This window comes from Dermacentor variabilis, chromosome 6 (assembly GCF_050947875.1).
Source record: "Dermacentor variabilis isolate Ectoservices chromosome 6, ASM5094787v1, whole genome shotgun sequence".
Lineage (NCBI taxonomy): Eukaryota > Metazoa > Arthropoda > Arachnida > Ixodida > Ixodidae > Dermacentor > Dermacentor variabilis.
Genome location: NC_134573.1, coordinates 189,289,703 through 189,433,881, shown reverse-complemented (window position 1 = coordinate 189,433,881; position 144,179 = coordinate 189,289,703). Strand labels below are relative to the sequence as shown.

The 144,179-nt window shown below is 49.0% G+C and overlaps 2 protein-coding genes across 3 annotated transcripts; one reads left to right on the top strand and one right to left on the bottom strand.

The window, feature by feature from the left end:
* The first annotated feature begins 62,901 nt into the window (after positions 1-62,901).
* LOC142585982 (uncharacterized) lies at positions 62,902-114,716 on the top strand. Of its 2 annotated transcripts, none has more exons than XM_075697153.1 (3): positions 62,902-63,084; positions 104,547-104,898; positions 110,496-114,716. In XM_075697153.1, the coding sequence occupies exons 1-3, from the start codon at positions 63,073-63,075 to the stop codon at positions 112,064-112,066; spliced, it is 1,935 nt and encodes a 644-aa protein (XP_075553268.1). In that variant the 5' UTR covers positions 62,902-63,072; the 3' UTR covers positions 112,067-114,716. The 2 variants fall into 2 exon arrangements, with proteins under 2 accessions (XP_075553268.1, XP_075553267.1); XM_075697152.1 differs by having other exon boundaries at positions 110,397-114,716.
* Positions 114,717-133,768: 19,052 nt separating this feature from the next.
* Positions 133,769-138,704, bottom strand: LOC142584469 (uncharacterized). The gene is made up of 3 exons (XM_075694612.1): positions 138,626-138,704; positions 135,315-135,585; positions 133,769-134,311 (listed from the first exon to the last, which is right to left on the bottom strand). Exons 1-3 carry the CDS (start codon positions 138,641-138,643, stop codon positions 134,127-134,129), a joined length of 474 nt encoding a protein of 157 aa, XP_075550727.1. The 5' UTR covers positions 138,644-138,704; the 3' UTR covers positions 133,769-134,126.
* Positions 138,705-144,179: the final 5,475 nt, after the last annotated feature.

Here is a 144,179-nt window from a genome sequence, read left to right as displayed (position 1 = left end):
TGGATTTCCAAAATGCTGCCACGTCTTCTGGAATGTTGCAAGAATTACCAAGAGCACTGTGCTTGTGTGGGAATTTCAACGACTTATTTAAGCCACATTGGTCTGCAGGACAAAGATGCTCGAACTCACAACATGCTTTGGCATGTGTTCATACTTATATATATTTGGTTTTTAAATATCCTGTATTGCATTAGTCTCCATGAAGGAATGAAGAAAGTGTTTTTCTGTGTTATATCGTTATGGTCACGTGCATGTGTTGCCACCACCTATTTAAATGTGTGTGCAATTAATTGGTGTGTAAAAAGTAAATGTCAAGCACCAAACGTCTTGCTGCCTTGTCATTGAACACATACATAATGCACTCTTAGACCCAGGAATCTGGGCAGCTACATACTTCAACATTTCCTATACTCGATGATGATAGTGACTTCACATTGGTCTCTGTAAGGAAACCGCATTGAAAGTTGCAAGCAAAATCTTTGCGAAGTGACAAGTGTGTTCTCCGTAGTGTAGGTACTCTTGCACTCGGTACGACTTGTAACATACGTGGAGTGAACCAACAAATGTTTATACTTTACAGTAAATCAATGTGCCGTCATAGAGAGTGCCCAAGGTACACATTCAGCATACTTCATCTCTGCCCTGAGGGGCTAATTCACAAGTTTCGAGCAGCACTGGGCTCGCACTGCTTTGACGACCAAGCTCGAACCTGCTGCACCTCGAGTATTGCATACTGATACTGAGTGCGATAGCAGTTATTTATATAAGTTCTTCCTCAAGGATTCGATGCAGGACATTACATGAGAGTTTGTAATAAAGCCCTCAAATTTCATTGCCACGAAATACTCGCATACGTATGCAAATTTTTTTACATATACAGTACACAAATATACAATACATATACATATCACAATTTTTTGAAAAATGAGCACGTCACTAACACATGTAAAAATGACAAAGGGAAATTCACTTTGCAGATTTCATTCCAAAAAGTTGGGAAAGAAAATATGTGGTAGAAAAGACAATGGCTGCAAACACCAACTTTCCATCTTGTCTGTGTAGCTCAGCAATGAGACTGGTGATTTGGTTTTGAGTCATGACTCAGATATAGTACTGCCACATTCTATGCTCAAATCATTTGCACAACACCGACAGAGAAATAAGGCATTGCAGCGCTATATAGCCTGTGCAGTGACTTCAGGCTTACTTCAGCAGAGCAAGAAATGCTACTCTAGTCTGTTGTACATTAAGTAGTGTACTTTAACGCAAGTTCAATGCCTTGTACTGCAGCAGGGATTCTCAAACTGCGTTTCGTGGAACTCTTGGGTTTCTTGGAACACTTCCTAGAATCGCCAAGCACCTATGTTCATGCATGTCTTCATCCGCCTTAGCCAGTTATTTTGGGAATAATGCTCTAGCTGCTTACTGCTATCTCACTATACAGCCAGTCATAACTGAATTTAAGTATTTGTTCAGGTGCTGTGCAGCTTGCGTACCCCTTTTACATATGTCGCCCAACACCTATTCAAGTCTCGGTCGCAGCGGTCGAATTTCGATGGAGGCAAAATTCTAGAGGCCCGTGTACTGTGCGATGTCAGTGCACGTCAAGGAACCCCAGGTGGTCGAGATCTCCGGAGCCCTTCACTACGGCGTCCCTCATAGCGTAAGTCGCTTTGGGACGTTAAACCCCCATAAACCAAATATTTTCAATACAGGCTCCGTGACCGAAGCTGGCCAAAACAGAAATGAAACGTGTTAGGAGCCGACTCCATTTTAGCCAAATAAGGTTGGTCTTTCTTCAACTAAAAAGGTTAAAAAGTTTGAGCACCCCTGCATTACAGTAGATCATGCACAACGTACAAAACATTAAAAACACCACCCTCGCTCATCGGTTTAGAATGGGCTCATGCATGAAATTATTGAGATGACAACAAATTTTTCATATCTTATTCAGTTTCTCTGCCACAACATTAGGAAAAACAGCACGGAGTATTATAAAGTTTTTAACTTCCCTGATGACACGCTCAACATGGATTCGTAAACTGGCTATCTACCGTGTTGCTAACTCGTCTGCCAGTGACAACTGCGAGCGGCCATTCAACATAGGTGGCACGTTTAATTCGACTCCAAGCTGACGGAGGTCATCTTCAATGAGGAATCCTCTATCCGCCATTACACTGTCCCCTTCCTCGAGCAACTCATACAGGCCACTGTGTCTTGTGATTTCTCAATCAGAAAGTCTTCCAGGAGCAAGATTAGACACGAAAGAAACGAAGCCGTTTGGAGTGATGCCAATGAGCCCTTTTGCGGTGTTGTGTCCTTTATACGAGCTGAAAGTGTCACTTTGTGTATTGTAGTCAGACGTGTTCTCGATAAAAATTTCTGTGCAGTTCAGTAGAATGCGTTAGATGGGTACAATTCCTTAAAATTGTCTGGCATGAACAGGTCCACATATTACGGGATGGCCACATTGCTATCTGGATTAGCATTTCAAACAAAAAATTAACCCAAAATGTGTACATAGCACTCACGGTCGACACAGACACTTTCAGGCGATATGCCAAATCATATTCCAGTAACCCAACCCTGAGCCTGCAAAGCACTGAAATGAGATGTTCTTTCATTGTCAGTGCTGGTGGCCTGCCAGCATCCGTTTTCAGTGCCTGGTACATGCCTTCAACATGTTCCACAAACGCATCAAATTTTTCGAAGGAGTTAAACCCCACATAAAACACGAGTCGTTTCTCACCTGAAACAAAATCGTGAACTTTGGAGACAGGATCTTTTAGTTTTAGTTCCTCTTTGAGCGTCTCAACTTTCACATCGTGCAACTGAGCCTTCAGATCCTCAACCTCTTTCTGGAGCACAGATTTGTCTTTGCGGAGCTAGCTATTTTCATGCTCGAGTTTTCCACAGACTTCGAGAAGGTGGTTGACTTTTCTTAGTGTGGCAGCAGATGCTGCGTCTGGAGGCCCCATGGAGAACGAGTGGTGGGCACTTAAAAAAATGAACTGCTTATTGATTTGCGATCAGTTAGGCCCTGCTTTAATGCAGATTTCAGGGTTTGAAATAGTCACTTACCCACAATTTGTGTTCTGAACCTTTGCTCTCGGCTTACATTGATATACAGACAACGAAGAACCAGGATGACAAAGCCATAGAGCCCAACTCTCTTTCACTCCGCTGATCCACCTGTGCAAGCAGCTTACCGACCAGCAAGCCCAGATTAATACTGTCCGTAAACCTCACGAGCTGCTTGTGCCCCTCCTGAGCATGCAGTTCGACGACATTGCAGCTTGTGCTACCAGCGTATCGGTCCGCCAAATTTGGACTACATTTGGATAGCCTGACTTTTGAGCCATTTCTCCAAGCTGGGGTAAAGGGAATAATGTCGAGGTGAAAGAAATGAAATGGGTAAGTTTCACAATGTGTGCACTGGTGGAAGAGGTACCACGTTTATCAGAAAATTCGCTGAAGTAATAACACATGGACGGTACAAATCACTGATGACATTTATGTCACAGAACACATGAGGTTCTGCCACTCCTAACATGCAGACTTCCCATGGATAGCTGCAAAAGCTTGCGAAAAACTGGCTTCGCGAGCAAAAGTTTGGTCAGTTTTCACTGCATAAAGAAGTCGCTCGCTAATAATATACCGGTTGCTACAGCATCCGAGGAGTTGGCATCAGTGGGCGCGATTGGTGTCCGTTAAATGCGAAAAATAAGTTTTCATAGTGGAATGCAGAAAGCGAGAATTTTGAAGCCTCACTAACCTTCCGTTTCCGTGCGAGGCGAAGCCGGTGCACCGAAGGTCAGCTGGGTGGGCTCCTGGGAAACAACGTCGCTTTCTGCGTATAATACACTTTCGCGAAAATGCGTACACACAAAGCCAAAGCCTCAGAAAAAAGATGGCACAGTTAAAGCGTCTCTTACGTTGATCGCATTGGGGCACGTCAAGTACGCAGCCGATCTCCAACTCGTTCAGATGGAGCACCGGGCTGGCAGAGGCAGTTTGGGAGCTCGCCTTCTTGCGTTTCGCGACTGGAAAAGATTTGGCAGTTATGATAACATGCAATAACCGTCTGAATAATATATACTTACCGGTATTAAAGGAAGGAGATAATTGATTGATGACTTTATGGGGGGAAATTGTTGGCAGCCGGTCCAAATAAGCACGGCGTCCACTTGCGTTGAAGTGAGCTCCGCATATCCGGTGGTGCTTAGAAGGTTGCCACAAAGAGAAGCGACCAGCACTTCCTTGGCGGTTGATTCTTCTCACCCTCTCCTTTTTTTCTTTTTCATTTGCAGGGAACGCGTGAAATGAAACGTTCTTGTCTTTTAGCGTGTTGTTGTCGCAACCAGGCACACAACAAGTCTGACCACCGCCTCGGCACTTCGACGACATCGCGCGCAGTAGTGGCTGAGGTCACTAAGTAACCCACAGGCACGTAACAGTTAACATAACGCACCTGCAACCGCCCACCACCAAAAAGTACACGAAATCTCAAACGAAGCACACGCACACACACCGCAGCTATGCGAACGCAGGAGGCAGCCAAGACGGGCGGTCGGTCGGCGCTCGATCACTTTTCCCATAATGCGTCGCGCGCCCGCTAGGTTTTTGTCGCGGCGCTGCGATTTCCGAAATGGTGCATTACCAAAATTTGGAAAGGTTACGCTCCATTTCTATGCTGTATGTCATTAGGTAAGCTGTTCCATTCCATATTAGGTATCGATGAAAAAAAAAACGAAAGAAAGCTTTCTTGAAAGGTTTTGTTGAACCGTGAAGACGATTCAGATTGACGGGCTTGTACATACAGCGTGAAATACGATTAGGTAGCATAATAAGCGTGTCGCGTAAACATTGAGACTTGGGCTAGTTGGATCATTGTCAATCAACGTAGGTACAGCGAAACAATTTTTGGGAAGGAAAAACAAAGAGAAAGGAAAGAACGCTGACTTCCAACTGAGTTTAGAGAAGAAATTCCGGCCGCTTTTATGCAGAGCAAGAACCGGGCGCTTGGGCAACAACACATATGTGATTATACACAATAGCAGTGTTGACCGAGCAATGGAAACTCTATCAGATAGGTGAGGTGAAGGTGCACTAATGGATCGATCCGCGGCCTTCCTGATGAAAATAGCTTCTGAAATTTCTTCTTTTTTTTTTGCTTTTCTTCAGACGCTTCCATCGTGGAATAATGGCTTGCATTCGCACTCTTTGCAATGCGCAGCCATATGGTTGCCATACCCATTTTTTTTACATTATAGGCATGCTACCTGGCTCGTTCATTGCTTGGTCATTGGCTTAGTCAAACAGGCCATTGCTTTAATGACCTGACCTTTAATGCTAAATCCTATGTTCGTTCGTGCGAGGAACGATGGGGAGCGCTGCAATCACGATGCGCAAGCGGACATGTCACGTGGTATTTTTTCTTGTGTATTTCGCGGGCATCTGCAGTAAGCGCAAAAGCACTAATGCCTATAGATAGAGCGTTAGAAACTGTCTAATCGGACATTTTCCAAAGTGCTCTGCAACTTTCTAATAGGAATTTTTTGCCTAACTTCATTGCTTCCGAAGATGGTTAAAAAATCCTGACTAATTATGCAATTAGGCAGAATAAAAAAGTAGTGTGACTTACTCCATACAATAGTCCGCAACATGCATTTGGTCGCGTCACCTAAGAGTGCATCGCCATCTTGTTAAACTCCGGCTAAAGTTAGCTGGGACACCCTATATATATATATATATATATATATATATATATGTATATATTATTATTATTATTGGCAAACCACAGATATCATTCAGTCTTCGCCGGACATTAGCCCTATCATGTCCCTTGTTCCCTTCAAATACGTATAAGCTCCATGAACAATTTGGTTTTGCAGGGGCACCAGAAAAACACGCGTGTAACATTTTCAAGAGGATCTAGTCGTGCTTACACCTTCGTTAGGCAAAAAAAAAAATGGTAGGCGATCCTAATATTTACTGCGTCAACTGCAACGGCAAGCTGTTCGGTCGCTTAACTCCCCAAAGCAATACATGGGATCTTGTATATTAGCAATGCGCTACAACGTTCGTAATATTAAAGATGCTTACAAAACAAAGATCTGCATACGGCTACTTAAAGAGGTCTCCAGCAACTTCAAAGACTTTTCAAATCGTTACCCGGGTAGAGACATGGGATACAGCCTACGTCGCACCTCAATAGTAATGAAGAAGCCAACGACAAAATATGCACGCAACTATCGAATGTGAAAATATGTGTTTCTGCAATACGTACCCTAACATTGCTGACGAAGCAATAAATTGTAGAACAATTCACGAATTGAAGTAGGCAATGCAGAGCATACTATTTTCTGATCCAAACATGTTCAACGAATGTTAATGGAGTTTTAAATTGTTCGATGTCAATGGTGATGTTATCAATGTTATATTCTAAATGTACAACTTATGTTAGCAACAGAATGTTCATATTTTTTTGCAGTGCTGTATTTGTTTATTTACTTGATATTCTGGAAGCAGTTGCTATTTTGCAGCGTGTTTAAAATTTTGCTGTAAATAGTTTTGATGCTTTCTGTCTTACTTCTTCTATTTCGTTTTATTCGTATTGATGCCTGTAAACTGCTACTTCTGCTGCTCCAGCGAGGCGAAGGGCCCAGCCAGGTTCGCGCCCTCCTTGCGAGAAGCCTCGCGTCGGCTTCGCGCCCGAGCGAAGAGCCGCTCGATTCGCGCGCCTCCTCTCGGCGGCACTCGTCCCGTCGGCGTCGTTGTTCTTTGGGTCAGCCTGAGGCGAACGCCGCGTGCGATCCGAACTTGGTGGCAGCTGTTTTCCATTAATTAGCCGGTTAAATATCACGTCACCTTCTTGTGTGTGACGTCACTAGTGGCGTCATCACTTCCGCTTTCTACTTTCGGGTTTCCAGGAATTTCGCCAAAGCCGTGCTCACATGGCGGGTCTCTAAAGTCTACGATTCTGCGCCTTGGTGTGCCGTAATCAGTGATTTCTAATTAATTCTCATTATTCCAGACACTTCAGTAACTCAACTTGTAACTAAACTTATGCTCTGATATATCTATAATTAAACTCGTGAACGTTCTACTGTACTATTTATTTTGTGTTTTTTCTTATTTACCTTGAATTTCGTCCCCGGTCGTCTCAGGAGGTGAACCGCAAGTGCTGCGCAAGTCACGAGAGTGTCACTCGATGCTCGTGCCACTAAAACGCAAGAAAATTAAAGTAGAACACATTTCTTCAATGTGGAAACTGAAAAAAATAGAGCCTCTGACGGATAGCTATGTGACAGCATAGACGCTGCAGGCACACGAGTCATGCGCAGCTGCCGCAGTAGAATTTGATTTCCTGTCGATATAAGCATGAAGTGCCCGATGTAAGGTTGTACTAGGAGGCTGCGTGTGCTTGAACGTGCATAAAAATAGTTCCACCATAGCACTCTTATGCAGCACGTATGCATTAAAAAAATACCACCATTCGGAACAGGCCGTTTTCCACAGTAGCGCACGACGGGACGACAACGACGCGAGTCTCCATTGACCTTCTATTGTCTGGGGCACGCGAGACAATTTCGCGTTCTCGTGTCCTTCCCGTCGTGTTCGTAGTGCGCAACGTAAGCGAGGCCTGTCGAAAGAAACCCGTCAGCGGCTTTCCGTTGGTCTTCACTGAGTGCACAGGGAAACAACGAACGTATGCGTGTACACGCGCCGCCGCTTTGCAGACGACAACATACGATAACGTTTCCGTGCTCGGGCGAACCGAGGCTGTAGCGTAGTCGCCGACGAGGATCAATCACAAACGCACGAATGTGTCGGCATCTCGGGGGCGCTCGGACAATGCTTCGTAATGCTCGTAATCCCGGAGTCACGCCCAGCGCGCTCCTGTACTACAAGCGTTCTTGCATTGTTCTTCACCACTCTCGAGACACCGACGCGAGATCAGCGCTCGTTGATGCCGCGAGGACGCGGAAGGGACAATGGGTGCGCGCGGCTATGCAAATCTCTCGGATCGCTCCGAGCCGATGCTGAAGCACGCGGCGAAACGAGGCTGCCGCCGCCACGCCTTGTCTCGCTACCGACGAAGTACCAGCAGAGAAATAGTGGCGCGCACTACACGGCGGGGACAAGCGAGCATAAAAACAAGGATGCAGTATAGGCCCCGATTAACGAAATTTCTCCGCAGCGAGCTCGCGCGTGGTTCTGCAGTTGGCACAATTGACGTGCGACTACAGACGCGCCTTCTATCGGCTTTGACGTCGATCCGCGAGGAAGTTTGATCTTGAGAAAGCTCGGCGAGACGGGGTCCGACCGACTTCTTCCGAAATGCATTCGAATCCGCCCAGCAAGGAGAAAGAAAATGCGACACACACCCTCGCGCAAGGGCGTCGTCCTGTCATTTTTCTCTCCATTGGGTTTTTTACTCTTATGTAGTCACGCCATCAGCCAGCGCAGAGGTTAATACGAACATATTTATTCATAGTCGGATAGTTTTCATTTATATATATATGTGTTGCACTTGAACAAGCTTCGTGTGACCTCGAACAATTGTGTGCGGAAGTGATGGCGTTATATGAGTACATGCGAGACCTCATAGTAGGGGACAGTTCAATTTCACAGCCTGAGTCATCTCGGCGGTGTAATCTTCCTTCGTGTAATTTTCGCATACTTGGCTACCACTAATCCTAACACTAAAATTTGCCTTCCCTCTTGTACCAATATACTAATTGTATGTTATCGAGCACCTGACACGGATCATTCTTTTATTACGGACCTTCACTCTGTATTTCACGACTTACAATCCCGATTTCCTCATGCCAATCTAATACTTTGCGGTGACTTTAACTACCCGGACATTGACTGGGAGGCTCTTACTGCGTCATCTCGCCAATCTAAAGATTTCCTTGAAATGGTCCTCACTTCAAACCTTTCCCAAGCAGTAAACAAGCCAACACGAGGCTCAAATATTCTTGACCTCATTCTTGTTTCCAGTCCTGAGCTAATCCAATCCTTTTCATGTTGCAGTGGGCTGAGTGACCACAATCTCTTGTTCTTTCGTTACTAAGATTTATTTCGGCAATTACAATTATATAATTCGAGAAGTACTGTCCTAATTTTCAAAGTGTCAATGGGGTATTTATAGGCACCCCAAAATGACATCTAAGTGCGGTGTTTTCAGCGACGTACTAATTGGGTACAATTTTTTCTGACTTCCAAATAAACCTCACAAAGTATGAAAAATACCACGTGAGTGCGCCCACACCCACGTGATACAACAGCGCCCGTAAATAAGCTGATTGAAAGCGACTGCATCGCCTGTCGCAAACCCGAAGAGATAGCGCGTCACCTTAATAATGGTACGAAAGGAGCGCCAACAGCAGGTTTCGCGGCTTCGCAGATATTCCTTCCGCTCATTTCTACGTCACACTTATTATCCGTCTCTCAAGGCAGACTGGTCACACTGATAACCAAAGCCCCTTCATAACGCGGCTGAAGCGCGGCTCTGACCACGCACGAAATGCGAAAAGCAATGCAATAAGCGTACAATGTTTCAAAATCCCGGCTTTGCTCGCACCGCATCGAAAGAGTGCGAGCGAAGCTACATTTCGTGCCAAAACTTGCTTCGGACCAAAGCCAGATTAAAGTGACTGTTTTATATTTCATGAAAGTGTATACCTGCTGCAAAAACAGCTTCTTGTCAAAAAAATAAAAGCGAAATAAGCAGCCCGGTAAGCGACCAACGGGTAGAGAAAAGGCAAAACCGGTGCGTTCAAGAAAGTAAATATACCACTTCTAAAGGAACCGAATTGGCAATCAGAATGTCTGCAAAAAAAAAAAAAAGAACGAAAAGGAAACGTGAGATTTTAGTGTGCCCTTATTATCCATGAGTCCGTAAGCTCCGTTGCACACCAGCCCAGAGGACGTGTCCGAATAGGTCTCCTTTAGCAGCTACGCAGTAGTGCCTCCGTTTTATCACATCTTCGCTGGCTTTCTTGATGACCGACGCCGGAATTCTATGGCAGACATCCGTTATCCTTGCCTTGAGCTAATCTGACGTCCATCTCGATCATGTACGCACGATCTTTCGCATAACACCCAAGAAAGGAATCCAGTAGAGAGACTTCGGGTGACATAGCCGGCAAATATACAGGCCCGTGCCTTCCACTCTATGCTGCGCATGAAAAGTCGCATCCAGCCAGTTGCGTGCTCGGCTGCTGCTGTGTGCTGGAGCTCCATCCTGCTGATGCCACAGAAGTGGAAGACGTGACAGCGGGACTTCGCTGAGAAACTCACCCACCACTCTTTCAAGGACTTCGTTCCCGTAACGCTGTGAAGTCAGTGTGTGATCGAAGAATATGGGACCGATTATAGCAACGGCGTAAATTCCGAGCTACACACTGAACGCCCACTGGCACTAGTGCTGATTGCGCTTTACCCAGTGTGGATTGGAGTCCCTGCAGTAGTGTGCATTATGCAAACTTACCTAGGCGTTTCTGCGAAAATTGGCTTCATCTGCGCACATGATATTGCTCAAAAAGTCCGGTGACTCATTGGCTTTTGCGAGGACGCAATTCGAGAAATCTATACGATTCTACTGGTCCATATCTTCTAAGCATTGGTGCTGGTTAAGGTGGTACGGGTGAAACGCCGTCATTTAGAATCATCCGAATTGGTGACTTGGAATTTGGTACCTGGGCGGCCACGTCCCGCACGCATGATGGTTTGAGGCCATAATTGCTAGAACATCCGTGCGTAGGCTATAGGACTCAAAGATGGAGTGCTCCACCACTGTTTCTTCAAGCTGCCGGTTTGTCTTAGGTTTTCATAATTTCTGATGACAGTAGATGAGTTTGGTCTACCACCCCACTTCTATGACTGATATACAGTGTATATATTTCCGGCCTTCCTCTTGTTGCCATTTGCAGATCCCAAGGCAAGGATCACGTTCACCTTCTGTTCATTAGAGAAAGACATGGCGATTGGAACGAAACAAAGCGCACCTTTAAACCTTTGCACTGAAGTTATCAATTCGCTTTTGTGCTGATAGGTTCGGCGGCCAAAAAAAAAAAAAGAAAACATCCGTGTACTTCATCTACGCTAATACATCAGCTATCACAGCGTGCTTCCAACTAGCACCAAACGCGACGCGTTACTTCGGCCGGGGCGCGGCACACAAGGCACCAGCTCGATCATGACTAATCAAAAGACTAGCGCAAAGTAGCAGGGACACAGACAGAGAAGACGACACGACGAGCGCTCGTCCTGTCGTCTTCTCTGTCTGTGTCCCTGCTACTTTGCGCTAGTCTTTTGATTAATGATGACACACCAACTAGCCCAGCTTTCTGCCTTGATCGATCATGATGTTTTTCTTTATTCCCTTTATTTCGTTCTGGATAACCCAGAACGGCTTTATGATCCGGGTGGGAGCGCAGTCACGTGGTGTTCCATATTTCGCGGGGTTTATTTATCAGTCGGGAAGAAATTAGTGTGCAATTAGCACGTTGCTAAAGACACCGCAGTTAGATGTCCCTCGGCTGTGCTCTCAAATGTCTGATCGACACTGTGATAATTAGGATAGTAGGTCTCGAGCTAGATAATTAATTACGATTGCCTAATTAAATCTCAGTAACGAAATAAATAGCTACAGTAACTAGCAGCTTCTCCACTGTACTGTAAACAATACGCACTTGGTTTTCTTCGAGTAATACATTGCTCTTTTTTGAAATCTTGGTGCATGATAGTTAATTGGGACACCCTGTATATGTTTGTGACATTTGCATGCAACTGACGATGTTTCCATCCCTAATAAATGTTGCAATTATTAGAAATGTTCTTATTGTGAGTCGTTAGCATTGCTTACTGGAAAGAGAAGCAGTACTCAGAGACACAACATTCACGTGCTTTTCACACACCCTTGATAAAAGACTGTTAAAAGGGTCACTGAAGTCTACACATTTTTTTTATCCTGGTCAAAAAAGCACGCGAAGCAATTTGAAGTGTGGTTAACATGCAGCAACATTTAGTAAAGCAATGAAGGGGGCTAGTTGGTGAACGTTCATGGTTATATTGCGCTCAGTTTTGCACAGACCATGTTAAGTGAAGGACAGGACGTGGACGGACGCAGCGCAAACTACCAACTGTTTAATATCATATCTATTTATATGTACCCCCCCCCCCGCACCATATCTCCTTGTATAAAAGCGCGTTCTTTAACAGTATCAAACAGTTGGTAGTTTGCGCTGCGTCCGTCCACGTCCTGTCCTTCCTTAATATCGTGTTTGTAAAACTGAGCGCAATATAACAATGAATGCAGCAACATATTCATTCTCTAGGCATAGGCTATCTATACCTTTAGAAATAATCTTTAATTGGCTACCTCCATCTCTCAAAGATATAATAAACTTCTGTGTGTATGTTTAAATATATTGCGTGTGTGCATGGTGTTTACAGTGGAAATTTAAAACAGTGCTCAAGTGAGAAAATACGGATGAAGTAGCCACCGCTAGTGCTTCTAATGCGCGTGTTCTCATTTGTTAGGATTTGCAGAAATAAAGAAAAAGTATGAATTAAAAGTTGTGCACGTCCGCGCTAACAATGATGCAGTAAGCTGTAAGACCCATTAAAGTTTCAAGTGGAAAGGTCGAGGAAAGTAAAAAAAAAAAAAAAAAAAAAACTCAAATGATGCGGGTGTCAATACTCTGGGAATAACACTTTAGGTGTGTGTAAGGGGCAGGGGGGGGGGGGGCTTCGGCATCACCCGGGGAAAGGCTCAGCCCCCCTTACCCTCCCCCCCCGGAAAACTCCGGAGGGGGCTCGGGCCCCGTAGCCCCCCCGTAGCCGGCGCCTATTAACCCAGCTGAGGCTCCATCCGCAAAGAACTCAGTGCTTGTAGCGCACTTTTTCTCCCGTCACCCTTCGTGTATTCAAATTGCAGATACGTGTATGACTCAAATAAAAAAAAATGATAGAAGCAAAAATCACAGTTTTGCTACACCGGCGATGCAATTATTGCGATAGCGACATGTTAGAAGATTACACCAATGTGAGACTCGTAACAGTAGTGGCAGTATGAATTGAAGTAAACGTAAGCTGACTAAGTAAAAACTAGCTGTTGTGCTAGAGGCTCCTCTGTTTGAATCATGCCATCGGACAATTTCATTTATGCTTATTAATAAAATCCAACATCTTTCTTAGCGAATTTACCACTAGCCGCGCCACTGAAATTACATCATTTTAAGGTTTCAGCTGAGTTATTGTTTCGCGCGTTTAATATTAGCCTGAGGCGATTTAAGATGAAAGGCAATCGCAGCTGGTGTTTTGTTTCATGACATTTGTTTGTGCGCTGTCATTATCAAAATTCTGGGGTATAATGTTGTCAAGGATGCAAGACCTGGTATGAACAACTTTAGTGATAAAATGGCGTGGCAATATAACCCGCATATACCGGATAGAATATAGCAGGGCGCCGTATGTGGCATACGTATACCTAAACATATGCGGACCCTCATGGCGACGCCGACGGGAAAATTTGCCCGCAGCGTCCATATAATTGCTATTGCAATAAAACTCTGCGCCGAATGACTTAAGAGCAAAGCTGCGCAACTCGACGGCCAATTTAAAACGGTTTCGTTGTAAGGAGGAGGGAGCGGGGACGGGGCTCAACAAAAAAAATCACGATGGCTTTCGTACACGCTCCAAGGTGGCGCAACGGAGTTGAGATTACGCTGGCGGTGACAGTTTCGCCACGCGAAAATCCAGGCCTGGCATCAAGGCACCGTACATGTTTGACGAAAGCGATTGTCCATAGTGTTTGACGAGCCACGGTCGCGCTGGAATGCGAACTCGCCTACAATCGTGATTGCGGCGAGTGTAACGGCCAGGGAGAGACGCCTTCTTTCGGTCCCCTCCGATTGAGTGAGCGAGTGAGCAGACGCTTTACTTGGCAAAGGGAGGTTCATATAGTGCCGGAGGCGGCGTTGTTAGGCGGCCGCGAGTACTTGGGCCTCGGCCTCTTCCTCAGCTCGCGCAATGTCTCGGACACCCAATTCTCTTCTGTCTCTCTTGGGTCACGCCCAGAGCAAATGAAACAGATTTGGTGGCTTTTGACGACGTAGCGTCACAGACTCAAGACGGGAATGCGCGGTCGCGCGTACCTCTCCTAAATATCCAGTATCCTCGTGGGAATAAACCGTCACTTCGCTTTCTGTACTGAATTCAGGCACTACCAAATAATGGGCAATACCTCCGTGAGCTTGACAGTGCACAACCGACGATATGTCGCGTTAAGTCCTGTATTGCAGTGACACACTGGAGCTTGCGATATAGGAGAGTAGCTTCTGCTCTGTGTCGTTTATCAGCTACAAAAGACTGGTGCGGTGGAGACAACAACGAAAGGCCAAACCTATGGCCTGCTCCACCCCTCTATATATTCGTGTCCCGAGGAGCCTTCTTCGTTGGCCTGAGTGCCAGCTCTGCGCGCAATAGTCTGGCATCGTTGCCTGATATACGGCGACGTGTGAGGGTAAGCCAATTAAAAACAATGTCAATACCTATGATGCGTAATTATTTATCAGTACGTAGCCTACCGTGAATACACTTCTCTAGGGGCAACTCACGCTGTAGCAATTGCAGGGCAGGTGTCTGAAAAGAGGACAGTGGTTTGCCGCTGGTAAGAGTTCAGTTTCCGCAAACCTGCTTCAATCACTACACCTTCAGACGGCGACGAGGACACCACATGGTCAAATCTGGCAGCCCATGAAACCTTGGGAGTTGAAATGACACAAGCCGCTGCGCAAGCTCCACTCTTTCTGTCGACAGAACCATCGCTCATAATTGTATGGATAACTATGTAGGTATTTCATTTCATTTATTTCTGAAAGTGGCCAAGGACAGCAGTTTGCCGCTGGTATGAGTTCAGTATCCGCAAAGCTGCTTCAATCAGTACACCTCTAGACGCCGTAAAGGACACCACATGGTCAAATCTGGCAGCCCATGAAACCTTGGGAATTGAAATGACACAAGCCGCTGCGCAAGCTCCACTCTTTCTGTCGACAGAACCATCGCTCATAATTGTATGGATAACTATGTAGGTATTTCATTTCATCTATTTCTGAAAGTGGCCAAGGACAGCAGTTTGCCGCTGGTATGAGTTCAGTATCCGCAAAGCTGCTTCAATCAGTACACCTCTAGACGCCGTAAAGGACACCACATGGTCAGATCTGGCAGCCCATGAAACCTTGGGAATTGAAATGACACAAGCCGCTGCGCAAGCTCCACTCTTTCTGTCGACAGAACCATCGCTCATAATTGTATGGATAACTATGTAGGTATTTTATTTCATTTATTTCTGAAAGTGGCCAAGGACAGCAGTTTGCCGCTGGTATGAGTTCAGTATCCGCAAAGCTGCTTCAATCAGTACACCTCTAGACGCAGTAAAGGACACCACATGGTCAAATCTGGCAGCCCATGAAACCTTGGGAATTGAAATGACACAAGCCGCTGCGCAAGCTCCACTCTTTCTGTCGACAGAACCATCGCTCATAATTGTATGGATAACTATGTAGGTATTTTATTTCATCTATTTCTGAAAGTGGCCAAGGACAGCAGTTTGCCGCTGGTATGAGTTCAGTATCCGCAAAGCTGCTTCAATCAGTACACCTCTAGACGCCGTAAAGGACACCACATGGTCAGATCTGGCAGCCCATGAAACCTTGGGAATTGAAATGACACAAGCCGCTGCGCAAGCTCCACTCTTTCTGTCGATAGAACCATCGCTCATAATTGTATGGATAACTATGTAGGTATTTCATTTCATCTATTTCTGAAAGTGGCCAAGGACAGCAGTTTGCCGCTGGTATGAGTTCAGTATCCGCAAAGCTGCTTCAATCAGTACACCTCTAGACGCCGTAAAGGACACCACATGGTCAGATCTGGCAGCCCATGAAACCTTGGGAATTGAAATGACACAAGCCGCTGCGCAAGCTCCACTCTTTCTGTCGATAGAACCATCGCTCATAATTGTATGGATAACTATGTAGGTATTTCATTACATCTATTTCTGAAAGTGGCCAAGGACAGCAGTTTGCCGCTGGTATGAGTTCAGTATCCGCAAAGCTGCTTCAATCAGTACACCTCTAGACGCAGTAAAGGACACCACATGGTCAAATCTGGCAGCCCATGAAACCTTGGGAATTGAAATGACACAAGCCGCTGCGCAAGCTCCACTCTTTCTGTCGACAGAACCATCGCTCATAATTGTATGGATAACTATGTAGGTATTTGATTTCATTTACTTCTGAAAGTGTCCAAGAATGGCTATACACCTTAGTATTGGTGCACTTGTGTTAGACATAAAAATAAAACAGAAAAAAATGGGAACCTGAAAGAACAGTGGTACAGGATGTAACAGAAGATTGAATTAAATCAAAGACAGAAGTTAGACAAGTAGCAAATACAAGAGCTCACAATATCAAGACCATATCGCAAGGTATTTTGTTGTATTAGAAGACGTGTTGTAGGGTTAGAAGTGCGAGCTGAGTTTACGTAGAAAATGCTGGAATTACGCAAGTTTGGACGAGGAACGTCGAGGCGAGATACATAGGCGTATGGCTGGCAACGAGGACAACCTCGCACGCACAGTTTTGGCACTCAGGCCAACGAAGAAAGCTCCTCGGGACACGAATATATAGAGGGACGGAGCACGCCATAGGTTAGGCCGTTCGTTATTGCCTCCATCGCAAGTGGCAGCGGACAGTAACCACGGACAGGAGAAGTGCTTGTGAATAAGTTTATACAAGCATAAGCAATCACGATATTTCCGCCTTGCTCCTAGGCGTCTATTATTAAACATGCGCAGTACACGCTCATGGGCATAAAATACACGGCATCCCAGAAATCGATCGCACACGATACGAACGAAACGTCGCTGAACACATTCTATTTTCTGCAACCTTGGTCAAATTAATACAGTCCCATACAACTGCAATAAAAACGGATAAAAAGTCACAGACCTGTGCGGCACACGCAGCAGTCACAGCGTAAGCTGGAGGAGCCGCCTCCATAGGAGCTCCATTTTCGGCACCACGCATTAGAGGGTCTTTGCGGCGAAGTCTCCTCGAGTCGTTTTCACGAGAACGACCTGAGCTGTCCGCCCGGCGTCGACGGCGAGCTGCGGCGTGTGCTGCTCTCGGCACAGCGGCCTGCTGAGCCCGACGTGGCCTGGCTGCAGCCGCGCGCGAAGCTCTGCGATCCGCTTCTTCAGCAGTGGTTCGTACCTTGCGAGGAGGCGCCATAGCGAAGAGTGAGCACAGGTATACAGGCTACGCGGCTCGCATTCCTTGACCCGTGGCACGATACGGGGCTGTTGTTGACGACGGTGATTATTTACTGACATCCCCACGGGTCGGTAACACATAGTGACCTATGGCCTGCTTGAGTTAACCAGGTCCAGCTACGTGCAGCATGCGACTGCTGCACGTCGGTACACCTGGTGGAATAGAACGCAGCTGCAATGTAAAGTTTGCACGTGTCGACGCTACGGAGCGCGCATCTCAAACCGCGGGACAAATGCACGATGCCAATGAAGATGATGAGGATTTATTGGCGTTCCCTCTGAAACGTCACCTAGAGACAGCTTGATTTAATCAAGTACAAAATACGTTTTTTTTTATTTTCATTCTATCATTTTTGTATACATCCTACTCTTCTTCCTCAAGTACCTTGCACCTGTGCAACTGCTACATGGCGTACCATGTAGCATGCTTTTCTGTGCGGAAATGTTTCTTTAGCGTAAGTTTTCTTGAACCTGTTTGTTTAGATCCAAACACGAGTACGCTTCTTCAATCTGGGACCTTCACTCTTCTGCACTTGTATCCGCACTCGGAGCCATCGAGAACCGTCTCGCTCAGTTCATTGTTGCCAACTACTCCCGCACCACCAGTATTACTGCAATGAAATTTTCGCTTAACCTCCTTATCCTTATCTTTTCCGACAGGCGAAAACTAGCCCGCTTACGCCTTTTTCATAGGATCTTCTTAGCCAGACCAACACGTGCTTCCATTCGTCCGTGCCGAAGACGTCATGTGCATGGAACCACTTTTCCGTCTGCATCGTCAGAAACTCGGGTTACTCTTCGTTAAAATTGCCATTTTGAGACCGTTTTACACCCAGTCTTCTCTCTAACGCCGCAATGACATTGAGAGTATTTCACACAAATAAACAGTGAATCTGACGGCGGTCTGCTCCGGACCACCGTCACTTTAACTTCCCTCCTCGAAGAGGCAGAACGTGTGCCGATTGAGCTGTTGAACGACTCCTTGCAATGTGCTGAACGCGGTTTAAATTAAGGATCCGGGTCCTCAAAGAGGTGCGACCTAATGTTCTCTCGCATTTACGGCTAAATCGTCACTGAACTTCTTTATAGTCTCAGCTTGCCCACAAGCGACAAGGAAAACCGTCACGCGAGTCCCCAAAGGGTGCGGCAGGGATTACCATCTCCAATACTAAAAAGTCACCACTGGCCAAGGACGCCGGCCCGCGTGCACAGGCGGCCGCCCCTGTGTATCTGCCCCGCGGATCTCCGCCTGAAACGCCGAGCAAGGGCGTGTCCCGCTCCCCCCCCCCCCCCCCCCCGAAGGCCTCCTTCCGCCGCCGCATTATTCGCAGCCGGCGCCCCGTGTGACCCACGACGGTAGGTGACGTCATCGCACCGCACGCAGCGCTTTACCGGGTCAGTTTCACACTGCGAGGGCTCCGAAGCGCATTCCAAGGCCAGCTCATGGCGATGAACACTGAGAGCGTCGCTTTGCAAATACTTGCTGGTGAATGCGTAGTCGCCAGGAGATGCAATAAATGGAGAGAAAAGAGTGTTGAGAGAGGCACCAAAAGCTGACGCTATCTCCCTAGTCTAGTCAGTTCAGCACCGCCGTCTAAAATGAAGCACTTTACTCTGCCCAGCTGTCTGAAATGGTCCACTCAGGTCAACGTCCAGGATACAATTTTCTTTAGGCGCACCTCAGCCTCGTAGCTGGCTCGAACCCGTGATGTCGAAACGCACCAAACGTCTGCACAACCACCACAGATGCTCGTGTGGAGTGATATTGGTGTGAAACGCGAAGACGATGCGAAGCAACGCGAAGACGATGCCAGTCTTCATTAAAAACCTATTTATAGAGCTGCACAGCTGCGGAGCCTGACTTCACGTACATGGCTAATGCATAGGCACCGTGGAGGGTAAAAAAATTAAAATGGGTGAACTGTGCTGGCGTAAGTTTTCTCTGGCGGCTAGAATAACAGAAGTGACCAAGCTTTTAAGGGCAACTTCGCAAACATTTTGTTGTTGAAAGCGGCGAGCAGCGAAACATTGAAGCAGTCGACCTTGCTCTTTGCCGGCACTATGGTGCCTTGTTTACAAACATGCTATCTTGTCCTTATATATAGTCAGGCCGTCTTGTGATTTTCACATGTCGTGTAGCCCCTAAAAGCAATAAACGAATGACTTCACCCTAATCAGGCTCTACATAGTGTATTTCATGCTACAAATTCAGCTTATGTTAAAAATCTGGCAGTCTAATGTCATTACACATTGCACGTTGCGAAGTGCTTTGTTTATTCAAAGCACTATTGGAGCGTTAAGAGCCAAAAAGTAGTTAATACGCATCAGGACCCATTGTAAAGCGTGCGTGATGGCGCTTTAACCGTAAATGTCGGACTCCCTGAGTGAAGCATCATGCTCCACTACGAAACTTCTCGCGTATTATGTCTGCTATGGCCAAATGATTAAATTTGTTGCACACTCGCTCTAACTGTATGCTTGATCGCGCACAGTTGATTTGAAATATTCGAAAACTATTCGAAAAATATTCATGTTTACCAATAGTGACTATTTCATTCAAAGCCCTAAACAAATTGTTCGACTCGTACTCAAAAGTTTCGAATATTCGCGCACACCTGCGGATTATGTAGCGGAGACAGCGCCACGTAATGGAGCGAAGGAAGTGACGAAAAGTACTCCACTTCCTCCAACGTGATGTCATTATCACGGAACACTTAAGCATGCTCTTGGCGGAAAATTATTACTTGCATATTGCGATAGCAAATGCATCGACACTCCAGGCGCATTTTTGCCGTCGCCTTCCGTATAAAATCCAAGGGCGATAACACCGTCGCTGCGCGTCGTATGCTGTATGTGCGACCGAAAGCACTCGGGGGGCGTCGACGATCGTGGCTGAATATGGCGCGCGCGAAGGAAGAAAGCGGAGAGCAAACGCGCCGTCTTCCGTCGCCCGAAAGGCTGCAGGGGGATGGGAGGGAGGCAAGTGGGACGGCGCCCGGCAGCAACTTTCGCGGCCTGGAGCAAGGGGATCTGACGGTCGCGGCTCAATCTCGCGAGCCATATGTGCTGGAAAGCGGGGAGGCGGAGCGCGTTGGAGAGGGGGCTTCGACACCGCCAACAAGAGCATACTTTCCACGGTCGCACGCGCCGTATGTTGAACATAATCTGCAGGCTGCTCATAGATTTGTGCGCGTCGTGTTCTCGCCGCTCTTGCATTGAAGCGATAGACCGCACGAAGGCAACTTCGCTCGCTGATGCGGCCGCGCTCGCTCACACCAGCATTTCGACAGCGAGTGTCCGCACTCACCCAGTGTGCGCGATGTGTTCAAGTTTGCTTGTGCGCGATGACACCGCGATAATAAATCCAGTTAGTAAGCGAATGTCTCAAAGTTTATACGGCTGATGAAACTACCATCCTTGCTTTATTAGCTGCGTACTAATTTGCTATCGTAATCGATGTTTCGCCTTTCGAGCGCAACTGCGACTTTTTTAGGTGTGGGGAGAGGCGGGTGTTGTTGTGAGAAGTGCCATTGAGGAGTCCGCGGCTTACATTTCCGCCAGTCATGTTTTGCCCACATAAGCTACTTAAACGAAAGTACAAATTGATGATGCATCGTATAAATGGACGAGCGTCATTATCGGCATCGTCAAACTGCAGCTTGCAATAGCTGATGTCTACGCTTATGAAGCACAGCTCTGCTCTGGGGAACACCACAGCTGACCTCCGAGAGCCATCAAGGAAACGCTAGATTGCGAGGCCAACGCCGTTAACATTTGGCACCCTGACACAGAAGAGCGCTTCTTCACATGGCAGAAAGTCACGGCTGTAAGAGCGCCGTGAGAAGCGGAAGGAACAAGGAGCACGCTAAGCGCTTAAAGAAATATAAAAAAAAGCAAACGAGGGACACTTGAGCAGAGAAATCCGAGGCAACAAGAGAGCAGTGTAAACGCAAAAATACTCAGAGACGAAACAGAGCCGGAAGGGAACCAGAAACTGCACAAGGCACGACAACTCGCACGTAGTCATTTCTTGTTGGGGCATCAAGAGATGGCTCACACCCACGAGGGTGATCGGCGACAATGGAGTTAACGAAAAGCACACGCGACAAGGTCGAATAAAAAAAAGTCAGAACGGGAATACTGGGTTACATAAGGACTACGTAATCTTTAATGGGACATTTTAAACCTTTACCGCACCACGAGGCCGGCACAAAGAAGGACGTGTCAATCAATATATGCTGAGATTGATAGATGATCCAAACAAATTATATTGTTATAAAATTAAAATGCGTATTTTATTTATTGAACATATTTATGTCAAGTATATTTAGATGTTTGATAATTTATATTCTTCCATGTTCTTCCATGCAGCATAGGCAGTTTTGCGCAGTGGTGTTTGGCCCTGCAATTCACAGTCGCTCTGCAATCGCACAGTCTTCGTCGCTGGCAGTCGGCTGTGAAGCGGATTCGAGCACCGCTTTCTCGACCCGTGTGACTCGACCTCGGTGGAACGGCTGAAACACGGCATACCACGTCCCTCTTTTGCCGCCGGCTAAAGCTGTGTCCGGTGGCCACCAACGTGTTGCCGATGTATTGTTGGCCGGGCGTCACCGTCTACTTAAATGCCGCACGACGGCCACGCTGCGGATGAACGAGGGCACGCAGCCACACGAAATTCACCGAAGCCGCGATTAGAGAGTATAGCCGTCTCGTAGGGCGAATTGTATACGCTGACGCAGAACCATACTTCATCGGGAACACGTTCCATGTAATTACCGAATTCGTGTGGTGCACTTAAACTGAACAGGCACAGTGACAACTATTATTATTAATAGCCTAATAAGAGTGCTATAGAGTACATTATTCACATTCCCTTTCCCTGTGCCTTTACTTACATCGTAAAGTTGTCGATATAGTAAAACATCGGCCTGCTGTATAAGGCTTCGCAATAACGGCGCACCGAAGCATTGGTGATAACTAGCTGTCGTGTAAAAAGAGCCAGGAGTGCCGAGGGGAGTGTGACAGCAGGCTTGACACAGGCCGCGTTTTGTGCAGTGAAGCTCCGATGCCTGCAACCACCTCTGGTAGCTAAGGGCGCCTTGTGTGGCCCGCTGCATTCGTTCCATCTATTTTTCATGTTATGCTTCTTTTCTTTATGGGATAGTGGGGGAAGTGTTCTTTGCGGAAAGGCTTCGCCCGAGTACGACATCTCATGCGTCATCTTTCTGCTTTCTTCTCGAATAGCACGCTTAGCTTGCGCCACGCACCAGAGAGAGAGAGAGAGAGAGGAATATAGGAAGGTAGGGATGTCAACTAGTCAAGAGTCTGGTTCGCTACCCTACGCTGGGGGAAGGGAGGAGGGCCCGCAGCAGGCTTCATCAGAAGGACACCGACTGTGATAGTGACGTGTGCCGCCTCAGAATTTTGTGAGCCGATTTGCGTTTCGCAACGCATCTTTCTCCCTTCCTCTCATTAAGTCAGTTTTCTTTTTCCCTGTGCAGGGTAGCAAACTGGACTGTTTTTCTTCCCTTGTTAACGTTCCTGCCTTTGCTTCCCTTCTTTCTCTCCTCCCCTTGCTCGCTTCTCGCAAGTCGCAAGCGCAGCCACGTTGAACCGTGTCGACCCGTTAACGCAGGCAACTTGTTTTGCTGACGCATTTGTCGGAATCTGCCGCCGCCCGGTGCTCGCACAAATGCCTACCGTTTTTCCCAGGCGGCGCTTCCACCAAAGACAGCGGGGCGCAGAGGGGCGCAGCCGCGACCACTCGAGAAAGGACCGAGACAAAGAGAGACGCCAAGGCTGCGGACGACCGCCCTTGCCGCCGGCGGAGTCTGTCTGCACCGCAGTAGCCGAGCGTCCGTAAGGAGGGCGTGAAATGCGGACTTGCTCAAGGCTGCGAGAAACGACGCTGAGAAATAAAGCGCGGACACTCAGCCGGGTCCTTGCAAGTCGAGCGTGGGGCGTGTACCAAAGACGAGTATGACGTCATTGTGTGGGAGCGGTTTCAGGGCGAGGCGCCGACTTTTACAAGAAAGTATTCTTATTGCTTATTCATTCTCGTTGGAAACGTACACTATAATCACCACTCCTTAGTATGCTTCCGCTCATACTAGCGGTGACCTGTGATAGACGAAACAATATCCATGTGGACCTCTAAAATATTTAAATGCCATTCTGTCGATATCTGTGATTCATCTGCCTCTGTGCTCCTTCTTACGGCACCGCTCTTTGTGTTCTTAGACCTATTAAGTCATCTGGTTCAATGAACGGTTTCCGTCTCTTTAATGTGGGACAGTCGCTGGCTGCTCGGTGAGCCTACGCTCCATCTTAGGCCAAGCGGCATAGCTGTTGCCCTTGCCTCTCCGCTGGTGACACTGAGGCGTGCGGTAAAACCGGAAGGCCGAAATGCACCCGAGCGCAGAAAATTACAGTGCACCTTAATTACGTAACTAAACTCCTGCCCAAGATCAGCGTCAGTGTAGTACCCACTACACTGTCCAAAACTCAGCCCTAAGAACAAACACGAAGGGAGAGAACACACCACGGGGTGTGTTATCTGAATTCGTCTTTGTCTCAGCGATCAATTTTCGACATGAATCAATGCCAACTTGCTCAGTTCACTCTCCTTTATTCACTACACTTTGCTTCAAATCGTAAAACTTTTTTTTTCTGTGACAACCGTACACAGGTCAATCACGCGTTCGGTATCTGGACACTCCGTCACGGTGTGCCACATAAGCACAAAAGATTTCAAATCAGTTGAATTCAATTCACTTGATTTCCCAGAAAGAAAGACAAAAAAGAACTTTCTGAGGCGGGAAGTGCCGGCTAAAAGCTACCATTAATAGCTTCACAGGGCCGAGAAATCCTTCCAACGCATGATGACACGATCATCACTTATGCGATCATCGCCAACAAGGAAATTGGGGCAACGAGGCGTAACTTTCGTACAAACTCTGACGCTGTTTAAAAGCTTTCCTTTCTTGGGCGCCGTCCAAAGGCTTTAGCGACCGGGTGGAACCGTATAGAGAAAACCGCACGTGCTCGCGCGCATGCGCTGTCAGGGCGCGTCAGTCGCCAACTGGCTCCCTGAGCGCGAGAGCTTCTGGGCGTGTGGAGGTCTATACAAGGATTTCCATGTGGCACTCCTGCACGTCATCCGCAGAAAGGAACAGATGCGACACGCTGCATTTAAACGTCATCATCATCATCATCATCATCAGCCTGGTTACGCCCACTGCAGGGCAAAGGCCTCTCCCATACTTCTCCAACAACCCCGGTCATGTACTAATTGTGGCCATGCCGTCCCTGCAAACTTCTTAATCTCATCCGCCCACCTGACTTTCTGTCGCCCCCTGCTACGCTTCCCTTCCCTTGGGATCCAGTCCGTAACCCTTAATGACTATCGGTTATCTTCCCTCCTCATTACATGTCCTGCCCATGCCCATTTCTTTTTCTTGATTTCAACTAAGATGTCATTAACTCGCGTTTGTTCCCTCACCCAATCTGCTCTTTTCTTATCCCTTAACGTTACACCTATCATTCTTCTTTCCATAGCTCGTTGTGTCGTCCTCAATTTGTGTAGAACCCTTTTCGTAAGCCTCCAGGTTTCTGCCCCGTAGGTGAGTACTGGTAAGACACAGCTATTATATACTTTTCTCTTGAGGGATAACGGCAACCTGCTGTTCATGATTTGGGAATGCCTGCCAAACGCACTCCAGCCCATTCTTATTCTTCTGATTATTTCCGTCTCATGATCCGGATCCGCCGTCACTACCTGCCCTAAGTAGATGTATTCCCTTACGACTTCCAGTGCCTCGCTGCCTATTGTAAATTGCTGTTCTCTCCCGAGACTGTTAAGCATTACTTTAGTTTTCTGCATATTAATTTTTAGACCCACTCTTCTGCTTTGCCTCTCCAGGTCAGTGAGCATGCATTGCAATTGGTCCCCTGAGTTACTAAGCAAGGCAATATCATCAGCGAATCGCGAGTTACTAAGGTATTCTCCATTAACTTTTATCCCCCATTCTTCCCAATCCAGGTCCCTGAATACCTCCTGTAAACACGCTGTGAATAGCATTGGAGATATGGTATCTCCCTGCCTGCCTGGTATCTCCCATTTTAAAAGTGGCGCGATGCAAATTTTCGCTAGCGACTGCCAAGTTCTCAAATTATTTTTATAGATATCGCTTTCTATTTTTTTTCTATATATTGTCGTTACGTTTACTTTTATGTTCGTGCATATATACAGGAGGTCCCAATTCAGTCTCCGACTCCGGGACCTCCTCCTGTATATTGAATTTTGTAATACCTTCACGTATAGTGATAAAATTTGGTCCTCATTCTGACACTCAAGTCTGTCGTCGTGGCGTGGGACAGCCGCGGGAACAGAGGGCGTTGCAGATACGCGCTCCCCGAGGTGCGAGGGAAGACAGCGCCCGCATCAACTTGAGCTGGCTCTGCCCAGAGCATGTGCTTCCTGTTGACAGTAGCCCCGACCGAACCCCTCACTTCCTTGGCCCTCTTGAGCTTGCCATACGCTTTGTTTGTCCGTCATCCAAGCTACGTCAGATGTTGCGTGCAATCAAATGGCGTAGATCAAAGACTGCATCGTCACCCCAAGGTCGGCGACTGAACATCGGTTAGCAACAAAAAGAAAACGAACAGAACGGTGTGCAAAACTCTTTTTATTGCGATAGCAATTGTACGGACACTGCAGCCAAATTTTTGCCGTCGCCGTCGCCGTGATGCTCCGCATAGAGTGGGCGATAACACCGTCGCCGCGCGTCGCATGCTGTATGTGCCAGTGAAAGCATGCGCGTGAAGCCGTCGTTCGCGGCTCAATCTCGCGCGCCATATATGGAAAAAAAGCGGGGAGGCAGCGTGGGAGGGAGGTCGGGCGGCTTCGAAGTGCGTGCTTTGCGCAGCCGCACATGGTCGCGCGCGCCGTGTATTGAAATGGATCTGTAGACGCCTCGTACCCTTGTGCGCGCCGTGTTCTCGCTCCTCTTGCGTTGAACCGATAGACCGCGCGAAGGTCCCTTTGCTCGCTGCTGCTGCAGCGCTTGTTCACACCAGCGTTTTGACAGCGAGTGTCCGCGTTCCGCGACTGTGTGGTGTTTATGTTTGCTTGTGCGCGCTGACACCAACTGCATCAGTAGTTATCCCAGATATTGGTGCCTGTCGCGAAGCACTTTGAGCAATAAGCGTTCGCGACTAGAACATTGGAGCAGCGAGAGGTAGTGTAGCCGATCGAGCACCGAAACAAGGTTTTTCTCTCTCTTAGCCACAGTCCCACTGCTCCTTATATTACAGTACAGTTATCTCCCCAGCGGAAAAGGAAGCCGTCCCGGCGACCTACGGGTAGGACAACACAGGCGGATCATAGTAGGGCTTGAGACGCTGGGCATGCACAATTTCGCGTCCTCAACGGCGATGATCCAAAGGTAGCTCGAGGGGTTCCATGATATAGTTGACTGGAGACGTTTGGTTGATCACGCGGTATGGGCCTTGGTAGTTCGACGCGAGTTTCGGTGACAGTTCAGGGGTAGAGGCTGGAACCCAAAGCTACACTAGCGAGCCAGGAGCATAGGATACAGGAGCATTGGAAGTTTTTCGATGGTGCTTCTCGCGTTGCTGGTCTTCTGACGTAAATATACGGGAAAGCTTGCGACACTCTTCTGCGTGTGCAGCAGCTTCGGATAGGGTAGCTGTTTCCGTGGAGTCAGAGCGGTACGGAAGGATAGTATTCGTTGTGGAGAAAGGTTCGCGTCCGTGCAGGAGAAAGAAGGGCGAAAATCCCGTGGTAGTCTGCGTGGCGGTGTTGTAAGCGTAGGTCAGAAAAGGTTTGGTTTGGTCGGATGCAACGTACATTGCCAGCATGTCACCAAGAGTGCGATTGAAGCGCTCGGTCATGCCATTAGTCTGCGGATGATACGCAATAGTTAGTTAATTCGGGTTTAATGGCGCAAAAGCAACTAAGGCCATGCTGCGCCAGCCACAAGATATTAAGAATTCAAATGTTAAAGCAGTGGAAGGTGCGTTATATTAGAGTATGTGTAAAAAACCCGTTTCTTCTAGAAAGCTGAACAAGTCAGCGAAAGGCACTAGCGGTTCATCTCCGAGTATTGAGGCGGGGTGTAAAGGTATGTGTAAGTTATAAAGGTTCTGTAAAAGCTTTTGCCTCTGTGTTTCAATATTTGGCCATGTCATAATAATGTGCATTACGGTGAGTGGTTCATGGCACTTCTCGCAAGTTGGCGGGTTTTCGTTTTGGAGTAGAAAATTGTGTGTCAGGTGTGTATGGCCGATTCGGAGTCTACATAGGATCACCTCATAGAAGCGTTGCTGGTGACAGCACGACTTCCATTCTCTAAGCACGGGTTTTATTGTGTGTAACTTATTTGTGCAAGAGTCCCATTCTAGTTGCCACTTTAATGTCAGGGCCTTATGAATAGCTCGGATACTGTCTTTGTATGGAAGTGTTGTTTGCGTTATACCTTTGTGTGCTGCCATGAACGCGCATCTATCTGCAGCTTCATTCCCTGGTATCCCGACTTGGGACCCAGCAGAATCGTATGGTTCTTCCGTATTCGTTATAAGCCAACATGTTTAGGATGTCACAAAGTAGGGGTTCGGACGCGGAGTTAAGGTTTAGAGCTCTGAGTGCGCTTAACGAATCGGTATATATGATAGTATTCGTCCTCTTGTCACTGGTAATTTTTTAACTGCCGTCCATATTGCGAAAACTTCGGCAGTAAACACTGAAGAAAAAATATTTATCCGAATGCTATTTTGCCAATTTTTCGTAATTATTCCGACACCTACGTATTCTTGTGTTTTGGAGCCATCGGTGTAAAATTCCGTGTAATGTTTATATTTTTCTTGTATAGCTCGAAACTCTTGTATTATGTGTTCTTGTGGAATGTCTTTTTTCTTTAGATGTGTTAGTGTCCAGTCACATAGCTGTGAAAAGTTGTACCATGGTGGCAATCTTGGTGGCCTTTCAGCAACCTGCAGGGCCTCGTGAGGAACATCATAAGCCTGACAGTATTCTTCGTATCGTAAGATTAGTGGCCGAATCATGTTCGGTTTGCTTGTGTAGTGTATCCTTGATTTGCACTGTGTAACGATGTTGTAGCATATATGTTGTGGTGATGATCGAACTCGTAGTACATAGGAAAGTGTAAGCAGTGCTCTGCGTTGCTGTAAGGACGGCTCATTGCAGTCAACATATAAACTTTGGACAGGCGATGTTCTGTAGGCACCGCTTGCCAGTCGTAGGCCGAGATTATGAACTGGATCGAGTCGCTTGATGTATGACTGCCTAGCTGCACCATAAACTACACTACCGTAGTCGAGGATGCTACGTACGAGGGAACGGTATATACGTAGTAGACAAGTTCGGTCAGATCCCCAGTGCTTGTGTGATAGCACCTTGAGGATATTTAATGCTTTATTTGCTTTAATTTTAGTTGTGTTAATGTGGGCCAGGAAGTTCAGCTTTTTGTCAAACGTTACGCCTAAAAATTTGTAGTCTTCTTTGACCGGCAAGGTTGTACCATGCAATGTGAGAACTGGATTGACGTGTGACCCTCGTTTCTGGGAGAAGAGAACTGTAACAGTTTTGTCTGCTGAAAACCGGAATCCATTTTTATCAGCCCATTGTGTAAGGTTATTTATGGTTATTTGTAGTTGTCTTTCGCAAGTGGGTAGATTTGAGGCGCAGCAAGCCAATTGCAAATCGTCGACATATATTGAGTGCATCACAGAGGATGGTATGATCTTATTAACAGAGTTCATTTTGATTATGAAGAGTGTCGTGCTCAGAATACAACCCTGTGGAACCCCATTTTCCTGTGTAAATGTGCGTGAAAGTGTTGTGCCGAGACGCACCTGAAATGTTCTATTTGCCATAAAATCAGATAGACAGTTTAGCATTCTGCCACGGACTCCCAAGTCAGCCAGGTCTCTTAAAATTCCATACCTCCACGTGGTATCATACGCTTTCTCTAGATCGAAAAATACTGTGAGACAGTGTTCTTTGTGTAGAAACGCTTTACGTATTTCATGTTCTAGTCGTACGAGGTGGTCAGTTGTCGAGCAGCCCTTTTTGTATCCGCACTGGTGCACGTCTATTAAGTTCCTTGATTCAAGGATGAATGTGAGTCTTATGTTGATCATGCTTTCGTAGGATTTGGCTAGACAGCTTGTTAAGGCACTGGGCCTGTAGCTACTTGGGGACGTTGCGGGCTTACCTGGTTTCAAAAAAGGCATTATTACTGCATTTTTCCAGTCTGTAGGCATTGCTCCAGATTCCCAGATCTTGTTGAAAAATTTAAGAAGTATTTCTGCTGATGCTTGAGATAGGTGTGCCAACATTGTGTAGTGGACACGGTCAAGACCTGTTGCTGTTTTTTTACCGGCCGAGAGAACCCTGTTCAGTTCTTGCATTGTGAGGACGTTATTATAAGGTTCTTTTGAAGCCCCAGTGGTGGGCAGTCTTTGTTTCTCCGCCGATTCTTTATATTTTAAGAATGAATTTGAATAGTGTGCTGAGCTGGAAATGTTGTAAAAGTGTTCACCTAATAAGTTGGCCTGGTCCTGTAGTGTTGCTTGTGTGCCTGGACATGTAAGTAGTGGTATAGTGTATGATGAGTACTCTCCTCTAAATTTCCTCACCTGGTCCCACATTCGTTTTGATGTGACGGTACTATTCATAGAACTTATGTATTTTCGCTATGATAATTTCTCCGCATTTCTTCGAATAAAACGTGCTTTCGCTTTGGCCTGTTTGAAATATAAAAGATCGCTATAAGTGGGGTACCTACGTAGGATTCCCCAGGCCTTATTTTGCTTCTTTCTGGCTTCGGTACACTCGTTAGTCCACCAGGGAGTTAGCCTTTTGTGTACAATACCGGATGACTGCGGTATTGCTTTTTCTGCTGCAGAGATTTAGAATGTGCTGTTGCAGCAACGCCTTTTTCTTTTTGAAACCCCTACAGTTCCATTGCCAAATTATAGTTCCTGTCCTGGCCATGATGAGGAAGAGAACGGGGCTTCCGGGCTCGAGGGAGGCTCGGGATCGGGATGAGCTCGTTCTTTGCCTCCTAGCACGGTCAGAAGTGCGTTCATTAGATTTGATATAGCCTGAATTTTCTTATCTATGATAACGCTAAGCTTGGTTAGCATGCTTTCCTCGTGTTCCTTGAGGCGCGCCTCTAGTTCATCTTCGTTAATCTTTCTGTTCATCTTTTTTCTTCTCTCGGGTGGAGGCGTCTCGTGCCCCTCTGCCTTCCTTTTCGCGGTGCCTACCGTATCTACCACCATGCTGCCCTCGTCCTGCGTCTCGGAGGCCGCTACTCTCTGGATCGGGGTAAGCGGCCTTGATGGCGCAACCTGCGTAGCTCGCACTGTTGGGTTCGTTAGCTGCCCAACTTGCTCTTTGAGTTGGTTTACTGTTTCTGTTAGGGTTTTGATTATTTCTATTAGCCGGCGATTTTCATCTCTCTTTTCTATTTCTTTCTTAAGTGGCCTGTGCCTCTAGTTCTGGTGTTCTACCTTCGGAGACCACGCTTGCAAAGCTGACAGGCATACTAGAGTAGGTCCTCTTGTCCCCTGCTTTCTGGAGGCCTGGCCAGTGGGTCTGGTCGTCCCTGGGTGGAGGCCTGGATGCACTTCTGTCCCTGGACTCATGTCTGTCCCTGGACTATCGCAGCAGGCGATAGCGTGACCCTCGTTGTCGGCCTGCTTCTGCCTGCGGTCGCTCCTCCCTTTTCTTGTTCGGCCCTGGCCTCGGGCCGTCCCGCGTCGCGTTGTTTAACCCAGTGGGGCTTTCTGTAGAGTTCCTTGCATGTCGGATCCCCTAACTGATGCTTCTTCCCGCAGAGGAGGTACTTCGGCTCGCAGGCGTGATCCTCCGGCTGATTTCATAGCCCGCAGCCTCTGCAGCGGGTGCTTGTTGGATCTGGGCAGACGTCTTGCCTGTGTCCAAACTTGCCGCATGCGTAGCACACGTCGTACTTTTTTATACAGGTGACATGGAATCCATTGACTGAAGAATTTTACGGCCCTCGGTACTTCCAGGTCTTTGAAGTTAATGATGACCGATTCGGATGTTCTTCCTGGTCTTCTGACTGCCGTATACGTTGGGTTCCGTGGGTTGTCCAGCGCCCTATGTATTTGTTCTTCCGTCAAGTCTAGGTTAAACCCGTAGATAACGCCTTTGCCCCCCTCGGGCATCGCCGGGTGGGCAGTCATTTCGATATCTTCTTTTCCGGCTCGGATGTTCTTGATTTTGGCGAAAGCCTCTGCCCTTTCCTTGTTCGGGGTTGATATTAAGATTGTTTGGTTGTTTTTGTTGAAGACAATGTCCTGTTCTGCCATGGGGAGTAGCCCGGCCGCCTCCAGGATGGCGTTTACGGCGAGAACCCCCAGCTTCTTCTTTAGGCTGTCGATTGCTCCTGCTGGTCGGAGGATAATCTTCTCTGTACCCGATGGCAGGCAAACTTGAAGCCTGTCTACCGTCCTGTCTGCCATGGCCTTGTTTTTCTTCAGGTTTAGGGGCTTTCGCAGGGAAGAAGTTTGGGCGTGTTGGTGGGATACATTCAGACTGGGATACATAGCGCAAAAATTTTGACACAGGGACAGTTCCCTTCTTCTTGCTAATACTTCTTCCACCTTCTCCTGCGGGATGTATCTTCCGCAGCGGCACCAGCCCTCTTGGGTTTCTTCTTTATCGGCGAAAGCGCCTACGTCCATCTTTTCTCCTTCCTCCTCTCCTGCGTGGAGAGGTCTTTCTGCATGATTCCCATCCGAGGACGTTGGCTGGATGCCCCTTCCGGCAGTTTCCGCAGCTGTTGCGACTCAGTTTCTTTGCTCTTCTGCCGGCGTCTACACTGACGCTGCAACCGCTACCCGTGGCTGCGTCGTGCTTGGGCCGGAGCGGCAGTGCGTGCTGCTACGCCGTTGCGTTCCCTCAGCGTTTCTCTCTTCTGCCGGCGTCTCCGCCGACGCTGCAGCCGCTGCCCGTGGTTGCATCGTGCTTGAGCGGGCGCAGCAGCTATGCGAGTTGCTGCGCCGTTGCGTTCCCTAGGCGCTAGGCTTAGGTGGCGGCGTCGCCACCTCGAAAATTCAAACTCTTGCAGAGAGTAGAGAGGTGGTCCTACCGTGGTGACGGCGGTAGTTCCGTGATCCCCTGGTGTTCGCGGTTCTTCCCGTTCCTGAATTTTCACTTTAGGGCTGAAACTTCCGAAGATATGGACATTTACGTCGGAGCTCGGTGAGAAGGCGACTTCCCTACATAGCGCCCCCTTCCGTTGCTCCCTCTTTCATCTCTCGCTGCGCTCGTTCGCTCGGTGACGCCGAGATACAACGCCGAGGCACGCCGACGCTAAACGCAGGAACGGGCGCCTGAGAGCTGCGCTCGAAAATGGCTCTAGGACGGTTGATAGAAAGTGCAACAGGAAGTCCGGATATATTCTCTCGATATATTCTTTATTCTCTCGAATGAGAGCCCCACCACCAGGGTCCAAAACGGTGATGATGAGTATGTACAGGTGAGAATATGAAGCGTATGAATAATGCTCACACTAATTTCCCCGCACGCGCAAGCGGCCAGCCAGGCCGTGATTTAGCCAGGAGGGGAACGCCGAACGAATCGTTTTAGGCGCGAAACGTGAACGATCTCCGAACCACGACAACGATGGTCGGAAGAAACGTCTACGGGAGTAACGCGATAGTTCACGGGGGATGTTTGTTCGTTAATAATATAGGGTCCAAGAAAGCGGGATTCAAACTTCTCGCACAAACCGGGTGTACGAATGGGCGTCCAAAGGAGCACTTCCTCTCCAGGACGAAAGGTGACGTCGCGACGAGAGATGTCGTAACGTTGCTTGCGATCTAGCTGACTGACTTCTGTGTTGAAGCGAGCGCGTTGACGGCATTCCTCAAGTCTCGAGACGAACTGTTCGGGTATACTGGCGGAGGTGTTAGCTAGGGCATTGAAGAAAGCGGCGTCGATGGTGAATGTCGGGGAACGGCCGTAAACTAGGTAGAAAGGTGAGTATCCCGTAGTTCGTTGGATAGCGGTGTTGTGAGCAAAAGTCACGAAAGGTAAAAGTTTGTCCCAGTTGTCGTGATTTGGCCCGATATACGTGGATATCATATCTATTAGTGTGCGATGTAATCGCTCGGTTAAGCCATTTGTTTGTGGGTGATATGCGGATGTTGTCTTATGAACTGTGCCACAAGCTCCGAGTACTTCTGCTAGCATTGTTGACATGAAAGTCTTGCCGCGGTCGCTTAACAGTACACGAGGTGCACCATGGCGCAGCACAATGGCATCTAGAAAGAAGGTGGCAACGTCGGAGGCCGAACTAGAGCGTAGAGGAGCGGTCTCTGCGTAACGTGTGAGCTGGTCAACAGCTGTCACGACCCATCGATGACCCGCTGGCGTTATGGGCAGAGGGCCGACTAGGTCTATCCCAACGATGGCAAACGGTGTCTCGGGACATGGAATGGGCTGTAAAAGCCCAGCAGGAGGCGAAGTCGGACGTTTCCGCCGTTGACACTGAACGCAAGAAGCGATGTATTTGGCCACAAAGGTAGACATGCCTGGCCAAAAGAAACGGCTCCTAACGCGGTGGTATGTTTTGTGGAATCCCAAATGGCCAGCAGATGGGTCGTCGTGCAAGGCTTCAAGGACTTGTGTGCGCATCGAACGTGGAAGAATAGGTACCCAGCGGTGTCCGTCGGAGTTGTATACGTAGCGGTACAGCACATCGTTGTCAAGCTTAAATAGTCGCAGCTGTCGACGTAATCTGGCATTTGGTGCAGATGTAGTTCCGCACAGGCGTTGGATGATGCTGTCGCAGTAGGGGTCAGAACGTTGACACGAGGTGAGGTGAGTGACGCGAGTGGAAGATAACGTGTCAGTAACCGATAGAGGTAATAACGGTAATAACGGGAGTGACGACTTAGTCTCATCATCAAGTGGCGAGCAATGGGGAGGTGTACTCGAAGCTAATAGTGGCAGCGGGCAGCGAGAGAGAGCGTCGGCATCTTGATGCTTTTTCCCAGACTTGTAGACAACGTCAAAATCGTACTCTTGTAAGCGTACCACCCAGCGACCAAGTCGTCCGGACAAATTTTTGATTGACGACAACCAGCATAAGGCGTGGTGGTCGGTTATGACCGTGAAATGGCGTCCGTAAAGATATGGTCGAAATTTTTGGATTGCCCAAACTACTGCGAGACATTCCTGTTCTGTGATCGAGTAATTCTTTTCGGCAGGTGTTAGTGCGCGACTGGCATAGGCAACAACTCTCTCTCGTGAGGTGGTATCACGCTGTAAAAGTACAGCACCGATCCCATGGCCACTAGCGTCGGTGTGCAAGCAAGTTGGTGCGTTCTCATCGAAGTGACAGAGGACAGGGTCGGTGGTTAATGCCTGCTTGAGGGCTTGAAAAGAAAGTTCGCATTCATCTGTCCAAGGGAAAGCAGTGCCCGACGTGAGCAACTTGTGTAGCGGCGACGCCACGGCCGCAAAATGACTGATAAAGCGGCGGAAGTAGGATGCCAGGCCCAAGAAACTTCTTAATTGCTTTTGATATTCAGGGCGAGGGAAGCGAAGCACGGCAGCAACCTTTTCGGGATCCGGTCGAACGCCATCTTTGCTGATAAGATGGCCCAACACTGTGATGTTCGTTCTGGCAAAAAGGCATTTCTTTGTGTTGAGTTGGAGTCCAGCGTTGGAAATGCATGTGAAAACTTCGTCCAAGCGCTCAAGGTGCTGACGAAAAGTTGTAGAAAAAATAACGATGTCATCTAAATAGCACAGACAGGTCTTCCACTTAAGGCCACGTAAAACTGTGTCGATCATGCGTTCAAATGTTGCAGGGGCATTACATAAACCGAATGGCATGACGTTGAACTCGTAAACTCCGTCTGGTGTTGCAAAGGCTGTCTTGTCCTTGTCCGCATCGTGCATGGGGATTTGCCAGTATCCGGATCGGAGGTCTAGACTAGAGAAATATTCTGCACCCTGGAGGGAGTCAATGGCATCGTCAATTCTTGGCATCGGATATACGTCTTTGCGCGTGATCTTATTAAGGGCTCGATAATCGACGCAGAATCGTACAGAGCCGTCTTTCTTGCGAACCAGCACGACAGGAGACGACCAAGAACTGGAGGATGGCCGAATGATGTCTCTCTTGAGCATGTCATCAACGTTATCCGCAATTATTTTCCGTTCTGCGGAAGACACGCGATACGGGCGGCGGCGTACAACCGAACTGCCTTCGGTTTCGATGCGATGTACTGCGACGGAAGTGCGCCCCAGAAGCTTGGAGTGGACGTCAAATAAGGCTCTGTGTTTGTGCAGGAGTGCCAGAAGGTCTTCTTTCTGCGCAGCGGTCAAATCGGGATTTATCGCGGCCGTTAAAGCAGCGGTAGCAGTGTGATAATCAGTTGTGGTAGACAAAGGTGGTGATTCGGTGTGAAGTGGTACCAGCGAAAGAGGTTCGGTGTCAGTAAAGCATGTCACAGTAGAGCCCTGGGAGAGCACAACTGGCGAAGAAGTAGGGTTATGAACAGCGACTAACGCTCTACCGTCCTGAAACCGTACTAGGCTAGGAGTAAGGCTAAGCCCACCAGAAATGCAGTAACCGCTCGGTGCAAGGAACACATCACCATTAATAATAGTGTCGGAAGTCAGCGTCAGAATATGCTCATTACCCGCGGGAATGAAACAGTCGGTAGACGTGACAAAACGCAGGCTATGAGCATTGACAGCGGACGAAGATTCAGTGTCCGTCATATGAATAGTTCGCTGACGGCAAGAGATGAAAGCTGAGGCGGAGGACAGGAAGTCCCATCCCAAAATCATCGCGTAAGTGCACGAAGATAGCACGACGAACTGAATGTGGTGGAGGATGCCATCAATGAAAACGCGCGCAGTGCAAACACTGGAGGGCTGAACAAGAACTGTATTAGCACAACGAAGGGGAGGGCCATCATACGGTGTCTTCACTTTTCGCAATCGAGAACACAAGTCAGCACTAATAACGGAAAGCGATGCACCTGTGCCAACCAAGGCTTCGATTCGGACACCTTCAACACACACCAAAAGTACATTTGACGGGCGCTCCGGAGGAGTTTCACGTTGTCCAAAAGATGCAGCTTTCCCTCCTGAAGCTGCACCATTTAGTTTTCCGGGCGGTGATCGGAGGACGAAGTAGCCGGTCGTAGAGGGGAAGAAGAGCGCCGCATCGGTGATGGAGAGCGACGACGCGGGAAACGCAAGGAACCGGCAGTGTTGAAGTCCTGTGGAGATGGGGAACGTCGTGGATAATAATCGTAGTCAGAACGCCGACGTCGTGGTACAGGGCCAGAAAACTGATCCCTTTCAAAGCCGTCATAGCCACGTCTTTCATCTTGCTGACGGCGTCGGCAAAACCTGGAAATGTGGCCACGGATGCCGCAGTAGTAACAAACCGGTCGAGGTGGGCTCCATGCGTTATAAGACGGAACAGGCGATGGTCTTGCAGTGATAGGATTCAGGGACATGTGCGGTGCAGGTGCCTGTTGTGGTGGCTGCTGGGAGGGTGGCGCTATAGAGGCAACCTGAGCGTACGTTGGCGTATGGATAGGGCGCGGGCTCGTGATTTGCGGGCAGGTCACGGCAGCTAGCTCTTCCCTCACGATATGGCGTAGGCCGCGACCAGGGGGCATCAGATGGACCTCAGGAGGGTTTGACGAAGCTTGGGCGTGCAGTTCCTCACGGATGATGGAGCGAATCAAAGCACGTAGCTCATTGTCGTTGGACGCCTTGCAATCAGACGTGTCAGGGTGTAAGCGGAGCATATGAAGGTCATCGAGACGCTGACACGTACTGATGATGTCGGCGACGGTAGTGGGATTCAGCACTACAAGAGCATTGAATGCCGCAGTCCCAATACCCTTGAGCAGGTGGCGCACACGGTCACTCTCTGCCATTGAGGTGTTCACGCGGCGGCAGAGGGCGAGGACGTCCTCTATGTACGAAGTGTAGGACTCGCCTGAGTGCTGTACACGCTCAGCAAGCTTCTTCTTAGCGATATCGGAGCGGACAGACGAGTTCGCGAAAATCTGGCGTAGATGGTGTTTAAAGATGCTCCAGTTGACCAAATCGAGCTCATGATTGGAAAACCAAGTTTTCGCAACTCCGGTTAGGTAGAAGGCGACGTGAGCAAGTTTTGCTGATTCGTTCCAGTGGTTAAAGTCACTCACGCGCTCGTATAGCTCCAACCAGTCTTCAACGTCGTCGCCTGGAAGCCCAGCAAAGAGCGGTGGATCCTTCTGAGGGGTGATGACTGTCCAAGAAGGGGTTCCCGCAGGAGTAGGCAAGGTGGATGTCGTGGTACTGGTCTGCTGGTCTTGCGACATGGTTGAGTGCAGTTGGTAGAGGCGGCGACCCGAGCGGAGCTCCAGGGATGTAGCGTAGGTGAAGCTGGAGAGAGACCGGGAGCGAGAGGGCGAAGGAACCGGACAGCACACTCCACCACTTGTGAGACGAGGTTTAGGCAGCCAGTCTCTTCTTTATTCTCTCGAGTGAGAGCCCCACCACCAGGGTCCAAAACGGTGATGATGAGTATGTACAGGTGAGAATATGAAGCGTATGAATAATGCTCACAATATATATATATATGCACATATTGCGTGTTTCTTGTGGACGATGCGCGCGGGCGCCCCGACGAAGACGACGAACGCTCTCTGGCTCTCGAGCTGTCGGCTGAACTCGCCAACGTTGCAGTTATCCTTTGTAAATATATATATCATCAGCCTATTTTGTGTCCACTGCAGGACGAAAGCCTCTCTCTGCAATCTCCAATTACTCCTGTCCTGCGCCAACCGATTCCTACTGGCGTCCGCGAATTTCCTACTTTCGTTGCCGCACCTTGTCTTCTGCCATCCTCAACTGCGTTTCCCCTTGTCCTGGCACCCATTCTGTAACCCTAATCGTCCACCGGTTATCTAACCTGCGCAGTACATGACCTGCCCAGCCCCACTTTTTTCTCTTAATCTCAATTAGAATATCGGCTATACCAGTTTGCTCTCTGATCCAAGCCGCTCTCTTTCTGTCTCTTAACGTTATGCTTAGCATTCTTCTTTCATCGCTCTTTGCGTGGTCCTTAACTTGTTCTCAAGCTTCTTTGTCAGTCTCCAAGTTTCTGCCCGATATGTCAGCACCGGTAAAATAGACTGACTGTACACCTTCCTTTTCAATGATAATGGCAAGCTTCCAGTCAGGAGCTGACAATGACGGCCGTATTCGCTCCAACCCATTTTTATTCTTCTGTGAATTTCCTTCTCATTGTGAGGGTTCCCTGTTATTGATTGACCTAAGTAAACTTAGTCCTTCACAGACTCTAGAGGCTGACTGGCGAGGCTGAACTTTTGCTCTCTTGCCAGGTTATTCATGATTACCTTTGTCTTCGGCGTATTAATCTTCAATCCCACTCTTACACTCTCTATCTTAAGGTCCTCAATCATTTGTTGTAACTCATCTTGTTGAATCTTTTATATAATACTGGGAGTAAACTAATCGGCCTATAATTCGTCAGTTCTGTATGTAACGCCTCCCTTTCTGTGGATTAGTACCGGCACACACACACACACACACACACACACACACACCATATATATATATATATATATATATATATATATATATATATATATATATAATATATATAATATATATATATACAACCTAGGTACCGACGGGTACCTTAGGTTGTAGAAAATGAAGGAAAAAAAATGGTTTATTAGCTTAGTTACATGGCTCCAGTACGGAAGCCCACTTAATGCAGGAGCAAGTCAAACGTCCAAGTTCACATCAGAACCCTATGTCCTCACTCTCTAAAAGTGTTCACTTTTAATCCCGTCGTCTTCCCTGGGCGAATCGACTAGGGAGTCTGAAGACTCTCCAGCAGCAAATGATCATGGTCGTCGACTCCGTTGCGATACCACGCCCATGCTCGCAATAACCCGTGGTAACTTGTTTGATCGCCAAACTTTTGCCCCGAACGCTGGCCTATAACAATACCCAACTGAGTTACTTCCCGCTATCGCAAGGCGGTACCACTTCTGGCAGACTGTTTCAAGACTCTGTCCGCAAGTTGTATTCACGAATCCCTGGACTGGCCAGCATCCGCTGCGACAAGAATTATGCGCACGTCACCCGGACGCTGCGCTTAAGGAAACGCGCAGTCATTTCCCAAGGGACAGCTGTCTCAAAGGCTTTGCGATCGGATCGTGCACTCATTGCTGCCGATCAATGAACAAAAATATTTACTCTGTCGACGGCCTTAGTAGAGCGCGACCATTAAAGCGGCGTGCGCTTATGCCGAGTGGCTCTGGCATCTGCAGTACCGACGAGTTGCTTTTTGGGTATTCGCGTGTAGTTTCGATTTGCTTTTTGTTTGTTACCTCGTGTTCCAAGTCTATCCATTGAGGGCAGTGCCGCTTTCGAAATTGGGAATTTGAGGTGGCCGCCTCTCAAGCTGCCTGCATTTACTCAGCTTCACACCACAAGCGACGCAACGGCGCCCCTTTCCGAAATCGTACCTTGTCGTTTTGCTCTCACATCGCGTTCTCCGTTCCGTGCAGAGGAAAGCGCGCCGCGGTGGAACCACAGCGGCGCGAGAGAAGTCGGTCAGCGCAGCTCGAGACAAGCGAGCGTTGCTGCGCGCACCGCGCCAGCCGATAATAATAAAGGCCGACACCGAATTACGGAACGCCACTTCGCAGAGCAAGCTGGCACCGAGGTAGCACACGCCGAGCCAGTAGCGCCGGAAAGAAACACGCCGAGGCCTGTATTTATAGCAATCCTTTTTTACTCGTTCAGGGGAGCCCGAAAGAGGAAAGGAATTAACAGCGTTTCTTCGCCGCTCTTTTTCGTCCAGTATCTTTCTGCTGCATTCCGTTCCTGCTGCCTGGTTACGAAGCCATCGTTACCCTCAAGGAAACTAACGCAAGCGGCGAAGAGCTACACGCGATGCTATATAGCCAGCCCCACTGGTGTCACACTAAGTTCGCTCACCAGTGTGGAAGCCATGGGGTGTGCCCAGATGGTCAGAAGCAAACAGGAAGTAGCGCTGTCTCGGAGGTGCATGCGATATTTGTTCCTGTTGTTACGGGGCACCATAACGAAAGCGATTTAATCCTACGCCGCGCGGTTCGTATACAACGTCGTCTGTTTTCAGGAGCAGCAGACGATATGCAACTGCGCACGCGTGCTCAAGAATACGCATCGGCGTGGAATGCACATTTTCTGACACACTCCTTGCACAGTGGTGCTGCACGGTTTTAACGAGATCGGCTCACGCCGGCCGAGCCGAGCGCGTGCTGAGACGGCGCACTGAGATCACGCGAACGCGCCTGTCGCAACATGTCAAGAAGCAAATGCGTGCAGCGCCTCAGCCGCTCTGGGAAAGAGATCACTTGTCGCGCTCCACTGGCATCGCAAACAAATCAGCTCGGAATGGGAGGCGAACGAGCGGAACGGTCGCGAGCAGGTGGATTCAAATTGCTTGCAGCGATCTCAACGAAACGCGAAAAACCCACCACAAATATATGTATACTTATGTAAGAACGGTCACTTCCTCAACCTTCGCAGGACGGAGCTTTGCAATAGTGCACTTTCAGGAAGGCACTGCTATCTGGTAATCTGCGCGAAGCTGTTGGCGGGTGGGGGTTCACACGCCGATATACGCACAGGGCAAACCGCTGAACCGAGCCTGCGAAGTTTCACGCGTTCTCTGCGAGAGCGCTAGGTGGAATCGCTGCGTCAGGGACTGGACGGGGTATGTGAACGCGTCGGCGCCCCCGTGTCGCAGAGAATCCGGCGTCGGCGTCCCGCCTTCTGCGCCGGACGTCGCTTCGACAAAAAGAATTTCGAGCCAAATTCTGAATCACGCATACCGAACATCCAAAGTTGCTCATACCTTGTCTTTCATTCTTTACAAAGTTATTCCTCGGTATTTTGAGAACGGCAGCCCACATACATATGCAACGAAAAAAAGAAACACTGACATCGCATAGCTTTTGTGTTTTCTCAGACTGATCAGATCGACCCGCACCGGAGGCCGCGTTTCTACCAGAAAGTTCGCCTTCGCGCACAGCGTTCGCCACCAGCGTTTCCCGGTAAACGTCACATTTACATCAGCTGCCGGGAAGCATGAAAGGCAGTCAGGGGCCTTCGAATGCTATCGCTTTCCACTCTTAAAGGCGAAGCTTAAGCGTCCTCCAAATATTTTCTGTCCGATCGGCCGCTCTCGTAGCGAATGATTCTGAGCTCGTGGCATTTTCAAGCACTTCTATGTAATCACAAAGTGAACAGAACATGGTGGAGGCGAAGCCACTTTAAAGTCCGTCGTAGTTGTCGACGGACAACGCGAGCGTCCGGGCACTTGTCGGGTGCTTCGAAAAGGGAAGTTGCGAGCACGGTCGAGGAGAAAAAGGTGCATTCTTAAAGCCGTCTCGGCGTGGTGCCTATTCGTCAAGAGATCAGGGATCATGCATCATTAAGGACTCATAGGGGCCGTTTACAGGACATTATAATAAGGAGTGGGTGTAATAGCAACTACAGAAATGCATATGTCATAAAACAAGTGCAACAATAACATGACCAACCGTCATGCTTTAGCGAGACAACGAAACACAAAACCAGTACAACAACGAACAAAATGTCACTCGTTGTTTTCATCCAACAATTTAAACTGTACACAACTACAATGGTAGTGGCAACAATCGAACAAGGACGTGCGAAGCGTGGACGAAAAAGGCTTCGCGTTTTTGCAGGGCCAATGCAAAAGTTTATCACGCGGAAGTGGTCGCGACAGCCGATACATCGTTACGCGCGGCATTGTCACGAGCGCACTGCACGGCGGAAGCGATCTATTACGTATGGTCCAGGGTCGCCAGCAGCAATCGGGCTGAACGTCTGCAGCCGGAGAATCGAGACGCCACGCTGGCCTAATACCGAATGCGCTCACGACGAGACCGCGAAGTCCCAATTGCTCGACGTTCTCGGCCGACAGCTGTACGCGGCCCGATAGGAATCGCGGCGCAGCGCGGCCGAGGCGGGGCCGACGACGAGGCGCCCGTCGCTCCCACGGTGGCTGCGGCGCCGATCGCGCGAGAGAGGCGCACGCTTCGAGGCCGGGCGGTGGTTACGCGATCGAGGTGTAATGGTCAACCACATTGTAGCCCTTCTCTCTTTGCGCCACGGCAGTTTTCGCGAACATTCTCTCTTTTTTATTTTGCGGTGATTAGTTAATAACCAGCGCAAGAATTACCTAGCTCTGCTCTGAAGCCCGTGGTAAGATTGCTCTTCTTTATTTATTTATTTATTTATTTATTTATTTATTTGCGAGCTTGACAAACCATGTGACGCTTATTGCACCTGAATACCACAATGCGTGTTGCACAAGACGATAAAAGAATAGCGAAAGAAATATCCTCGGTATGAACGAACGATAGCTGTGGCGTAGCCATAAATTTCGCTTGGGAGGGGGGGGGCCCACGTTGCAGCCCGACTTCTTCCTTATAGAAGTTGTCGAGGGATCAACTACAGGAACAATAACTGCATTGCGATTGCCAAATATGCTGCAAACGAATTCTGGAACGCTACGCACTGTCAAGACAAGTAAAATACGTATTTCTTTCATAAAAGAATATACTCGAATGACTAACAAAATTGTGCCCGGAATAACTGATGTCAATGCTTACATATTTTTTGTCTATTTAATAAATGAAGAAAATATCACAGGAACTTTAGAACTATGTCAATTCGAAACCAGCAAAGAGTGCATGCCGCTGATATGAAAAATGTAAAGGCCATGAAATTAACAAGTTGAAGATGAATAATTTAATTAAACTTTGTGATTCAAGAACCTTGTTTAGATTTTCGTACATGTCCAACGGCCAGCAAAAAATATCAATGACGCTGTCCTTTGCTCCAATGTATTGCGCAGGGGCAGCTGTCACCGGCCGTGCATAGTGATGAATTGCACCGAAATTATAGCCGCAACAGAGAGCACATTAAACAGCAGGACTTCCGCAAAATATACGTGAGCGAGGCAAATAAAAGTGAGCCAATGTGAATATATGACAAAGGGCTTACTTTATTCAAAAGTAGTCTCCATGACCATTTAGACATTTGTCCTACTGACTAACGAGCTGCTTCACAAAGTATGTAACTAACTCTTTCACGTCATCGTCCGACACGTATCTGGTTCCCTTGAGCTGTTTCTTCAAAAGCCTCAAAATGTGGAAATTGCAAAGCGACAGGTCTGGGCTGTATTCCGGATGTTGCAAAGTTTCCCACTTGAACTATGCCAGTTTTGTATTAACCACATCAGCGACGTGGGGACGGGCATTGTCGTGGAGCAAGATGACCCCATTCCTCAATTTTCCACGTCGTTCATTCTTGATCGCGACACGCCGCCGATCCGGTGTTCGACAATATCGGAAACGATTGACAGTCTCTCCAGCAAATTCAATTAATAACGGCCCCTAACGATCGAAAAAAAAAAGTCAACAACACCTTTCTGGCAGAAATGACGGCCTTTGCTTTCTTTGGGGGCGGTGAATTCAAGTGTTTCCATTGTAAGCGCTTGTCGTCGTGTTTCATGCTCGTATTAGCGGCACCATGATTCATCCTTGGTCACAACTGCAGACAAAAAGTCGTCACCCTCATCGTGATACCGGATTAGATGAGTCAAGGTAGCGCCGAACCTCTCCGTCTACTGGCTGTGGTTCAAAATCTTGGGCATCCATTGCGTACACAAGAGCCGATAACCTAGATGTTCATGAATTATGGCGTGAACCTAACCGTGGCTGATGTTCGCACGCCCTGCCAATTCATGGATGCTTATCCTCCGTTCTTGTCTAATCAGCTCATCAGATTTTGCAGTTGTGTTGGCGGTAATTGCACGGTGACTTTGGCCCGGTCTTGGATCGTCTTTGCAACGTGTTTCTTTGAACCGTTTGCTCCAACGCTTCACAGTGGCATATGAAATACAATGTTCAACGTACACGGCAGCCATACGGCGAATTTCTTTTTTGGCAACAACCTTCAGCTGCCAAAAACCTCACGACACGACGCTGTTCAACTTTTGGAGTGTCCATTATGTCACGCAACCATGTTGAACCGAGTGTATGAGAGCATTAAAGAACCTTTATCCTCACGCCGGCATGTCAATCTTGTAAATGAGGGATGCCTTTGTGCCACGCGGATGCATAAGTGTCCAATAAATCTACGTATCTAAGAAAAAGTCACTGTATATAATGCGTCAAACAAGGCAAATAAACATGTTGCACAACCACAGATTCACAGTTCACAGCCCCCCCCCCCCCCTCCCTCAACTCCCCCGGATGTATCGCGCGCAACAGGAGGCGGCGCGCTTCCTCCCCGCTTTACTCCCTTGTGCACACAAGACTGAGCCACCATCGTCGGCTCACCCACGCCAGCCCTCCCCCCCCCTCTCCCCCCCCCCCCCCACGCCGCCTACATTTTCACTAGCACGTACAGCATGCGGCGCCCTTGAATCGCTGAAACTTTGTGCTCGGATGGGGCTCCTTGCGTCATGTGACTATCGGTGCATGACGTTGCCGAGAAATCCAGTCAGAGTTCCCAATGTTCGCGCTGAAATGTCTTTTCGAGCGTGAAAAGGACATTCTAGACAAAATGCAGAATGATTTCCGGCACCGGGGATTGTTTTGGTCGGCGGTACACAACAGTACGAAAAAATTTCGGGCGGGAGGGGGGGAGGGCTGAAGCCACATAAGCCCCTCCCCCCTTGGCTACGCCCTGCAGGATAGGTAAGATAGTGTCCTCTCTTTCCTACGAAGCACAGCTGCTTCGCACGGTTTCACGGGAAGGAGAGGGAACCATTAGAGCATGGTTGCTACAGGCGCTCATCACCTCAAATCTTTGTTCCACTCAACCAAATCTACTTAAGCTGACTCAATGCCATTTTCTGAGAATCTATAACAATATTTTGTCAACAGTATTGCATTTTAAAAGTAAGTTAGGCTTAAGTTTGTTTAGTCTGAAGTACTTTTCTTAGGGCAGAAACGCAGTCAGCCGGAGGAAAAACGTTGGTTGCTATTTAGCAGCGAAAATCCAGGGTAATGTTTCGCTCTTTGAATTTAGCGCTGGAATCACAGCTCCGGTCCATGTTCACACGCCACGTATACAACCGTCGACGGAGCGCCTGCAGAGCACGGCTGAGGCCGTTTTCGTCAACGAGCATATAAAACGAAGTCCATGTTTCCTTGATCACATGCCTCCGTACAGGTCGATCTTTCTCTCCAGCTTTGGGTCTCCGACCCTTATCTAGTTTCGCGGTTTTAATTAAGATAAAACCACAGCGGTGCTGTACATCGTTCAGACATTTACCAGACATCTCGGCGGAGAGAAAACACCGCCGTTCCTGGGGAATGCGCACACTTCCCGGCCATTCTCTCATTTCCTGCGGCGGCAGCGTCAACGAGAGCGGCGTTCTGGCCGCGCTGCATGATGACGCGTCGACCGAACGTGCTCGAGAAGGGTGCTCGCCGCAACAGCGCGCGCCAAGCGGCCGTTTCGCCAGCGAACCGATCGACACCGCGAGGGGTCACCGCGTCACCCAAGGAAGAGCCGACAAACGAACATTGCAGACGCTGCAGAGCCTTGGGACGCCAAGGACGGAAGGAACATAGAGTTTCTCACTACATTACCTAGAGGGAAATCTGGCGCTGCTGCGCAGTGGTATGCATGGGAATGCCGGTATATTGTGGATTCGGATTGGCATCGTTCTCGTAGAGACAGGACACCTTGAAGACGCGCTTGGCAAGTACCGTTCCGTCCACGGAGGAAGGAAACTAAGGAGAGGCCCTACCCCCTCCGCGCGCTAGGAGAAAGTGTGGCGGAAATGACGTATAGGTTCTCATTTTTTTTGCTGCTTTTTTATTTTTTTTGCTGCATGGCCACGCCTTTTGGGCCACAATGGCGGCGTTGTTCTGATTTTTTGAGCGCTCACACGTGTTGCTCTGGTAGGTTTCGGGTCGTGGCAAAGGCGCTGTGTGGGCGGGTTTGCGTTAGTCACCGTGTCTTGTTGCGCTGTGTTACCTGCACCGTGCTCTGCCGGATGTTGCGCGAGCGTGCGCGAAACCACGCGCAGCGCAGCGTGGTTTCGCGAAAGATGTAAACAAGAGAGGAGGGTGGCACAAAAGGCGGAGCATCGCCATGAGCAACGCCAACTTCCGGCTTCACTTTTGCTTCACAAAGAGTGACGTCAGGGCCTCTCCTTAGTTTCCTTCCTCCGTGGTTCCGTCTGTCACAATGGTTCATTTTCTACTAGAACAGCACGTGAAAAGCTGTTTTAGCTTTATTATTACGCGAAAACATGTTTTGTTTAACTATGAGAACTTGTTATTGTGTGTACGACTACATGTTACGTAAAAAGTATCAGCGGGCCGCTAAAGTTGGAGGACAGACGACAAGGTTCGAGCTCGCTTTGAAACAGTTGGTCGTCTGTTCTTGCTTTTCTTCGCTTGGTCATGCATCGTGGGTGAGTAAAGATGTAATATGCGTGAATGGAAACATTTTATGAAGATTTTACTTTGAGAACGCGTTATTTGCGTAGCCATATCCACGTTTTAGACGAAGCCTCTTACAACACCAGCCAACACGAGCCTCGCAGACACATATACCGTCATTCCCATGACGGCACGGTGCCCCCTTAAGAAACTCCCATAGACGGTGGCGCCAGATTACCCTCTAGGTGTTATAGTGAGAAACTCTATGGGAAGGAACTGCTTGCGCGTGAGAGCGAGTGCTGCAAACGCGTCCGTGCGGGCGGTTACTTCTTGCCTGCAATGCTTTTGAAACAGAACAGGAACTGCAGGGAACAACGCCCGCTTAAGTCAATGGCCAGACGTCCAAGCCGCATTCCTGTCTAATTAGGCGTAATCTGTAATTACTCCGACGTCCATTCACGACAATCTTGTAGATGTCAGCTATCGGAATTACTTTAATTGCACACTGCACAGGTAGTAAAAGTTGGGTCGAGAAAAACATTCAGTGATTGCGCCGGACAGGAGGCAACGGCAAGCATTTGCCCTCCTTTAAGCGGGTCTCGGAGAATGTCAGGATGGCACACTATAGAGTGTCGAAGATGTAAACTTTTGCAAGCCATTCTATGCATAAGCTTTCGGTCACGTGCCGCTGTGATGCCGGACTATTGAGTCGCGCCATGCACTAATGCTAAGGTACGGAATAAAAGGTGCGTGTTGACAACCATTCGGACAGACGCAGACACGCGGTATACCGACGCTGGCGAAATCCGCATGGCGTGCATGCGCTTGTGGCGCACGCAGGCGTCGACAGGTACAGCAACGCAAGCAGACCACGCATCTGTACCCTGAGCGTATATAGCCGCAGAAGAAAGCTGAGGGCAGCCTTGTCTTGTGTCCTCAACAGTGGCGCGTACCCACTATGGGGGATTGGCCAAGAAGCAGGCGATTTTCCGTATGGTTAGAAGCAGAGAGAAACTAGATTTGTATAGTGGAGCGTGGGGCAATAGAACTGTAATTTAGAAGTGTCATGAAATTATTGTTAAGAATTTCGATAAATTAAGTTGACGTAAAGAAATGAAATAATAGAAATGATGGATAATTTTAGAAATTCAGCAAGGTACTATCGTGTTGTCGTCGTCTTCAGACAGCACTCGGAATGCATCGTGAACTGTGTAGCCGTGCCGGAGTGCAGGAGACAAACGACCTCGGCCTTTGCTAAAACAGCGAACTGAGCTTGTCGCTCGGCGCTGTGCGCCAGGCGTCAAGAGTCCGTTCCCAAACATTCCTAGCTTTGTATATTTTCCTTCGCTGAGTATACATGCCTTTGTTTTCTGGGGTAGCGCACGTAAAACGAATTATAACTTTATCAGCAGCGTAGAGAGAAAAAAAGATAGCGTGATTATTTCTAACTGCCATGTTTTTAAGAACTCTGCGCTTTTCGGCGTACGTTTGAAACACACTCGCCATTAAATTTATTTAGGGGGTTCTTTAAATTCTAATACTACGATAGGATTACGAGGCACGCCGTAGCGAGGGACTGACCACATCCATGGGCTTGTTTAAAGTGCACCAATGAATGCATGCCATACGGGCGCACTTTCCATTTCGTGCCCATCGAAATGCGCCCGGGTTTCCATCCCGCACCTCGTGCTCGGCAGTGCATCGCCAAAGCCACTACGCCATCACGGCGGCGCACCAACAAGACTCGCCACGTGGAATGGCATTCCCGTGGGCCAGTCGGCGAAGCGTGCTCGAAGGCGCGAAACTCGGGAACAGCGGCAAGGCGGGGCGAGCGAACTCCCTCCGCTCGCGGTGCCATCTTTTATTTCTTTACAAATTGATTGTGGGACTAATTTCCCGCTCGGAGTTTATTGCTCAAAGCCGAATTTGTGGGTTCCAAATTCAGAAGAAAAAAAATTCCCTTGAGAAATAATATTGAAATGTCCAAGAATTTAGTAAGACAAGAAAAGATTGAATCGTCACGACGGCACATCACAGTCGCCGTAGGCGTCGAAGTGTTTACGACAAAAATTATTTTTGAAGAGTTCTCATAGCGTCCACGCAACAATAGTTGGGTGGACGCACTGCGGCACCGAGCAGTAGCCTACCATGCTGCACGCCTCCAAAGGCAGCAAATACAATACAACAAAAAAATCCGAAGTCAAGAATTAGATGTTCTTTTTTTTTTGCTAATTTCTCTGTAGCTAATCGCACTGACATTTCAAATGATGTTTTCATGAAGTCTCTCAACAATAAGATTTTGCAGTAACTCGATCATGTATGTAATGTCCTTCCTAGTTTGCCTTGTTACTATGCCATTCATACTCTTGTTTTACTTGTGTGCACTACGACGCTATTAAGATGCCTTTTATATCTTCTATTTTACGTGCGTATGTGCATGACTTTTGCTGTGACAGTCCTTAGCTTTGTGCTTCTAGCCACTGTTTTGAGTTATGTCTCAATTGTACCAGTTCAAAGAGCCTCTAGGTTGTTGTTCCTAGGTACCCGAATAAATTCCCCTGATTGATTGAGTGTATAATTGATTGAGGACATAATGCTGAACGCACAAAAAAAAAGGAAAAAGCAGGCTGACAACCACCATGAGAAGAGGGGCTTTAATATTCACAAGGAAGGGATATATAGAAAGACTGCAGTTGAGGAATCACGAAAGGTGGTATGGAAAAGATGGCGACGTTGCAAAGTCTAAACCAGCTATAACGATGAATACAGCAACGGCCGTTTTAACAAAACAAAAACCATACAACGTAAGATGAACAGTCCAATACTGAAAGAAAGTAAAGGGGGATACCCTCGAGGGTATACTGAAATCATTATCATCATCATCAACCTATTTTAAGTTCATTGCAGGGCGAAGGCCTCCCGCTCCGATCTCCAATTGTCCCTGTGCGGCACCAACCCATTCCAACTTCCTCCTGCCAATTTCTTAATTTCGTTACCCCACCTAGCTCTTTGCCGTCCTCAACTGCGTTTCCCTATTGTTGGCACCCATTCTGTAATCCTAATGGTCCACCGGTTATCTAACCTACGCATTACATGACCTGTCCAGCTCCATTTCTTTCTCTTAATGTCAATTAGAATATCGGCTATGCCCGTTTGCTCTCTGATCCACACCGCTCTTTTACGAATGTTGCTGAGATATTCGCCGTTGATCCTTACTTCTAAGCCGTCCCAATTTAATAGCTTGAATACTTCTTCCAGGCACGCAGTGAATAGCATTGAAGAGATTGTGTCTCCTTGTTTGACTTCTTTCTTATAGGTATCTTCCTACTTTTCTTGTGTATAATTAAGGTAGCAATGGAATCTTTGCAGATATATTTTCAAGATATTTACGTAAGCGTCCTGTACTCTTTGATCGCGTGATGCCTCTATGACTGTTGGTATCTCTACTGAATCAAATGCCTTTTCGTAATCTATGAAAGCCATATAGTGGGGCTGATTGTACTCTGCGGATTTCTCGATTACCTGATTGATGACCGGGATGTGATCCATTGTAATGTATCCCTCCCTGAAACGTGCCTGTTCCCTTGGTTGACTTTATAAGGTTCAGTGTTGCCCTTATTTATTGGAAATTATCTTGGTGAAAATTTTATATAATATTGGAAGTAAGCTAATGGGCCTATAATTTTTCAATTCCTTAACGTCTCCCTTTTTTCTGGATTAGTATAATGTTTGCATTCTTCCAGTTCTCTGAGACCCTTGAAGTCGTGAGACATTTCGTATAAAGGGTCACAAGCTTTCCAAGCATTATGTTTCCTCCATCTCTGATTAAATCGACTGTCATTCCATCTTTTTCCTGCCACCTTTCCTCGTTCCATGTCTTCTAAGGCCCTTCTAACTTCCTCGCAAATTATAAAAGGAGCCCCTGCAACCTCTTCATTACTACTTTCAATGCACGTATCCTGGCTACTCTGGGTACTGTACAAGTCAGTATAGAATTCTTCCGCTGTTTTTACTATATCTTCGAGACTGCTGATGATATTACTCTGCTTATCTTTCAGTGCATACACCTTGGTTTGTCCTATGCCGAGTTTTCTTCTCACTGATTTCATGCTGTGTCCATTTACTACTGCCTCCCCAATCTTTCCGACGTTATAATTTCGAATATCCTTTATTTTCACCTTGTTAATCAGTTTTGACGCTTCCGTGAATTGTATCTGTTCTCTTGAGTTGGACTATCTCATTCTTTGTCGTTCCTGCATTAGGTCCTTCATTACTTGGGAAAGCTTACCTACTCGTTGCCTTGGTGCGTTGCCTGCCATTTCAAGTGCTGCTTCTGAAGCCAGCCTAGTTACGGTTTCATTCATTACCCCTATGTCATATACATGTCGCTGTTCTAAGGCTGCATACCGTATTTTCGCGATTATAAGCACCCCCCGATTATAAGCACCCCCCTCCCCTATTTTCGCGAAAAAGTTGGGAAAAAAGTTTGCATGCGTATCTAAGCCCCCCCCCCCCCCCCTATTTGTTAGGAAGAACGCGTAGACAAGGCCGGCAAACGCACTTGCTCACTCTGGAATCATTGCTCGGCGGACCTGCAGGCATGCGTTCGATGCTTCTGCTGGACGCGTATCGAACCATCTTACCCCGGAGGTAAAGACAAAGCTTCGGGACATCAATAGCGACTTGGTTGTAATTCCGGGTGGAATCATGCCTGTGCTGCAACCCCTCGACGTTTCAGTCAACAAGCCCTTCAAAGCCAATCACCGACAGGAGTACGAAGAGTGGGTGCGAAACCCTGACCGGAAGAAAGCGACGACGGGAAAGCTGCAGGAAGCGTCCCCACCAGCCATCGCAAAGTGGATTTCGGACGCGTGGAAAAGAATCCAAGTGGACGTCGGGGTCAAATCATTTAAGAAGTGCTCGATCACAAACAACTTCGATGCAATGGAAGACGACCTGCTGCGGGATACCGAGAGCAGCGGTTCAAGCGGTGCGACGAACTCGAGTGGCAGTGATTGAGCGTCCTACACAAGCGGTGGGCTCACTGTCTGCACCGATTTTTCTTTTGAATGTTTGCAAAACAAAATGTTATTTCTCGCACCCGTCTTGTCGTGATGTCGCAGGGAAAAGAGGGAGGGGGGAACATTCTAGATTTTTCGAATATAAGCACCCTCACTTTGGCCATCGCGATCGTGAAAAGAAGGGGGTGCTTAGAAAAGAGTAAATAGGGTATTTGGTTGCAAGTACGAGCCTGAATTGGTCTGCTTTTATCCTTACTGCTTCTAGGTTGGCCTGCTTCTTGACCAATTTTACTCTTTCTCTCTTCAAATTCAGGTGAATCCTAGACCTCGCTAACCTATGATCACTGCACTATACCCTACCTAACACTTCTACATCCTGCACTATGCTGGGATCGGCAGAAAGTAGGAAATCATTCTCGTTTCTTGTTTCAGCATTAGGGCTTTTCCAGGTCCACTTTTTGTTTCAACGCTTCCTGAAGAAGGTGTTCATCATTCGCAGCTTATTCCTTTCCGTGAATTCTACCAACATCTCTCCTGGAGTGTTCCCTAGAATCCACGCCGTCGATGCCAATTGCTTGTTCACCAGCCTGCTTTTTCCCGTCTTTTGCATTGAAGTCGTCCATTACTACAGTATACTGAGTTTGAGCTTTTCTGATGGCTAATTCGACATCTTCATAAAATTGATCTACTTCATCATTATCGTGACTGGAGGTGGGAGCGTAGGCTTGTACCACGTTTATTGTATACCTATTATTAAGTTTTATTACAACCACTGCTACCCTCTCATTAATGCTGTAGAATTCGTCAATGAATCATGACGAATCATGAGGGAGGTAGTGGCCGAATACTGCACCAGGGAGGACAATTCCTGTTCTAGTGAGGGAGAGTCTTTTGTTGAAGCTTAGTGGACCTTGTTAATTGGATTTGTATATCGCCATTGGTTCTCGGCGTATTAAACGGTGTCAGGCGCCACTAAGCTTGGAGACGTTTGAGTACTGGAGGAGGTGAATTCAAGATTACCACCTTCAGTTAAAAAAAAAATTCCAAGCATTCAAACTTCTAAGACAACCGAGCATACAGGCTAGCACAATCAGATAACCCTGCAGGCTGTGAGGCTGTCTTATGGCGGAGAATTTCCGCCCAGAGGATACACTGAAATAAAAATGAAAAATAAAAATTAGTCACTAAATGTACGACCGAGCGCGGTAGCGCAGGAGCGCTGTCCAAAAACTAAAACCCGTGCAACATCGGCGTAAGTACTTCATCTCTTATATCTAGGCAAGTCCCACTCATCATCATCATCATCAGCCTAGTTACGCCCACTGCAGGGCAAAGGCCTCTCCCATACTTCTCCAACTACCCCGGTCATGTACTAATTGTGGCCATGTTGTCCCTGCAAACGTCTTAATGTCATCCGCCCACCTAACTTTCTGCCGCCCCCTGCTACGCATCCCTTCCCTTGGAATCCAGTCCGTAACCCTTAGTGACCATCGGTTATCTTCCTTCCTCATTACATGTCCGGCCCATGCCCATTTCTTTTTCTTGATTTCAACTAAGATGTCGTTTACCCGCGTTTGTTGCCTCACCCAATCTGCTCTTTTCTTATCCCTTAATGTCACACCCATCATTCTTCTTTCCATAGCTCGTTGCGTCGTCCTCAATTTCAGCAGAACCCTTTTCGTAAGTCTCCAGGTTTCTGCCCCATATGTGAGTACTGGTAACACACAGCTGTTATACACTTTCCTTTTGAGGGATAGTGGCATCCTGCTGTTCATGATTTGAGAATGCCTGCCAAACGCACCCCAGCCCATTCTTATTCTTCTGGTTATTTCAGTCTCATGATCCGGATCCGTGGTCACTACCTGCCCTAAGTAGATGTAGTCCCTTACCCCTTCCAGTGCTTCGCTACCTATCGTAAACTGCTGTTCTCTTCCGAGCCTGTTAAACATTACTTTAGTTTTCTGCAGATTAATTTTCAGACCCACCCTTCTGCTTTGCCTCTCCAGGTCAGTGAGCATGCATTGCAATTGGTCTCCTGAGTTACTAAGCAAGGCAATATCATCAGCGAATCGCAAGTTGCTAAGGTATTCTCCATCAACTTTTATCCCCAATTCTTCCCACTCCAGGCCTCTGAATACCTCCTGTAAACATGCTGTGAATAGCATTGGAGATATCGTATCTCCCTGTCTGACGCCTTTCTTTATAGGGATTTTGTTGCTTTCTTTGTGGAGGACTACGGTGGCTGTGGAGCCGCTATAGATATCTTCCAGTATCTTTACATATGGCTCATCTACACCCTGATTCCGTAATGCCTCCATGACTGCAGATGTTTCGACTGAATCAAACGCTTTCTCGTAATCAATGAAAGCTATATATAACGGTTGGTTATATTCTGCACATTTCTCTATCACTTGATTGATAGTGTGAATATGGTCTATTGTTGAGTAGCCTTTACGGAATCCTGCCTGGTCCTTTGGTTGACAGAAGTCTAAGGTGTTCCTGATTCTATTTGCGATTACCTTAGTAAATACTTTGTAGGCAACGGACAGTAAGCTGATCGGTCTATAATTTTTCAAGTCTTTGGCGTCCCCTTTCTTATGGATTAGGATTATGTTAGCGTTCTTCCAAGATTCCGGTACGCTCGAGGTTATGAGGCATTGCGTATACAGGGTGGCCAGTTTCTCTAGAACAATCTGACCACCATCCTTCAACAAATCTGCTGTTACCTGATCCTCCCCAGCTGCCTTCCCCCTTTGCAGTCCCACTAGTCAGGGCAAAATACAGTATGTGAATTAAACCAAGGCAGATCGGTAACTCGATCCGGAAGATGTGAAGAGGCAGATCGCGTGATGCAAGTTTATTCGTGCGTGGCATGCGTCTCCCTGTGTTAGAACTTGTTATCCTACACATGAGAGACTATACAGTGCGCACTTTGGCTGTTATACGCATACGGCGTGACGTATTATTGCTTCATGCAGCAGAAAACGGCGTTCTTCCATTGATGTTTGATATCGTGCGTGCGCAAATTGCGAGTTCTTGAGGGCGACCATGGTGTAACGGTGATAGCCGAGGCAATCAACGTTTTCTTTAATAAATGAGTTTACGCAGGCACTTGACAACGCGTTTGAGTCAATTGCAATGTGCTGACACCATAAAACTGCTCATTCACTGACACTCCCCCTGCCAGCAGAGTGGTTCAGGCTTACTATTCACAAAACCAAAATGCTGGCTGCAAATACGCACCCTCGTCATTTCCCTGCAGCGCTCAGCGTCCCAACGCTTGCGTGCGGGGTGCGCGTGCATAGCGCATGTGCCAGTCGACGTTGGCCGAGCTGCTGAACTGCGCGTGCGTGTGCGCGAAGCACGGGAGAAGGTAAAGCGTGCCGCGTTTGGTCTTCAGAGGTCTGACGACAAGACACCGTAGTTCTATAAAATTGTACCTTGCCCAGTGTTTCTTTACGTGGAGTTACTAAAGGTTACAGCTAAAATTGGAGCTACTAAATATTACTGAGTTCTCAGCCAGTCGAAGGTGCACGCAATTCAGGGTTAAACGTCCCAGACCAGGACGAATTTTTCTTCAACATCGAGGCTTTTCTTTCGAGGAACCCGTATGGGTTTCCTTTGTAGCCATTGCTACGATTGGGTGGATGTCTCATTTTCTCTTAGTTAATTACATCTCTCCACCTTGCGGGTTTCCGCAGAACTATTACGTCAAATTCTTGATACTGATTAACACATTTTGTATTGTGAGTTGAACCAAAGAAAGGTGAAAATGTGAAAATGCATAAGCAATTTTATTTAGCACTTCATGTGAAGCGAATATAGGTGCCAGAATGTCCCAACTAAAGCTACATTCTCTAGACATTTTCTAGACTCTGAAAGAAGCTGTATGACAACCGGTAACTGCCGCTAAGAGCTGCATAAGATGTCTTCCTTCTGAGGGCTTCTAAAACCATCGGCAGTACAATATTTGGCAAAAAGGGGGTTACCTATATATGCATGTTTATATAGTTTTGTATTATTTACTGTCGTTGGTATAACTACGTTTACTTTTCCATTTGTGTATACCATGTACAGCAGGTCCCAATTCAGTCTCCGACTCCGGGGCCTCCTCCTGTATATTGCATTTTGTAAAAACTACAAATATGTAATAAAATTTGATACTGATTCTGACTGGTCAATGTCACAGTATCCGCACATGAAAACTGACCTATTAATTACGTTTGAACACGATTTCATCTGCAGTGCTCTTAAAGCTCCTTAAAATAGATCGCTCGTGCCCTTTTATCTATATCTTAGTCTTGGCAATGTACGTGAACAAATTGAACTGTGATCAAAATAATCTCAGTGCCCTTCCACTCTGAAGAAGGATGCTCAGCGAGCGATGCATGTGGGCACCTTAATGGCGAAGTGCACCTCCACCGCGGGTCGGCCCGGCATCGCACTATCTTCGGGATCGACCTACGTATGGGTAGTGCTTAACGCCTGCTTCACCTCCGCCGCGGGTCGGCCTGGCATTGCACTATCTTCGGGATCGGCCTACGTATGGGTAGTGCTTAACGCCTGCTTCACCTCCACCGCGGGTCGGGCCGGCATCGCACTATCTTCGGGATCGGCCTACGTATGGGTAGTGCTTAACGCCTGCTTCACCTCCGCCGCGGGTCGGCCCGGCATTGCACTATCTTCGGGATCGGCCTACGTATGGGTAGTGCTTAACGCCTGCTTCACCTCCGCCGCGGGTCGGGCCGGTATTGCACTATCTTGGGACTTGGTTTAGTATAACACTTGGCATGATTAGTCGCCTGTTCTTTAAGACAAAAATGAGAAACTGTTTTCGCTTATGGGAAAAATGGCGTCTGAAAAGCCGGCCCTGGCACAGGCTTACGTCGTCGCCTGCTGGCAGCAGCAGGAAGGGAGCTGCTCCCGCCTAAGTGGCCGATTTCAAGATGCCGTTTCATCTGCTAAGCAGCTCTTTCCTGCTGCTGCTGGCAGGCGGCGACATAAGTCTGTGCCAGGGCCGGCTTTTCAGACGCCATATTTCTCATAGGCGGAAACAGTTTCTCATTTTTATATTAAAAAACAGGCAACTAATCGTGTCAAGTGTTATACTAAACAAAGTCGACGACAAAATTCGATCGTTCTGCAAAATTTGAGCAAGGACAGTGAACGTTGAGTGCAGACAGACAGACAAACAGACAGACAGACAGACAGACAGACAGACAGACAGACAGAAAATGAACTTCATTTGATCCTGAGGAGCTTCAGCGGGCTCCCCTATCGGGGACTCGCGGAAGTCGCTGGCCGCGTCCAAGTCGGGGCAGGAATACCGTGATGTTCTGCCCTTTCTTGGTCCCTCTGGATTGCCTCTAGTTGTGTCTGGAGCGATGGGCTCCGGAGTGCCTCTTCCCAGTCGGCTTCGCTGGATAGAGGGCTGTTAGGTAACGCGGGGCATTGCCAGAGCATGTGCGCTAAAGAACAATAAATCTCATTACACTCCGGACAGCTTGAATCGACGTCTGTGTAGAGAGGGCTGAGAAAGCCCAGCGAGGGGAATGAGCCCGTCTGGAGCATTCTAAGTGAAACGGACTGAGACCTGTCTAACTTCGGGTGAGGAAGAGGATAGGCCCTTCTACTAAGCCTATAGTGAGATGTCATCTCGTGAAAAGTAAGGAGCGGATCGTTCTGCTGGATTTCATCCTGTCCCCATAAGGCCTCCATGCCGCCGCGGCGCGTTAGATCTCGTTGAGTGCAAAATATTTTTATGAACACGCGCAGCCAAATATTGTGGACTTTGTATATGCAGGGTCTTCCATATTTGGCTGGTGGACTTTAAAAATTCCTGTCCAGAAACTACTCGTCTAATCGAGAGCACACATCGCTCACAGGGTAGCATATCGTAGTCTAAGTTGTTTGAGATGTACTTAAACATCGGTACTTGCCTGCATTTTGTAGAATGAAGCAGAAACTGCTTTCGGCACGAGTACACATTTTGCAGACGGGAGCCAGGCTGCTGATCCGACAAGTTGCGCCGTATGGCGGACGGCGAAGGAAACAACTCGGTTCGAGGGATTTGGCTCCTACTTTCACCTTGCTCTCGTTTTGCTCATCGTCTTGAATTTTGCATCTCCCGCCTTCCCCGTGTTTTACCTGAAATGTTTATGTATGTCATGGTTTATGTGCTTTCATTGACTCGTTTCGTTGAATTCGACGCGGTCTTGTGTGTATATTTTGAAATTTGAGCAGTAGCTTCTGCATACAAAAATCTTCACGCAAACTAACGCGATACTTCTTTTTATACTCCCGTTGCAGCTCAAAAAAACTCCGTCCAGTGCAAAGAAAAAAATTAAAAGATACAAAAAAACTCCCATGGTTCCACGCAAAAATTAAGCTCGTACGGAGTAAAATTTCTACTCCGATCATACGGAGCACAATAAACTTCCAACGGGGGGTCGCTAGCAGGATGACATCCATAGCCTACTGTGACCATTTGACGTGCTCGAACCATCACTTGGAGCAAACTGCCGGGAAATAGACACTTATAGCTTCTTGCATGCTTGAAATGTTACAGTGCCCGAGCACCCTAAAATTCTCCAATGTGTATGTTTCGCACAGAACACCCTTTAAGCCCCGTGAAATTAATGGAAGGGTGCACTAAGGATGATCTACTAACGAATTCACCAATTTTCGAAAATTTTAAGGGAAAGTAGGGTCGCAAAATGGGTGCTTCGACACCACCCTCGGAAATGTAATTTTTCCTAGTGCGCACTGTTCCATCATAACGAAAGTTGCCCGTCTGGGATCCCACAATTGGCTATCGCCATCAAAAAACTCTTGGTCGGAGAGCCCTGGCGGGAGTAGCGGCGACCCACGTGCTCCAATCACGAAGTCCTCGATTATACGTTGTGAATATGCGGACACTAGGAGGTGTGGACATGACAGAGCTCCTTCTCTTTTGTACGTCGTGTTCTTGCGATTGCTCCGTCATAAGCGAACTTAAAGCAACGCAGAAAGCTTCCTTCTTGGAAGCCCTTGATACCCGGATGCACGTGGCATACAATGCCGAAGCAGCGAGAACGCCCGTCCGCACCGATGGGAACCGGGCACCGGTGATTGGATTCCGAACTGTAGCATATCGGCAGCCGGCCAGATCGTTCGGAAGCGATTGAGTTCACGGTGCAAGCGTTTGCCGCCCGCACTCGGCGGTTAGGAATTCATCAGCAGGCGCGGCTGCTGTCGCGGCTCGCAGAGCGTAGGGCGAGGAGGAGTGGCCGCACTGCAGCCTTGACCACCTGCGCCGGCGCACTTGGGTGACCGGCCGGAGTGCGCGAGCTCACTCGACGGTGCTGCCCTCAGGGGGCGGATCCCGAACGGCGAAATTCGTGCGCGGGCGTGTACACCACGTGCTGCGACCTCGCCGTTGCAGCCGCCGTGTCGAACGTCGTTTTCGTACTGAAGCTGCAAACTTTGCGATCGCAGCGAGAACAACAATAAACATTGCGTCAATACGAGAAACCGGAATTTAAACAAACTTCCCTCGGCTCCTTACCTTTGCCTACAGGTTATGCATATTCTGAAACGACAGCATTATGCTGATCGAAAGTGGGCAACTGGCGTTGTGCCATGGTTTGCAACGCGGGCCAACTCTGGAGGCAATACGCTGCGATTGTTAAACTACCATTGAAATGGTCTGTAGTGGATGGGCTTGTCTCTCTTCGTGCCTGTCGCATCAGACGTCCTTTTGAAGTTATTCATAACGTTTCATTTCCCTAAATTTAAAAGCAATCATGCTTTTTAAACGCATGAATGCAACAAGTTTCTGCGCACATACATAGTCACTGCGAATTCATGAGGCAATATTTCGTTCAAAATGATCAATTTCCAAAATCACAAAGTGCATTAAAAGCCCGAAGGTCATCATTGTCGTGGTTGATTGAACCACCCTACTAGCAACTCCCGTAAAGATTGGAGCCCCCCATCCCACTTCTCGCTGGTAACTCAGTTTGCACCCTGCGATCAAGGATGGGGTTGGACGATCCTGGTACTATATAGTACGATATGTGTCCTCTCAGATATTCTCAAGCCATAGCCTTAAGTGCAGACAAAAACATGGTCTTCGGATATGTGAGTTAATCCTCGGCGGAGCATCTGGCGAGGTGATAGCGGGGGAGGAACAAGCAAGGAACAAGCGCGACGAAACAAAGGCACGTCACAAGGGGGGAACGCTGCAAGAAATAAAGGTTAAAAAAGAGACAACAAAAAATTTGTGTTCTCACTAAACGGGTCAAGGACTTCGAGCCGTCATCTGAGGCACCACCACCGCCATCATCATCGACGGAAGGTGGGACGGGAGAAAGGTTAATCGCCCTTTCCCCCGTCTCCCCCCGAAGGAAAACTGCCGGACCAGTTTTCAATAATGTTTATTCGCTCTCTCTCACTAAAAAAATATTTTCAACGAAGAAAACGGAAACAAGCAGACTCTTATTTAGGAAATAACTTTTTTTTCTGCTTATGCTGAAAAAGAGCTTTTCTTGATTTGAGCAGAATTTGTCTATGCAGTCGCATAGCCAGAAACATCTTTTCGAAGAGCGGGGGGGGGGGGGGGAGGCACCCATTTGACCGGCGACGGGTAGGAATAGGGGAGGGAGACTGGGAAGGCCGCATACTAACGGAGAAATTTCGGGAGGGGGACCATCATGCTTTGTGTGCTATGCCACTGTTTCTATATACTGTATCATCATCATCATCATCATCATCAGCTTGGTTACGCCCACTGCAGGGAAAGGCCTCCCCCATACTTCTCCAACTACCCCGGTCATTTACTAATTGTGGCCATGTCGTCCCTGCAAACATCTTAATCTCATCCGCCCACCTAACTTTCTGCCGCCCCTGCTACGCTTCCCTTCCCTTGGAATGTAGTCCGTAACGCTTAATTACCATCGGTTATCTTTCCTCCTCATTACATGTCCTGCCCATGCCCATTTCATTTTCTTGATTTCAACTAAGCTGTCATTGACTCGCGTTTGTTCCCTCACCCAATCTGCTCTTTTCTTATCCCTTAACGTTACACCCATCATTCTTCTTTACATAGCTCGTTGCGTCGTCCTTAATTTAAGTAGAACCCTTTTCGTAAGCCTCCAGGTTTCTGCCCCGTAGGTGAGTACTGGTAAGACACAGCTATTATACACTTTTCTCTTGAGGGATAATGGCAACCTGCTGTTCATGATCTGAGAATGCCTGCCAAACGCGCCCCAGCCCATTCTTATTCTTCTGATTATTTCTGTCTCATGATCCGGATCCGCCGTCACTATCGGCCCTATATACTGTAAAGTGAACATTTTTAATCAGTACAGTGAGCGCAATTGGATTTGCTTGTTTTTAGTATCTTTAATTATTATTTATGTGCAGCTTCACCAGCCACGTAAGTAAAGGCAGATAGATCTTGTATACACGATCTAATTAGCCTTAAAAGCACACTAAAGCGAAACAACAAATCAGTTTAGACTAATAAAGTATTGTGTGAGAACACTGCAGGCAGTCATTTCAAAATAATAGTTTGATTATTAGACTAGAAAATGAAGGTCGAAGTTTCAGTATTTGAATTTCGCTCCTAAACCCCGACGCCGGTACGTCAGTGTGACGTCAGGGATACTAAAGTATGTTTTCGCATTTGGGCCCCCTTGGCTTAGTAAGGGTTCCTGAAACTTGCCATGTTGAATATTTGGTTCCTTTAGAAGACAATGTAGTCAATCTGTACCACTATATAATTAAGTAGGCCCTAGAAGATGCCATCAAAATCCATGACGTCACAGCGACCAGGTGCGGGAACTCAAGGGGGCGTCGCCACCCGTCTTTCAATCTTGCGCTTTTTCTGGCTTACGAAGCGTCCTATCGAGGTAAGAGTTGTGTTTTTGGTGCAGTAGAGCGGCAATTTGCTGACCCAGACGAAATCATTTTTCTCTTTAGTGTCCCTTTAACTTATGAAAAAGATACAGCTGCTGTCCGTAAGACAAAGAGAACGGCTATAGATAAATTCGTAGAGTGGTTACTTGGAATTACCGCGTAGTGCCAGGTGTTATGTCACATCTCATATATCTATGTAGCCTAGTTATCTGTTTCGTACGATTTGTTAAAACCCATCCCAGCATTCAACTCCTATCCTATGAAAACTGCAGTCGTGAGGACATGAAAGTTACTCCACAAGGGAGCGAATTATGTATTTTTTTTAATGAAAAGAAGGAAAAATTGTAGTTTCAGTAACATTGTCGGTTAATGTATTTTTCCTTAGACCCCCCCTCCCCCCCTACCTTTCCTGAAGGCCTTCTTGTCCCTGCACCTCTGTTTTTTTTTTTTTTCTTATATGCTGGAACAAGACTTTATCTAAATCCCAACTAGCCCAACTCTCTGCCTTGAAAACTGTGGTTTGCAAAACCATTGTCAGGCATTCATCGTTTCACGTTTTGTCGGTGACCGTTTTTAACACAGAATTACCGCTGTCTTCACGTTACCGCTCGATGCAAGACACCCATAATGTATCCGAAATGCCTTGGATGCTGTCGCCAATTGTGAGAAGCCACTGATGGGCATCAAGAATGTTGGTAAGGCGGTGTCCGGCCAGATTTCGCAGCGTCAAGCGGAAGTGTGGTCATGGAACAACTTCGCCCTTTGAACGTTTCCGTTTAACACGTAGCGCCGGGAGATTGACGTACGCTATGCATTTGGGGCACATTTGGGTAGCGCCAAAGATGCAGGCTGCTTCTTTAATGACCGTTTATATAATCCGCGCGACCATCGCAGCACCGCTCGCACCTCGAGTAGACACTCCTCTCCTCCTCCCCCCGACAGATAGACGCACGAGGCGGCGCCGGAACTGGGTCACGCGGCGCGGCGGTCGTTCGCGAGAGCGAAAGCGTCGCAGCTCTCCCCGCATATAAGCGGCGATTAGAGGGAAAGCTCGCCGATTACGCTCTGTCCGCTCACGCAAGCACGCACCGCTCCGCAAGAAGGACCGACCGCCGTGCTGTGTTTGCGCGCTTGTCGCGCGGCTGGGATTACACGTGCAGTGCTGTCAACTACGCGTTGATTTCCTCTTCTACGACGGCTTGTCTTCGCTTCTGGCGGACAACTACGATAACCATGCGGATAGCGGTACGTACTGCGTAATGTGGGCACCACCTTCAACGGCCTGTCTTTTTTCTTCTTTTTTGTGTGTGCTCAATTCCTTCTGGAGCGACAACCCGCAGCGATCACTTTCGGCGATTATTTCGCTGTCGCATCACGTACTGCGATGCTGCAGTGTGAATGCACGTGTACAAAGGGTTTCGGCGGCAACGTGAGCGAGTTGGTGTATTTTCACGTGATGCGAATGGAGTGCACGGCACAAAGTAGACACAGGGTGACGCAGCATATTGGACAATTTTGCTGCGTCAGTTAAGGCATTCTTGTTGATCAGCAGCGTTTAACACTCGCGGGCCAGCGCAATAGCGGGCACAAAATTACGGCACTGACGAGGACAAACATGTTTCGAGCGTTTCCTCCTGCAGGAGAACTCAAGGTCGGGATTCTTCGAGAGGTTGACGTCGCCGACGGTGTGCACGCTGTTTATGCAATCGGGCGGATTTGTGCTCAGCTTGCAGCCGGAAGTGTCCAGTTCCTTAGCCACTGAAATTCGTGCGTTAACAAACATCCCCAGGCATTGCCAGCCATTGCGCATTGCTACAAATTGAGTATGCAGCTGTGTGTGCAAGAAGAGGCCCTACTTGTTGTACAACATGCCCTGTTGTGCATATAGTAGATTTTTCTTCTATTTACTTTTCATCTATTAGCCTTTCTCCATCACCAAGTGTACGGTAACCAACCCTGCACGTACATTGTTAACCTCCCTACCTACCGCTTTTCGTTTCTCTCTCTCTCTTGCGCATTTCATTTTCATGCGTGGAACATGGAATCTAGCCAAAGCGGCACATTGCGACGCACTCGTCGACAAAAACACGCGCTGCGTTAGCGCCTATCGGAGATTTCAGCATAATCGTGCTCCAAAATACAGGTCTGGAAATTTTAGTCTCGATCATCGCCACGTCTGTGAGTTCACTTCTGTGTTCTCACAGAGGACACGTTGTTGGACAGCCCGTCCACGATATTTACCAGAGTCTCAGGTGGTGGGCTACCTTGAGTTTGTGCGAGAACTCCCACCGGCGACATTACGTTCGTGAAATTAATTGGAATGAAGCTATTTTCTTCGCAGGCGTAATCAGAGTCATATGATCCAGGTGCCACTGCAGAGCATACAGGAACCATAACATGGGCACCGACGAGAGTAGGTCATCAGGCTTCCTTCCTTCACGCAGTGTTCGCCTCGCAGAGCGCCGGCGTGGTGCACTGCGTGCGCACACGTCCGCTTCCCTTCACTCGGCCAAGCGACGCACGCTGAGGGAGACGCTGTCTCGAAATTCGGCTTTTGTCTAGACACGAGCAACAGAATGCCCCAGGAAGAAAGATTTACTTGAAACGATTGCACCCTTTGTGCGAGAGATCCGGTGATGCTGCTCAGCAACGATAGTACGCTCATAATGCAAAAAGAAAGGGTAAGGCGTGCAGGCGCGGACACAGGAGAAGTGAACAACACGAACGCGACGGCGTTCGTGTTGCCCACATCTCTTCTCTTGCGTCCGTGTCTGCACGCCTTGCCCTTTTTTGCGTTATGAATTCTTACCAACTAGCTCAGCTTTCTGTCGTTCTAAGATAGTAAGCTGACAGGTAGCGTCAGCTCGACCTTTTCAGAAAGGTTTATCCGTAATGGCACGCTTGTTAATCAGAAAAAACAGCAAGAGGCTTCAAAACACGCTGCGGAAAAGCAGCGTTTGATAAAATGCTGGGTTGTTTCGGTTTAGGCACTCACTTGATGATGGCTTGTATAAGTTCGAATTGGAGCAAAAATCTTGGTTAAGCTTGCTGTGTACGCGTGCGCAATACCTGTTCATTCTGTTTATTGAATGAAAGCTACCGAAGCGTGTTTGTGTTTATTCCTAATGTTTATCAGTATGTTCACTTTAAGTAATCCAGTTCAACAGGTAGTCTCTGCGTATCATAAAATAATTATCTCGGAGTGTTTTACTGGATAAGTTTAATGCATACTGACGACCTATACTCATAACAGCATCAGTTAAATGGGCCTTAATTAGGCTAACGATCACATCCCACATAACGTAATCGTATTGTTCTCAACACCCGCCGTGGTGGCTTAGCGGCTAGGCTGTTGCGCTGCTAAGCACGCGGTCGCGGGATCAAATCCCGACCACTGCGGCCACATTTCGATGGGGGCGAAATGTAAAAACTCCCGCGTACATGGGGGCACGTTAAGGATCGCCACTATGGCGTTTCCTCATAATCAGACCGTGGTATTGACACGTGAGGCCCCAAAATTCAATTTTTCTCCATACGTCCGAGCGGAGGAGTATACCCAGCGCCTCCGATAGACGCCAATTCAGCTCCACGAACTTTAATAAATTGATTGTTGTAACCGCCTCAATTATTTGACAAGCTTTCGCAGAGGTTGTGACATCTGGCAAGTGAACATTAACACAAGAGGACACAGGAATGCCACTTTTTCCTTAACAGATAGTCATTTCTTCCCGCGATTAAGTACTATTTCAATGCTTTCTGAAGGCAGTTTATTAATCTAGGCCTTGGCCGAAACACATTCTGTTCCCAAGCGAGATAGCTGTGAAAAGCCTGCGGTAGTTGAATCCTACTGCTGAGTAACCTTGGTGGAGCGCCGCCACTTGAGACCGGACTTGTAGCGTGCAGACTTATCTAGACCCTTCTTGGCTGCGGCTCTGCTGCAACAAACACTTCCACTAAGCCTGACATTGACTATATTCAGTTTTCAGAGAATGTGCGACTCATTCTTTGAGGCTATAAGAGCAACTCTTTATTTTCCTTCCAAATTAGCCAGTTCTCTCATCGCCATCTGCGACTGCAGTTTCTGCAGCCTGTTCAAAGGTTCGTTCAATCACGGCGCTACGCGTTACGTAACAATCGCATAACGCTTCTTAAAGCTATGTGGGCGAGCCACAAACTAAACGCCTCTTAACCGCGCACAGGTTCACACAAAACTTACGAGAGGGAACTGAGACGCAGCAACAGTTTCGCTACCATACGCGAACGACGAGTTGTGCGTGAAGTTGTCTAACCTTCGCGCTTGTGGCTTCAGGCGAACATGTGGCGTCATTACGCGTTATCTTTCGAAATTTCCGAGTAATCATGACTTTCTAAGAACAGCAAGGCAATTAGTTCCTGCGCGTGCGCATAACCTATGCGAACTTATTAATTCACATAACGCAATATTTTGTTGAATATGATAAATTTGCAATGTTACAAAGCCGTTTGAAGTCCGAAGGGCGAAGTTTAGGCTAATCAAGGTAATACGCTCGCAACTGAAATCTAACAGAGCTTGTCCGTGTCACTGTACCGCGCTGTGCACGCGGGCAACAAACGCCGCGGCTCGTGTGCACACTTGGCGCGCCGCGTGCGCATGCGTGCACCGTGGGACGAAGCGCCCTGCTCGCCGCAGCGCCACAGTTTCGTCTACTGCAGCAGTTTCGGTGGGAAACTAGTTTTTCGCCCTCGCAAACGTTCAACGGGGAAGGCCAACGTGAGGACTTTCCGAGCAACGTCACGAACCTCGATAGGTGAGCATGCATTGGCCCGTTTGAAGTCCGTCCCTATGTTGTTACAAGAGATATTGGATTGTCTTGTTTATTACTATACGGATACTAGATCACCATGCGCCTTTCTAGCCTCCGTAACTCCGGATAATTTCCTGCCGAAAACAATGCCTCCTTTAGAAACCTCTGAACCGTCTTCGCGGTAACACCTTGACCAGTTCTTGAAAGCGATGCATCCGCTGTGCAGGCAACCTTATTTTAGATATATGAGGGGTGCTTATATTGCGTGGCCGAGGCCAATAATTTCATTTCAGCTGAAAATAATTTCGAGCTAACACAAAAGTTAATTGCGTATATTCACTTCATCGTCACAAGATATTTATGTATCCGATGAATAAGACGTTCCTACGCACGCATATTTTTCAGGTATGGATGATGCGCAGAAGAAAAACAACTTATTTTAATTCGAGCAATTGACAGTTTGAATAAGGGGTTTTAAAATATTCCGTCACTCACAAATAGGGTTCACCTCGGGTCACACCTATCGCGGTTGCTTAGTGGCTATGGTGTTGGGCTACTAAGCACGAGGTCGCGGGACCCAATCCTGGCCACGGCGGCTGCATTTCGATGGGGGCGAAAGGTGAAAACACCCTTGTACTTAGATTTAGGTGCACGTTAAATAATCCCAGGTGGTCAAAATCATTCCAGAGTCGCCCACTACAGTGTGCCTCATAATCAGATCGTGGTTTTGGCGGATGAAAACCCATAATTTAATTTAATTTTTAGGACCAAGAAAACATAGGAGGTCCAAATTTCCGCAGTCACCTACTAAGGCGAGCATCATAATAAGATCGTGGTTGTGGTTCGTAAACGCCATAATTTTTTTTTAAACCTCGGGTTAGGTTTTACTATCTGAACTATCCGGAAGTGACGTCATCAAACTTGGGCTTTGATTGAAACTGTGGAATTCAAAGAAACAAGACAGCGTCTAGAGTAAACAATAAAAACTGGACTTGGACTATGCATTCCAGAGATCGTTAAGGAATACAAGATATCAAAGTCTTGAGGAGCTACGTTCGCAATGTTTCAATATGAAGTTCCGCCTCTGGGAATCCATGCGACATATAAAAGCTAAGGCTTGTCAGAGCGACGAGACACGGGCCGCTCCTCGCCCTAACCGCTGGAAGGAGGATGAGGAATAAACTTTTATTTTGGAAACAGTATTCCGGGTAAGCCCCGGTTCTACTCTCGGTGGGAGGTCTCCTCATTCCAGGAACCCACTGGCCGTCGCTGCCTCCTTGGCCCTGGCGACGAGGCGTCGTTGTTGTTCCAGGTCCTCGGAGACGAGCTTGGCCTCCCATGTTTCTATGAGGTCTTCGCTTTGTCTGGCGTTGCAACAGTCTCTCGGTGAAGGCAATGCGTCTTTGTCTAGATGCCATGGACATTCGATGATCAGGTGCGCTAAGGTGTCCGGTACGCCGCACATTGGGCAGTGGTATCCTTGTAGCGTTGGGTACAGTCTATGCATGATGATTCCGTGGATATAAGTATTACTTTGCAGTCTTCTGAGTGTAGTGCTTTCTTCCTTGTTGAGCTTTGGGTGAGGTGGTGGGTACACTCTGCGTTCCAGCCTGTGATGTTAAAGGATCCCTGAGTACGTGATGAGTACGCTCTCTGCCTCCGCTGGTGCAGACCGGGCGCCTCGAGAGTAGGAAGGGTCGGCCCGGCAGGTGTGGCCTCGGGCCGCGGCATGTGCTGCTTCGTTCCCCTCCAGCCCCGCGTGCCCAGGAACCCATGTCACGCAGGGGTAGGTGACCGGAGTACTGCGGTGCTTCAATAGCTTCAGTGCTTCTGTCGACACGCGACCCTTAGCGTAGTTCATGACGGCTGCTTGAGAATGGGAGAAGATGACAGCTGCGTCATTGCACGTGGTAGTTGCTAGGGCGATCACCATCTCTTCTGCAGTCTCGGGGTTTTGTGCACGGACTGTAGCAGACGCTAGCCCTCTGCCCTGAGAATCTACGACGCTCAAGCCGTAAGCGTTTCTTTGCGGGTATTTGGCTGCGTCGGTGTATCTGGCGTCCGGATCTTGCCTGTGTCTTCGCCGTAGAGCATCCACTAGGGCTTGTCTTCTTTCCTTGTGGTACGTGGGGTGCATGTTGCGTGGAATTGGGGCTATGCACAGGGATTCGCGGAGGTTTGAAGGAATTTTTTCTTTTCGGTCCGGGGTGGCTATAAAGGTTTCACCGTAGCTCAGCCGTTGCAGCACTGATCTTCCGGTGGGCGTGAGCTTCAGTCGTTCTAATTGACTGGCTTTGTGAGCTTCAGCTAGCTCTTGCCAGGTGTTGTGTACGCCCACCTTGAGAAGTCTCGTAGTCGAAGCCGTAGATGGTAGGCCCAGGGCGATTTTGATGGTTCTCCTTATTTGAATGTTAATTTTTTCTATCCCTGCATTCTTCAGCGCGAGGTAGGGCGTGCCGTATGTTATTCGACTGGTGAGGAGTGCTTGCATCACGCGTAGCGTGTCTTGTTCTTTAAGTCCGCTTGTATGGCTTGCAACTCTCCTGACAAGATGCGTGAGCTGTGATAGCGTTCACTGTAGTCACGGGAGGGTGGCCGCCCCGGACCCGTCTTTGTGTATGTGTAGCCCTAGAACTCGTAGGGTTACCACTTTTGGAATGGGCGTTCCATTGAGGGTGACGTTAGGATCGGGTTCATCGTAGCCGGGTGGTCTGCCTCTCGTTCTTGACTTGAGAACGAGGTGTTCGGACTTCTCGGGAGCACAGCGGAGGCCGCATTTGTGCAAGTAGCTCTCGATGGTATCTACTGCTTCCTGTAGGCGTGTTTCTTGTGTTCCAGTGTTTGAGGCCCTTGTCCATAACGTGATATCATCGGCACAGAAAGCTTGGCTTACGTCTGGTATCGCGTCAAGGAGGCTGGGTAGTTTGATCATTGCGACGTTGAAGAGCAACGGCGATATGACCGAACCCTGCGGGGCGCCTTTGCTCGGTAGTCGGAAGCTGTCGCTGCGCAGGTTGTATATTCCAACTGTGGCCGTGCGGCCCGTGAGGAAATTCCTGACATAGTCGTATGTCCGAGAACCGCAGCCCAGGTCTTCGAGCTTGCAGAGGATAGCTTCGTGACTGACGTTGTCAAAAGCTCCCTTTACGTCGATGGCTAAAATCGATTATTTGCTTCTGGTACTCAGGTGGTCGATGAGGTCTTCCTTGAGTAGAAGGAAGACATCTTGCGTTGACAGGTTCTGCCTGAAACCGAACATAGTGTTTGGAAAATATCCGTTGTCTTCGAGGTACGAGGTTCGCCGGTTGTGAATCATATGCTCGAAAAGTTTCCCTACGCACGAGGTAAGAGAAATTGGGCGCAAATTCTCGATGCTGAGCTGTTTATTTGGTTTGAGGATCATGCTAATCTCGGAGTGCTTCCAGGCAGCCGGTAGCTTTCCTTTCTCCCATCATGCATTGAAGTACTGGAGCAGGGCTCCGGTAGCCTGCTGCGGAAGGTTCCGAAGATGCTTGTTCATGATCCGATCTTGGCCCGGGCTGGTGTTTCTGATGAGCGTCGATAGTGCTGCAGAGAGTTCAGCATGCGTGAAGGGTTGGTCAAGGTCGGCGTTTGGTTTCCCACCGTAAACTTTGTCATGTGCCGTCGTATTAACGGGTGGGTCGCCGCACAGCTTCTTCTGAATTTCTCGGAGGAGGTTCTCTTCCGATCCGGCGTCCGAAGATATCGCCTGTGTTGCTTAGGTACACAGTTACTGCGCCTGTACGCAAATATCAGTATATAAGAGACTTGTCATGCAAAACCGCTGTGACATCGTCTGCGTCCTGGTTTTATTACACCGAATTAAAACGAACGCTGAAAGGAAATTGGCTTCACGCAACCAGGTTGCTACCGCCATTGTCGCCGATCCTCTGCTATTCCAACTTGAAGGCCATCCCTTGCGGCTGAACGAATGATCGCTGCATCCACATTCACTCATCCGCCACCGTCAGCGCGCCACGCAAGCGCCAGATGCGTGCCCGCGTTGGCTGCACCGTTTGCGTGCCTTCGCGTGCGACGCCTGGCAGAACACTGGCGGCGCAGAGCTAAAACGATGCGTCAAAACGCTGTGTTCTACCATTAGGTGGGAACTGCGCATAGAACAGGCTAATTCAGGCAGACTATAAACGCGGCGCTGCTGGCGCATATGTGAAGCCAGCACCGCACCGCGCCGGCAGAAGTTCATCAGAACGCTATCATTTCCCCATTCGCTGAATGGTGACCGCGTCTACACAGCCTCTCCTCGATGTTCTTCCACGTGTCTTGCCTCTTTGACCTCTACTTGACAAACCTAACCGTAAGGAAGCGAGGTGCAGTTACCAGATGTAAGACCTAGTTCTGCGTTCCATGATCTCCCAGGGGGCCTTGAGCCGTTGAACAGGGTGATCGTTTGAACCAGCGCGGAGTAGCGGCACAGTCTCTCGCCGCACAGGCCTCCGTTCCGCTCATGCGGGAGCCACATTACCCGCGCACACGCACGCACGTGTCAGTAGGCAAGCTGTCCACGGTCGGCCTGTTTCGCCTTGCGCAAAACAGGAGCACGACGTGGCATGCTGAGAACGCGCGCACTGCTTTGCTGCTCCACATCGATCGTTCCGGCGCTCAGCGGCATACAGTGCAACACCACAGGTCCTGGCGCAGCATTCGTGTTCCTTCGTGGACACAAATGCGTTGGGAGGCTCAAGAACAGAAACACCCGTGAACACGAAGAATGCGGCAAGGGAGAATAATAATAACGAAACCAGGCCGCACCGCGTCACTGCGTAATACTGAACGAGCATCGCATGTGTTGCACATGCTACACCGGATCAAAGCCAACGTGCATTTAGAAGCGGAAAGGGTGAAGGAACGTAACAGCAACGTCAGCGATAAATGCGCTAAGCTAAACGGCCATCAGGTGGTGCGAAAGAATACGGGCCGAAACGCGTGACCGATGCCCCGATATCCTGGTTACGAGAGCGCGGGCGGCGACAAGGAACGCCGGTTCCTGTTCGCTGGCGTCTGAGCAATCGCACCGCTGACCGCACACCAGGGAGCGGTCGCCGTGCGCCCGCGGAGCCCAGCCTTCATGCGTGACGGTTGGACACCGATCGGTCAACTTGAGCCGTTTCGTTTCGTCCGTTCCATCTACAGATTAAGGGGCGGGAGGGGGGGGGGGTGAGGAACAGCGCTGAAACGTGAAAATATTGCATGAATTCATGTAGTTAGTTCTTTCCAGTAAAGTTGCTTTCATCGCATCGCCTATACCGCCCGAATCTTGGCCTGTTTGTCGCAGCGGCTTTGCGGCGCTTTTTAAATTTATTTTTTGCGATAGCAATAATATGGACACTCCAAGCGCACTTTGCCGTCGGCGTCACCGTCGCTGTGAGCTGGCGCATAAAGTCCAAGGGCGAGAACACCGACGCCGCGCGCCTTTATGTGCGAGTGAAAGCGTGCGATGGGAGACGACGATTGCGGCTCAATCTCGCCCGCGTGGAAGGGACGGAAGCGAAGAGGAAGCGCGCTGGTCTTCCGTGGCGCGCGAGAGACCCAACATTGCGCTCGAGGCCCCAGGGTACCCAGGAGAGGGAAGGGGAGGCGGGGTCGGCGTTCTGCTCCGGCTGAAACTGCGCCCGTGGCAGTTGCGCGCGGCAGTACCTTGAGGGCGATCTGCGTTGGGAGCAGAGTCTAGTTGCATCCTGTTGGCCTTTTAACTCCTCTGGAGGTCCGCTGGCCTACCGCTTCTGGATATCTCGCTCATTCGTATAGGACGTCTGCAGAACATCCGCTGGACTGCGAGGCGCTTACTAATTGGCAGTCCGAGGGGCGTCCCGCGTATGTCTAGAATGGTTATACGGATGTTGCACGGACGCAAGAATTTCTTTTATGTTTTCTTTGCTAAACGTCCGTTAGACATCCGCACGACATACCAAGGACCACTAAGGGATGTCTTCGGGATGTTCATTCTTATTTAAAATCGGCACAGTTGGTGTAAACATTAGCATTCCGTAGAATCTCTGCTGCAGAGACGATGCAATATTGACATGTACCGATGAAAATAAAACTTGCACCCATGTAACACAGATGCCATAAGCAAGCTATGTTTACATAAAATGGATAATCACCTTCACAGATATTTTATATTCATTTTTATTACGAAAACCTGATTTAATGCAGAGAGAGAGAGAGAGAGAGAGCTGCTAGTAACGCAAGTGTTACAAGTGGTCAAACACAGAACTGGTCACAAGACAAGGTACTGCAAACCTATAGAATTCAAAGAAAGGATGCATGTGACAGTCATGCATTATAATCATCATCATCAGCCTTATGTCCTTTGCAGCACGAAGGCCTCTCCCTACGATCTCCAATTAGCCCTGTCTCAGTGTGCGTCAAAGGCAAAGGCCGTATGTGACAGCTTTTAAAGCACTAGCATAGAATTTCCAGCCCCCAAGTGCTACAAGAGTGACATGAGATCACGGAATATAATAGTATCTACCAATCATCACTATCAGTAATATATCTTTAGAAGCATTAAGGTGGGCAGGACCAGGCATAATCCTCAGTGTACTTCAAGAGCACGGTGAACTTTTTACACCACAGTACACTTATTCTTCACCTTAACATCAGGGAGCATGAAAAAAAAAGTTATACTGCAACATGGAATACGAGACATGAAGAGAGCGCAGACATTCACTGTTCACTGCTCTTTCAAAGATGACCGAAATGTTTTATTTTAAGTTTTCTAATGTGTGGCTGCTGTTATTTGAAAAGTGTCGTGAATGCACGTCAACTATTATACAGGACAGTGGGTTTCTGGTCATATCAATGCCTGGCGCGCGTGATGCTTGAAAAGAAGTATACTTGATGAAGCTTGAGCGCTTCAAGCATGGAAAAGCTTCCGTGGCTCTGCAAGCAATAAAAATGTGGCAGTCACACCAGCTTGGTAGCTTACGATCACGCTGTGCTTTAGAACCAGTCCACAAACCTGCCGCTGTGGTTAACTACATGCTCTCCACCAGAAGAAAAAATCGCAAGGGCGGGTATAATTCAATGGAACTTGGTTTATTATATGCTGGAATTTTGAGGAATTGTTGATATTTCGTTGACAAACGTGGATGTCTATAGTGAACAAAGCTAGATGTGGTTCACATAGCTTGAATGAACTCGAGGCCAGTTCTACGTTGGCATTTGCAAGCGCAGAAATTCTCAGCAAGGAAGCAGTACGTCACTAAAATTCGAACAAAGTGCGGCTCGGGACATTGGCAATATGTCCAGCACGAATTACCTAAGGACGTCCGCAGGAGGATAAGAAGTGGATGCTAAAATTGCTCCGATAATGATATCCACTGGATGTCTCCAGAACGACTGCTCTTGAACTTGGACGTCGGCATCTTATCCGGACTTCCGAGGTAGTTTCAATGCCATTGGGCCGTATCTTTGCACGTGCTGTGTGTTCTCGGAGCTCACTTAGCGTTGAAGCGATAGGCAGCACGAAGATAACTTCGGTCGCTACAGCTGCCGCGTTTCCTCACGCCAGCGCTTGACAGAGAGTGTCCGCGGGCATCCAGTGTGATGTGTTCGTGTTTGCTGTGTGCGCTGACATCATGCTTGTTAATTTAGTTAGCAAGCGAATGTTTCAAGTTTACACGGCCGATAAAAGTACTATCCTTACTTCGTATGGATGTCTGCTAATTCGCTATCGCAATCAATGCTCCGCCTTTCGGACGAAACTGCGACTTTTGTATATATTTGTTTGTTTTTGTTTGCATCAGCAAGATGCGGGAAGGCCCAGGCAAAAAGCGACAAATTCGCTTGAAGGAAACCTGAGCTCCCCTTGTACATGGAATACAGCAAAAGCAATCGATCAAATATGTCTATACAACAAATGAGCACAGAACTAAGCATAGGAAAGAAGTTGTGCAAAAAAAAAGAAATACAATACATTTTTATAACATTGATCCTACAGACTTCGCCAATAGTTCAATACATATACCATATCAAATACACAGTATATATATGTATAGAAGGAAGTTTAGTCTACCAATATCGCAATGCTATCTCGCTTCCTAGTTTTTTGCACTTTTTCGACATTTTGTCAAGCAGAAGTGCCGAAGCCGTCGGACGACTTGCCAAGATGCCTTCCTTATACCGGAGGCCGGGTGGGGCCTTCCCCTCTCACCGCTTCGATGGGAGCCTGCAGAGAGAGCCCGATCTGGTAGCATCGAGAGCTCCGTCATGACTAATCCAGACCTGACACCGGGCCAAAGGCAACCAACTGACTGTGACAGCAACCGCGAATGTAAGCGATATAAGGCTGCAGAAACAGACAAGTCTACACTTATTGATGATTGTGATATAGCGGACATCAGTGATCTGCACAATGAAGACTTTAGGCCTTTGCGCAGCCAGAAATAGAGGGCCGTCGGAATCCCAGTGATAATTACATCTGTCAAGAGAGGATGTTACCTGAAAAAAGTAAATCTCATTGCACTGTCTATGGACATTGAAAAAATTCTTGGCGCATCGTTAGTTAGGAGGCCATTTACTGCTCAAGTGGCGTTGCTTTTGGATGGCCAGACAAGAGCATGTGAACGCTCTTCTCATTTGCAAGTAAGTCGAAGGGATTGCGATATCATCCCGAGTGTGCAACTCTTACCTGCAAAACACTTGTATTATTGCGGAGTGCCGACGTGGTACGCCGACGAGGAACTGTTGGACTACTTAAAACCCCAAGGGGTTTGTCATGCAAGGAGAGCCACAGGTCGCGTTCAAACTTCTGAGTCCGAATGTGAGTCCAGGCGAACCAACATTATGGTTCTCACGTTCGCTCCAAACACGGACCGTCCAGAGACGATCGCCAGACGATCGCCAGCACGTGCCGGCCCCTGCATCAGACCTCTACTCGGTTTGTGAGCCTCCTCCCCAGCTCGAAACCAGCTGCGCGACGGCTCTTTCCAAGGGACTCACTGGGCCAGACGTAACCGCTTTCGGCTATTCTACGGCCCGCCGCTCTCCTTCCTAGGACGTTCCCGCAAGCTGTCTGCTTTCCGTTCGGGGGCACCTCACTCATCACCGATACAGAGGCTCTCCAACCGGCTCCACTAGGCTCAAATTTCACTCTCGCAGGCACGGCGACCCACAAGCGCAACCATCGCAAGGCATTCAGCACCACCGCAACCCTGATGCTATCGTCATTCGAGATTTCAGTCCAGTGCTCTGCCTTCCCTGTCCGAATTGCTCTGCTCTCCGCGTGGCGCCTGGAGGCACGGAGATTGAGTAGGCGGAGATCCGGGGCAGGGCTGTCTGGTGGGGCAGAGCACTGAACGGTAGCCGCCTAGGCGCACTCCGCGATGGCGTCTAGAAAGTCATGACGATCGGTCGCCTCACTACAGTGCTTCCTAAACAGACACCAGTCTATGACGTTCAAAGTTCTGGTCTTTGGCTTCCTTCCGTACACAGAGGTGATCATTATGGGGAAGTCTGAATACAGACGAGTGGACGCCTGCTGTAGAAGACAGGCCCGCCGCAGGAGAAACCAGAGCTGGGTGAGACTGTGCTCCAGCATCAAGGACCGTTCAAGGGGTCCCCTAGCCTGGCGACTACTCAAGTCACTCACCGGCAAGAGGACGAGCCGTCAACCCATCCTCGCTGTGGCCATCTCGTTAAGAATCAGCGAAGAGGTCCTCGCGGAACTTCTTGCGGACCGGTTCGCCCCTCCTGTCCCACAGAGTGCAGCCATCCTGCCGGTCGGACACCCCCCTGCCCAGCTGCCCACCTGTCTACACAGCCTCCACCTTGCTTGGACGTCCAGCCATGTCGCTGCCCTCTGCCAAGAGCCACTTGCCCTGTACGAGCTCCACGCGGCCCTGAGGCGAGGGCAACGCCGCAGCGCACCAGGAGCAGACGGTGTAACGCCACAAATGCTCCGCAACCTCGCCGCCAGCGAGCAACAGCGCCTTCTCGAGTGCTTCAATGAGATCTGGCAGTCAGGGCAGGTGCCAGAGGCATGGCGCACAGCCATTGTGGCACTCATCCTCAAGGCCGGAGAACCAGCTAGAGAACTGTGGTCCTATCGACCGGTCTCCCTCACCTCCGCTGCCTGCAAGGTGATGGAGGCCATGGCGCTGGCACGACTGGACTGGGTGACCCATGCTCGCGGCTTCTTGGCAGACCAACAGACGGGCTTCCGGCGGCGGCGGTGCACTGTGGACTCTATAGCTGACATGGTGTCGACCGTGGAGGACGCAAAAGTCGGCGGGGACCCCGTGATGCTCTTGCTGAGCGACGTACAGGGTGCCTTCGACAGCCTCCCTCACACAGTTTTCCAACAGGGACTGGACCTAATCGCCACCTGTGGCAACCTGCGGGAGTTCCTCTCGTCGTCCCTGCACAATCACACCCTCAGGGTTCGTGTGGGCCGATCGAAGAGCGCCCCCCGTCCAGTCGCTGCAGGCGTGCCACAGGGGTCAATGGTGAGCCCCTTCATTTTCAACCTGGCCTTGACACGGTTGCCTGCTGCCCTGCCGATCGACCCTCACTTCCCCGTGCAGTCCTCGATCTACGCGGATGACATCGCCCTATGGGCGCGGGGACCACCGCAACACATCCGCAAGACACGTGCGGCCCTACAGAGAGCCCTGGACACTGCGGCTTCCTACTTGTGCAGCGTCGGCCTTACCATCTCGGCCAGGAAGACCGAGGCCTTGCTGCTGAATCCCAGAGCAGCAGCCCACCGCTCAGCTGCCCGGCTGCGCTTGGAGGGCTCCAGATTCCATGGAGCAAGGCAGTCACGTACCTGGGGCTGCGCATTGACCATCGGCTGACCTGGCTGCCGGCTACCAATGCCCTGTGCGCCCAGACGCTTCGGGTCAGCAAGGCGATCTCACAGCTCCTTGCCCGTTGATAGGGCTGCACCACCAGGTGGGCCCTGCAGCTCTTTGAAGCTGCAGCCACCTGAAGGGCCACCTCAAGACTCGCGGCCCTTCAGAATGCAGCATGCTCAATATCCCTGCGCTGGCTACCGGCGCACGTAGGGATCCCGGGCAATGAAGAGGCAGACACTCTCGCAAAGAGCGCCCACCACCCAAGCGTCCCCTCAGCCCTGCTGTAACGGCCGCGGACTTCACAAGACACAGGCTGCGTTGGCACATCATCGCCTGCCATCTGGATAAGCGGGTATCCCTGGGACGGCCTCCACGGTCTCTTCCACAGCATGGCTTCCCACGAAGGGATACCTCGTTGCTTCTCCGACTGCGGATTGGTTGCTACTGGACGGCAGCCCGCCGGCACCGCCTTGGGAAAGCCACCTCGCCAGCCTGTGCCTCCTGCGGTGACCCAGAGACTCTGGAACACCTTCTGCTGGCATGCCCTGCTCACCTGCAGCACCGTGCTCTGAGCCGTGCTCCCGCAAGGGTTGCAGGAGATAGTGACAGCTTTTCCTCTTTTCTCCACAAGAACCACTTCACTCTCGAGATTTCACCGCAAGCAGCAGCAGGTGAGTATTCCGAGGTTCTGTGCTCACACCTTCCGCGGATGCATTGCCCTACAGAAGTTTCGCAGGAACAGCTCTGCCATCTGGTTTCTTCAGCTCGAGAATCACTTCTACGTCAACAACGTAAGTGATCAACACTTGGGCTATCTCCACGCAAGTGCCGTGCTGCGAGACGGTCTACTTTTGGAGCACCGACTTCTACAGGCCTGAGCATCTACGAAAATCTGCGGCCGGTTAGGATTTGGCACTACCGCATCACTGTGGCTGCGCTGCCGGTACTGCCTGGTACATCTCTCTCGGATTGCGTGAACCCGACACTGCGACCTGCGACGACACCATCTGCGCACTTTACCTAGACCTTAGCATTGGACTTTATTTCAATCGCGCTTCGCACTGGGAAGGGGACCCTTTAAAGGCGTGCCGATCGCCTCCAAAGCAGGCGAAGAAAACGGGCTCACGTGCGGCTAGCGCGAGAACAGAACACGCTGGCGTGCTCGATCTTGAGCGGCTGCGCTGACGGCCGCTCCGCTGCACCATGGCTGGCCGGCCTAAATAAACCGTGGCTACGGCAGCGCTACCACTTCACACTATCATCCCACAAGATCAGTGAACAGAGTACCACATGCGCGAGAAGACTGCTGAATAACCGGAACAGCGAAGTTATGTATCTGCACTGTAGCGGCCCCTGATTTTCACGGGGATGGAAGAGAACAGCTTTTGTTTTCGCTGACTTTATTAGTAATGAATCTGACTCACCCCATGCGTGCAATTTCTGCAATGTTTGATTAATTTCAGGCATCAGACTCTGGAGGTTAGTGCCCCTAATGAAGAGACTAGTGCCATCGGCATATATCACTAACTGGGCATGTCGCTGATTGAGATAATAGCATTGATATACAAAATTGATAAAAGTGGCCCCAAAAGGCTACTTTGTGGAACACCTGCGGTTATCGTCACAAACTCCGCTTTTCCTGTGGTTACACAATGAAAACGGTGTTCTAAGTAGGACCTAAAGATATTCATATACCACTAATGCCATATAGTTCAAGTTTTTCTATAAGTTTTTTTGTGATGTAACCGATCAAAATCCTTGCAGTGGTCAATGTATATGCCAAGGCGCACTTTTCCAAGCTCAAGGGCATTAAGGATAATTTCTTTCTGCGTCAGAAGAGCGGTTTCAGTAGACCTGCCTTGAATAAAACCATGCTGTGACGGGCTGATCAACCTAAATGACGTACAGAAGCTAATAGATCATCTGTGCATAATTTTATTCAGACTTTTCGAGAAAATAAGCAATAGTTAAATTAGTTTGTAATTTGACAGTTCATTCTTATTGACACTTTTATGTAAAACAATGACTGGAGAAATCTTCATAAGCTTGGGAAAACACCCCGTTGATAACGCAAGGTCATATATATATATATATATATATATATATGATACTGCCGTTCTTATTGCAAGAACATAGCGGGGGCAGTTAATACAGTGCAGTAGCAGATAAATATACATATTCTTCACGGACAGCAACATAACCTTGAATACAGGTAGGCAAGACAGATAAATTGGCCGTCGGAAAGATATATAAGAATATGTCGTTGACAATGGCAGGCCCAACTTCAGAAGCAGTCAACTTCGCATACATGACAAGTTGTAAAACGATTTTCCTTATTAAAGGTTAGGAGACACAACTAATTTATCGCTACTGCGGATTCATCAAACGCTTTATCTGTGACCTAGACGAAGATAATGAATGAGACCCAGACGATCCCACTCGCTAACAGTCAGAGGAAGAAAAGAGTTCTCGAACCTCGTGTCATCATGGCAGACCCAGTCGGTTAGCGTGCACGGGTGCTCGTGCCGCGATGGTCGTGATCGCGAGTAGGTTACGTATTTTCGCAGATCAATTTTGTAGTGATTGTGTAATAATTGAAACAAACATTTGAGACATGCTTGTTTTGCTCTTAATGGTAGTCTCGTAAGGCCAGATGAACCTGCAAGCAATGCTGGGGAATCGGTGCGCTTATATTTATTATGAATAATCCGTAGCGCTTTGCGTTGAATAGCCTAAAGTTTTGTTAGTTGAGTTACTGATTGGGGGAACCAAACTGTGTTCGCGTATTCTAAGATTGGCCTTACGAATGTTGTGTAGGCGAGGAGTTTAGTAGATACTGGTGTGGACGTAAGCGTCTCCTGATGAAGAAAGCTTTTCGTAGAGCAGCAGATGTGATGTTAGTAATATGAGAGTCCCACCTCAGGTCAGAAGACAGCGTGATACCTAGATATTTATGTTGTCGGAGTTTTGTTAGCGGTACGCTGTTTATAGAATAGGAGAAGCATGGTGGGTGCTTTTGCTTGTTACGCTCATACAAACAAATTTTTGCGTGTCTATCGTCATTTGCCATGTGTTACACCATTCGGTTATTTGTTTTAGTGAGCTGCTTAACGACAGATGGTCTTCGGGGCTGTTGAGTCGTCTGCGAACAGTTTAATGCAACAATTAATGTTATTAGTGATGTCATTGATAAATAACAGAAATAACAGCTGACCAAGGACGGATACCTGAGGAACTCCCGACGTAACGGGAACTATTTTACGTGGTAACTGCTGGAAAACTACAAACTGCGAACGATCTGACAAAAAAATCTGTCAACCGGAATTCCCCGTCCCCGATCACAGCTTTTAGTTTAGCTAGTAATTTATTGTGTGATACACAGTCGAATGCCTTTGCGAAATCTAGCATTAGAATATCTGCCTGGCTGCAGTTGTTAATACTGTTACGGGGATGTTGCGAGTATATAAAAACTATATTTACAATATATATACAGGATGAGTCAGAATAGCTAAGATGGCTGACCACCAACAATACGCAGCAGCCAGCGTCTGCAATCTTCTTCCTCTCTCTTCTCTCACACTTCCATAACAATACTAAGTGTTACATCGTGTATAGCCTCAGTTGAATGAGTAACAGTTGAGAGTCCGCGTCGAAATCCACGCTAATTAGGGGATAGTATATCATTGCGCTCGATAAAAGTTGTTATATGCTTCGAAATATGTTCGAGAAGTTTATATGATGTGCCTGTAAGAGAAATTGGTCTATAGTTGGAGGGTGAAGCAATGTCGCCTGATTTATGAATATGCATAATGTTTGCCAGTTTCCAGTCTTTGGGTAATTTTGATGAGGAAACAGATTTGCGAAAATTAACTCCAAGGTATTTGCTACACCATTCGGCGTATGTTTTTAAGAACTCGTTCGTAATATTGTCTGGTCCGAATTACATTTTAGGATTTCTGAGATGATCAATATTTACTTTGGGCGAAACGCAAGAGTCGGGGCACATGCAGTTGTCTTTAGTAAAAATTGAAAAGGAAAAATCGTTGTACATATTAGTAGTATTATCTTCTAGAGACATTCCAGACGGCACCGTTTTATGGTTACATTTTCTTATTCAGGAAGTTTGGGTGAAGCAGTCATGATAATTACGCTTGAACGTGAAAATAAATGCCTCATAAGCCATATCGGCTGTTTCGCCACGCGTCCCATATTTCATGTTTAAGTCGTTAAAAGAATGAAGGAGACGTCCAAGGTTTGCGACGTGATACTCTGGATTGTTACTATCGAATATGGTTCTGGTTGTGTTGGTGTGTCTGTTCCTTGAAGGAGTAAATAAATGTGAAAATGATCACTAATACCGGAATAGAGTGTCTGTATTTAGATTGGTGATAAAGACATCAGTGATCAATTCTGTCCTCGCGGTAACACACGTAGCAGAATTTGTTAAAACGGTATGACCATTTGATTCCACAGTACACAAAAACGTTGCCTGATCAGCAGAGAGAGTTAATAAATTGGTGTTAATATCGCCTCCGATGATCGCGCTGAACTTGTTTTCAGTTATAAAGAGTTCAGCAGCTTATCAACATAGTCAATAAAGGGAGCCATATGACCATCAGGTGAGCGACACATTCCGCAGTAAACATGACTAGTCGATAATAAGCATGGGAATTCGAAATCTTTAGTTATGATAGAAAACTCTGAAATAATCTGGCATTTCAATTCGTGTTTTTTCCAAAACGACCAGGCCACCACCCTGCAGCCTACTCGCTCGGTTCGAGAACAAGCTATAGTAGCCATCAAGCTGGTATACCTCAGCGCATGGCCTATGCCGTGGCTCAGTCTGAACGAATGTTTAAGTGGAATCAAGTTAAATTAATGTTCCGGTGGCTGTAATACAAGTGATTCACATGATGTGGTTTCGTGCCAAGGCTGCATGCAACATCAACATATAACGCCACTAGCAGAGCATAAACGCATAGCACATTTGTTTTATCGCAAGTTAAAAAAATACAGATGCAACGCACATTTTGAAATCAACGTGAAGCGGAGCTGCTTTCGTGCAGCAGTTAATCAAATGGTATAAATTTGCCCCCTTCATTCCTGTGCCTTTGGCGTAAAGGAAACTGCAGCGCGAGCCACGAAATAAGATTCAGTGGCGATTTAACAGGTAAATGCGAGAGAAATACGCCATCATTACATCTCAGCTCTTTGAAGTCCCGGATCCATGATCAATGAACCGCGTTCACCACATTGCAAAGTGGTGGCAGAGAAGTGCTACTACCCGCCGTGGTTGCTTAGCGGCTGTGGTGTTGCGCTGCTAAGCACGAGATCGCTATTTTTTACCAAGGACCCCGTGGTGGCGGAACAAGTGGCAACTGCTCAAGCCATCAAGAGTAATAAGTGGGCCTGCATTTACAGTGATTCGAAATCCGCTATAAAGTATTTTGATAAAGGCTACGTAGCTGGAGTTGCAGCTAAACTTTTTGAAGACATTGCGCTTATGAGAACTTAAATCCGATGGTTTCTTGCGCATGTGGGGAAAGTGGACGAGACTCGTGTAAGCATCGATGAGGTTGCTCGTGACATGGCGCGAGGACTTGCTAGCCGTGACAGCAACAACCGACCCATTCGCCGCCAAGGCAGGGAATCTATAGATCATGTAATAACTTACAATGACATTACCAAACACTGCTATTTAGGAGGCAGGCGATTCCCAATGCCACATTCGAAAGTGAACACGGCCAAGGCTGTCTCACTGCGCTTATTGCAAGCAGGTGCACATCCCACGCCGTACCACATTAATAAAATACATCCAGAGAGGGAAATTAAGATGGAGTTCAACAATTCTAACGGCATCGTTGGAATCAGGCATATGCTGGCGGGGTGTCCCGCGACTCTCCCCAACCTCGTTGAAGAATGGACACAGTGGGAAAAAAACGATTGAAAGCCCATTGTTTGAAGACCAACTAAGGGCCGGGCCCATGAAGTCGCCGAAGGTCTCGGCCTGATCACGGTGCCAACGTGGGAGCAGCCCGCCTTGGCTTAACAAGTCGAGCCTCCGGACCTCATTTCAATAAAAGTTTTCACACACACACGATGTCGCGGGATAAAATCCCGGCCACGGCGGCGGCATCTTGATAAGCGCGAAATGAAAAAAACACCCGTGTACTTAGATTCAAGTGCACGTTAAGGAATCCCAGATGGTCAAAATTAATCCGGAGCCCCTCACTACGGCGTGACTTAATATCAGATGGTGGTTTTGGCACGTAAAACCCCATAATTTAGGAAGTGCTGCTGACCGTGGTCCCGAGCAGAACCCCCATTTTAAGCTGTATATATGTATATTACTGTACATTCCCTTTTATCTGTTTTTGTATTGATTGCCCATTCTGTATTCTTGTATAATTGATTATTGTTTTTGACATGTGCACGTTTGATTATCTGCTCCTCTCCCCTCCTGCCTGGTCTTTACTGACCGCTGTATTTCCTAAACTATATATACATATATATACATATATAAACATATTATATATATATATATATATATATATATATATATATATATATATAGCAGTCATGGAGGCATTACGAAATCAGGGTGTAGACGAGCCGTATGTAAAAGTACCGAAATATATCTATAGCGGCTCCAGAGCCACCGTAGCCCTCCCTAAAAAAAGCAACAAACTCCCAATAAAGAAAGGTGTCAGGCAGGAAGATACGATCTCTCCAATGCTTTTCACAGCGTGTTTACAGGAGCTATTCAGAGACCTGGATTGGGAAGAATTGGGGATAAGAATTAATGGAGAATACCTTAGTAACTTGCGATTCGCTGATGATATGGCCTTGCTTATTAACTCAGGGAACCAATTGCAATGCATGCTCAATGACCTGGAGAGGCAAAGCAGAAGAGTGGGTCTAAAAATTAATCTGCAGAAAACTAAAGTAATGTTTAACAGTCTCGGAAGAGAACAGCAGCTTACGATAGGTAGCGAGGCACTAGAAGTGGTAAGGAAATACATCTACTTAGGACAGGCAGTGACCGCGGATCCGGATGATGAGACGGAAATAATCCGAAGAATATGAATTGGCTGGGGTGCATTTGGCAGGCATTCTCAGATGATGAACAGCAGGTTACCATTATCCCTCAAGAGAAAAGTGTATAACAGCTGTGTCTTACCAGTACTCACTTTCGGGGAGAAACCTGGAGGCTTACGAAAAGGGTTCTGCTCAAATTGAGGACGATGCAACGAGCTATGGAAAGAAGAATGATGGGTGTAACTTTCAGGGATAATAGGGCAGGTTGGGTGAGGGAACAAACGCGAGTCAGTGACCTCTTAGTTCAAATCAAGGAAAAGAAATGGGCATGGGCAGGACATGTAATAAGGAGGGAAGATAACCGATTGTCATTAAGGGTTACGGACTGGATTCCAAGGGAAGGGAAGCGTAGCAGGGGGCGGAAGAAAGTTAGGTGGGCGGATGAGGTTAGAAAGTTTGCAGGGACAACATAGACACAATTAGTACATGACCGGGGTTGTTGGAGAGGTATGGGACAGGCCTTTGCTTTGCAGTGGGCGTAACCAGGCTGATGATATATATACAGTAAACTCAGTTGTACGAACGTCGGTTTATCGAATATTTCAGAATAACGAACTTTTTAAAAATCCCCGGCAGTTTTCTTATAGATTCTATGCAAAAATGTTTCACTTAAACGAATTTCGGAACGGTCAATATTTCAGTTTAACGAACTCGCTCAGAGGACCAAGGCTTGCACTGCACTGCAGGCGCAACCGATGCACGCCCTCATCAAACCGCCGCTCCAGCGGCAGCGTAACGTCGCTGGCGCCACAGCCCCCCTGGGGCAAAGAGGCGCGGAAAAAGAGCGGCAACGAGGCATAGCCTCCGAGATCGCCTGCACAAAACGAGCAAGCATGTAATTTCGGAGGCCATGTACAAAGTAACATCGCTGGCGCTTACAACGCCGCCAGAGCAAGGCGGCGACCTGTCACACCACAAACCACGTGGTGTGTTTTTTTCCGACCGGCTAGTCGTGGCATGGTCGTCGTCTCTTTCTTTCCAGTCTCGTCGGTTCCGCGTGTGCACACAAACGACCCACGTGGTGTGTTTTTCATTTATATGTACAAAATCCATTTCACACGTTTCTGACACTATGGATGCCATGTGCAATTCATGGAGCAAAGGACTTCAAACTTTTGACTCTGTATGCCATGTCTTATGTTGGTCTAGTGAATATTCAGTTTAGTGAACTTTCAGTTAAGTGAACTATTTCCTTCGGTCCCTTGAAGTTCACTCAAGTGAGAGTTCACTGTATATTGTTACGTGTAGAAAGATACAGACGGAAGAGGCTATTTACAAGCTATTTACACTGAACTGGAGCCAGAGCGCCAGGCCGACATTTTCTCGCACCAAGGGCACAGACCCACTTCGTCGTCATTCTCGCGGCGGCTCGTCTCTAGGGTATTTCCCGATAATATCGTAATACTACCCCCCCCGGCGGCAAAAACGCCGTCACGGTGTTTTTAAATATCCAAGGCACGTGAAGAGTTGTAGGGCTTGAGTCGGGTGACGTGGACAATGTCACTGGTTGTCACACCGGAGGACGTAGTGGGCGTGGCTAGAACAATTTCATAGGTCACATCGGTCACTTGGCGGAGCACGCGATGTGGGCCGGTATAACAGGAAAGCAGTTTCTCACAAAGGCCAACTTTACGCGATGGTGACCAAAGCAACAGGAGGGTGCCGGGCGCAAAATGTTCATCACGGTGACGGAGGTCGTAGCGTCGCTTCTGTTTGTCTTGAGAGACTTGTAGACGAACGCGCGCAAGTTGACGAGCATGGTCAGCACGGGCGATTACATCACGGGCATAAGCGCTAGTTGAAGCTGTGGTGGACGGAAGCACAGTGTCTAGTAGTAGCGTCGGTTCGCGGCCATACAAGAGGTAAAACGGGGAAAAGCCGGCAGTTTCGAGACGGGAAGAGTTGTATGCAAAGGTAATGTAGGGTAGAGCCAGGTCGCAGTCACGGTGGTCGTCTCAAACGTATTTGGACAGCATGTCTGTAAGTGTGCGGTTCAAACGCTCAGTGAAGCCGTTCGTTTGAACGTGGTAGGATGTAGTAAATTTATGCTGAATGGAGCAGGCCCGCATGATGTCGTCAATGACTTTCGCCAAAAACGTACGGCCACGGTCTCTTAGCAATTGACGCAGAGCACCATGCATCAAAATGATATCATGTAGAAGGAGGTCCGCAACCTCAGTTGCGCAACTGGTCGGAAGAGCGCGGGTTACGGCGTAGCGGGTCGCGTAGTCAGCCGCGACTGCAATCCACTTGTTTCCTGATGTAGATTCCGGAAATGGGCCGAGAAGGTCTAAGCCAACACGATGGAAAGGCTCGGCAGGGATGTCGAGCGGCTGCAGGTAACCAGCGAGGGGTTGGGAAGGCTTCCTGCGTCGTTGGCAAAGTTCACAAGCGGCGGCGCAACGTCGTACGGAACGGGTAAGGCCCGGCCAGAAAAAACGGCGACGTACACGGTCATAGGTTCGAGATACGCCGAGGTGTCCTGCCGTTGGTGCGTCGTGGAGCTCTTCTAGAACGGTTGAGCGGAGGTGGTTAGGTATGACAAGTAGGAACTCAGAGCAGTCCGGATGAAGGTTACGACGGTACAGAGTACCGTCGCGGAGGACGAAGAGGTGTAGAGTGGCGTCGGCCGGAGAGCGTTCAAAACAGACGATGAGTCTTCTGATGTTGGCGTCACGACGTTGCTCGCCGGCGAAATGAAGCAGCTACGACACAGAGAATACACAAGCAGCACTGGTAATATTGGAGGAGTCAGGGTCGTCAACAGGGTAACGCGACAGGCTGTCAGCGTCTTGGTGCAGGCGGCCAGACTTGTAGACCACAGAATACGAAAATTCTTGTAGTCTCAAAGCCCATCGACCAAGCCGGCCTGTAGGATCTTTTAGGGATGAGAGCCAGCAGAGAGCATGATGGTCAGTGACTACGGAAAAAAGGCGACCGTAGACGTAAGGACGGAACTTCGCAACCGCCCAGACTACAGCAAGGCATTCTCGTTCCGTAATGGAATAGTTGCGCTCCGATGGTGTGAGGAGGCGGCTCGCATAAGCAATAACACAATCCTGGCCACGCTGACGCTGGGCTAAGACGGCACCTACGCCATGACTGTAGGCAATTCTGTAGGGGCATCAGGGTCGAAGTGGGCGAGAATGGGTGGTGAGGAGAGAAGAGTGACGAGACAAGAGAAGGCGGCAGCTTCTGCAGTACCCCACGAGAATAGTACGCCTTTCTTCAAACGATTAGTGAGGGGTCTAGCAATTCCCGCAAAATCTTGAACAAAACGACGAAAGTACAAGCATAGCCCGACAAAACTTCGAACGTCTGCGGCTGTCTTCGGAACCGGAAAGTCTCGGACAGCGCGAGTTTTGTCGGGATCAGGCTTTACTCTGGAAGCATCAACGAGGTGGCCTAGAACAGTAATTTGGCGGTGGCCGAAACGACATTGCGACGAGTTAAGTTGCAGCTTCGCCTTTCGAAATACATCAAGTATAGCTGTTAGACGCTCAAGGTGAGTGTCGAACGTGGGCGAGAAGACGATGACGTCGTCGAGGTAGCAGATACATGTGGACCATTTGAAACCACGGAGCAAGGAGTCCGTCATACGCTCAAAGGTGGCAGGGGTGTAGCATAATCCAAACGGCATTACTTTAAATTGGTATCGACCATGAGGTGTGATGAACGCGGTTTTTTCTCTGTCCATATCGTCAACAGCAATCAGCCAGTATCCAGAACGAAGATCGATAGATGAGAAATAGCTGGAACCGTGGAGGCAGCCAAGGGCGTCGTCTATACGTGGGAGCGGATAGACGTCCTTCCTAGTAATGTTGTTCAGATGGCGGTAGTCTACACAAAAGCGCCACGTGCCATCCTTCTTCTTAACCGACACTACAGGTGACGCCCAGGGACTCGAAGAAGGCTCAATGATGTTTTTGTCTAGCATTTTGATGACGTCGCTTTGAATTGCTCGGCGTTCCGACGCAGAAACTCGATACGGTCGTCGGTGAAGAGGAGTAGCATCGCCAGTAAGAATCCGATACTTGACCGCGAGCGTCTCGCCTAAAGGCCGATAGTCGGAGTCGAAAATATCTCTGTAGGACGATAATACTTGGTAAAGGTCTTCAGCCTAGGCATAAGACAGGTCCGTCGCAACCATTTTCTGTATCTTGGGATCGGTGGCCGAGGCTGGCACGATGGGCCTGCTAAGCTCGCAAGAAGCATCGGTTGATAACGCTGCCACGTGATGGCCGCCGAGACAATCAACGTTGGCAAGGCAAATACCTTGCGGTACAATTTACTTTGCCAATCCAAAGTTAAAGATAGCTATGCGAGTGCGGTTCGCACTAATAGTAAGTATACTGTTAGGCACGGTAACATCATACTGTAATGGAATGTCGGGCAGAGGAGTGACGAGGTACTCGCCATCAGGGGCTGGTGGGGAAGATAAGAGTTCAATATAGGCTATTGATTTTGGCGGCAGGCGAATAAAGCCGGTAGGGCGTAGGCGGCACTGGGGCGCGTCAGAAGGTTCTGCGAGAATCGGCAACTCAAGGCGAAGGGTACTGGCAGAGCAGTCAATAAGGGCAGAATGCGCGGAGAGAAAGTCGAGGCCAAGAATTAGGTCGTCGGGGCAATGAGCAATCACGGTGAAGAGGACAGGGGTGTGGCGGCTGGCAATGCTGACTCGTGCCGTACACATGCCGATAATAGGCACAGTACCGCCATCCGCAACGAGGACGACGCGTGCCGACGCTGGGATGAGGAGCTTTTTAAGTCGTCGTCGTAATAGAATAATAGAAAGATGTGCGCCTGTATCGATGAGTGCAGTGACAGGATAGCCGTCAACGTCAACGTCAAGAAGGTTTTGGTTCGTTGGTAACGTGAGCAGAGGACTTGAGGGCAGGGTCGACAACGCAGCTTCACCTCCAGAAGCTGCAGTGCCTAGTTTTCCAGCTGGATCCGGGAGGCGATAGGCGGCGAAGACAAGCGACGGGGTTGGGGCTAACGAGAATGATGGCGTCGAGGTGAGGGCGAGCGGCTGTAGCGAAGGTTTGGAGCTGGGGCATCAGCAACAGTGGGTTCATGGCGGGTGGCATAGGGAACAGAAGGTCCAAAAGTGCGGGAATAAGTGGTGGTGTATGTCCGAGGAGGTGGTGGCCATCGGTTGCGGCAGTGACGAGCGACGTGGCCGATGCGACAGCAGTGGAAGAAGATCGCCCTGTCATCAGGGGTACGCCATTCGGACGGGTTGCGGCGAGATATGGCAGAAGAGGACTGTCGGGGACGAGGAGGGACGGTAGAGAACTGGGGAACGTTGGGTTGAGACGTTGTACATACAGAGTTCAGATCCATGTTCTCAAATTCCTGTCTGACTACGGCCTGAATCATCGCAATCGTGGTTGCTGGCGGATCGGGAGGCGTCGCGGCGAAAGCTGGCGGACAGGTGGCCTCGAGCTCGCGGTGAACAATACGGGTGACGTCGTCACAGGTGGTAGCCTGACGTGGTCGACCCTCACATGTCGACGTAGCAGCAGTGTTGGGCAGCCGCGTGATGTGGTGTGTGATACTGCGGCTCTTCGCCTGTTCAAGGCGACGGCATTCTTTAATGATGGCGTCGATTGTCGAGACGTTGCCGAAAACAAGCAAATTGAAAGCGTCGTCGGCGATGCCTTTTAGGACATGTGACACTTCATCAGCTTCAGACATAGCGTCGTCAGCTTTTCGGCATAGAGCCAAGACGTCGAGGATGTATGAAACGTACGGCTCTCTAGATGTCTGAACACGAGACGCAAGAGCCTTTCTCGCGGCAACGTTGCGGCCAATGGGGTCGCCGAACAGTTCCCTGAGCTTTTCTTTGAAATTGTCCCAACTGGTTATCTCGTCGTCATGTGTCTGGTGCCACACGCGTGGGGTGCCGCCGAGATAAAAGATGACATTGGCGAGCATGGTCGTTGGGTCCCACCTGTTATTAGCGCTGGCATCTTCATATAGCTTGATCCAGTCGTCAACGTCCTGTCCCTACAGGCCAGAGAACACACCAGGGTCGCGATGTTGGGCAACCATGACGACGGGAGCAGTCGGACAAGCCGAAGCTGTTGCAGAGGTGGTCTCGTCACCTGGAGGCATGGTGAGAAGTTCGCTGTACCGACCACTCCGAAGTTCCGTAGCGAGGGCGGGGATCACTCACCTCCACCAGAATGTTACGTGTAGAAAGATACACACGGAAGAGGCTATTTACACTGGACTGGAGCCAGAGCGCCAGGCCGACATTTTCTCGCGCCAAGGGCACAGACCCAGTTCGTCGTCGTTCTCGCGGCGGCTCGTCTCTAAGGTATCTACCGATAATATCGTAATACTATATGTGTGTGCGTGTGTGTGCGTGTGCGTGCGTGTGCGTATGTGTGTGCCGGCGAAATACACAAAAAAACCGCGTGACATCGCCACTTACGCGCCGTGATTGCAGCGCTCCCAAATTCTACGCGTACAAATGAACATAGCATCTTGCCAGTTGTGCTGCTCCATAAAAGGCGACAGGGCAGTGAGTAAGGCGTTGACTGTGCAATTTACGCCAGTGATGTGCTTCCCTCGCGGCGGTTCGTGATAGCGATGAGACGCAGCTGCAGCACACCTGGCTAAATGCTAGGTTCGTTTGTACGTGGAACGCGTGGGAGCAGTGCAGTCACGACGCGCAAGCGGGCATGTCACGTGGTGTGTTTTTTTTTTCGTGGGCATCCGCAGTAGGCTGAACAACACTAATACTTGATGCATGGAAAGACATGAACTGTTTATTCGGACGTTTTCCAAACCACTCTGCAACTTTCTAATTTGAATTTTTTTCCTAGCTTCGTTGCTTCAGAACTGGGTAAAAAAACCTTGACTAATTATCTAATTATACAAAACACAAATAGCTAGCGTGACACACTGCATACAAAAGTGAGCAACATGCATTTGGTCGCGTCGTCTTAGAGTGCATTGGCCTATTTTTTAACTCCGGCTAAAGTTAGCCGAAACACCCTCTATATATAGATATGGTCTTTAATCTGGCAGCTTTCGTGCCTTTAGGTAGCACATGAGGGTTTACGGACCAGTTACCTTCACCTTAAACGTTCAGGTACCCCGTGACGCCAGCTGCAGAAAGGATATTCTACATCCGCCGCCAAGAGCGTGAGTGATGGCGCTAGCTAACACTTGCAGGGTTAGTTCTAGTTGATAAGCATAAATACCTCAGGAAGCAGATGGGGAAAACGGCGCCGCAGTAGCTCAGTTTGTAAGAGCATCGCACGCGTAATGCTAAGACATGGGTTCGTAACCCGTCTGCGGCCAGCTGTTTTACAGCGAAGCGGTTAAGGGCTACTTTCCCGAGGATCGTGTCCATGTGTTAACACAACACTATCATCATCAGTATTGGCTCCAGCATCGTTGTCTCCTTCCACAGCTGGCTCGTTGGCGCCGTTCGGCGCGAACGCGCTCGTGCCAGTGCTCCGGCGTTCGTCCGTCGTAATTAAGAAAGACGCAACCACTTGCTATTAAGGGCTAGTTCCCCCAGGATCGTGTTCGTGTGTCGACACAAAACTTCCGATATGTGGGCCGGTCCCTATATAGTGCAATGCCGGGCCGACCCGCGGCGGAGCTGCAGTTCGCCATTAAGGGGCCCAGCTTCGCGGATCATCCTTCACATAGTGGGAGGGCACTGAGTTTTTTTTTCATCCACTTTCATTTCTATTTCTTTATCACTTTCTTTAATTCAATTAATAACTGCAGATAAATTCCCCTATGCTGTTCTTGGTGTCCTTGTTTGTTGGCTTCTTATAGTATACGACTAATAAAGATCGGGCTCCTCGGTTTTCTTTCTTGTTAATTTAGACGCGCTCTTCTAATCTCTCCCATCCCCCCTCTACTTGTGCCACGTGACCGACTTCACACACATGCCTTTTTTGTCCACTTTGACACTCCCACTGCTAACGCAACAAAAAAAAAAAAAGAAACTGCTAACTGACACACAGTCATCTTGTGCCGCACATTACCACATAACGCAGTGATATCAATGAAAATGTGACCGACTGTATGGAGATTCATTTCACTACACCGTCGCAGCCGTGTATGTTAGATCTCAAACAGCCTGAGTTTAGAACAGCCATGGCGCCAAGAACTCGATATTGTACTGCATCAGCGGAACTCGAAAATGGGTTTGCAGTGTCCGTCTCTTCCGCTTTGTCGACAAAGACGGCCGTCGTCTCGAGGCTTCAGATTCACCCTCGCCACCGATCAAAGCAAACCCAAACTTCTCGACTATCTCTGGAATTCGCATTCATGCGATTAGCCAACCACTGCTCAGCGAGCAGCAATAGCCGCTGGTAATTTGTGCAGGATGCTGCGCGCTAAAGTCTGACAGTGATGCCCGTGGAGTCTGTGCGTATGTTTCGGAGTTCACTACAGGCAACACTGTAGCGAAGGATGGCGGCATTGCGTGCATTTCCAAGTAGTTCCTCTTGATAAGGCGGCCAAGTGTGCTGCGAAAGCCTGCTGCTGTCGCAAGGAGTGAGTTCGGAGCCAGAGGAATAGCTCAAGTGTGCTTACCCTTTCTTTCTTGCGTTTCATGCTTCCTCTCCTTTTATTTTTTCCCTTTAACTGGCATAACCATCCAGGTCATTGGACATTTAAGCGAGAATGTACGTTTTTACGATTGGCGTAGAGTTGAGAAGTGTTCTACGCTACTCGCCTCAGCCTGTTCCTAAAGTTCAGAGGAACCTGGCCGGGGTGCGGCCAGGTTCCTCTTCGGCTGGGGTCCGGCCTTCATCAAGATGAACTGTTCATGAAGGCCGGACCCCGGCCTAAACGTCAGTAAGCTCCTGTTATTTTTCCTACGTGCTTCTATCTTTTGAACTATTTCTCTGCCGGATCCTCTGATTCTATGCTCCACTGACATGTATATATGCATTGCTAAGCACCCGCCGAAAAGCAGCGGCATCTGTAGATCGCTAGCGCGAGTATAAAATATTTTGCGGATCGCATGCACTGTGGGACTCGGTTTAAGCGAAGCTTTCACTGATGTTTGTAAAGAACGCTGTTCGTGCTCAGCGGCCAAGTGCAAGTACAGACCACGCGACACAGTTGGTTACATTTTCACTGGGAACCAGCTCTCCCGGCATAAACTTGTGCTCTGTTGTGCACATGACATGCATGTCGACGATGGAACGACCACGACGACACGAAGATGGCTGTGTGGCGACCACGCAATGAGACATCGGCATGGCAATGATTCGACGACACTGGAATTACTACAAGAAAATGACAACGATGTGCAACAATGACAGCATGAATAGAACTGCAGGACGCCGATGTGACGACGACGGCATGACGACCGTGGGAGTGACAGCGACGGCATGACGACAACTTGATGCTAGAATGACGCCAATGATGTGACGACGACGAAGGAGTGACGATGATAGAACGACTACGGCACGACGACGACTCGGTGGTACGACGATAGCTGATCACCAGCCACAGTAGCCCGCTGCTGATCACAGGTTCGATCCGCATTTCCATAGGGGCGGAATGCAAAAATGTCCGCGTACCTAGATTTAGGCGCACCTTTGGCATGTAAAACCACAGCTTTCTATGTTAATTAACGATGGTCTTATGACGGCATGACGATGACTGTATCACGACGACGTAATGAAGATGATGGCGTGAGTACAACTATATGTCAACGCAGTGACAGCGACAGAGAAAAGACGCTGGAAGGATGACGATGGTATGACAACTAAGGAATGATCACAATGGTATCGAGGCGATGAAATTACAATGAGGGCACGACAATGACAACGTGTTGTCGTTAAAGCTCACGTCCGCGCTTACGTGACCACTTGCCGCCACGGGCTGTCTCGATTCTCACTATATCCAGTACTCCTTTGCAATACATGCTGTACCGGCCAATCGTAGCCAACGGCCAGCAGTGACGACAAGGATGATGCTGTGCGAGTGCGCCCCTGCCGGCGGGGTGCACGACGCACAGGTGTCGCTCGGTGATGCGGCCACGTGCCGAGCATACAGGCTCGTCATTGCAGCCGCACAGTAGTTTGCCCGTCGAAACGTGCACTCGCCGGGGAATTCCGAGCCTGGTTTAGACCTTTATAATTCGCGCATCCCATCCGGTAGCTTGAGTAATATTTCGTTCTAACCGAATTATCCCCAACTTGTCTTTGATCTAACCTAACCTTACACCAACCTTCATCTCCGTGCTAACGCGTGCTACAAAGACATAACTTTCACCAATTCGAGAACTGCCCCGATGGCGGTGCATCGGCATGCCCCCAGCCATTCCCGGCAGGGGTGCAGTGCGCATAGCATCAATCCAGGGTATGACGTCGCAAGAATGACAACGACTGTGCGTCGACGACGGCGTGGTGCCGATGCAGCCCTCCCAGCGCATTTTTCCGCGCTTAGCTCACTGTTTCAAAGTTAAAGCCGTGGGTATGACGACACTGAAATGACGATGGTGAAATCACTACGACAGAATGACAACGACGCAACGACCACGACTACATGACAACGTTCAAAAGTATATTGCAGCAAAGATGAGAGTGCCGACCTTAATTAATTATACCTTAATTAATTATATATTAATTATATAATTAAATAATTAATTAATTAATTAATTAATTAATTATACCCTACATATATTATACGCCGACGACACGACTGTTGCCCTCTCTGATAAATAACTACTTTCGCTAACTTTGAAACTAAACAGTGATCTTTCAAAAATTACTGAATGGTGTAACGCCAATTTTCTAGTTATAAACCCTACGAAAACGCAATTCATGTTATTTAAGTCACCACAGAGTCATTTACCTTGCTCTCCGACCATAACTCTGAATGGGCATGACATTCCTGCCTCCACTTGTGTTTCTTTCCTCGGCATCAAATTAGATCCCCACCTTAAGTTTACTAACCACATTGCACACATCAAACAAAAAACCGCATTTGGCATTAGAGCACTACTCAAATCACGTGCATTTTTTTCCAAAGAAGCATTATTATCGTTATACTTCGCTTTCATTCATAGTCATATCATTTATGGTATCACTTCTTGGGGTAATACTTATAATTGTCATCTTTCCTCTATTCAGCACATTCAAAATCAGGCTATCCGCATTATAACACGAAGCCATCTTTTCTCTAACGCCTCTTCACAACTACGTACAAACCGCATTCTTCAAGTTACTGATTTGTTTAACTATCATTTAGCGATATTATTTTTCAAATTACTAACTCAACAACTTTCTTACAACTTTGTTAGTTCTGATCTCCTTTTTCCCATCCTGATCCTGATCCCAATAACACAAGGTTTGCAGCACAAGGAAATTTCTTGTTGCCTTTATGTCATACTAATTACGGAAAGATGGCTTCCTCTTTTTGCGCGCTTAAACTTTGGAACAGTCTTCCATATTCCATTAAGTTGTCAACTACCTTGTACTCTTTCAAATATGAACTGAAGAATTATTTGATGTCTGATTAATTTTCTACAATGGTATTTTGCTATTGAGAAGCTGTGGAATTACCATTGATTGTGCATGTTTCCTTTTCCTTTTGTCTTTTATGTGTGTCGTCACTCAGTTTCTTGGTTATATTTTGCTTATTTCATTATTTGTTTCTCTGCTCTGTATTCCGCTTAATTTTTTTTTGTATAACTTCTGATCCAAGGGTCCCGGTGCAGTCTCTGACTTTGGGACTCTCGTCTGTATACCATATTTTGTAACAAATTGTTATGAACAAATCATAAACTGAAACTGAAACTGTGTGTGACAGCAGCAGCGGTAAAGTCGAAGGAAAAGGCAAAGAAAGCTTCGCTTTAAAAACTGTCCGTTGGGGTAGTTGTGCAATGCACAAAAAGTAACATAGTATGAACGCTTGTCGAAGTAGACCGCACCCACGCAGTCGCGATAGTTTCACGTGTCCCTAGACTACTCGCTGCAGCTAAACCACAGAATAGGCGAACTAAGGTAGAGCGTTGCAGCAAGGGCAGATTGGGAGAGGAATTTATAAATATGCAAAGCTCACCTCCGAGACCGATTGTAGGATCAAACGTGTGCAGCATCGCACTTGGTGCCCCGTCCGCTTCAACAGCAGCAGAAACTCCGGGCATGTCCAGTTTCAGTACGTCTCACAGAATCATTTTCGACGTGTAAGACGTCGCTTCATACTAGGTAGACCGTGCAAGCGCGAAGGGAAGCATCAGCTAATGCTGCCATACCTATAGCTTGCACACAAAATAGGGCATTCGCAGCCATGCAGTGCGGCGATGAAAGCAGCCAGCAAATAGAAGGCGCTGCGTAGGCAATGTAGCTAAAGCCCTCGGTGGTGGTGGTGATGATGATTTATTCGCGTTCCCTTTGAAACGAGGCGGTGACAAATAGTCACCTAGCCTGCCTGGTTTAATCAGGTTTGCAATCTGGATCATCTAAAAGTAGTGACAACTGCCAGCAGCGCCTCGTAGTTTGTCTTAAGAAAAAAACATTTAAAAAGCGCGCACCCGATGGGTGCCGTGTGACATTAGGTGGCCAGTTCGAGAGTTCGGCTTATTTGTCAGAGCATTTCGCTCCTTTCTTTTTCCTTTGCGTGGGCAGGCGGTTCACAGCGAGGCGACTTCGAAAGGACGGATCGTCACGGGGCGATTATATGTAGCTTTGCGATCGCGGAAGCGATGATCCGATGGTTGCCGATTAGCTGATCTCGGGGGAACGATGCGCTCTAAACGCGCGTGGCCTGCTAGCTGCTCCAGACGCACACCAGGGGCGCACTAATGTTATCGTCCAATCGCGTAACTCATGGGTTAGATCAAAGCAGTTCGCTACTTTTCGAAGATCCAGGGGACTTAAATATAACACTTTAGGGCTACTATATATGAGGTCGTGCGAGGAATTTGGAAAGGAGTAATGGTGCCAGCTCTAGCATTTTCAAATGCCCCACTGTGTTTCCAAAATCAAGAAGGGGGCTGACAGATGAAGTAGCATACTGTGGTGTAAGGGTTATAAACAGGGACAAAGTGCCTCAGAAAGACTGGCCAGCCTTTATGAGACATCTTATCGCTGTGCTTAAAATCAGACATCTTTTCGGGGCGGGAAATTAACCAAAGATGAGTGGTCCGGTTGTCTTTGGGAGCCCACGGTAAAACCACAAAAGCGGCAGTGCAGGGTATTAGAGTCGTCGGACGATCCCACCGCTGTTACCAGTTGTAGGAGTTGTCGGACGATCTTGCCGCTGCCACCATTTGTAAGGGTTGAAGGTCGTAGTGAGGAACTTGGGAGGAACTAGGTGAACAGGGCTTATTTGCAGTATTTACCTTTTAAACATGGGATACATTTACACAGTCTAGGGTGACTTCCAAATGGAGCACGCAAGACGATGCATACAGCAAACGAGCACACAGCTCACGAGTACCTTGACGAGCACAGAGCATGACGACGAGCACAGACCACGACGACGAGCACTATCTAGCCGCCGACAATAGCTGGTTTTATCCACTTCGTGTTCCCTAGATCCCTAGGTGAGACAAAACGTTCGACGTCATCGTAAACCAGCCGCCTCTCTGCGGGACATTTTACAAACACACACACGCACACACAGGTTTCAGTGCCCCCTCCGCGGACAGACGACCTTTGCAGCGCAGTCGTCGTGGTGTCCATTGTCCTGCGTCCCCGTAGCCAGGTGGTCACGCCCGACCTCAGCCGGCGCCTCTAAATTCCAGAGCGAACCTCGCACAGTGGCCTCCGCCGCGGTCCATTGTCTGGTGTCTCGAAAAGCGCATGGTTGATTAGCGCTGTCCTCGCTGATTCTCTGAAGGGCTCCGCCACCGCGGGTGGATCGGAACACGTGCAGCGGGCTGAAATAACTTGCACGTTGCCACCTCGGCAGGCCATTCCTAACAAGGGTGACAAGGGTTGGGCCAATTTTGAAGTCAGAGAAGCGCAGAGCAAAATTAGTTTTGAAAAAAGGTTCAGGAACATAGACGAAAATAAGTGGGTACTTAAGTGCACAAATAACTCTACCTCAATACCATGGGCACAGAATGGAGGAAGAGGTCAAGGAAATTGGCAACCAAGTACAGAGAGAGAGGGTAGGATATAAGGAAAGGAGGGATGTTAACGATTCAAGAGTCCGGTTCGCTGCCCTACGCTGGGGGAAGGGAGAAGGGGAAGATAAAGAGGAGAGAGAGAGAGAGAGATGCTATAGAGACGTACACGGACAGTATTAGAGTCAAAGCCGCTCGTACAAACTAGACGTTCTCAGAAATCACAAAAGTGCCTTCACTGCCTTCTAAGCCAATGATCGATGGGGCGGTGTTCTAGTGCTGTCTGTTCACTCAAACGACCATCATATGTTTCCTGAATGTGTGGGACATAGATTGTCTTGGGGCTTCTTATTGAGGACAGGGTAATTGAAAGTGTAAATAGACAACCAGGAATCCAGCCAGGAAGCGCTGTGATTGGAAGCGTATGGAAGTGTTTACTGCTCAGCAGTCGAAATAAACCACATGTTTAGAGTATACTTGTGGTGGAAAAAGAGCAAGGAGGAGATTGATAGGACCGGATCCGTTACAGGCGTATGTAATTGTGTAAGGTATACGTAGAAGTTCTAAGGAAACGAGGAAAGATTAAGGAGAGAGAGGCAAAATGCTAGACTGATGGGCATGTGTATAGACTACCGGATTAGCTCAAGCATGACTACTTGTCAGCACCCCATTTCGAAGGGAATGCCAATAAACCATCATCATGAACGTCGGCAGCGAGATAGATGGGGCGCTTTTAAAACGGATTCTATCATGTGGCGTGATGTACAGGTGCCCCAACGGCAGCATTGTCAGCGCTGCTATAATGCATCACTGTTTTCCGTTTTCATGGCAGTTTAAACCGAATAGGTGCTTGCGCGCTGTGAAAAAAAAGTCAGGCGGACGCAAGTGTTCTTTCTTTCTTTCCACGGGAAAGGGGGGGACACGAAAATAGGAAAAATGGTGGTAAGAATAAACACTGGCAAACCCACACACAGCGCTGCGCTGTGCACTAAAACTGTCGCCGAAGATATTACAAGACCTGCAGCGCATCGCAAATCAAGAGCCACAAAACAGCGGAATCTCACAGGCTTAGCATAAGCAGCGGAGGGGGTGACAGCTTCTTTCTTAAAATTAACGCGTTAGCGGCGCGACGTGCTCAATATTCGGAAACCTCGCAATTGCCCATTCCCTAGCTGCAAACGCGCAGCGACCGTTTCTATAACCAGCGCTGGTAGCTCTGTGGGCTTTGACTAGATACATATGTGGCACACGAATCGCATCCTCTTCTACGTCAATCACACACTCGGATGGCATCGTCATCATCCTATTTTATGTCCACTGTAAGTGGTCTCTAGTTGCCTTTGTCTTGCTTCAGCACACATCATACTATTTCTATGGTCATGCATCACATCTTGGGCCACCCTCGACTGCAGCTGCCTTTGTTACGACATGGTAGGTCACCGCATCTATGCCAACGCTTGAGAAGCTACGTTGACAATGCTTCAATATATGCAGTTTCACCTCGAGAAGCCGTTGACCGTGTGGCACAGAAAAGCTGAGGCTTGTTTGCGATAGAGCGACGAGACATGGGTCGTTTCAAATATAAACATATCGCATAATAGTGATAGTTAAATGCTAATTATGAAGCATTTCATAATAATGCGTTTGATGCCTCTATTTCTTTGCGAAAATTGTGTCCGCCAATGGCACATAAACCACATGTGCGAACAAATTTTTCGTACAGCTAGCATCGCGTTTTCATCAAAATTAGAGTTAGTTGAACTTTGAAGACCCTTTACATGTCACTAGTTTGCCTCCCTGATTACGGTTTACATATTCTCTAGAACTGAAAACTAAATATTTTGTTCAAGTGAAAGGAGCTACAGAACCACGCGAACGTACGATGCAAAGGACACACGACACCTGGACAATGAATGAATGAGTTCTTGGGTTTTACGTGCCAAAACCGCGGTTTGATTAGGAGGCACGCCGTAGTGGGGGACTACGGATTAATTTTTACCACCAGGGGATCTTCAACGTATCCCCAATACGCGGGACACGGGCGATATTGCATTTCGCCCCCGCCAAAATCCGGCCGTCACGGCCGGGATTCGATCCCGCGACCACGTGCTTAGAAGTGCAACACCATAGCCGCTAAGCCACCGCGGTGGTGGCGCCTGGACAACATGAATATTAGTTGATAGTGAGCGCTCTGCCCTTTTTTTTTGTATTGTCTGCGCTGAAATATAGCACTGATTTACGCATTACTCGACGTTCCGAAATCCATCTCTTCCTTTTGATCTCAACAACCAGGATATAGTCGTACCTCGTTATAACGAAGTCCCATCGGACACTGAAAAAAGCCTACGTTATATACAATTTTTATCGTAAGTATACACGCAGGTATAATAGGAAGGTAATCGCGATCAGATATATGCGAACGAAACGCAGGCAGTGTGCCTCTGACGGAACAGCAAGCAGTCTATCCTGCGGATTATGCATGACCCATCGACAACTTGCAGTGCCCATACGCGGCACGGAAAGAACAATACATTACATACACGCCCCGCCGCGAATACGCAACCGTGCGAATGGTGTTATCGGTCCGGTCGGCACGTAGTGATGCCGACTGCACTTCAATCAAGCCACTGTGCAAGCCAAGCCGCTGGCTAGAACATGCACGCCACCGACAGATTTTGGGACACGGACGGGCCCGCGCGTTGATCCGTACTACGCAACTACAGCGGTCAGTCTAGCCCGTGCGTGTAATCTCCCGCACGATCGCCGATGAGGACTACGACTGCGAACACACTGGCGGCGAGCTTCCCGCCACGGCTTGTCCACTCCGTCGGCCGTATTGCTCAGGACGCTAGGCCATGCGTCCTACGTAACTGAGGCTTCTTCGGGAGTCCGCACCCACAGTTGCGGTTTCGTGCCAGCTGACATGGCGGCAACTTTGTTCATGGCCGCTATGTTTGGCGAATCGCACGCAAGGTTCATGCCCTAAACACAGCTGTAGGGTCCGGTATACGGTTATTGCCGTTATTGATCCTTTTCGCGGCGATCCCGTGGGCACTGCCATGTTCGATTACAGGGTGACGTGTCCATTGCTTGCCTCAACTGCCTCCGTCTTTACAATGGGTCGCCGGTGCAGCTTAGCAAACCTTATTTCTCATCCCACGCTATACCCTTCCTATTGTCCCTACTGTGGGGCCACGGTGTATCACTCCACATGGGAATGCCCTAACCCTTCGGGAGTTCCTCCCATACGCAGTCCCTACCCTTTGCTCTTGGGAGTCTGCACTGCTCAGCACAAGCCGGCACGAACAGCAACGGCTGATCCAGCGGGCTCGCGAAGTAACGCATGGCAATGGACTGAGGGCCCCACTGACCCGAGCAAAATTTCCTACTTGTTTGCCAAATAAAAGTTTATTCTCTCTTCTCTCTGTTTCGGGAGATATGGTAGACGGTGTGGGTGGACGACACGAAGCTTTTGCCACAGCTGGCAACATGCAAAAGCGCTTTCGGAGCTCATTAAGCTATATGTCCAAACGGCGCGAGCAGCGCAAATGGCGCTTGTTCTAAAAGCGGGCCTAAATGTGCATTCTAAGCTATGCAAAACTTTTGGTTCATGAATTGAATCAGGATTATTGTGTTTTGTTCTTTGTTATTTAGTTGGCAAATATTTTGAAGCAGTGGCTTGTCACATTTCTGACTCAGTAAATTTCTTCGCTGCGGTCACTATCTCATTATTTTCTGCCTAATCGCTCCCGAGTGTGCTCTTTTCCGATAGATTTGTTCTTGCTGCGCGCAAGGCTGGAAACGCAACTGTTTTGTACGTTGTAATACCTTGTAGCTTCGACCGCTCGGGCGCTATCGGTGTAGTCCGTCATTTATTGCGCGTGTATGGTGCGTATATATTCAAGTGTGCGCCCATTCACTCCCTGACAGTTGGCGATAGAGCCGGCGTAAGTTCTCGTGGCAGTTGGGGTAGATGTGTGCTGATACTGTGCTCGAAACTTGCGCTGACAGGACATGGCGCTACTCCTTTTGTTGAACGAGCGGTACTCGCTCTTGCCGACGTTCCAGGGCCGAAGCACTTTCTTTGAAGGTTAGCGATACAACGCAGGCGGATAAGCAAATTTCGGTATCCTCGAGGAAAGTCGTATATCTCGAAGTGCCAGTAACACATACGGACAGTTGCAGCAGCGATCTGCGAAATTTGCCACATCGACTCATTCCATTCCTTAGTATGCCAGTCACTATTTTTGCAACCAACTCCCGCACACGTCTTAAATCCACACGATTCAATCCAGCACGGTTGAAGCACACTGCGTTAGCGAAAACTCAGTTGCATTTCCGACAGCTGATCCCACAGAAAAGTGGGAAGCGGTAGTGGTTTCGTATTCGTGCGCTGTCGCTGAGGCTACGTGCGGCATGCCGCCGATAGCGCCATCTAGTTTCTCTAGAGCAAACTGCTCCGTGAAAAGGCTGAATAAAGCAACGCCCGCCAAATGTTATATCTACTTCATTATACCAAATAATTTGTGTTATCTTTGTTCAATAATAGAAGTTCGACTGTACTAGCTGTACCCGTCTGTCTTCTTCGCGTGCGAGCCTGTGTCTGTTCGCTTACGCTGTTAACCGACGTTCTCGAAGGACCAGTGGGGCTTCGCAAAAGCAGGTTCATCATCATCATCACCAGCCTGGTTACGCCTACTGCAGGGCAAAGGCCTCTCCCATATTTCTCCAACAACCCCGGTCATGTACTAATTGTGGCCATGTCGTCCCTGCAAACTTCTTAATCTCATCCACCCACCTAACTTTCTGCCGCCCCCTGCTACGCTTCCCTTCCCTTTGAATCCAGTCCGTAATCCTTAATGGCCATCGGTTATCTTCCCTCCTCATTACATGTCCTGCCCATGCCCCATTTCTTTTTCTTGATTTCAACTAAGATGTCATTAACTCGCGTTTGTTCCCTCACCTAATCTGCTCTTTTCTTATCCCTTAACGTTACACCTATCATTCTTCTTTCCATAGCTCGTTGCGTCGTCCTCAATTTAAGTAGAACCCTTTTCGTAAGCCTCCAGGTTTCTGCCCCGTAGGTGAGTACTGGTAAGACACAGCTATTATACACATTTCTCTTGTGGGATAATGGAAACCTGCTGTTCATGATCTGAGAATGCCTGCCAAACGCACCCTAGCCCATTCTTATTCTTCTGATTATTTCCGTCTCATGATCCGGATCCGCCGTCACTACTTTCCCTAAGTAGATGTATTCCCTTACCACTTCCAGTGCCTCGCTGCCTATTGTAAATTGCTGTTCTCTTCCGAGACTGTTAAACATTACTTTAGTTTTCTGAAGATTCATTTTCAGACCCACTCTTCTGCTTTGCCTCTCCAGGTCAGTGAGCATGCATTGCAATTGGTCCCCTGAGTTACTAAGCAAGGCAATATCATCAGCGAATCGCAAGTTACTGAAGTATTCCCGTTAACTTTTATCCCCAATTCTTCCCAATCCAGGTCTCTGAATACCTCCTGTAAACACCCTGTGAATAGCGTTGGAGAGATCGTATCTCCCTGCCTGACGCCTTTCTTTATTGGGATTTTGTTGCTTTCTTTATGGAGGACTACGGTGGCTGTGGAGCCGCTATAGATATCTTTCAGTATTTTTACGTATGGCTCGTCTACACCCTGATTGCGTAATGCCTCCATGACTGCTGAGGTTTCGACAGAATCAAACGCTTTCTCGTAATCAATGAAAGCTATATATAAGGATTGGTTATGTTCCGCACATTTCTCTATCACCTGATTGATAGTGTGAATGTGGTCTATTGTTGAGTAGGCTTTAAAAAAAAGCAGGTTATCCCCTGCAAAATGGCGTTCCCTAACCTGAAGTCAAAACCTGCAATAAGCTCACTCCGTGCTTTGGTGCAGTTGGTGTTGGCGCTGATGCTGGGCGCCGCGTCGGCCGGCGATGACAAGGACGACGACAGCTTCTCCATCGGCCTGGGCGTGCTGTCGCCGTCCTACCGGCAAAAGATCGGCCCCGACGGAAACACCAAGGTCGACTTCAACCAGGAGAAGGACGGCTTCTCCTTCTCCGTGAGCAGCGGCGAGCCGAACGCCAAGACTGCGTCGGGCGGCGTGAAGCCTTACTCGCACATCACCTTCAGCCAGCAGTTCCAGGACCCGGCCGCCAAAAAGCACGCCGGGGCCGGAGGCGCCGAGCTGCAGCAAGTTGCCCAGCACCAGCCTGCGCAGTACACAGGACAGCAGGGGCAGTACGGTACGTGGTGCATTTAATGCGACGCCGTGCTGTCAAGTTCTTCCAGGTGACACTTCACGCTACGCCAATGCGCGGAGCATACTCACAAAGCGCATCACCCGTAGTCGCCTTCTTCACTCTCGTAAAGAAAGTTTGGTTGTCTTAAGCTTTTCCCGAGAAGTAACGTCGCAAGTCTGGCTTGCATACTGCAACTGAATATATACTTCGCAGTGAGAGATCCTTTTCAGCGGCGCCGCTCTAATGAAACCATGAAATTATACTTTATACGTTATGCGATGGGTGTTCAATAAAGAACTATCTGGCCAAGATTGTACTACATGATACTACGAGTCTGTTATGAGCTAACCTGCTTAGCAATTTAAGCGAGGCCGAGGAGGAAAATTCAGGCTTGGTGAGATAAGAAAAATGAGGCACTTTTCTGAAGCCGCCGCCTTTGCAGACATCCGTGGGCCACTGAGTGGAGCACGGCGCATATAGAGTACGGCGCGTATAACGCCGTGCGTGTGTATCATGGCCTCCGAGAATTCGCCGCTCGTTTCTTCCCCGCTGAAGTAAACATGTGCATCACAGTAAGCATGATATCGATAACTTTACCCATAATCACTCTACAAAATCAGACGAGCACAATCCGGACAACCTGCTGAGCTGGGTGTGGAACCGAACCGGAATTCAACCGAAAACAGGAGCTGAACCGTTATTTTCAGCTGCGCTGGAACCGAATCGTGCTGTTATTATTCTGTCACCTTGGAACTGAGTCCGAAACGAAACTTATTAAATAAGCCGTTCTGAACCGGTTCGACAAGCGGTTCAGAAGACCCTCTTCGTCTATGCAACGTGCAATGTTATTCATGTTGCAACTTTACTCTCAGGAACTCTTTTTATCTGTGCGCGCATGTCTATGTTCGCACGCTGTGCCAAAATCAGGTGGAAGCACAATGTGACACGTACATACAGGGTGTCGCAACTATCATGCACCATGCAAGATTTAAAATATGTGCAAATGCCACGCAGCTGTACAGAACCAAAGTAATGTTGTATGCTGTCGCTTGGAGGTACCCACATTATTTTCTGCATTTGGCCTAATTGCATAATTAATCTTAATTAATTATTCAATCAATTCTCAAGTATTATAGTTATATGGAAAAAAATGCAGTGCCCTTCCGCTCTGAAGATGGAGGACCAGCGAAGCTGTGCGTGTATGTGCCCCCCCCCCCCCTTAATGGCGAACTGCACCTCTGCCGCGGGTCGGCCTCTCATAGCACTATCTTCTGGATCGGCTCACGTATGGGGAGTGCTTAACGCCTGCGTCACCACCGCCCCGGGTCGGCCCGGCATTGCACGATCTTCGGGATTTTTTTTCTACACGCAGGCAGGATAATGGACAAAGTAGCTCTTAACAGCTTCAATGTAAAAGTGTAAATGAGAAAATTGTAGCAACATAAAAACTCCCGATACATCTTTCTGGTGGTCGATACACGCTACATGAAAGTGTTTTCCCGGGCGTGAAAGAAGCCCGCGAATGCACACAAAATGCCTCGAGCAGCCAGTCGCGCGGCACTTTCCTACTGGCTGCGGCCGCGGCGGCCTCGGGCGTCACCTGCGGCAAGCTCGAAGGCTGGCCTACCAGAAATGACTGATGGCGTTGTTCCCGGGGCTGCATGGTTCGCGTTGAAGCGAGAGGCAGCACGAAGAAGAATTCGTTCGCTGCCGCTGGCCGCTCGTCGTCACGCTAGCGTTCTGGCAGCGAATTTCCGCGGTCATCGAGTGAGATATGTTCACGTTTCACTGCGCGCGCGTGACACCGCGCTTGTAAAGTTAGTAAGCTAATGTTTACAGCAGCTTATACAGCTGATAAAACTACTAACCGTAAGGCATACAGATGTCGAATAATTTGTTATCGCAATCAACGTCTCGTCTTTCGTGGGAAACTGCGACTTTTTTTGCACGCAACTGAGCCGCCAGTGGCGCAAGAATGCGGACATCGCTTCCAGAACGCCCCAGTGCCACTGCATGCCCGAGTGACAAGAGCTGTCGCTGTTTGCCCCAGCGAGGTTCTTTTACTGAATTTTCGGCGCTTCGAGGCTCAAGAGATAGTTCATAGCGTTCGCACATTACTAGCGTTACTAAGGTTACTAATCCTGAAACGCTTTGCTCGGATAACCACTGGGCGGACTTTAATAAAATTTATTACATATGAGAGAGAAAGTTCAATTACAGTGATTGTTGTAAACGAAATTTTGATTCAAGGCCTGGATATTTTAAAAGGCATTTTCAAAAATTCGCACGTTTGAACATAGTAGAAGCAAGAAGTTTACAAGTTAGCCGCCGTGGTTGCTTGGTGGCTATGGTGTTGGGCTGCTAAGCATGAGGTGGCGGGATCGTATCCCAGCCACGGCGGCCGCATTTCGATGGGGACGAAATGCGAAGACACCCGTGTACTGAAAATTAGATGCACGTTAAAGAACCCCAGGTGGTCCAAATTATTCCGGAGTCCCCCCCTACTGCGTGCCTCACAAACAGATCGTGGTTCTGGCATGTAAAACCCCATAATGTATTACTATTTTAGTTTAGAAGCTCGTAACTCTGTACAAAAAAATAAGATATCGCAGTTCTGTAAGCAGCATTCGTTAGAGCATCAAAGCGGACAAATTTGATATATCGATTCATATATGACGTCAGTTTGTTGCATTGCTTACGTGGGTAGAGCCCGAAGCTCTCGTTGCCTGCAGGACCTTGAATAAAGTTGATTTCCTTCCTCCTTCCTTACAGGGGTTTTGGAAACGTCTTATTCACATATCAATGGTCAATTTAAGAGCTTTGTATAACACATCAATTTTGTCCCTTTTACATTTACTATTAGATGCAATTTACAGAATTGTGATGCCGTTTTTTATAGTTGAGTTCCAAGGTTGCTAACAAGATAGTTTCGTTTTCATAAAATTTTAGATATTCAGCAATTTTCAGTAAATAACAGATCGCCTAAACAAATCATTCGTTATCGGCAGTGACTAGACTTTACCTTTTTATTTTAAGTGCAACAAACTTCATCAAATTTGGTGCAGTCGCCGCCGAGAAAAATTATTTCGCCTTTCCGGTGTATTTAGATAGGAACCCCCGAGCTAAAGCTTCCTCTTAAAGGAAAGCTGCAGAGTCTGTCGAATTCAATAAGACGCTCATATACGGATGCGGGAACCTTGTAAACCTTGAAGGTAAAATTTAGGGGGGGGATTTGGGGGGGGGGAATCGTCGGTTAAAATTGCGCTGTGGCTCCGCCCCCCGTCGAGCGCCGCGCACTGCTGCTGACGCTGACGATGCGAGCGGAGACCGGAAACCGCGGCTTAGTGACGTCAGCACTGGTGTTCCGCTCCTTCGCAGTCTCCGCGACCGTGCCTGACCGGGCTTATTTCTGCGTGCGTGCCGTCCTAATCTGCTTTGCTCGACCCTACATTCCTTTATTTGTGTGTATATAGGAGTGGTAGTTGACCTGCGCAGCATCAATTGAACTTGTAGGCCGATCATGCCGGCGTTCTGTGCAGCCTACGCTCGCACGAACACCAGCGGCCGCGACGATGTTCCCATGTTCCATTAGTTCCTGCAAGACAAGAAGCTTTCAGCTAAGTGGGAGGCTGCTGTGAAGCGAAACAACTTCAAGCGCTCAAAAACAACAGTGCTGTGCTCTAACCACTTCCGTGACAATTACTACCGGAGTTTATCAATAATGCGTGATTGGGGTTCTCCTAAAAAAAATAGTTAGCACGCTGAACGGAAGGTACATGTTTATCGCCCACCCTTGAGGCAGGTTTCATCGCCAAGCGCCGCGAATTTTCTATTCGCACGTGTGTTGTGGAACAGCCTGCATGCAACTACCATAACGCAGTGCAAGCGTAAAGTTTGCATGTGTTGGAAAGCCTGCTCACGCCAAGACGCTGCACTCTCCCTTCTCTCGCACGCATAAGAAACCGACCATCTCACGTAGCCGACGGAATTCGCCGGTTACGAGTAGCGTGCGGATGGCGCGCTGATGAAGGTTCTATACTACACGTGCTACAACAGCCGGTAAACTTTTCCCGCGTTTAAACCGTCTGTGTAGATTGCCGACAGCTTTGGGGCAGCGCACAAATGCTGAAGATCGCATCACCGCTTACGTTCTACGAGGAGGCATGCAGGAACATAACACTACAGTTGTTTGCCCGGAAACGTACTCACTGGAACGCTGAATGCAGCTTAGCAAAAAACATACTCGCCAAAGAACATTTCCAACACAAGGAGACGCTAACACTTCGCGTTCGTTCGCGTGGAAAGCAGTGTTTGCACCAGAATTTTTTGCTTCTTGGAGAGGCCGGCTCTTCGCAATCGGCTCGTACATGTAGTATGTACAAGTATGTACGTACGTGTAGTATGTACAAGTATAAACCCCTTACAAGTGATCTTGCATGCGACAGCGACAGCGCTACAAGCGAGGCGATGGCTGTCGCGTTCACTCGTCGTCTGCAAGCCGAACTCCACGCGAGCGACGGCTTTGAGCGACGACTTCCCTGTATGAGGGCAGCAATACACGCGCCGAAACTAGCGTGACGCATGCTTTATCAATTTAAGTTGATGTATTTTACTGAAGAAGGAGCACAAACTATTTCTGAAGGTCTTGCACTAGGTTCTTATTCTTGCACGTGTAAAATTCAATAGTTTGCTCGTTCCGTGCGACAAACAGTAGTATTTGAGTTATGTACATCAAGTTTCGGCTTCGCACAATTGGCTAGTCGCTCATAGCATTTCCGGGCGACGAGCGACGAGTTCTAGATTTCTAGAAACGAGCGATCGGGCGACAACACCGAGCGATTTGTTCAAGCGACGGCGCGTTTTGTCGCTCGAAGCCGTCGCCCGTCACCGTCGCGCGCAAAATCGCTCTCGTAGAGTTTGGACTTAACGCCGAACTCCTCAGAGAAACGCAAGCTCGAAAATTTCTATGACCGTCTCGGCAAAACACCACCAAACTACTTTGCACCGTGCTTCGTGTGTAGTGGCAGCAATCGGTCCGGACGAACACCATTGTTAACGTCACGAGGCGCCCGACCAATCACAGGCGGAAACGAGGCGCGCGAGCTGGGCGTGTCTGCTGCTGCACTTTTCGTCGAAATAAAATATGTTTGCGCTTTCTTTCGCTCAATTTCGATGCGATCTTCGAATTCAGAGGGTTGAAAACCACGGCGTACTGCTCTTCACTCATTTTTTCTGGAAAAGCTTTCAGCTTCCCTTTAAGCTTTCGAGCTTTGGATGTCCCAAGCAACCTCATCCTATGGTCTGGCAGCAGCTCCATGCCATCCAAATTATGGCGTCGAAACTTTTTGCTAAAGCTGTGTGCCTGCTCGCATTTAAGCCCGTGTCGTTATACAGAGGCAATGGTAAAACCAGCGCAGCGTGAAAGAAACGGAAAGGAAGGACATGTTGCCAAAGCAGCCTGGTGTGCGCGAGAAAGAGATAAGCACGATGTTCTCTTGCAGGTCCAGCGGGTGGCCAGGCTGCTGCGTTCAGCCCTGCCTATAATCCCGGTCAGCCAGACGCCAGACTACAGCAGTTCGTGCCTTCTGCCTTCCCTGCAGGAGCCCAAGCCGGTGGCGCCGGAGCTGCCCAGTACGCCGGCGTTGCACCCCATTACGCCGGTGGAGCGCCACAGTATTCCGGAGGAGCGCCACAGTACTCCGGAGGAGCTCCTCAGTACGCCGGTGGAGCTGCCCAGTACGGCGATGGAGCTGCCCAGTACGGCGGTGGAGCTGCCCAGTACGGCGGTGGAGCTGCCCAGTACGGCGGTGGAGCTGCCGGCGGTGGAGCTGCCCATTACGCCGGTGGAGCTGCCCAGTACTCCGGAGTCGGCGGCCTTGCACAGTACGGAGGTGCGCCCACTCCGGAAGTTCAGTACGCGGCCGCACCGCAGGTGCCAGGCTACGGAGGCGGCAACTCACTGGCTGCGTTTGGCAGCTCTGGGTATGGCGCTGCGGCGCCCCAGCAAGGCGCGGCACTGAATACGGACCAGAACGCTGCCCTGGCTGCCGTACAGCAAGTTCTGAACGCTGAACGACAGCGGCAGCACGCCACTCCCCAGGCCCAGGCATACACGGCGCCTCAGGCCCAGGCGTACGCCGCGCCGCAGGCACAGGCGTACGCTGCGCCGCAGGCCCAGGCGTACGCTGCGCCTCAGGCCCAGGCGTATGGTGCGCCGCAGGGCACGCAGGGCTTCGCTTTGCCACAGCACCTTTTCGCAGCGGCACCGCAGCAGTCTTATGCCGCGCCTCAGCAGTCTTATGCCGCGCCTCAGCAGTCTTATGCCGCGCCTCAGCAGTCGTACGAAGCGCAGCAGCAGCAGCAGCCGGCCTACAGCCCCGGCGTTCACGGCAGCGGACAGGCCTTAGCTTTCGCCTATGGCGGCGGAGGAGCCCCTGGCGCCGCCGCCGGCTACGCGGGAGGCTACCAGCCACAAGCTGGATACGGCGGCGTGCCCTCGGCCGGCGTCACGGTATCCGGCCCCAAGTATGGGGCACATATCTTCGGTCCTGCGCAAGTCTTTGCCCCTCCACCCGGTGCCGGTCAGGGTTACGGTGCCGGTGCTAGCGGTGCCGCCTCCGCTCTTCAGGGCGGCTACAACGGTGGCGCGGCGGCAGCTGGTTATGGCGGTGGCGCAGCGGCGGGAAGCTACAACGGCGGCGGCGGCGGCAGCGCGGCAGGCGCTCCTCGGGGCGTCGCTCTGCAGACGGGCCCCGGAGGAGTCATCACCGGAGCTGCCCTCCAAGGCTACGGAGGCACTTCGTCGGCGGGCGGCCTGCAGACTTATGGCGGCGGACCTCTCGCTGGTGCGGCCTACCAAGGCTACGGCGCGGGAGCTGGCGCGGCTCTTCAAGGCTACGCCGCGGGAGCTTCTCAAGGAGTCTCGTACAGCCCCACCGCAGCGGCTTACGGCGGTGCCCAGCTGGCCGGACAAGGAGCGCCCGGCGTCCACTATGCCTCCGGTTCGACGCTCAGGCTACAGGCGGCTCCGTACGCGGCTGCTCTGACTGCCGCCGGTCAAGGAGCGCGCGCCGGTGGATACGCGGCCGGGGGCCCTGGGGGATACGGCGCCGCTTCGTCCGCCCAGGCATACACGCCTCAGGCTCGGCCCGGCTACAAGGACAAAAAATGAAGCCCTTCATGATAGCGCTTTTTTTTGCTTTTTATCTCAAGGGAAGCTCTGAGATAACTACAACAGGACGGTTTGAACTGCCGCTCGCTAATGCCGTCATCGGGGCCAAAGCAGCGACTGTATTTATTTTGCCCATGTCGCGCTGTTTGTAGTTGCGACTGTTCCAATCGTCCCGTCTTTCGCGCAGTGTTGACTGCTTTAAGTTTGTTTTTTTGTTTTCTCGTTTTGGCGAGACCTGTCAGTTGCACAATAGAACACGCGTTAGCTACTGCCCAAAGCTTGCCGAAGCTGACGCGGGATGTGACCCGAAAACTTAGTATTCCCAACAGTATCGAGCTGAATTTTTTTACAAAACCATTCTAGCCCGTCATGAAGGCTCGATTTCGAAACAGCGCCGCGCCGTCGTATTTATCAAGACACATTCTGCGCATGGCAATTTGTGTACTCATAACATTTTCTTGATTAAGACCGCCTCATCGGGCTGCTTACTCCCCTTCCACCTCTCTCTGGCGCCTATACATTTATCAAAGGCATATTCAGTCGAGTCTTCTACGCGATAGACGAGCTTTCATGCACTCCTTGATGACATCGTGCATTCAAACGGCCCTGTAGCGCGAGTCCGTTGTTCACAAACCACGCCATTGCAGTCGTTTCGCAAACTCACTGACGAAGAAAGAGCTGCGCAGCTCCGACCATGATATACAGTTCCGCTCAAACAGCTTGGCGCTGAAACCAGCATAGAAGTGATGGGAACATTGACGTCGGGCTTTGTCTGGCTATTGGCTTAGTCGAGCCTGTACTTGCGGCTTCTTTCATCGTGCCCTTTAATCTACATTTTGCTGCCAGATCGCACAACAGTGCTAGTTTACGGTATAGTGAAACGTTTAACGTTAAGTAGCAGTTAAACTTATTTCATAACTCTTCGCACATTGACTCTATGATGATTGATCATAGTACGCTGTCGTCCTTCATGTAGCTAAACTTGGGCAATGCTTCCACTGATCGTTAAATTTGGGTGCCATTTCAAGAGCTGCGATTATAATAGCTATATTGTTTAGTTTCCTTCCATTTTTGCCTTATCGCTTCTAGAGTCTACTTGGATTGAAGCTTCGAAAAAATTGAAGTTTTTGCTGGAGTTCGTATTAATCGTGTCATTGCGAGTAAGAAAGCTGCGATAGTAGATTAGCTGAAGCTACAAGGACGTCCGAAGCAGAATTAAACACACAGATTACAAGATTCTCCTGGTGTGGTCGAGCCTGGCGCCTCCCGCGGGGGGGGGGGGGGGGGCGGGGGAGACAAAGAGGAGGAAATACAGGGAGGTTAGCCAGTGTAAGTATCGGCTGGCTACCCTGTGCTGGGGAAAGGGGATAAAGGGAATACAAGGAGAAAGAAGAAGAAGAGGAAAAAAGTTAATCGGAAAATTCACACAGTAACGCGATACTACGCGCTACAACACTCAAAGACGGTCGCACAATTCACATGCCCTTAACAACCTTAGCAAAGCCCTCAGGGCCTTTAGTGACCAAGCCCGTCTGGACCAGTGTCCTGCAGCTTTTTGCTCTGTAAAGGGGCGATTGTCCAGTTTTGCGAGCACGGTCACGAGCCTCCCGCAGACTCCGCACTAAACTCTATGGCGGAAACGTGCCCTCTAATTGCACAAAGCAAGGGCTAGCGAGTCCGTTGTGCAAGGATGACTGTCGTCTCCCATGTTTAGCTCTTTTGTCGAGAGTCTCACACCAACCACAATGGGGCGCAATCAGATTCTGACGGACGCACGCCGAGTAAACTCACTCCACTTTGATGCATACAAGATTACTCTCGAAAATCGTGCTAGACACGAGAGAGGCAGTCATTCCCGCGCAACGAAATCGCCAGCATTCCCTCGCATCTTGAGGGAGTGTGTCATTCTACCCGGTCACTGTTTGACTAGGCGATCGGCACGCGCTCAAAGGGGCGAGCCCAGTGTGGTTCCTCTGCTCCGCTGAATTGTAGCGTACTGCTGCGTGACTTGTACATACAGACTGTGTCAGTGTGCGGCCATGTGCGGCGCTGGACAACGAGCCCGAAGACGCAGGAAATGAGCTTTGTGCAGGCTTGGGGACCCCCGGTGTGCCTCAGCTGTGCCCTGCATTACTGGGCACCGTAACATCTACTGTCTCACCTCAATTAACCGTCGATCAAAAGTTCGTGGTGCCGTGTGCACGAGTCTCGTTTTACCGGCGCCCCTGTGCTACTGCCATCCGTCTAGTCTCGTCTCACAATGCCCTCATCAGACCCCGAAGAGCTGTTCTTCGGACAACGTTAATCAGAAGATGTATTGATACGATCTATCACGCGACTAATAACTTCGTGCGAGGCACGAAACTGAAACATGGCTTAGGGAAAAGCCATCGTGTCCAAGAGGCGCTGGTGCACACCGGGAACTCGTCGACCGTCGAGCTGACCTGCCTGACGTCACGGCGTTTTCTTTCCCGACGGATCCTTTCTCTCTCCGTGTAATGATCCCTTCAAACTTTTCTTGTTTTGTTACTTTCAACGTTCTGTTTGTCGTATTGTTTAAGGTTTTGCTATACATTGCAACTGTCTCTCTATACATGCCATTGTGGTAAGTGTGATTGAATAAAGAGGCATGGAAAATGCTGTTTTCATATCTGTTTCTAGCATCGATACCTTAGGGCCGCATCACTCGTAGGGAACCGTGAAACTCAGACCACCTGACACGACCTTGCGGTGAAGCTAAGTCCGTTGTGTTGTCTTTACTGTCGTCGTTCACTCTCCGGATGTTTTCGAGACCACCTCGCAATTACCAAGCTGTTCGATCACGAGGTACGTTCGTATGCTATATATAACCAATTGAGATAGCAAAGGATATGTGATAACGAAGGACTGGCGTAACAATAAGAAACTGATAATTTTGTCACTTGTGCAATATTCAAAGCAAAAAGATTTATTAGAGAAGAAGAGTTGGCCGGTACAAATCTAAGAAGAATAAATCAGCGCCCAGGACATATGCCACATATAAGTGTGTGCGATGAAATTCCGGACACTCATGTCCCAGTGACAGCGAGCCTGGTGCACGCGATGGGATGGCTGCAATTATACCTTATAGTGCAGTGAGAAAAGAGACACATATCGCAGTAATTTGATAAAGCTAATCGGTCGTTCATATATAAGAAAAGCGCACTATAAAGGAAGAGTCGACGCATGCTCTACGTTGTTAGCGTTCTGAAATACGAACGGCTTGCTTAACCGGCACTAAACTTGTTCTTCCCAAATTAATTACCCTGCATTTCTATTGCAGTCTATGGCTACATGCGTGCCGAAAGTTCCGAGAGATGTAGAACAACGGCTCTTTGGTGACATCTGGGGTCAGCAACCGGAAGAATTTGGACGGTCGTCGGGCGGCCGTCAGCCGTGAGCCGGGACTATAGCTCAATACTACTATAGACTATAGCACAGACTATAGACTACAGGCTATAGGCTACAGACTATAGGCTCAAGGAGGCTAGCTGGTCTCCGTCAGCACACCGCTCTGAAGGAGAGGGCGGCACACTACACGAATGGTCTTCGGCGCATCTGTTGCAACGACCGAATTCGCCGCACCCAAAAAGAGAGAGGGAAAACCGTTGAAGAAAAAAAAACAATATATATACCTATACCTGCGTGTGTGCGCGTGTGTGTGTGTGTGTGTGCGTGTGCGTGTGCGTGTGCGTGCATGCGTGTGCGTGCGCGTGTGTACGCGTGCGTGTGTGTACGCGTGCGTGTGTGCGCGTGCGTGTGTGTACGCGTGCGTGTGTGCGCGTGTGTACGCGTGCGTGTGTGTACGCGTGCGTGTGTGCGCGTGTGTACGCGTGCGTGTGTGCGCGTGCGTGTGTGCGCGTGTGCGCGCGTGCGCGTGTGTACGCGTGTGCGCGTGTGTACGCGTGTGCGCGTGTGCGCGTGTGTACGCGTGCGCGTGTGTACGCGTGCGCGTGTGTACGCGTGCGCGTGTGTACGAGTGCGTGTGTGTACGCGTGCGTGTGTGCGCGTGTGTACGCGTGCGTGTGTGCGCGTGTGCGCGTGTGCGCGTGCGTGCGCGTGTGCGCGCGTGCGTTCGTGCGCGTGCGTGTGTGCGTGTGTGCGTGCGCGTGCGTGTGCGCGTGCGTGTGCGCGTGCGTGTGCGTGCGTGCGTGTGCGCGCGTGCGTGTGTGTGTGCGCGCGTGCGTGTGTGTGTGTGTGCGCGCGTACGTGTGTGTGTGTGTGTGCCGGAAGAACGAAGAACGAGGAAGACGATGCACCCTTGCAGCGTACACGGAACAAAGGACAGATCTCACCGTTCTTGTTTGTTCGTTTGTCGCGAACGATTTCATCACTCTTGTGCGTTTTTCTGTACGTCGGACATAGCAGCAACCGACTCTAACATCGCATAGAAAGAAAAGCGCTCCAATACCATAAGCGTCCGTTTAAATGAGTACGTTGGGAAGAGTCAAGTTGAAAACTGAGCGTTCGACATGCCACACGTAGCTAACACATATCATCACATGCCGTCAAGAGCCGATATCCAAAACAGTGAGCATGAGATTTGCAAAAAAGGGACATGTCGGCACAATTGTCCTGCTCATTCTAATTGTTTTCTGCCAGTGAAGCAGAGGACACACTTACGCATAGCATTTCTTTGCCTATCCCGCAATCCACCTGTTCACTCTGTCTGCCTAAATACTGTGATTTGCTTGAATTTCGGTGCGCAGCGACTAGCAAGGAAAATGAGTACCAGATGGTTTGCATACATGCACATATTACGGAACTCTCAAACGTCTCCTTCGCGCAGTGGCCGATTGGTATCAAGCATCATTTTCTACAAAAGACGGCGTTGCCACGCGTAACCATGTCCTTACGTCATCTGTGTTATCGTTTATAGCGGAGATGCATTCCCTAGCAGAATGGAGGAGAGCAGCGAGTTGGGTTACTATTGATGACACACCTCAGTTGTTGAGGCGGAGTTGCCGCGAAATTACATGTGGCAGAAGTCTAGTGCAATGCAATGTTTGCAGTATAAATGCCGCATTGTAGGGGCTCGTACATGACGACGATGGCGTGCCAAGGAAATATGCACATTACATTCAAAGGCAGTTGGTGCAGACAATGCTTCAGGTGAATGGGCATGCAGAGTGAATTGCCAATAGACCATGCTTTGGCGGCTACAACAATGTGCAGCGACCACATCAAACAGTGATGAACAAGTAAGACTTCGGACTACGCTGTAATTGACATTCGCTTAAGGCTGACGCGGATTTGGGACACGCTTTGCTGTTTCTTTTTTTTAGAAATGTCGATGAAGAGATGTCGACAACTGCACGGGAAGTGCCGGCCCGACTTCACTGACTAGTGGGAATAATGTTGGTCAGGCTGTAAGCGTGCGCGGAACTACGATCAATTGTCCTTTTGATAGTTTAGCGATTGTGAACGGTGAGCGTTAATGGCTCGCCTCTTTCCGTTTACAGAAAGAGGACAAGGACACGAACCAAGTGCTGGACCCTACGGGTGCTGCGGCCCACAGTTTCGGTCCGGGTGCTCACGCGACAACCTCGGGGCAAAGCCCTCGAGGGTGCACGACCCGAAATTCGGGCAAGCCGGGAAGCCGTGCCACAAGACCCGCCGTCGACGATCGCATGCGGCGGTTGCGCCCCGCACGCATTGTCGAGATCACAGCGAGCGATACGAGGCGGGTCCATATTTCGGTCCCGTATGGCGCGTTATAGGAAGCGCGCATATCCGGAAGCAGCTGCAACACGCGCTGGCCTCGTGTCCGCAGGCGCTCCTTCGCCCCCATTACTTCCCGCAGCAGTGTGCGCGCGCGAGGCAATACAAGAACGGGTGCAACTTGCTCCGGCATCCGCGACCGAGCAGAACGTGGCGTCGCAGGCGCTTCCTGCAGCGGCGACGCCCATGTGGGCACAATCAGCCACGCTTGGGCGATTCTTCCGCACTCTCCCTGCGCCGTTGAGGCACGTCATTTGCCTACTTGCGTCTCTTCCGTGCCCACGTTCGGGGTGGCTGTACAAACAAGGAGCGCGCCGGGCGGCAGCATTCGCCAGCAATACCAGATCGGCCAACCCGTCGCTCGAGATCTCGCTGGCCGGACGGAGAAGTCGTGCGCTGCACAATGCGCTACTGCCGCGATGGGCGCCACATTTCAAGTGGGTAGACTCTGGCTGCGAGCATTCGCGCCCGCAGCCAAGTCGCGCGTCAAACAATCGCGCGACTTTGCTCAGAAAGTACAGTCGAATGCCAAGGTTTTCGGAGCACGCAGTTCAAGAAAAAGGTCGCTACACGGACTGCGGATTGGGTAGCCCGTGTGGTCGGGTCGCGTGGGAAAGCACCCCCTGCATTTCTCGACTAGTGCGCGCACGTGCATCGGATCCCGTCCGCTTTTGCGTTTGAGCAGTGTATCTACTTTGAATGTCGAATTTGGCGAGTGAGGCAAGCTTCTAGCAACTGAGGTGCATCAGCGCAAGCTCTTGGGCCAGTTGTGTGCTCGTCCTTTGTCTTTCGCTGGTAGCCCCTTTTTCAAGTTCTGGCAACTCTATTCCACCGACACGGCACGAACTGGCTGCTCAGAAAAATTTCGCGCAAGGAACTTGTACACCTTTATAAAGGAAAACTCATGCGGCCTCTGGAGGACAAATGTAAAAGGGCTAGGGAAAGCTAGGGAAAGCTAGGGAAATGATGGAGCTTGTTTTATTAGAATGCGAAGATATCTGCCCAACGATCGATGCCCAACGAGGAACCACTGGCCTCTTTGAAGCCTCTTTGAATTTTCTCGTGTTCGGCGAGAGCACGGGGAAAGCAAACATGTCCGCAATAGAGATTAGGCGATTGGAAGGTTGGTGAAAGAAAAGAAGGCAAATGAAAAACAACTGACGCATAAAAAAAGAAAGTTCACAATAGGTGTTCAGAAACTTTCTTTAGGGGAAGCCAAGCAGCTTCCTGTCATATGTGACAAGATTCATGGGACTGCATGGATATCAGTGAGAGCTTGTTCATCTTAGCCCGTCATGGGTAATATGTGGAATCCTTTCTCCTGAACACCCTAAAAACCCTAAAATATTTATGCTTCTTGGGATGACTACTATGATAAGATTTGGTCGGTCTTAACAGCTACTGTGTTTCTCTCTCTCTCTCTCTCTCTTTATATATATATATAATGTACAGGGTGTGCCAGTTAACTTAGACCAAGATGTTAAAAATACCCAAGAGCTCTAGAGAAATCATACCGACATTATAGTAGCCGTACTCGTATGTACTTACGGCCAGTATTTTTTCATCGCGAAGTATTACCAAATTAATTACTTTTAATTATTGAACTCTTTAAGTATTGCTTGAATCGCAAACACATCAATTACAAAGTTGGTGGGCACCTCAAATAACCTCCTAATGAAGCATTTATTTAGTGCTCAGCTTTGGTTGGTTGGTTTTTCCGAGAAAAAACAAAAGCGCGCGATACATCCAAAATACGAAATAGATACGCGCTCGCGCGCCGCTGTATACTCGAGCGCTCCCAAGCGAATAGCCACGGATACACGGCTTTTCACTGTTCAGAGCTTCTCACTGTTACAGTGAGAAACTCTATGATGCAGGGCTTAACGCTATGTGATGGTCGCGGCATCAAGAGAACACGCCGCTGACGCATTGATAAGCATAGCGGAGACTTGTATACGATGCGGCGATAAGAGAATGCAGCCGTATATCTTTCAATGGTTGCTAGTAGGCGCTTGAGTTGCGGGGTGCAAGCGCGCATCTATTTCGCGTATTTCACGGGCTTTTGTTCTTTATTGGAAAAAGCAACCAGGACCACTTCAGCCCGAAATAAATGTTTGATTCGGAGGTTATTTGAGGTGCCCTACAACATTGTAATTAAACGGACAACTAAAGGATACTATGAAGTCAAGTTAAAGTGATAAAGCGATGCTCTAGAACGTCTAATGTGTCAATATAATCGCGAACAGAGCTTTAGTAACCGAGAAATTGAGGTAAATGCATGGCACGATTTGATAACCCCCAGCGACATTCCGGTACTAGCCCGATGACTGACACAGGCACTCCTCATAATAATTTATGTCGCTAGTACTCAACTACTCGTATTAAAAAGATCATTTCATTAGGTTATAAGACGGAAGAAAATGCTGCTTGCCTACTTCTGTTCGATTCTAAGAAAAAATAACATTTTGACGTTACCCTTCAGTAGTATGGGTGGTCGAAAGGTTTCGTTTTCGCTCGACTCTGCGCCGCGCGGGCTTTGCAGTTTCAGTTGTTTCGTTATCGCGTCGCGCTGCGCTGGCTTGCGAAACTTGCATTTGGCACAAGCAGCCACGTCCATGTGATGTGGGATGCGCGAACGGTCCGCGGAACTTGGCCAAGGGCAGTTGCAGCGGCGAATCCAACGTTACTTATCATCATCAGCGCTGTGATAAAATAAATAACCAGCTTATCGTCGCGCACTTTCCCTTCCGCTAGCCACCATAGTTCCGCTTTCGCGCTGCTGTTGGCTCTGTCTTGGCTCTGTTTTTGGCCGCGCATTTGCGTTTTGCGCAGAAAAGCCGTAGCGCAGTCTGCGGGCGCCGTTTTACTCACCGACGGCGCAACGTCACTACGAGACCATGACGTCACCACTCCTCGATCGGAGGGCGGGCGATTTGAACTGCGCTAGAGGTACGCGGACGCTTCAGAACGCATTTTCTCTTAAAATAAGTCTGTTCTTCGCATGAAACAAGCGTTTAGAGGTTTCTAGGATGGTATTTCAACAGTCCACGTTGACTTAATATTGACCTTTAGTGCCCCTTTAACATGTTTGCGATTCAAACAATAATTAAAATGTTCACTAATTGACAGCAATGAACTAATAATTCGTGGTGAAATAAATACTGGCTGTAAGTACACACGACGGCCGCTACTATGCAGTCGGTATGATTTCTCTAGAGCTCTTGGTTTTTTTTTCCCAGTTAACTGGGACGCCCTGCATATATATTGAGGACGAACGTATGAAAAAAAAAGTTCTTTATTTCCTACGTGTTGGCTGGGGTCCGGCCTCCGTCATTCCCTGGCGAAGGCCGGACTCCGGCCGGAACGTAGGAAATAAAGCATCGTTTTTTGCAACCCTCGGGTGAACCATGACTAACAATCACGAGTCATTTCGTAAGGAGATCAGAGATACACCGATTATTGGAGTGCCAGATGTCTAAGATCTCGCATTGCTGATTTTCGCATGTTTGCGCATGTTAACCGATTTCCAATCATCGTTATCTGCGAACCGAAATTATCCCATCCGACAAGATTATCCGGCTACGAGTCAATTACATCCTGAAGCAACAACGAAAGTAGAAAGCTTGTCTTCATTCGCCGTTAGCTTACTGACGTCGTCCAGTATGTGCAACCTCATGTCGACAATCATTATGTCTGCCTAACAGTCAAAAACAGAAAGCTCGCCTTTGCACTCGTAGCTGCTTGCCTATTTCCATCCCGCCCGTTTGACTTCGACAGACTAGAAGGCATAATAAAAGCATATCCTGAACCTTGGATTATCACAGGGAACTTTAATGCCCATCACACTACTTGGGGATGCTCAAGAGTTAATGCAGCGGGACGAAGACTTGCTTCATTTGTCTCCAATCATAACCTCTTGCTGCTGAATGACGCTAAGCAGCTGGCTGGACTTGACCTTTGTATCACGCCGCTTTGCCACGCGCGTTAAGTGGTGACATTGAGACACATTGGAGCGATCACATCCCCACTCACCTTAAGATCGACGGGATGTCTTACACTCATCCACCTAACAAACTACGAAGAATATATTGGACTGTATTTAAAAACCTACTGAAGGACGCTTGTCAGAAAGATTTCTCCTCTGGACTGCAAGAAGCTGTTAAAGAAGCGGCGCAGACTGCTATGCGCACGTTCATGTGCTCACCGAAGAACTCGAGTAATTCGACCTGGAGCTGGAGCAACTTCGTGGATTCGTCGTCACGCCGAACGAAGATACCGTCGTCCATTCACGATCTAAGGACAGCCCGTCGCACTCAAAAGAACATACAACGTCGCATGGATGAACTGGAATCAGAGCAATGGAGAAAATATTGTGAGTGCATTGACCCCCGTAATCAATTGTCTGAAATATTGAAGTCTTAAACTTGATGACGACCGATTGAGATGGTAACGTAACGACATCTACAGGTTCCGAACTGGCAGCTCTTCGCGCTGCTGTCGAATACATTGAAAAAGAACCGCCCAACAAATGGTCAATATTTTGTTATTCGAAAGCAGCTCTCCAGAGCTTGCGAGATTGGCGGATTCACCAATGTGCGCTAAGTGCAAGTGTGAAGAGACCATCAGTCATCTTCTGTGCCACTGTTCTCGCTTCGATAATCAACGTGAGGCTCTCCAGTGTGCCTTGAATAGACTGTATGACAGGCCATTTACGGAAGCGAAGATCTTCGGAGCCTGGCCTCACAGTTCATTAGCCCAGAAAGCAGTTCGAGCGCTTTTTCACTACCTGAAGGCAATAGACTTGAGTACCCGACTATAGACATCCTACACATAAGTTTTTTCTCTCTCTCTCTTTCACTCCCCATTCCCCTCCCCACGTGTAGGGTAGCAAACTAGACTCAGTCTGGTTAACCTCCCTGCTTCTTCTTCCCTTCTCTCTCTCTATCTCTGTCTGAAATATTGAGAACTGTGAGAGGCCTATAGGGTTCTGTTCCGGAACAATGCTTCCCATTCAAGGCCCTGTGGCTCTTCCAACGCCGACAAGACCTCTACGTAGCGGAAGATTTCTGTGCTATGATTGCAGTCCAGTCAATGGGCACAAGTACCCTTACGTTTAACTACGTTCCAGGCACACGGAATTCAAAAATAGATCTGCCATTCACCACTCAAGAGCTCTACGTGGCACTTGCCTTATGTTCTCAGTCGTCATCATCTGGCCCAGATGGTATATCTTACCGTATATCGTGTCACTCGTTGAACAGGAGCGAAGTCCATTGTTGCACATCTTCAAGGAGTCCTGGCAGAATGGTGACGTTCCTCAAGAATGGAAGACCAGTCACCTGATACCCCTCCTCAAGCCTGGAAAGTCTCCTCAAGAGGTTACTTCATACCGCCGAATCGCGCTGGCTATAGTTGCATTGGGAAGGTGATGGAATGAATGATTCTCGCCAGACTTGAATGCTACCTTGAACGCTATGAAGTTTACCGACACGCCATGGTTGGCTTTCGACGTCACAGATGCTCCATTGACAACATCATCGACTTGGTTACGTACGTTCAACATCAAAAGGCGTGTAAGCGATTATCTGTCGCCAAGTTCCTCGACATCAAAGGAGCATATGACAATGTTCTGCGTGACGCTATATTAGAGGCTCTGGAAATGGTCGGCCTCGGCGGTCGACTCTATCGTTAGACATGCAGTTATTTACATATGCGCTCTCTTTGTGAATTGTGAAGACTTGTCAATCTGCCCTGGTGTAGCTTTTTTTTCTCCAAACCCTCCATCTGTTTTGTAAGATGGGAAAATAAAATTGAAATTGAATACCGAAGACGCCCCAACTTCTCAACATTATACACACCGTGGAGTACCGTAGGGTGGTGTGTTGAGCCCAACACTCTTCAACCTTTGCTCATTGGTCTCATAGAACGTCTACCAAATACGGTGAAGTTGTCAATCTGGGCCGATGACACCTGCGTCTGGGCATCTGGTGCGACGCGTCCCCAGGTGAGTGCAGGGCTGAAAAAATCTGCGACGTTGATATCGACGTACCTTAGGGAACACGGCCTCAGGATTTCTCCAGAAAGATGTGCGCTGGTGGCTTTTCGCCGGAAGCCAAAGCTTACTTTGCCTCTTCCTTCGACTTTCCCACTGCTGCTGCTGCTGCTGCTGTCAGGCACACCGCGTCGGGGGTGGGGAGGGTCACAGCGTGTGCATAATGATAGGAGCGAGTCAGAGAGGAAAGACGACGCTAGAAACTCGTTTTCACCCCACTGCGTCGAATGTGCACAATGCCCTCTGCAGCGCCCTGGCTGTCGCCACATTAGCCTCTTGACAGCTGTAATTAACCGTTACTCCCCTCAGAAGCATTGCAGAAACTGCAGTGCTTCCCTATCTGCTAAGGTGCGAGTCCAGAGAGGACGTAGATAGAACTGTAGGGAGGCGAAAAGGTAGTTCCCATACCAAGAGGGGGAGGGGGAAAGTGACGTGAGAAGGCAAGCAAGCCCTACTACCATACGACGGCGGTTTGCGGGGAAACTGGATAACCTTAAGTTCAAGGTACGGTATAGTACGTTGCTGCTATTTATGAAAGATAAGCACCATGCAAATATGTCAAGCGGACAAACTACGCAGGGCGTGCAAAAGCAGAGCCACATTAATTAAAGCGCACTGCAGGGTCCAGGCGACACTGCGGAAGCGGTCGACCGTAAAGCCAACACTTTTGTGCCCACCGCGTTAGCTTTGCGGCTATGGCGTTGCTAGAGGCCATGGGTTTGATCCCAACAGCGCAGCCGCATTTCGACGGGAGCGAAACAGAAAACGCACGCGCATATAGATTTTGGGACATGTTAAAGAACATCACGGCGTCAAAATTACTCGGAATTCCGCCACTACAGCGTGCCTCATAATCCCATTGTTGTTTTGGCACGTAAAGCCCCATAATCCAATTCAAGTTTAATACTTCTGCCACAATGCGATGTGCCATGTGAGGCATTGACTATGTTCAACCCTCTCAGAGGTTATGAAATATGGCGCACAACAACATCTCTCTCTGTGTGTTCTGTGCACTACGCAGACAAACAGCAGTGGTGTCCGCAAGGCAACTTTTAACATCAAGTCATCACTCCCATGTTACACTAAACGTTGAAGAATTTAAGCTTTAGCCGTCATCACCGCCAATTATTGTCAATTAAAGCATCCAGCACGGAATGCTTCGCTTACATCGATTCCCACAGTGCGTGGGATCTACATAATGTTTTGTTCCTTTCTTTGCTTTTTCTTTCCGCTGCTCTTTCCGTCTTTAATTTCCTCATAGGCTTCCCCCATTGCAGGGTAGCACACCATAATCTTATCCTGCTAGCGCTCCTGCCTTTCCCATCCCGTTAATCTCTCTATCTCATTCAAATGTCCCAACTGTCCTGGCTCTCACGAAGCAACGACGAAAAATTGCCTAAAGGTGCAACAGGAAGCACATATTCTCTCCGAGAAATGGCAGGAGACAAACCTCCCCGTAGAGAGGCTGCTCAACGATTTCGTTGAGACAAGCAACGCTCGCGAAAGAAGCCAGCCAATGCAGAACTGTATAGCGGGACGCAGGTGCCTCGACTACCTGTGCCGGCATCGAGGACGGTAACCACGCCTACTGCAAATTCGGAGTCGCTCAGTGGACGGCGAACATTCGTCATCACTGCAGCTGGCGCAGACACGGAGTGGCCTTTCCTGCTCTCTAGACCCCTGGCCGTGACACCGTGCCGTAGTGTTCTACGTCGAAGAGCGGATGCTAGGGTTAGTAAAGTCAACGACCCTATAGACAAGCAAGGAGCCAAAAATAATGACGAGAAAAGCGCCGAGGAAATGCTGAAGGCACCTGCTAGAATCAATGCGTGCGATTGTCGGTGGTCTCCAGACTCCGGCCGCAAAAAGCACCGTGCAGCTGCTCGCCGTACTGGCGTAGCTTATCCCTGCTGTTTACGCACTGTATATGTACCTTTCCTGACACCTGTGGTGCTCGCGCAGGAAAAGCCCACACACAAACATCTTCGTTGCGCACGATCGTGAAGTTTCGATTTGATTGCTGACGCCAGCTAAATTCTGGAAGGCATATGACATTTCTGAATGGCTTTTTCGGACTTTGTGGATAACCATCAGAATGTTGAACTTACCTTCATTATTGTACCAATTTTATTCAAATCAGTTCTTCTGGTTTCTGTAATGAAAGCAGTTTTACATGTATTGGAATATTGAAATCGTAGTTGGCGCCGAGGTAGAGCTTATTCCTCTTAAAGAACAAGGCTCTGCTCGGGGTAAGAGCAGCCGTCCAGCTGTTGTAGAAGCGTAATTCACTGCTTAGCTCGATGCTTCGCTTTAGTGGTCCCTTTAAACTCTCGACGACCATGGGAACAGGAGAGCTTGTGTGAAAAGCCCACTCCTAGGAGCGTCTTCCCTGAACTGAGGCTGATGTAGAGCACGATACTAACCAGGGTGAACGCAGCGAGTAACGAAGCAGGACTGCGAACAAACAGATCATCACCACCATCATCGTTGCATCCCCTCCGCAATTTTAAAATGTTACGCACTTTAATTATGCGGACCTCACATGATGTGGAATTAACTTTATATAAATCATTCTGAATGATTAGACGAATGTCAAACAGCGTGTTTCAGAGAATATCTTCTAAAAATTATCGGTGCATCCATCCTCTGGGGATGATTGGCGACTTTTATGCAATGATGGATGTGTAATTGGTGATGATGTGTTCTGTATGAAGAATTATGAAAAGCGCCACATGCCCATGGCCAAAGTTGGCCTCAAGGATCTTTACTGAAGAGCGGCGCACACCCACTGCCTCGTGACCCAAGTTGGTCCGACGGTCTGTCTAGAAGCCGGTTACTTCAGCACAGGAACCGGCAAATGTTGGAGCCCGACGCTCCAACATTTGACCATGGTCTACCCGGTGACCCAAGTCAGAGAGAGAGAATCAACTTTTGTACTGAGCCGTTAGTGGCAGTTGGTGCGTGCTGGCACCAGATGGGGTGGAACCTTCTTCTCAGGTCCCATATGCGTCCAGCAGTTCCTGGCCCCTAGCCACCAGCGCGATATGGGTCAGTAGGTCGGGGCTGGACAACAAGGTCTCCCATCGCTCGGGGGGTTGGGGCTGGGGAGGGTGGGGGGTAGGGATGATGGGCGGTTCTTGAGCTTAGTGCATTCTGCAACTATGTGTGCTAGAGTGCCTTTTGACCGTCTGCAAAAAGGACATGAAGTGTCATGCTCTGTTGGGAACATCTTGTGCAAGAGCACGGGATGCGCTAGCGACCCCGCTTGCATGCGTCGCACGATCGTTTGCTGCATTCGCCTGAGTTGCGGATGCAGACGGGGAAGCCTACATCCACCGCTTCTGTACATTTGCGTGATTTCTTTGTAACTTGTCACGGGGTGCGCTAGCTCTGGCTCGTCCTCGGCCCGGATTGAAAGTTCTCGGGCATAGTGGTCGGCGAGTGCGTTGCCTTCCACGTGCGAGTGAGCCGGGACCCACACGAGCTCAACGTCCCGTCCCGGTGATTTGCATTTGGTGAGGATCGCTAGTGCCGCGGGAGAGATGTTCCCCTTGCGGTAGCTTGCGTAGGCGGTCTGGGAGTCTGTGACCGCGGTCCTCACTCCCGGTTGTGCGAGTGCGAGGGCCACGGCCACTTCTGCTTCGTCTGTATTCGTCGTCCGTATCGACGAGCCTGTGACCAGTTTATCGATGGTGGTGACGACCGCCGTTGCTCTGGTTCCGTGCTTGGGAAGCGAGGCGTCCGCGTAGAGGACCTCGGGGTCCTCTTCCAGCTGTCGAGCCAGTGCCTTGGCCCGCGCAGAGCGTCTCTCGTTGTTCCTCCCCGGCTGCATGTTCCGGGGTAGGGGCATGGTCTTAATAATGTCTCTCCACGTTTTGGGGAGCGGCTCCGTTGTCGGTTGCTGTTCAATTTGCCATCCTTTCTTGCGTAGGACGGCCCGACCGTGCTCTGTCCGGCTCAGCCTTACTCTCTGGTGGGATAGGTGTGCTTCCACCAGCTCTTCCACCGTGTTGTGAGCACCCATTTCCAGCAGCTTCTGCGTTGACGAGTAGACTGGGATGCCCATGGCCAGTTTGACTGCTTTCCTTATCATCGTGTTCAGCGTCTCGCGGTTCACCTTCGCAAGCTGGAGGTACGGGGCGGAGTACGTCACGCGTGACACGACGAATGCCTGCACCAGGCGCAGTGCGTCTTCTTTGATTCCTCTGTTCCGGTTGGTGACTCTCCGGATCATGCTTAGGACTTGCTCTGATGTTGTCTTGATTTTGTTGACGGCTGCGTGCGCCTTGCCGTCGCTGCGCAACAGCAGGCCCAGTATCCGGATCTGCTGCGTTGGTTTGATCTCTGTGCCGTCGATAGTGATGATTATGTTCGGTGGCAGCTCTTTCTTTGGTCTTCGGGGCTGTACCATGAGCAGCTCCGATTTCTGTGGAGCGCAGCTCAGGCTGCAGGTCGTGGCATACTCGTGGACGGTCGTTGCCGCTCTCTGCAGGGCTTCCTCCGCCCAGGCATCGGATCCCGCGCGGTTCCTCCACACTGGCATATCGTCGGCATAGAACGCGTGGTCCACGCCCTCGATCTGATTGAGTAGTTCGGGCAGGGGCAGGAGTGCTAGGTTTAAAAGCAGAGGCGACAGGACAGACCCCTGTGGGGTACCCCTGTCTCCGAGTACCACAGGCTCTGACCGTTCATTTCCTATCCGGATAGTTGCAGTTCTATTGGTTAGGAAGTCTTTAATATAGCTGTAGGTCTTGCGGCCACACCCCGTTTTGCGCAGGTTCTCGAGCACGCTGGCGTGGGACACGTTGTCAAAGGCCCCTTTGAGGTCCAAAGCCAGTATAAGCCGGGGCGCGTGCCTGGTAGCTCTTTTAATCACTAGTTCGTGTAATTGGATCAGGACGTTTTGGGTGCTCAGGTGCTGGCGGAATCCATACATGGTCGCCGGTATCTGATTTGTCTCGTCCAGGTGTGCTTGAAGTCTTCTGAGAACCATGCGTTCCATGACCTTGCCCACACAGGACGTGAGCGAGATAGGGCGCATGTTCTCGATCGTCAGAGGTTTGCCGGGTTTAGGTATGAACCGTACCTCGGCCTTTTTCCATTCTGCGGCCAACTTCGAGCTTTCCCAGGTTCTGTTGATGTGACACAGGAGCCCGCGTGCCGCCGCATCACTCATGTTATTGAGCAGCCTGTAGGTAATGGCGTCCGTTCCGGGTGCGCTCGTCTTATTACTCTCGTCTATGGCTGTTAATAACTCCGTGATGGTGAACGGTTCATCCAATGCCGGATTTTCCGGTCCCCCGCCCGCCCTCTCTTGTCTTGAGGTAGATCGCCTTGAGGTCTTCAATGAGCCTTTGGCCGTTGCCATCGTAAGCGTTCAGAACTTTGGTGAGGTTGCGGTTGGTTGCGGTCTTGCTGCTCAACGGGTCGATCAGGTGTCTGAGCACGCACCAGGTCTTGCGCGCCGACAGCTTTCCGTGCAGCCCGTCGCACGTACTCATCCAGTTCTCTCGGCACAGCTTGGTTGCGTATTCAGCGATCTGTTTGTTGAGGACCGCGATGCGTTTGACGAGCTTCTTGTTTCGACGTTGACGCTTCCATCTTCGCGTGCGCGAGTGCCGCGCCTCCCACATGTGTGCTAGTTTGGTGTCGACGAAGGGCGTCTGCATTGTTGTCACAACTTCTTGAGTAAATCTGTCGAGCGCGATCTTTTGTTCTCGCGCCCATTCTGCGTACGTTTGATGTCTGGCCTCCTCCGCGTTTTCTCCGGAGGTCTCGTTTTCTTCGTCCGTGTGCTTGCGCATTCGGTCCCAGTCGGTGATCCGGGCTTTGCCGAGGGCTGCCCGGTACCTTGGTCCCTTGATCGTTACACTTATGATGATGTGGTCGGAGCCTAGGTCTACGTCTTCGTTCCGCCAGGCCACTTCTAGGGAGCCCGCCATCCACGACAGGTCCGGGGTGGTGCCCTGTTGACGCTGTTTCCCTTTCGGGTGACGACGCCCGGCTCATTAAGGAGCGCCATTTCTTGGTCCTCCATTGCCTTGCTAGAGCCTTGCCTCGTTTAGATTGGTATTTGTAACCCCATGTAGTGTGAGGGGCGCTGAAGGCGCCTAGGACCAGGAGTGGCCTGTCCCCGCCAACCTCTTCGCCTGGCTCACTTTTGTTTCAAAGTCGTACTGCCTTTGTGACGGCCTGCAGTATACGCTCATCACAAACAGGTTTCCGGCACTGCCAGTAGTCCTTGTGTGAACCTCGACCAGCGTGTGTTCGCAGCCCTTTTGCGCCGTGAGGTGCTGGGTGGCTGCTATGTTGGTGCGCACCAGTAACACTGTCCCGCCTTCCGTCGGATCCGTGTAGGTTACGTAACCTGGGAGTCTGGGTCTGCCGTGCGTCTCTTGTAACGCGATCATATCCGGTTTCTGGTCGAGCCCATCTATGTGAAGCTGTAACTCGGCTTCCTTGGTGCGGATGCCCCTGCAATTCCACTGGTAAATGATCGTTGTTTCTCCCCCGCGGATTTGCTTTTTATTGTTCGGCGTCTGCGCCATCTTCCTTTGACGTTTTGATGCGACCGCGCCTGTACGCGATCGATTCCTTGACTTTATTGGCGCGTTCTTTCCTTAGCGCTGCGAACTTGTTCTTCACGGTTATCGTCGCTGTCTTCGCCGCCAGTCGTTCGTGCTTGACTGACAGGATCTTTATTTGACCCTCGAAGATCTCTAACCTGGCATTCATATTACCGAGATTCTCATTGATTTGATTGATGGCTGCGAGTATCGCTGCCAGTTTGCCCTCTTGCGGCGGTTGCTGTTGTTGATGTGACGCCTGCGGTGCCGCTGCTGCCGTCTTGCAGTCAGCGGTGGTTTCAGCGTCCATCGCTTCTTGAATATTCAATGCTTGTTGCATGGGCTGCGCCTCTCCTCTCCGCTCTTGGCGGGGCGAGAGGGGGTCCCTCCGCGGCACCTTGCGTTTCTCGTTGGCGTCCTCTGGCGCCGTGCTTGTTTTGCTTATTTTATTCGCTGAGCTGCCGCTAGCTAGCGCATCTATTTTACTCATGAGTGCTCTGATCTGCACATTCTGTTCCTGAATCTGGGCGTTTTGCTTTTCGATTAGTCTTTTAAGCTGTGTACATTCGCCGCACTCTTGGCGTGTTGCGGCGTCTTGGTTAGAGGGGGGAGGTGGGGTAGGGTTCAGGGGTGGGAACTCTCTGTCGTTACCTAGAGCGACGGAAGACCTGTTGGTCCAGCCCACCTTTTTCTCGGCGAGTATCCCTCAATGGTTGGACTCGACCCGGGTTCTCGATCTGGTCCTGGACCTCGAACGGGATCCCCGGCGTCTTGCGCTCGAGCTACGACTGCCTCCTTTCCCCGTCGTCTCCCAGCGGCGGCCGTCCTTGGAGCCAGCCGATGGCGCCTGGTCGGCCCCGTTCGGGCTATCCCGGGAACGGGATCTCGATCGTTGGCGGCTTTGGTGGCTGCCCTTGCGGGCCGGCGTTCTCGAACGGCTCCGCGAAGAGGTGCTGCGTTGGGGTCGGCCTGCAGGACCTCTTTCTTCTTGGCTGCTGTCGTCGATGGCCCGGCGCCGCTCCCAGCGCCGGCGCCGCACCACGTACGGCGTCTTAAATTTTGCCTTACAGACCCGGTCGGGGGTGAGATGCTTGCCGCCGCACAAGCCGCACTTGGGCATGCACGCTTGCTCTTTGTCCGGGTTGGCGATGCCGCACCCCCGGCAGATGCGATTTTGGGGATTGGGGCACACGTCCCTTCGGTGTCCGACGCGGCCGCACTGGTAGTAGACGCCGATCTGCTTGCGGTGCAGTGAACATTCAACGAGCAGGTTCCGGTAACGCACGTAATTGGGAACCTTGGGTCCCTCGAAGGCGATGACCACGGACCTGGTCTTGCCAATCCGTTTCGCCTGCAACGCCGTCGGGTTGTGCTTGTGCACCACTAGGTCTTGAATTTCTTGGCAGGTGTCCTCTAGCGGGATGCCCCGTATCACTCCTTTAACTGTTCCGTGAGGCGCCGATTCGTAAGTGCTCACCTCGTGGGCCGTTCCTCGAATGTCGATGCGTTTCACCATGGCGTACTTGGCGGCGTGCTCCCTCTTCGAGGTACTCACGACGATTATGTTCTGTTGATGGTTTGGACAAATAATATCTTTTCTTGCTGCAATTGCATCGACTTGGGCCGCCCCAGTAATGGCTCGGCTGATTTCGACCCGGGCCACATCGCTCACTTGAAGCCCGCCGCGTGGCCGCATTACAATCTTCACGTCTTCGCGCGGGAGGTCCGGCATTCTCGCGCCCTTCAGCAGCTTGCCCTTGTTTACTCGCCTCATCCTGTGACGAAGGCTCTTGTCGGTGGTGCCATCGATGTCATCGCCACGTCTGTTGCTGACGTCAACTGCGGCTTCGGTGCCATCTTGGCTTGCGTGGCTCCTTTGCTTCAACTTCTCGCCGGCGGTTTTCCACCCCTCGGCTCTCGTGAGCTGATCCGGCGAAATTTCTTCGCCATCGACCTGAATTCTCATAGCGGTCGACATATTGGGTCACTGTCCGCTTGCCAAATTAGCGATTGGTCGGTAATTGGCTGCGGCTCGATGCGGCCTGAGAGTAGACCTACCGCTTCCCTCGGCCGAAGCCGAGGCCGGTGGGCGCTCTTCGTGGGTCACAAAATCGGCTCTAATTACCGAAGAAATGGACGCCTACCTCGGAATTGGGTATCTCGGTGGTCCACGTAGGTTCATACACCCGATCGATGCACTTTCATGAAGATTCGAGTTGAATAATCGGCGCAATTAGTGAAAATTCAGAGAGCTGACGTGGAACACGTTCATTCAGCAACGCAATGGCTCACACCCTCTCCCCAAGTCAGCGTGAAAGAGCATAGGTGCAGACATACATACACGCTGACATTCCGCAACATGGGCGGAGTTTCCAAAGAAAGCTGATCGCTTTAATATCAGGGCAGATGCGATAGTTAAGCGGCTTCCTCGCGATTGCTTTTCTCACAGAGACGAAAATTTTAATATGAAGCGACGTAGTTCATAAGCAGTTATAAAAGTTATACTAGTCGCCTTTTTAGTCAACGGGTCAGACAAATTATCCTAATGAAGGCTTGGAGCCTGCCATTCGAGGCGTCCATTACGGTTGAGACAAAGAAAAGTTAGACGCTCGTAATTTGTTCAGCGTGATGAATTCCGAGAAATTTTACCCACTAATTGAACTGCCGAAGAACGCAGCTATCTCGAAGACGCTTATGAGTGACAAAACTTTTTCGCCTCACCAGCGGGTGAGCATGAAGCGGGCGATCTCATGGCTTCATAAATATATTCGCTCATGCATCTGCTACGACAGCTAGCTGAGCTCTTCGGGAAGGTGCGCGGAGGATGGCACCACTTGGGGATGTTGAAGGGAATCGAGCTGGTCAAAGCGGTCGAAAGTGTTACGTTTGTCAACGTGGTCTGAATTCAGTGCCGAATTGAAAAAAGTCAGTTTCTTTGGCTTTGAAAGCCCCAACAGTTGCAGTTTACGGCATCTGCATGCTTCTTCTGTCCTGTCACACACATAACGGAAATGGCAAGAAGTGGTCAAGGCAATGGTCACGTAATTCTATTATGGTCTTGGGTACAGTCGGCAATAAATGAGATGCGACAAGCCTAGTGCGCATGCTGTCCTGCTGATTCCGGGGAATGGCGAACTGCCCGTGCTTCGGGCAGCGATGAAAGGAAACATTATTTAAGCTTACCATCGTAAACTTCGCAATGATTTTAACCGAGCCATCAAAAATTGCAATGTGTAGCGAAGCCGCCTTTTTCGAGCGCGCGTAACAAAAGAGTTCCGCTGGTGGCAGAGCGTAGCTAGAGAGAGCTGAAAACAGCGACACACGAAACACTGTCTCGTGGCGCGTTCGCCACGCCGAACTTTTATTTAGGAATCCATCTAATATGACACCGTTTGTGAAAAAAGCATAACTGTTGCAGTATTTCATTCACAAGTTTAATTGTGCGTTGCCCTGATGCCTGCATCGAAAACAGCCGTGCAAACAGCGGCTGCTTTTGTGTACACGGCCGCAGAATGGTGCCGTCGGTCGTTTCCCAGTGACGTCCCTCCACTTCCGCCGCGAAACGTTGAAAGGAAGAAATCGACACGCAGGCAGCATTCAGTGACGCGCAAATGAACACGTCACACGCTCTGTTATGGGTGTGAAGCAGCAAGACAGTGTGGCCGTCGAAGAATTAAGAGAGCAGCGCGGGCCCAGTTCCGGCTCAGTAGTGGCCGTATCCTCCTCCGTGGCCGCCACCGTAAGACTTCCCAACGTGATGCCTGGCGCCCCACTTGAAGTTTCCGTCGTAGTCCGTCCTTACGTACGTGTGCACCGGACCTACGACGCCGTAGCCACCCCTCCTGACTCGGCGGTGAACAGACGAGCCAGCGACCGCCATGGTGGGCTCTGCACGGGAGAACGCAGCCAGGATCCACCGCTCGAGTTAACAACGGCTCCGGGGTTGCGGGATGAGGAAAATAAAGGCGAAGCACCTGCTACGGCAAATCAGTTCGTCGAGGAAATCCGAAAGGTGCAAGACGATTAAAGAACGTAAAAGGTGCAATCCACCTGAGAATAGCACGAAGGTGAGAAAAAAAAACATATGGGATTCTCAGAAAGCTCCCTGTTGCAGAAAATATAATCTGGCCTGTGGATCGAACCCCGAGGCTTTCTGGGGCGATCGTTCTAACGTCTGAGCTAACCAGCAGGCTAAAGGAAAATATGGCTGATCAGTTCTGCGAGAATCCGCAAGGTAGAGGAAGGCGTTGGTCTCTAGTTGGATTCCCGGACAAAGATAAATTTGTCTTCAACTGCGAAGCTTTCTAAGAAGCCCATCTGTGTTTCCTCTGTAGCTTCGTGCTACACTCAGGTGAATTACAATTTTTCCCTTTCCCTACACACCTACTAGCTCTTCTCTCTCACCGTTAGGGAATGAAGGCGCTACCACATGAAACTCGATTGCGCATAACTGCTATTAACAGTCAGGAACAAAAGAAGCGGTTATAAAAAAGTGAAGCTTTCAAACAACTGCATGATCGAGAGGTATAACCTCTTTCTTATGAAAAAAGAAAACGCGTGTACCATGAATGCGCATCGTCGCTGGCAGTCTAGAATTGATACAAACAGATAACGTATATACCTATAGCATGCAGAGAATGCTCAGTGTTTAGTAGTAAATATAGTCAGTATTCTTGCTTGCTCCTTTCGTATCTTCTCACAGTTACTCTTGTTTCATGTATACACTACTTTCTCTCTTAATTTTAGATTTCTTCGCCCTCGCAGGTCTGCTAATTTTCGAGTACACAGAACCTTTCCTCTCTGCACGGGCACACCTTTCCTCGATCCGGATACGCCCGCGCTATCGCGGCCGCTGAAGGTGGGCGCCACCCCCCACTGGGCTGAGGCTCACCGTGGGCGTGGGAGCGCCTCTTGCGGTGAAGCACCACCACGGGTGCCGCGATGGTCTCCGACGCCACATGCACGGGCTGCATGGCTGTTCCGTCGTAGGCCCCGTCGCCGTATCCACCTTCGTCACCAATGAATCCGTCGTCACCGCCCCCGAAGCCCCCACCGAAGTCTCCGCCTTCGCCGCCGTCAAAGCCATCGTAACTGCCACCGTCCAAGTGGCCGCCATCTTGGGCGCACACCATCACCACGGCAGCGGAGAGCAGCAGTGCGAACTACGCGCGCGGAGGTGAAATGGGACAGATTAAGTCGCATCCCAAAAACAGACATTCTGCGCAGAAGCGTTTCCCGTACGGCTTTCTCCCGGTGACTTCCTGCCAGGCACGTTTGTAACGGAAATGGCGTGAACCTTGGCACATCCGCATACCGTTTTACGCAAAAATTATAACGCAGTGACGCCGAAGTATGTGTCGAGCCGTCCTGACTACTATACTGTATCGGGGCACCTTTGGCTCGATTTGAGGCCACTATTATCACCTTTCACGGCCGGCTGGTTACATTTATAACGCGGGCAGAATGTCGTACTGACCACTGAATAAGCGCGAAAAGGAATGGCCTCGGAAAAGGCGCATCCTTACAAAATCGCGGCCTTGAGTACGTCAGTCGGGAGCAGCGTGCCTGTTCGTGTGCTTTGATTCAGAAATAGAGCGAGTGCCCGGACGTTATTACGATCGTAATCCTTCATTGCGCTTGGCCGTCGTTATCACCTGCATTGGCAATATATATATATATATATAGTTAGCAGTGGATGGTAAGAATGGAATGTGATCGAGCGAAACAAACCGACCAAACTTTCTTTTTTCTTCTCCTTGGCGGTGGAGCCCTTAGAGACATATTGCCCTTGCACGTTCATGCCCGTTGGCGTAAGCATGCAGTACTTGGCCAACGCACGGGGCACTGGTAACAGTGCGCCATATCGTTGCAAGATTTTACAGCTGCGGTGGTGCTGGTTGTATGCTAAGGGAGCACTGTAAGACTTGGCACGGACGGTTCAAATTGATGAGCAGCAACGGGACCTTCGACGGCGATTTTCTACCCAACAAGGTGACATGTTGGCACACAGAAAACGGTGATAGACTTCTAGACGAATAATCTTTTGATCTAGCACGATTTAACATTTTAGTTGAGCGTCCCTTTATAGAAAGGAAATGCAGGCGAGATAAATGAGGATTAATCGTTGGGGACAAAATGAGCCTGAAAAGGTGCACGATTTTCTTATGATGTAGCTATACGGCACAAATGTTGAACGCTGCCTCTTCTAGCTGACGCCTCAGTGTTCATGCTGCTGCGATCGGTGTCGCGCGGGTTCGACTCTCAGTCGTATTTGGATGATGAGGGCGAAATATGCAAGAAATGGGTTTACATTCATAGGCGCACAAGCCCGATAGGTGGAAGTGCACAACATCAGGGTTCGGATCGCGTCAGCAGTTCTGTCCCAGGACCATAGGAAATCACTAGACTGCATTTCTCCTCGTACAGCAGGTACTCGCTGTTAATCGCGTGGTGGTATACAGCGGCGATGACACGGCGCATTATCAACGCCATCAGGTAGTTTGCACTCGTTGCACAGCGCCGATCTGAGTTGCCCGATCTTGAACAAAAAGCTACTCGTGTAGACCGCACAAAGACTCAACCGATGAATGACGTCCTCAGCGTGCTTGCCCGTGCAGTCCCCAAGGGCCGTTGTAGGTGCACTGACGGCCAATGCCGAAAAGAGGGGTGCACCGACTATGAGAGCCGATTCTACAAATAACTTGCATCCATCTGATCTGCGAGACAAGAGCTCTGATATCCTCACGGGAAAATGTAATCTCTGTAGTGGATTGCACGCATCCCATGAATCATGAAATCAACACTTAGATTCAGTGCACATTACAAACCACGGAGACCAGGCCTGTTTCATGCTAGTTTGACAGCTATGAGCTTCACGTGCCTCTTTTTTTTTTCTCCTATCGTGGATCAACTCCTATTGTCGATTACCCCTTTCTAATTCCCTTTGTTTCTTGGCCCGTCCCCTTCAGTGGGCATGTTCCCCCAGTTTGTGAGGAGGCACTCAACGCATCCTGCCTCCTTCGCCAGTAGCACACGAACGTACTCTCGCGCTGCACTCTGTGCGACGCCCACCTGCACACGCAAGCGGCGCTCGCCACACAGTGCTGCATGGCGCTCACCCCCGCCGCGCGCTGTCGCTGCACTCCGTCGCCGTGAAAACTGGTTCATGCCACACAGCGCGCTTCTGTTCGCGAGCCACATGCTGTGCCACGAAACTCGTGGCTCTGCACTGACCTTCCCTGAGCCGACAACCGGGCCGCCTGGTGAGTACACTTCGGCGGGAGGACGCAGTCATCAGCGCCACGCATGCACTCCTTCATCCTGACGCTTATTTGTTGCTGATCTCGGAGTCCCGTGTAACTCCTACTCGGCGCGTGCAGTCTCTGCACTTTTCTTGAGCGCTAGAATCGACCAAGCCTTGACTATGATCAGTCAGCAAACTCGCCACATTCGCCGCCGAAATGAGCCGCTTGATATACGTTCAAAATAAAATAACAAAGCTTCTTTTCATTTGCCTATGCATTGTAGGTCCTTGTGGGCCAATTCTTTCCGGTATTCGAATTCTAGGCAGGAGTGGCAATGCCTTGGCCAGGGAAATCACGGAGGCATATCATATTAGAAAGAAAGGAAGTGCCTGTATTACCGATACGTTGTTTGTTATGCGCAGCAAAGAAAAACTGTTTTTAGAAATGATGCTGTAATCTATGCGCTTCTTGATATGATGCATTGGTAGGCGAAGTCTTCAGAATAAGATTTAACTGCGAGTTAGCGCTTGTCCTGTGCCTCTGTATGTTCTTCTATCCCGTCTTAGAATTGCGCTTGCCAGTATTCAGTTGCTGAGCCACCTTGAATTCGGGGCGCGACGAGCAGACGGTTGAAAACTCGGGTCTCGCGCGATGTCCGTGGTTCGACAATGTTGAAGCGAAACCTTCACCATCTAATTATCATATGCATGGTCCCAAATCAGCCACAACAAATAAAGGTACGTCATTCAGACCATCACGTTTCCATTCGGTAGATTCTCTCCTATTTCAGGTCTCGTGTTTTAGCAGGTCTAAGCGCGAAGTTATTCGATCGTACCTGTCGCCGCACTCCGAGTCGATATCTGAGCCGACATATGCAGCCCTCATAAACAACGAGAAACCTAACGGGCTGTCAGAGGCGTGAGCGTGCGCTGAGGTATAACGAGACAAACGTTCTCACCCTCCAGAGCGATGCCATACCAAGGCTGCTACCGGTTGTAGCAATCCTGAACTGCGTCTGCTCAGCGTCCCTGCCGTTTATATACGAGAAGTAATACACGGCGTACCAAGCGAAGCGCGACCCGTGATGCTGACTCCCCCCCCCCCCCCCCCCCCTCTCGGGCCCAGGCAGACTCGTTAAGGGACTTCCTGCTCGGGCCGCGAGCAGCGACATCGCGAGAGGAAAACCGAGGCGCCGTTTTCGACGCTCCAAGAGCGCGTCCTCCCTCAGCTGTACACACACCTCCCTCTCCGGAAAAAAAGAGTCCCGTGAGCCCGAGTTCCGCTTCACTGCCACGATGACTCCTTCCCTCGCCACAAAGGAGTGCCTTTGCACGCCGTGTGTGCCACGCGAAAGGACTGCCACAGTTGGCACCCATCGAAGCCCCGAACGCGCAGCTGTTCTGCCCATAGAGCTTCTCAGAAAAATAACTAATGGGAACTCCGACCGCGATCGTTCAGACGCCACGGGAATGATTTACCACGCTATTTCCAAGAAACTGTAATTTTCTAAAACGCATGAAAGCAATAAGTTTCTGAGCACTTACATGTACGCTGTGGCTTGTTACATTTATAACGCAATAATTTGTTGAAAATGATCAGTTTGCAAATTCACGAAGCCGTTTGAAGCCGGAAGGACATGGTTTAGACATATATCCATGCATCATCTGCCATGCTGGCTGATACCTGCCGCTCTCTTAGACTCTGTAGCGTCACATTCCTGCCAATCAGGCTGCGAAAGCATCCTTTCCTGCAATGAACTCTCTCTCTATGCTGATGACTGCAAAAGCGCCTTATAATTTACACGTAATTTGGCAGCATGTCGCTGAATTTTACGACGCCTCTTGCTATCAATATTTGCTTCTGACGTTTTTGCTTAAACTTCTGGCGCAAAGTACATAATTATTATTCGAATTGTATACACGCACCCCATGTAAGGAATTTGATTGTAGAATACACAGTCTTTTCAATTAAGATAATCTCTAAGTACAATGCGACACATATGAATAAAGTGATTATTTCAGCAATCTGTTAGTAGCGGCGTGGGTGCTACGTATATACTTGTTTAGCTACCTAACACCGGCTAAGCTTTTCGTTTGTAACTTTAAGCCAACTACTGCTCAGGCCCTGTGAAACCTTTTAGTGGACTTGTTGGTTCGTCATGATGAAGTAAGGCTGCAGAACAACATAACAAAGGCGAGAATAGAGAGATGGCGCAATCCGTCTTTGTCAACGTCACGCTGCAGCTTCAATTCAGCACAATGTTGAGATAATGTTTGTTCAATTAGAATTCTCAGGTCAGCGCCAATCATGATCTCTTCCTCCCCGAAGTGGACTAAATAATCTGGAACGTCGTCTAAGCATTTCCCCACGAAGTTATCTTGTGCGAGAATAGGGAGAAACGAGGGGCTGAGCATTTTGTTAGTCACAATTATAACAGTCAATGAAGCCAAAGCAAGCCTACATGGGAAGGTTGAAAAACAAGATGTATTAAAAGAATGCAGTCTCGTAAGGTTAGCCACGCGATTCCAGTCACGCAGCAAAGCCGCTGCTGATTATACTGCAAAATGCATTGTTGTCTGGATGTGAGTTATTAGGGAAATTTAGAAATCGCCAATTCAAATGGTGTTGGCGGGTGATAGGTCCAAGCAAAGGTCGAGTTTCTGAGGACATGCAATGCCGTCAATGCTTGGGTGGGCAATTTATTAACCTCTCAATCGTACCTCCCCACCCTGGCCAATGGTATGCGGAATTTCAGCGGTTTCGCAACGCGCTTTATGAAATAACACCTCCAGACTGGAGCTGAGCTTGTCGTGGAATATCGATTGAACTGAATTACTCCGAAAGATTGGATGGTTTCAATATGTGAATTAATAAATGCGGTTTCAAGCTTCCAAGTATAAAGTCGGTAATATTTGTTAATTGTGCACTACTCTCAGAAGCCCGACGTCGCTGACAATGTTGAATTTTGATGCGCTCTATTGTTACCGCCATTTCATGTTTTTTTTTTGCTTTTCTTCGCTCTGTTTATGTATTCCGTTTATTTATTAATTTTCTCACTCCATCTCATTTTTTTCTTATTTTTTTAAAGTGCACTATATGTGTTCAAAGAGGTAAGGACGCACACAGAAACGCTTCAACGGAGGCAGGAATGGCAGCGAGGCCAGCCGCAAACTTTCTGCTAGACGCCTGCTTCAACGAGGCATGCGTGTAAAGTGCCGTATGTCCTGCGCAATGTGCCGGAAGTGAAACCGCGGGTCCCGATGTTTGTTAGCCGCAAGCCCACGCTAGACGGCCGTGCCAATCGTAGTGCAACGCTCGCGTGATGTTCTGCCTTCGACTCCCATTGGCAGCAAGTTGTCTTCTCGTCCACTTTCATTTCACCTCGAGCTTATCCGATTCACACACTTCAATTCCTCTCCTCTCTACGTGTCCCTTCTTCCTGCGTGTTTCTTTTTTCTTTCTTTTGCGCTGTCATGTCTCTACTTAACAAAAACAAATAATGTCCCCTATGCGTTCTTTGGTTTATTGTTTGTTAGCTTCATATGGTATGCCTTGTAAGTGTCATTCCACTTATCATCGCATTCATCTAGAGCAAGTTGTGCCGCCAGGCAAACCGGTCCAGTTTTGTCTCTCCCTCTCTATCGTTATTCCAGCCTGGCGTGCACCCGGTTAGGTCCTTAGGGTTAAAGGTACCGATTCGGACAGGGAAGGCCAGTACCGCACAGTGAACAAGATTCACAACTGTAGTAGCACTTGCTGTTGGGCTGGTTGGCAAATGTCGAATAAGAATGAATGAATGAATGAATGAATGAATTAGGTTTTATTATCATTAGACAATACACAATACAAAGAAATATTACACAGGTGTACGTCCCGAGGTCAAAGACTGTAATGGGACTTCTTGTGCAACGTGTAAGTAAATATATAAACAACAGTTGCAACAATTAATGTAAAAAATTTAAAAATAGCAAACATAATACTGGTTTAGGACAGTACTAATACAAGTAATATCAAGTACAAGCATGCAAGTACATGGAACAGAAGTTAGTGCTAGAAGAAAATAATAATTATTATTGCAATCGACTAACTACAACAAATTATAGCAACAGAGGTAGAAGTAACTATAACGCCGTTATAAACGTAAATGGATAATGGGGCATAATCTAATGAACATTTATTCGTGTAGCTTAAGTGTTAACAAAGTGTAGATTTGGAGGGGAAAAAATGAAGACCTAAGTGGTTGCAGATGATGAAGTATGGTCTTCCAGTTTTCGTTTCAATTCAAAGGATTTAGGTGACCTAATAGAAGGAAATAGTGTGCTCCAGAAAAGAACAGACTAAAAATTGACACTCTGCTTGCCATAATTGGTGCGTACCTTGGGAAAAATGAAAATATTCTTTAATGCAAATCGTGTAAGATTACTATTCGTTAGACAAGACCGAAGTATCAGACTGGTGTGGTGAGAGTTATCTAGTTGTCCGTATAAAAACGTACCAAGATTGAAGTTAATAAGTTGATCTACACTAAGAATGCTATAGTTACTCAGTAATGGTTTGGCATTGCAATGGTTAGGACTAAGACAGATTATTCTAGCAGCCTGGTTTTGCAAGATTTGTAATGATTTAAGTGGGTAGCATACGTATATTGCCTTAGGATGCATTGCAATAGTTAATATGTGAATGGATAAATGAGTAGTATAAGGACTAGTGTTTTATGGCTAAATACATACCGAGCTTTTAAAAGTGCCCTTCTTCTGTAAGTTGTCCTGTGTCTAATGTTGGCTATGTGTTCAATGTAGGATCAATCAATCAATCAATCAATCAATCAATTATTTCAGTATCAAATACACTTGGTGGGTACAGACAAAAAGCCATCCATCAGGCTTGACGAGGTCTGCACCCGCGAGTAGTGGAAGGTGCATGACAAACAGAGCACGCCAACACAAACAAGCCGAACCGTGCACTGAAGCCAGGCGTATTTTTGTACGGTCTTAAATCAGCTGCTATTGTCATAAATACTAGTACAAAAGCGTAATAAGAAATCATTGTGTAAAAAGAAATAATAATAAAATAATAGAAATACGCTTGAACACACGACAGGTTCACATGATTACATGAATACTGCATGAGATTACACATTGTGTTGCGAAAGCAAAAACACTGAAAAATAGAACATCACAGGAAAAAAGATTAGACAATTAGGTGCGGCATTGTGTTATGTTTGGAACTCTGGATTACTAAGCAGCGCATCTATCTGTTATTTTAACATCTGAGTGCCGTCTTTGCACGTGTGCTAGGCACCTTCCAAAGTTCACGCATTCTCAATGTACGGACATGCTCAAGCCGGCATAGTCCGGACAATTGAGTAAGAAATTAATTGTTATTTTTCAATTCCAATTTATAGCGTTTATTTAACATTATAGGGTAAAGCTCATTCACTGGTAATAGATTTACAGCCTTAAATATTGGTTCCGTGTGTGCGTCGTATGCAGCGTTAATGATGTTGCAAAGGGATTTTTTTTTTTGTTAAGTTTATGTAGTTTCTGAGTGGTAGTTTCTGTTGTCGTGCCCCAGACTAAATAGCGGTACGATAATTTCGACAAAAACAGGGATTTGTAATTTAACAATTTTATATTCTGAGGCAGGATGCAGCGATATTTGCACAAGTCCCCTACAGTTTTTGAAAGTTTATTTAATGTTTCATTTACTTGGAACTGTCCACGTCATGTGTTCTTCAAAAACGACGCCAAGACTTTTAGCTTCGCGCGATATTGGTATATCTGAAGACCCAATTTTTAGACTGCTGGTTATATTGAGTGCTTTATGTTGAGGGCGAAATAAAACTGCTTTCGTCATTGCAGCATTTAGTTTTAATGAGTTAGCGAAACTCCAAGCGTGAAGTTTATTTAATACCATGTTGCCTTTTTCTATGAGGCTAGAAGGATCACACCCTGTTATGAAAATACTTGTATCGTCTGCGTATATAATAAATTTTCTGTTAGTGTATGTTTACTATATCGTTCACATATATGTTGAAGAGTAATGGGCCTAAGATACTGACCTGAGGGACTCCAGCATGACAGGCACGTACCCGGGAGGGCCCGCCCCCCGCCCCCCCCCCCTCCCACACCCACACACACACACTCCTCGTCCACGCCACCGCTTCTCAAAGCCATTCCTAAAGCGCCGCCAAATCAATGTTCAGACTTGACAGCTATTCGGCGGTCAACTTTTTGCTGCCTTTTTCACTCCTTTTGGATGGGGTAGTTATCGGGATCTACTGGCATGTGAAAGCCAGTTTCCACATTGATTCCGTGCCCGCGCGATTAACTGGAGATGCATTCAGTTGTCACCGTCTAATCGACGGTCACACGCATAGCTGTTGGTTCGTTAGTTCAATCTTCTTTGTTAAAACTGATCTAGGGACCAGGAAAGGGATTCGGTTCGTGGTCAGCTGGTCTGTACGCACGTGGAACGAGCTGCGGCCGGATAAAACGCCAATTGCGTTTCAC

What these genes read in the sequence shown, in the direction of transcription:
- LOC142584469 (XM_075694612.1), bottom strand. An exon ending in GAGGCGCTCCCACGCCCACG is followed by an intron (nt 134,312 to 135,314) that starts GTGAGCCTCAGC and finishes TCTCCCGTGCAG; the next exon opens with AGCCCACCATGGCGGTCGCT.
- LOC142585982 (XM_075697152.1), top strand. An exon ending in AGGACAGCAGGGGCAGTACG is followed by an intron (nt 104,899 to 110,396) that starts GTACGTGGTGCA and finishes GTTCTCTTGCAG; the next exon opens with GTCCAGCGGGTGGCCAGGCT.